Source organism: Gymnoscopelus braueri, assembly GCF_963280865.1.
Source record: "Gymnoscopelus braueri genome assembly, chromosome: 24".
In the NCBI taxonomy this organism is placed as follows: domain Eukaryota; kingdom Metazoa; phylum Chordata; class Actinopteri; order Myctophiformes; family Myctophidae; genus Gymnoscopelus; species Gymnoscopelus braueri.
The window spans coordinates 28,514,601-28,658,779 of NC_137626.1; the positions used below are offsets into that span (position 1 = coordinate 28,514,601).

Sequence of the window (144,179 nt, forward strand, 5' to 3'; positions counted from 1 at the left end):
TGCAGTTGAAGATAATATTTAATTGTGGCTGTGTTTTATTTAGGTGTTTCCGTGTGCCAGCCTGAGGTGAACGGTAACATACAGGAGATGCCAATGCTGACACACAAACATCTAAATTAATCATTCACACCCACTAACTCGGGACTACTCTGGAACGATACAAGTTTGGAATGCATGCCCCACATATCCCCATATCCATTGCCCCCATTGCAGAGTACTCACTGTCTGTCTGTCTGTCTGTCTGTCTGTCTGTCTGTCTGTCTGTCTGTCTGTCTGTCTGTCTGTCTGTCTGTCTGTCTGTGTCCCTTGTATGCCCATATTTGGAGATAACTTTGTTTGTCTGTCTGTCTGTCTGTCTGTCTGCCTGTCTGTCTGTCTGTCTGTCTGTCTGTCTGTCTGTCTGTCTGTCTGTCTGTCTGTCTGTCTGTCTGTCTGGCTGGCATATCGGTCGGGTCAGCGGTTCTAGACAACCGGATCTCTATATATGGGTATATCGGTCAGAACGGCAGTTCTGGACACCCACCGTTCCGACCCACTTCATGCCGAGCACTGCACTCCCTCAGATCCTCGGCGATATGCGCTCAGAGTTTGATGTCGATCGGTCGAATGGTTCTTGAGATATGTGAAGGACATATACGCACTCTCACCCACGCACGCAAGCAGAGATTTGCATAATTTATAGTTAGATTACATTCAGCTGCATGTCCCCTTCAAATGTCTGCTGAGTAAAGGGTCTGTGAAGTTAAAGTGTTTAAGAAGGGAAGTATATAGAGACTATAGCCCCTAATTTGACTGTGTTCGAGTTAATGAGTGTTAAACTTATTTACTTGTGTGTTGCTATTCAGTGCAAGAAGACTGTGTCTGTTTAACATTATTTCAGTGGATACAGTGTCAGCGCTTACTGCTGCTGTGTTGTGTCCTGTGGGGGCTTGAGGTTGTCAGTCTTGGATCGATGGTTGCAGACTTTCAATGGATGTACAGAAAGGGAGAAATGCCGAGTCTGTATACTACTGTGAGTAAATGCTTAGCAAGGTAAAGGCCGGTTCATCTCTCCATCCCTCCATTCATTCATTCATCCAATTGAAGAGTTCGAGCACGTGTGTCAATACTTGCAAGCTGGCATAGAACTTAGCTGCATTGTGCAATATTTTGTTGGGGCCGAATAACAAGCTGTTTAGAACAGGGTTTATCTGCCTGCCTGCCTTCCTGCCTGCCTTCCTTCCTGCCTGCCTGCCTGCCTGCCTGCCTGCCTGCCTGCCTGCCTGCCTGCCTGCCTGCCTGCCTGCCTGTCTGTCTGTCTGTCCACTCAAAAGTAAACCAGACAGCTCATGGTGCTATGTGCATGACATCACAAAACAGAACCTCCTCTGGCCATAAACAAACACAGCATGAACAGAAATAGTGCGCAAATAAATGCCAATGTATAACTCCTGAAGTGTTTTCTGCAAATATTGTACAAACTCCTGAGTCAAAAGTTCACACGCGCTCAGCTCACTGGACTGGTTTGAAAATGGGGATAAGGATGAAACGAGTCAAGGGGGATTTAAGAATTCAGAATCTCAGCAAAAGACACGGGTGTCTAAAAACCATATTGACAGGAAAGCGTGCAGGCAGGGCATCAAGGCCACTGTGGCCTCATGGCATATAATTATTTGATGGGCTTATGGCCAAACTGAGGGAGCAGTGGCCTTCATGGCCTCCAGGAAATTCCTGCCCTGCTTTTAGGTGAAATATTTATAAAGTTAACTCATTTCCAGTTTGCCAAATGAGGCGTAGACTGTCACAACACTAGGACTTGCACACAAGCAGCCAGCCTGTATAGTGTAGCTTCACCTATATATAAACACCACTGCACAGTGCACACATAGGCTACTGTAGTACATTTTCATCAATATAACTAAAGATTGGACAGGGAGGCCACACTGTTATTAGACTCTATTGTCTTGTGATAATCACAAGACACTGTGTGAAGGCTCCATTGAGATATATAACACCACTGGCCAATATGTTCACATCGTGAACATAGTGCACTTAAACAGAGCTTTGGCTTTAGATTAGATTGACAAATTGCACACATTGCTTATTGCAATGAAATAGATAACTCTAATGTTTGGTAATACCTTATCTACATTTATTTCTTCTTTGATTTGGGGAAAATAGGCTTAGAGGCACTATAAGAACAGCTATGTTCATACAGACCACTCAGCAACATGTTTCAAGTTTATACCCTGCTGCCTGAGGAAGAGCATGTGCATCATTTGAGCAGGATTCACTGGAGACTCTTGAAAGGATCTCTCACTTGTTTGAGATGGCATGAAAAGATTCTCATTGATCTTGGCTGGGTTGAATGGCTATATCCCTGACCCTCGAAAGCCAGCCTGGGCATTCACCCAGGCCTTTGAAAACACTGGCATGAACAATGCCCCTGTCAAGCCGTTCTCCCTCCACTCTCCCTGGTGAGCCTTAGTAGTGTTTTAAAGCTCTTGAACAGCACTCTGCTGGCCGCAGATAGTGACTTGTGTAAATATATGGATGATGTTCTCTCTCATCATAAAAAGCCGATCTTGTTCGGTGAATAAGGCTGTGTTTATCCGCCCATTATCTGACTTCTTCACAAAGGTATTCTTGGGAGCCCAGAGGAGCCAATCTGTCTTTGTCCGTGTGCATTTGGGTGCAACCCACCAGAGCACCGATGCTGGCCAGACAGTGGTTTCACCTTTCTCTCCACCAACAATGACCTCAAAACAGAGTGACCCCAGCTTCATCATCAAGCACCCTGGTGGACGGAAAGTGACCCTGGAGCCCCGTTTGGTTGCAATTCCAGATGTTGTCTGGGACATTGTCCAACCCCAGGGACTCAATCATGTGCTTAAACCACTTCTTCCAAACAGTGTGGTTGAACCCTGCATGCTCTTGCAGCTGAGAGCGCCTCTGGTTGGTCTGGTACTGGTTGGGGCTTTCATCTCACAATCCCTGAAACCATTTATAACCTTTTTTCTTTTTTTCCTGTTCCTTTTTTGTAATTCCACTGAAGTGTTTTATTTCTTTACTCCTCAGCAAACTGTTAGGTCGGTGCTTAAATGTCCTGACTCCTGAGTACTCAGATACAATCTGTGTTTTCCCAGGGTTGCAATCATCTCCCCCGGTTCTGCTTCACCCTCCACACCAATGAATGGCTTTCTTCCAATCATATAATGATAGTGAGCGTCACCTTTTGCCCTGCGCTGGAGAGTGGATTTAGGGATGTTCCAGGCAAACAGCCTCAGCTGAGTGACCCCACCATGTGACCATTAACTATGTATCTCTACCTGTGTTTCCCACACATAGGGCCGTGACCCATTTTGGGTCACAGACCTGTTTTTATGGGTCCAAGTAATTATTTTTTTTTAACCTTGAACAATGTATAAAAAATATATATATATATATACTTTTCTGAAATTAGATAGAAAACTTGTAAGTTTGGGTCAAACACCAAATTATTAAAATAATAAAATTCCTTGCTATATGGATTAATAAAATATTTTCTAACTGAACTGAACAGAGCTGCCTTGGACCTTCTTTAAGTTCACCGCCTTATAAGTTCCACTGTGATGCCACTGTGAGAGAGAGAGAGAAAGACTGTATAGGCTCAGGCTACAGTATGTCAATTTGAGAGGATGTTCTGTGTATGTGTGTGTGTGTGTGTGTGTGTGTGTGTGTGTGTGTGTGTGTGTGTGTGTGTGTGTGTGTGTGTGTGTGTGTGTGTGTGTGTGTGTGTGTGTGTGCGTGCGTGCGTGCGTGCGTGCGTGCGTGCGTGCGTGCGTGCGTGCGTGCGTGCGTGCGTGCGTGCGTGCGTGCGTGCGTGCGTGCGTGCGTGCGTGCGTGCGTGCGTGCGTGCGTGCGTGCGTGCGTGCGTGCGATAAAGTTCTTAATGAGTTTGTTTTAACACAACTCATTATTTGCCAAAGAATTGCACCTGGAAGATAATATATATCTTGTTTACTTTATCAAGTAAACTAAATGGGACTTGTGTGGGACTAGAAGGTTTATTCCATATGGGAGCGTATTTAAATAAAATATTACGTATTCCCAATAGCTTGTGGCTTTCTTGCCAATATTCAAATGTATGGCAAAAAAAAAATCTGTTTTCTGTAAGCTTGTGCAAATTTTTTAACGAGCCTATAAATGGAATGGATCTCAAAGACAGAGTTAACCATCTGTTCCATAGTTACCCAGGCTGGACTTATAGAACCTATTGGTTCCAGGACCATATGGCCAGTAGTTGCAATGCCAGATAGTACAACCCTCCTTTAGATAGCAAATTGTTGGAATCTTCACTCTGAAATTGAAACAAATAAGTGAATTTTCATAAGACATTAATTTGAATTATGTTTATCCTTAATGATATGGGGATAGCTGTCCATTCGCAGATCCTGTTAAACCTTCTCCAGCACTTGCTTGATAGGCTTTGTTCAAGTCATTTGTAATAAATAAAAAATCCCTAAATAGTTTTGGCTGCCATTTGAATTTGGCAATTGATGGGCATTAAGATGGGTGTATGCAATTAGAAGGCATCACTTCTTTCCTTTTTGTTTTGTATTGAAGTTTAGATCGTGATAGATTGCTTTATTCTTAAAGTTATAAATTAATTAATTCTGGAAGTGAATCGCTATCTGTGCCTGGTCTCTCCCTGTCTTATTACTCTTTGCCATTATGATCTGAAATACATTCTATTCCTTTCTTTTTTTTTGCCGCTAACGCTGATGATGTATAGCGTACTGTATGTATACATCTTACCACAAGTTCCTGGGAGTGCATATTGCTGATGACCTCATGTGGTCCACTAACACCTCAGCTATCACCAAGAAAGCCCAGAAACGCTTCCTGTGGAGACTGAAAAAGTGAATTCCCCTTTCTCTATTATGACATCATTCTATAGAGGAACCATCGAGAGCATCCTGACGTATTGCATCACTGTCTGGTATGGGAACTGTACAGATGCCGACCGCAAGTCCCTACAGAGGATAGTTAGAGCAGCAGAGAAGATCACAGGTGTCCCTCTCCCCCCCATATATCTGACATATACACAGACCCATGTGTCAGGAAGGCCTTGAGCATAATGACTGACTCCTCCCACCCTTCGCACCATCTCTCTGAACTCCTGCCATCTGGTAGGAGGTTCAAGAGCTTAGGAGGAAGCACCAACAGTTTCTTCCCCCAAACCATCAGATCCCTGCATGCTCGCCATATACTGCCCCGAAAACCAACATCTTGAGAGATGAATAGCACTTTTGAATAGTACTGTATCTATATTGCACTTTGAATGCATCAGCACTTTTACCAATGTTCTCTGCTCTCTCTACTTAAAAATAATAATAATTAAAGCAGAAAGGACAGCCCAAAGCCGTGTTGGATGGAGAAGAGCAGTAGATGGCCTAAGTAAGTAAGTAATAGAGATGACTATTACATGACTATAGAGATAACTAATAGAGATGACTATTACATGACTATAGTACATGACTATAGAGATGACTATAGATCTAACCCGGGAACCTTCTGTTTCCCAAGCGGTCGCTCTACCTCCTGAGCCACTGCCGCCCCCCAGTGAAGTGCTATATACTGGGTTAAACTACACTGAAAGACTAGCCAGGCCAGCACAGATCCTCGGGGCATCGGTTGTACACTATAATTAGCATCCGGTTTGCCGCTCTGACACACAGTCTCTTCGGCGTGTGTGTCTGCAGCATCAGACATCACCTCCGACTGTGAACTCGATTGCTTTGATCAGCCCGCCAGGCCACAGATGCCCTTCCCGCGGCCTGCAGCGGTAGGTAGATCGTGCGATTCGTGCCTAAACATGGAAGCTCAGAATTGAGTTTCCCAGTCAGTCGTTAGCATAGCGACCACAGGGACACAGCACAAAGATATCAGGTGGCTCATTTGGGATGCAATTAATCTCCATTAGCATACCACCGCATTCCACAGTGTCACTTCTGACCTTGACCTATATATCTCACAGGCAAGTTTGCTCTTCAGAACACAGCCAGTCCACAACGCCATTCCCCCCCCCCCCCCCCCCCCAACCCTTTCAACCTGGAATCTCCAGTCAAAATGTTTTTGCATTTTTCAAACATTTTCTAGATTAATCCGCATAAGGGTGGTTACAGCAGTGGTTCTGGAGACCCCCAGGGGTCCTTGAGGGGTTACAGGTCTGTAACTCAGAGGACTGTACACTCACAAATTTAAATGAACAGAGGACTTTACAGTTTAGATTGGGATTCCAGAGGTAAAAAAAAGATCAACCTGTGTGTCCTTGAAATTAAAAGGTTTGAGAATCACTGGGTTAAGAGGGAGGAAAAGAAGGAAAATGAGAATAAAGCATAGAGTGGGGGGTGTAGGAGAGAGAGTGAAGGAGAGAGGGAGAGGGAGGTTGACATGGAGAGAACGGGAGAGGTCTGATCCTGAGTGGATGCAGACAGATGGCCCAGAAAGACCCATAATCACTTTGGACATGTAAAAATGACTTGGACAAGAATAGCTGCAGCGGGCTGTTTTCTCCCTCAAAACTGCTCTCTTGTCAGTGCTTATCAGCCTATTGCCTGTCTTCTCTCTCTCTCTCTCTCTCTCTCTCTCTCTCTCTGTCTCTCTCTCTCTCTCTCTCTCTCTCTCTCTCTCAGAAACACCCGATATCCATCTTGCCGAGTTGCTCTCTTTCGCCTCTCTCACTCTACCCATCCCTCCATCTCTGTTTCTATATATCCCTTTTGTCCTCCTTTACTTTTGCTGAACCTCCCCGTTAACGTGGGCTAAATTGGGCCCACGCTTCCGTCTCCATCTCTCTCTCTCTCTCTCTCTCTCTCTCTCTCTCTCTCTCTCTCTCTCTCTCTCTCTCTCTCTCTCTCTCTCTCTCTCTCTCTCTCTCTCTCTCTCTCTCTCTCTTACTTCACCCATGTCTCTGTCACTTTCCCTCAGTCTGGAGACATCCCCAGCAGATGCCTGTGAGACGTATATTTGTCTCGCTCCACTCTGTTGACAGACAGCACAGTTTTGCAGAGAGAAAACAACACTACGTTTGGGGGGAAGACTCTCTTGCTAAGTGTGAGCCGGGAGGAAGCCACTGACATATTTCTTAAGGGCTTGGGTGACATTTTCCTCTGAACTTGTCAACACAAAATGCCAGATGGAAAAAACCTACAATATTCTCAGAAGAAGCTGTTCTGTCCCATACTTTCTAGTTTTCCATCTCAAATAGCCTGCCTGTCTCACCCATTTGTTGATCACTTTCAACCTGGCAATCCTATTATGGGCATAGGTGAACAAAAAATAAATAATATAAATGAATGAATGAATGAATAAAAGATTTAATAAATACATACATTTAGATAAATAAATAAATGTAAATACTGCTTAAGTGGTAAATCACTTTTGATCCCGGAGCTCCTCCGACAGCATTTGTGACATTTGGCACGCACAGAAGCAGCAGGTGCGGATTCAAGTCATGCTCCGTTTGTATTATGCAAATAGCAATGAACGAAATGATGGCCAATCTAATTAATATCTGCTTAATATTGCACTTTCCTGAAATAATGCGTGTGGCTCTAAGGAGATAACGCAAATCCAGAGGTAATTTAATCAGCCAGAATGGCGCCATCAATTCCAATTGGATTACAGGGTTCACCCTTTGAGACAAATTCATTTGTTTTCCCTCTGGTTGCCAAACGATGCTGACGGCGTGAGATTGATTAAACAGCTAGCAAAGTCTCCACATGACGTCACCAACAAAAGTGGATTTATTTGTGTTTGTTGTATTTTGTTTTTGTTCAACTTTTCTTGTTGTTTTGGTGATTGACTCACAGCTGGAAATGGAATAGCTTACTCATTCCTTTGTGTGGATCATCTTGCTCAGACACGGCTTGTCTGTCTCTCGAGACAGACTTGTCGGCTCACACAATTTTCAAAATGCTTCTCCCCAAAGATCTCTCCTGCCTCCCCGAGGCACTTTTGCGGTCTCGTAAATCAGTCTTACATGGAAACCAAATTATTCGAAGCCTATGCTGCCTTTTTTGTCAGCCTAGCTACCGGTAGTTGTTTAGCAGAAATGGACATTCAAAAAGACATTGAAGATATTTAAAAACTGTGAAAACTATGTCGTGGTTGGTCGAATACCCTTTCGGTCTGTATAGCAGGTGACAGCTTCTTGTGCAGAACTTTTACGATGCAGAATTACAGACTTTTGTAGCATTTTAAGATTGTGGAAGAGATCGTCCGGTTTGAGAGACTACCTCCTCCTTAATATCACGTAGCCAGACATCTATTCCGAAAATGTATTCTAAAGTATCTTTACATTTTCTTTTAAATTTAAATTTCTGCCAAGCAGCAAGCTATATACAGTATGCTTCGATGATTTTGATTTATATAAGGATACATTTGCGCGACTGTAAAAACGAAACGGAAGTGGGAAGGAGGCTTCACATTCGCTTGATCGTTTTCAGAGATTCCGTGCTCCAGACTGTATGACTGGAAGCATTTGAAAACTGTGGAAAACAACAGTCTGTCCCCTCTCTCTCTCTCTCTCTCTCTCTCTCTCTCTCTCTCTCTCTCTCTCTCTCTCTCTCTCTCTCTCTCTCTCTCTCTCTCTCTCTCTCTCTCTCTCTCTCTCTGGCCTGCTCCTACCTCCCAGCTGATAAGCTTGTTCTGTATGCAGCCTTTATATCCATCATGGCGTGTCCCTCTGAGCGCAGGTTGATGACAACAACACAAACTGACTGGCAAGTCCGAGAACAGACGTCTGACCGGTGTGTTGGCAGGACAGAGTTTTTTGGGGGGGAAATTCAATCACAAGCTAAAGTGCTCAGAAGATTAATGGCAGTCATTATTCATATTTGACTCAAGGTGATCTTGGTGTTTGTTTGTTTGCGTGCATACCGGTGTGTGTGTGTGTGTGTGTGTGTGTGTGTGTGTGTGTGTGTGTGCGTGTGCGTGTGCGTGTGCGTGTGCGTGTGCGTGTGCGTGCGTGCGTGCGTTCGTTCGTGCGTGCGTGCGTGCGTACGTGCGTGTGTGTTGTGTGAGAGAGAGAGAGAGAGAGAGAGGAGAGAGAGAGAGAGAGAGAGAGAGAGAGAGAAAGCAGGAGTGAGAGAGATTAAGAGGTTGCATAATACAATTGATTAGCTCCCCGCAGCTGGGCAGTAACAAATGGAAAAGGTTACATTTCTGATTGTGCAACACCATGAATTAAGACATTTTGCTGGGGACCACCTCAAGGACCCCTGGGGGTCCCGGAACCCACTTTGAGAACCACTACTAATCTATAAATCACCACTTTAAATAGTTAAAGCTGCACTATGTAACTTTCCTCTTCTACCCCGGATTTTGCAAGTGCTGACATTCAATGTTTTACCATTGAGCTAAGAGAGCCTTGACCTTCAGGTCAGAATTTGGGTCAGATCCTGTGTCTAGGTGAGACATGACCTTTGACGCGATCTAAATGTCTAAATAGAAGAGCAGGGAGACAAAATACAACCACCCCAATGTTATAAGTTATATTGTATTAACATACTCTACCATACGGGTTGGAAAAAAATACATTTTATTAATTAAAAAAAGTTACTCAGTGCCGCTTTAACCACTTTAACTTTCAAAAGATATCTGAGATCGCAAAAATAGATCTTCCATGAAACATGGAGATACAAGGTTTCGGACCGACGGCAACTAGATAATGTGTAATGGGATATCTATGAAAATGTGGTGTGTGTGGACTAATGTGAAGCACTGTACATTGAAAAGAGCTTTGGATGGTCGGATGCAGTACATTTACCATCACTGACACTACACTTGATATAGCCTTAAAAGAAAATCAGTGGCAGAGAGTATGTTGCTATTACTTGAGAAGAAATGAAACAAGAGACCAATATCCACACTGGCGAGGATCCACCTCCACAGTCCACCTTACAGTGGACTGTAAAAGGTTGGCGTGAAAACATGGTCAGCCATTACGTGACTTTGGAGACTACCGGCCCGAGTTGTCCAATCTCGTCCAATTTAGTTAACCCATTAAAACCTGAGGCGGATTCTACAAATGTCTTCTAAATCCTAACAGTTTTTTGAAAAACGTATGTTGCTTTGTCAGTGATGCTCTAACTTTTTCATGTCAACATATTTTGTTCCAGAGACGCCCAGCAGCAAAGATTTGGGTTAAACATGTTCACTTTAAAAATATTATATTCAAAGATTTGCAAAACAAATCAAGATTTTTCAAAAATCTACAAGAAGATCTACAAGAAGATCTACAAGCTCATAGCGCGGCACGAAGTGACGCGCTATGGGCTTGTATATCTGCTATTTTCGAATAGCAAAAGTATAAAATAATGGATAAAGTGGTTAAAGCATATCTACAATCTAAAATGAAACAGATGCTTCCCCGGTTTGAATGGGTTAATATGTGGAGAACTGCTGTTCCTACCCATGGGTCCCTGAAGATAATCGAAAATGAAATTAAGTGGCAGTGGGCCCCGTGTCAGCGGGGGATGGCGAGGGGATATGACAGCCGAGAGCTGATGGGAGATAATCGGGGGGCACAATAACGGCTGCCAAGAGAAATGGCTCTGAGGTGCTTTATGGCCGCAATAACCATCACCTAGCCTTGCAAGGTAAGCCAAACAAACGCACACCACCCCTTTGTGTGTGTGTGTGTGTGTGTGTGCTTGTGTGTGTGTGTGTGTGTGTGTGTGTGTGTGTGTGTGTGTGTGTGTGTGTGTGTGTGTACACACACACACACTGTACGCACATTCTCACCGTAGCCATTTTTACACATTTGTGCGTGTTTTCACGAGCACACAAACTGAAAGTTCTGCTTGTTGCTACACAAACACGTTTCTCCGTATTGTGGTGTGTTGTTGTCAGCTCAAAGTCTCACCCCTGGAGCAATATCGACGCCCACACGCACACGCACACGCACACGCACACGCACACGCACACGCACACACACACACACACACACGCACACGCACACACACACACACACACACACACACACACACACACACAGTTGGAAGGGCTCTCTGCACTTACCCATTCATGACAAATTACTGCTTCCATTCCTGTGTTCCACCGTGGGGGCCGTAACCGCAGTGTCGACTCCAATGAGGAAGGAGAGTTCTGACTGACAGTGAATCATTGAACTCCGCCGATGCTTGTACTTTAGTCTTATTGGACTGCTTTGTTCCACTATTGTTTGTTTTAATATGTCAAAAAGTGTTTCTTTTGCTTGCTGCGTTGCATACTGCGGCCACTCTGGACATGTGTGTCACTGTGACCAATGCAGATCACAAATAGCTATGACATTTTTTGTTAATTTTGGTTCAAACCGTAAAATAACAGGTGCATAAAAGAATGACAAAATAACAGGTGCATAAGAATGATTAGTGGGGCAGTGAAACCCTTTAGTTGTGGGCTGTGTAGCATCCCAGGGTGTGTGTATTGGATAAGACAGGAACTTCTGCAGCATGCCTCGGGGCACACAACTGTTTAATGTTCTATTATTCTGCTATTATGTTATTATTTGAGGAACGTGTTGCTTGTGATTGGTTTTGTTAGTTTGTGTTCATTTATCATTGTATTCATTTGGGGGGAAACGGTGAGCCAAATAAGTAATTGCAGGGAACAGCCCCTCCCCTCTGTGTTCAGAGAGCTGAGTTGGTTTGGTGTTGTGTGTAGGTGACTGCCACAAAATAAAATAAAATATTCCTAGGAGAGAAGTGCTTGAATTCCATCGGTCATTTCAATAATGATAATCTTTCGGGTTCATCTTTGAGCATTATTCATGTTTGCATCATGCTGGGTGACTAAACAGAGGAGCAAGCCAGCGTCTGTCAGCAATAATTACAAATGCAAATTGGTATGGTAATTAAGCAATGGCCTGCCGACTGCAGAAACACACACGTACGCACACATACGCACGTGCACAGACACACACAGACACACAGACACACACACACACACACACACACACACACACACACACACACACACACACACACACACACACACACACACACACACACACACACACACACACACACACACACACATTGTTCAAGCATTGTTGTCTAGCAACTATGGAGTCGTCCAAAGTAAATGAGCATGTTTTTGTTACAGCTAGCTATCAATCTAACAGTGAATAAATGGGTATCACTTCCAAATTACAGCTCTAGATTACAGCTCTGTTTTCCAATAATTACAGTATAATTAGGCAGTGACAAATGAAACATAAATGTGGTCCAACTGGTTCTCCTTCCACCAGTAAACCTATCATTTACCTAGCTTTCATTGTCTCTAGCGTATATTTAGGATTTGTATTAACTAGCCTACTTAAGCAATAGACCTGTATACTTCGTCATAAGACAAACAGCGATAAGAAATAGCCAATCTACATGCTCACAACACGCCACTTCGCCGAGCTTGTACTGTAGATCAGCTATTTGAGATATTTTGGGAAATTAAGAAAACAACTTAACTTTTGAGTTTGGAATATTTTGGAAAATTTGCCCAAAATAGGGTTTTAATGGTTAAATAAGCTGATGGAAAAAAAGGCATTGCTTAAACTCCCACTTTTTCTTTGACCTTCTTGTCAAGTTAAACTCTTATCTGTTTAGATCAGTGATTCTCTACCTTTTCCATTTCAAGGACCCCCAATTTGATACTCATTAATCCAAAGACCCCCACTTGATAAAATATTCTTATTTTTTTTAACTATCACAATCAGAAATGTTGTTATTGTTAAACATGATTTGTTCTGATATGGTCTGTCATTTGGTCCAGCATTTCTTTGCTGTGTTTGTACTGTACGTAGAGATAGGGATAACAGTGAAACTCTGATCAAAATAAGACATTATCATAAGACTTGTACATTATCTGGTTGTATTTACTCATACATTATGTAATCATGATGATTAACTATTAATTAACTTTTGATTAACTGTCAGTCATTTAGCTGGGGACGCCCTGGAGCCCCCTAAAGGGGGGTCCCCAGTCAGACCCCATGTTGAGAGCCCCTGCTGACTCTCCATGCAGGGGAAGTCATGTGCTATTACAGCGTAAATGCCTTTGGAAAGAATACAACAAAGAGAGGATGACAGGTGAACGATGGGAATGAGAAAGAGACCTGGGTGGGGATTCAAACCGTTCACTGTAATGCTCTGAAGTGTGTGAGCTTTTAAAATAAAAAGGTTAAACGGTTGTTATGAAACATTATGAATCCAGTGCTATGATTTTAACTCGGTTAACTCACTCCACTGAGTGCGCCATTCTAGATGTATATGCATTATTACACCATTACGATGCATTACACCATGACCTGACAGTAGAATGGTCACAGGGAGCGCGCCACTTACTGTGCTTGAGGGCGCCACAGTTGAATGAGTTGGATGGAGACACAATTTGTGATTGAGCCGCAAATAAAAGCGTATTCATATCATATGTCGTTGTCATGACTACTTCTTCAGAGCAGAAACCCACCAGCCGTTGCACTATAAATGGCTTTCTTCCGGACAACTGAAGGCCTTTCGCCATGGCAATGAGCCATTGTGTGCCGTCTTAATTCATGCTATCTTCCGTCAATTATTTCTGAGCACTCCGGTTGCCAGCCATATTACACAAAGGACCGAAATTCTGAGGCGTGCCATGTGATTTCCAAACACCGGAAGCTCTCTCCAGCACGGCTGACGTGGCCCTACCGGGTGCTCCTGGTAGGGAGCCACAAGGTGGGTGTCCACAGAGACCTGGCTGGCACCTCAATGGCCTTTTGTCGGCATGGAGGAGAAGAGGTCGGAAGAGGAGAGACCCTCTACACCAGACTTGTTTCTCACCCTGGGACACCAGCAGCTTAGGGTAAGAGGAGGAGGCGTTTACCCCGTCAGCACTTCCGGGACTTTTTTATCAGGTGCATGGGTTAGTGACAAGCAAGACCCATGAGGCACAAATAAAAGAAGGAAAGTCGTACTGTAAGTGACTGCTTTGAAGCAGAAACCCACATATCATTACACTAATGACCTTCTTCCAGACAACTGCAGGACTTGTGCCGTGGCAGGAGGCCAAGTGAGGTCTATTGCCCTAGTTAGCTCTATCATTTCTTTCTATTATCCTCTGAAGACCTCAGATGTTAATATTTCCTTTGATAATTCTTTCTCATTCAGGTTGATATTCTGTTCTCCTTGTAAAACCTTTAACAAACCTGCCAACGAACATAACTCTCCTCGCCCAACCTCTCGTCAATCAGAGCGTCTAGTTTTCTTTTCCAGCGCATGTGCAGTCAGCATACTTGCCTGCACGTTGTGCGTACACGTGTTCACAAACTCTGGGAGGATGTCTGCACGAACAACAGAACCTAGTAGACCACAGAACCTAGCAGACCGTTGCAGCTAAGCAGACATGGAAAGTAAGCTCAAACCGCAAACTCTTCGCTCTCCGGTGGTGTCATAAGAGCAGTATTGGAGTTATAACAACATGTTTTAACTCCAATACTGCTCTTATGACTGCTCTTTCTAACACCTGAAAAGGAGTGTGGTGGGTGTAAGGGCTCCGTCTTAACTTTTTTCTCCTGTTCCTTCTACCCTTTTACGCTTTAAACTAACGTTGCACATTTTAAAAAGTATCGCTCAAACTGCCTGCGAACACTATAGAACACAATCGGAACGCATTGCTAATCAAATGAGCTCACACATGACTCAGAGGGTAATTCCCGGAGCTGCTGCACAGAAACCAGTCCATGGAACTCGCAATTACTCCTTATTAAAACCACATTAATAGGAAATAATTTATAGACGAGGATATTCTTTCATGTCAGACTTCCCACAGCGCTCTGCTGGGGGCCAGTAACCCCTTGTGAGAACTAGAGCCATGTGCAACCAAAGGATTCTATGAGATGTGTGAGGACGAGTAGTTGGTTCACTGGCGTCATACTGTGGCGTTTGTTGGACCTGCGTTTACCGAAAAGCTATATATTACCAATATAATTGCTGTGATGAAAAGCAATTCATTAGGGCCAAGATTGAAATGTGTACACACATGTAAAGGGTACAGAGTCGCTGGTGTTCTTTTTTTTTGGTGTGGCAGTACACCTGCTACACCATCAGTGGGAACCCAGGGCAATGTTATCTTCTTTGGTTGAATTGATTAAAATGAACATCTTTCAAATTAGGGGCAGGCAGCAGTATCCTGGTGGTTAGAAGGGAAGCAGGCTGTTGACTGGTTACATGAGAAAACACTCTCCTCTCCTCAGTAACAAACAGCGGTAGCCTTGAGCAAAAGCACTTAATCCCCTGTTTCTCCAGTGAAGATGAAAGTGTTGTAGTATAACTCAATGGACAACAGTGGGAGGCTGTGACTCATGGGAAAACGTGTGTAATTACAATAAAGAGTGAAAAGCCGGGTGTCATTGACGCCGTCGAATATCTTAGTCAACTTTCAGTGTTTTTGTTTTTTTTATTGTTTATGTGTAAGCTGTCTCCCTAAAGGCAGATACTGCTGGCCAAACGGGAGTCAAAATCATACAGCAAGGCTGCCATTACTCTAAAATGCTTTGCTTACACACACGTGCACACACAGACACAGACACGCACGCGCGCACGCACGCACGCACGCACGCACGCACGCACGCGCACGCACGCACACGCACACACGCACACACGCACACACACACACACACACACACACACACACACACACACACACACACACACAATATCGTATGCATCTCAAATCATCCTTAAATCTGTAGTGAGAAATTAATAACCCAACCAATAAACAAACCACAGGCAACCATATATTGTATGCAAAGTTATTCATTCTACCTCAACAATAACTTAAGAATTGTTGACATAATTTAAAGGTTGCAAGAAATAAAAATAAATGTGAAAAGATCTACTGTAATATGATCTAGTGGAGATTTGAGAGAGGTGGAAAGCTACCGTACCTCAAAGCTGCTATTAATAATCCATGAACTTGAAGTAGAACTGCCTGCTATGTCTAATTTCATGCGCTGTTTCAGCTGCCTGGATTGTGGTTGACAAAAATAACCAATAAAATAGAAGTGCACACAATTTCCAATATCTAAATTACAGACACATAATAACCTCAGCACTCTGGCTCTAAAACCTAATGATCTGCCATTAAGGTCTACATTGCTTTTACCATAACTGTGTAAAATGCACATGGCATATATACCCCAAAATTACAAACCAAGGCCTTTGTAATATTGAGACAGAGCAAATGCAAAGTACGTACATACATATTAAAAAGACCACAAAGGGTTTAATCAGGGTTAGATTTTCTGGGGGGATGGAGGATGGCGAGGGGGGGGGGTCTACAGTATGCATCTACTTTTGATATCCCCGCCGGTGAGGATTATGTTGTATCCCTGCTTCTGGTCAGACTAAATTAAATAGCCTAAATAATTATATTATATTAATTATGTTTGATAATATCAAATATCAATAAAAAAAGTGATTTTAAAATAAATTATGTTATCCACATTAACTCTGCATCCCTAGTTTGTGTCCCGCTCCGTGTCATGTTCTGATCCGTGTTGTGTTTTCTCGTGTTTAGTTTTTAGTGTTTTACTTTTCAGTTGTTCATTTAATTTGTTTCTTAGTTTTAGTAAGAAAAAACTTGTGTACCTTTATTTTGTAGTGTTTCCTGTTTTCCTTAGTTACTGTTACCTGTCGTGTCTCACCTTCCTGTGATTATTAGTTATCTCCACCTGTGTCCTGTTAGTCCCCGAACCCCTAGCCTATCCCTGCTTGATTGCAGGTATGTTCACCTGTGCCCTGTTACCTTGTGTGTATTTATACACCCTGTTCCAAATAGTCTCTGGTTTGTTGTGCAAAGCTCCATTAGTGTTCCTTGTGGCTTATATGGTGCGGTCACACAGTGACGGCAAGTAGCTGCAAAAGATCTCAAGCCCATGCGGCCCTTCCGCCCATTTCCAGCCGTTCCTTTGTTATCTTCCAGGGTTTTGAGCAGCTGGTGGGCAGTGCCAACAAAGTGCTGGTTTTCCGGATTTGTAGTTCTTTGACTAGTGCTATTTGTAGAAGTGAGGACAGAGGAATGCACACTACTCAACGTGAAAACATATGCATGTGCAATGTAAAATATTAATATTATCCATATAATCATGCAATATGAAAACATTTTAGTGCACCTTGACAAAATGAAAACACCATTACATTTTTATGAATAGCTTTAACCATATGAACCCCAGCGTGCCTATTCTGAGGGAAACATTCGCCAAAAATAGCCAATCTACAAGCTCACAACGCGTCGTAGCGCTGAGATTTGGTGTTGATAGAAAAAAGCGTCTAAGAAACGTGGGTCCGTTTTTACTGAGTATAGAGTGTTTAAGTAGGCTACATGTGAATTACATCAATAATTATTAATGACAGATTAATGTGGTAGAAGGGTGCAATATGACAATAAAGCACAGAGATGTTTAGTTTTTTGTAGCCCACATTTGTATGTGAACCTGTATAAATATTCAAAACTCATTTATTTGGAATAGTAATTTATTATTCTGCTAGTATGCTCACATAAAGCTATTCAGATGGGGAGGGGGGGGCATTCCTACCGGTAAACAGTGCAAAGTATTCAGGCCATTCATCAACAATAAAGATGTTTACATTTATGTGAAATACGAGCACATGTGTCTAGCCGTTTGTTCTGGATTGTCTGCCTTGCATTCGCCCTGCATTTGGAGAGCTGGATCACTGGAAGAAAACAACAAAACCTGCCCAGTGGAGTCAACGCAGGACGCATCTGTCCCATTGGTTGGTGCCTATCACTGCCGGGTCAGGGTTCACCAATGTTGAACCCGATGCGTTGGACTTCACGCTAGTGCACGTGCATCAGCTCCGTCAACTCAACGCATCGGGGCGGTCTTTCCGTTTTTTCCCCATAATGATGGGAGTGGATGGAACTTCCGGCCACCAAACGCATAATGTCTAGCCACACCATTAGTTCACTTGAAAAGTAGTGCTTCCATTGATTTAGTTGTTTGTGTTTCCTAGTCTCTGTTGAATTGACCTGTCTTGCCTCATCCTTCATTTGGGTCCTACACTTTCTCCTGACTCACTTTGTGAGACACTTTCAATTTTAATTTGATATAGATTTTTGTATTTATTGTTTTAAATCAAAACTAAATCTACACATCTACTGTAGAAGCTCAACATCTACAGGCTCTACCAGCACAACGTGTCTTATGATGAAGTATATAGGGCTTAAGTGGTTCAGTTCTTTTCTTTTTCTTTTTTACAAATCGAACCCTGGATTTAATATTTTATAATAATGTGTACCGGCCATGTGCAGCATAGCCCACTAGATGCTTGCTGTCACACCTACATTGCGAGTGCAGGCTGATCAAAGGGGCCGAAGCCTCTGCCATGTTGTGGTGGCAGGTTGTTTTTGCTGCAGCCTGCTGCTGCATGCCTGCCTTCCTGGTTTAATGAATTGCCTCTCCTTAGAGCTACCTACACTGTTTTCTATGCGTGTTCCTCCTTGTAAGATGTATGTTGTGCTTATTTATACAGCACCTGCATCTACAGTATATTGAACCTGCAGGTGCAACTGCCTGTATGTATTTTTTTCTTTTTCTTTGTGCCTCTCTCTGAGACATAATTTCCGGAAAAGAACTAGAGGGTGGCAAAAGATTCACAGTGTTTATAAAACAGTAATATTTTCAAACATAGCTGTATTCCCAATAAGACCATGTGCTTACATACAAACATTACTCTAAACTTGGTACGAAGCAACACCACCAAGATAACCTCAGGCTACACTACTGTAGATGTAGAACATTCCACGTGGAACGCGCATATACAGCACTGAACGATATAATCTATAATATACACTTGATTGACAGTCACAAGCGCGCGCGCACACACACACACACACACACACACACACACACACACACACACACACACACACACACACACACACACACACACACACACACACACACACACACACACACAGTGAAAGATCATCAGCTCATTCAAAATGAAGTACGCAAGAGTGAAATCGGTAGAGAAAAATTATGCATTAAAAAACCCTCATTTTTTATAAAAAATAAATGCGAACCAGGGGGTGGCTGTTGTCATCGCCTGGGAGTCCAAATGACAACCCTGCTCCCTCTGTAGTGCATTTCTTCAGAACTGCCAATTGGAGTCAAACCAGTCATGTCAAGCTCAGGGGGTGGTGGTGTCAGCATGTTATTTTACATTACATTATTTATCAAGAGGCCACCATCTTTTCAACAGGAGGAATGTCAGCGTATAAACCCTGCTCCGATCACTGGCGGCTTCGTGTCTCTTACAGTGCTGCTAGATTTCGCGAGAGAAATAAGCAACCAGGTCTATGAAAACAAGCCCAAAAGAAGCGACTAACACATGAGCACTTTAAACCTACGTATATACATTGGCTATTTTAATCTACAAGCTCACAACGTGTCGCTTGAAGATCTGCTATTTTCAAATAAATCTTGGGGGCAAAAGTGAAAATTTTGAGATACTTTTTAAACATTTTAACAACACAAATCTGGTACGGGGGTCCCTGGCACACAATGTTTTCAGATGGGGATGCGTGGACGAATACATATGAATTTGTGGGTCATAACATGAAATTTTTTAAGAACCACTGGTTTAAACAACATTAGGAAGCAAGGCCAAATAAGCAACTATACTTCAGAAACAAGCCCAAAAAAACGCACCCCGCAACTACCAACATTTTACAAGCAACTTTACAGAAAAACAAGCCCCCCCAGAATACATTACAATGCACATAAAAAATACATTGACTGCTTACCCTGAACAAATACAGTGAACTAATTTAAAATCACATGACGGTCAACTGTATCAATTATACAATTCTTAACACTACAAAAACATATACTCGCCCACATCAAATATATTTTGAACACATTTAAAATATATTTTCATGCCACAGAATATTTTTCATCTCATAATAGGAGTGTCTGACTCTGTAACATACTCCCCGCCCCCATTTGTGTCTGTATTTTGAAATGTGAAATGTGTAGGTGCTATAGATGGGACAGAATTTTTAACAACTGAGGTCGGGGTCATCATGAAACAGAAGCCCATATGATACCTACACACTCATGTCATTGAAGTACATTTTTACAAGCTCAGGGTCTCATTCGCAAAGAACAAGTGTAACGCCCGGGATTCGAACAGGGGTCTCCCATGTGGAAAGCCAACATCTTAACTGCTAAGCCAAAGGGATATCCCCATCGCTCGGGGGAGATATACACCATTGAACGATATAATCTATAATATACACTTGATTGACAGTCACAAGCGCACACACACACATACACACGCACACACACGCACACACGCACACACACACACACACACACACACACACACACACACACAGTGAAAGATCATCAGCTCATCCAACATGAAGTACGCAAGAGTGAAATCGGTAGAGAAAAACTATGCATTAAAAAACCCTCAATTTTTATAAAAAATATATGCGAACCAGGGGGTGGCTGTTGTCATTGCCTGGGAGTCCAAATGACAACCCTGCTCCCTCTGTAGTGCATTTCTTCAGAACTGCCAATTGGAGTCAAACCAGTCATGTCAAGCTCGGGTGCGTGGCGCTGTTCCGACGCCCCGCGGGTCCGACAGCCGGAATCTGGGCTCAAAACGGCTGAAAAAAGAGCAGATCCACAAGCCTGTAAAAGGCTGTTGTCTTGGGGCGCAATACCGCCGGCGTCCACAAGGCGGCGCCGTCCCCGGTCCCTGGTCCCCATCGGGGGTCCATGGACCACCTCCTACCCAGGGACGGTGGCTCCCGGGGCGGGTAGAGCGGGCGAGTGTGCACCCGGCACTGTGCCGTGAGGGACTGGGCTCCCTGGCCCCTGGCCTGTGTGGAAGGGAGAGCCAGGGAGAAGGGCCGACTGGTGCCATCTCGTAGGTAGGGACCATGCCCAGGAAGAGGCCTCCTCCTGGGGGAAGCGATGGGCCACGGAGCGCCCAAAATCCTGGTTCTCAAAAAAATTTCGAAAATGTTTCTAAGTCCAGGATCCCCTGGAGGAGGTGGGCCCCTGCCTTCCTGCCTCAAGGAATTTTCCTGGAGGTGCCTGAAAGGCCGACTCGTGCCATCGGGTAGTTATGCCCAGCACGGAGGCACCTGCCTGGGGCCGAGACGGCGACACGGACCGCCCAAAATCCTGGTTCTCCAAAAAAACTCTGAAAATATTTCAGAGTCCAGAGCTCCCAAGAAGCTCTGGGCTTCAGGCCTCTCCCCTGCTTGAAATTTCGCATGGGGGGAGAGTGGCCACTTGTACCATCTCGTAGGTAGGGACCATGCCCAGGAAGAGGCACCTTCCTGGGGGTAGCGGTGGGGCGGCGGAGACCCCCAAAATCATGGTTCTCCAAAAAAAAATTGAAGAAATTCAAAAAAAAATTCAAAAATCGCGCTGAGTGTTTGTATGGCCTCCAGAGGTCCGCGGGGACCCCCTGGAGGACCCCCGGCCGAAAAAAAAATAAAAAAATTATGAGCTTGTCGATCTGCTGTTTTTCGGCTTTTCGGGCCAAAACGGCCGGTATCTCCCTGTCCCTGGGTCGCCCGGCGCCGGCGGAGGGCTCGTTGGATCCGGGCTGGGGGTGCGCACGCGGTGGTGCCCCCCCCGGGGTCCCTGGGTGGCTGCCCGGGCAAACTGCGGCCGAAAAACCCGGGAAAAAGTGTGAAAATCGCACTGTGTTTGCAGGCCCCGTGAGGTCTGGGGCTCTGGCCTCTCCCCTGCGTGAAATTTCGCGTGGGGGGAAAGTGGCCACTGGTGCCAGCGGGTAGCTAGAGACCATGCCCGGAACCGGGGCATGGTCTTGGGGCAGTGTCGGCGCCGCGAGAGGCCCCAAATCCTGGAGGATTCGGAAAAAAAGCCAGGATTTCTTCAGAGTCCAGAGCTCCCAGCAGGCTGTGGGCTCAGGGCCTCTGCCCTGCGTGAAATTTCGCGTGGGGGGAAAGTGGCCACTGGTGCCAGCGGGTAGCCACTAGCCAGAGAGACCATGACCGGAACCGGGGCCTGGTCCTGGGGCAGTGTCGGGGCCGCGAGGGGTCCCTTGCCCTGGATCTCCGCGTCGTACCTCCCTGTCACCTGCCCGTAACCCAGGAGGCCTCTGGCTCGTGCCTGCCTCCCTCCTTTGAAAAAGTCTCCCGGGCGAGACGCCGACTCGCTCCAGACCGTACCTGTGGAGCTTGGCCGTCGCGATGCCCAGCGCGAGGCTCCGTCTCGGGTGGCGGCGCGGGCCCGCTCCCCCTGGATCTCCGCGTTGTACCTCCCCGTCCACTCCCCGTGGCCCAGGAGGCGTGTGGCTCGTCCCTGCCTCCCTCCTGTGAAAAAGTCTCCCGGGCGAGGCGCCGACTTGTTCCAGAACGTACCTATGGAGCTTGGCCGTCGCGAAGCCCGGGGCGAGGCTCCGTCTCGGGGCGGCCCGGGTGCCCGAGCGGGGCGCCCGGTGGTGGTGGCCGTGGGTCCCTCTCCCCCCTCCCCGCGAGGGGGGAGAGAACCATGAAATCGGAGGCCTCTTCCCAGCGGGCTTATGGGAAGAGCGAGGCCTCCGCTCGGGCACGGCCGGGCGGACGGGCGCCCTGGAGGTCCTCGTGGAGCCCACGAGTATCTGGGCTCTGCCCTGGCCCCCTCCTTTGAAATTCTCTCCCGGGAGTATCGCCAACTTTTCCCAGACCGGATGTAAGGACCAGCGTGCGGACGCTGGGACCACGGACGGCAGGCCTGCCCGAATGCAGGGCCCGCCGTCGGCCACGGTGGCCACTCACGGGAACCATGCCGCCCGCAAGGGCCGTGGAACCCGCTGCTTTTCCCTGACCGATAGGCACTCGTAGCCCGCCTCTTGCAAGGGCCCCGCCGTCACCTCGTGTGCTTCGGTGGACGCTGCTTGCAGCCTGCGGGCCCGACCAGGCGCGGAGGGACCACGTGCGGAGAGGCCTCGGTGGCCTGTCCTCCGCACTCCTCCGCCGCCGACCCCGGCCGAGCGAGACCGAGACGCACCGTCTGCCCTAGTTGCCTTGCCACGGACCGCCTGAGGGCCCCCGCTGCCGGCCTCGCCTCGAGCCCCGTCACGGGGCTCGGCGAGGAGATCCGCACGCCGCGGGGGCGCAAAGGCGCGCTCCGGAGACTCCGTTTCTCAAACCCTGCTTGCGTCGCGTACTCCGGCGACCGACCAAACAGCTGCGTAACGGGCCACGGGCGCCAATCCCCTGTAACATGCTTTCGACCGGCTGAGGGGCAACGGAAGAAGTGGTGACCGACGCAGTGCGCGCCTCCGGGAGACACCACACCGCCGCCCTCCTCACGGGGGGCCTGGGCGGTCTCCGCGGACCGGCAACCCCACGGCGCGCGCCTCAGCTGGGCGCGACGTCCGCGGCGGAACAGGAGGCCTACCTGGTTGATCCTGCCAGTAGCATATGCTTGTCTTAAAGGGCGCAGCAGACTTGTGTGAGTTGGGCGTGCAGGCACTGCCAAGTGTCCACGCCGGGACAGTACCTTGAATGGGTGCAGACCACATAGTGTGTGGGGCACGCAGGAGTCGAGTAAACCAGAGCCCCCGACCCGCAAGTCAAGTTACCTTGATGGTGTCGGCGGTGGGGGAGCCTGACATGAACCTGCGAGCAGCTACGTATCTATGCTGGTCGTGCTGCCCTGCGGCCCGGTTGTCCCGTATCTCGGCAGTGGCTGCGCCCGGGTTAATTCGAACGAGATTCCCACTGTCTTGCCACGGACCGCTCGAGGGCTACCGCGGCCGGATCCGCACGCCGCGGGGATCGCCCGAGGTTAATCGAACGAGATTCCCACTGTCCTCTACCTAAGCGAAACCTTTAGCCAAGAGAAATGACATCGGCTCAAGCCGTAGAGTGAAGAAGACAGTCGTCAGCGAGGAAATAAGACCCTGCTAATGGGCATGAAAACTCTTGCGGCAGCGCTTGTACCACCAGGTGCCTGCGGTCCATAGGCCGCGGGACCCCCCGACTTATCGCCCATCGAGGGGTGCTTAAGAGTAGGTCCGCGGGACCGGCCGGTGAGCCGGGTCCAACGCGCTAAGTCCATAATAGTCCCATGGGCGCTCGTCGCCGTTTGTACCACCAGGTCCACGCGGTGCTTTGGCCGCGGCCTGCCACTTCACTTAACGCCCGCCGAGGGGTGCTTAAGAGTGGGTCCACGGGACCGCCTGGAGAGCCGGGTGTCCCCCGGAGGCGTGGGTCCCCCGGACTGGAGCGAGTACCCAGCTTTGAGGCTCCCTGGGCCGGGTCGAGGCCTCCCAGGGACGGCTGTCGGACTGGCGGGCTGTCGGAGCCGCGAGGCGTCGGAACAGCGCCACGCACCCGTCAAGCTCAGGGGTTGGTGGTGTTAGCATGTTATTTTACATTACATTATTTATCAAGAGGCCACCATCTTTTCAACAGTTCAACTTCTGAGGAGGAATGTCAGCGTATCAACCCTGCTCCGATCACTGGCGGCTTCGTGTCTCTTACAGTGCTGCTAGATTTTGCGAGAGAAATAAGCAACCAGGTCTATGAAAACAAGCCCAAAAGAAGCGACTAACACATGAGCACTTTAAACCTACGTATATACATTGGCTATTTTAATCTACAAGCTCACAACGTGTCGCTTGAAGATCTGCTATTTTCAAAGAAATCTTGGGGGCAAAAGTGAAACATTTGAGATACTTTTTAAACATTAAACACACAACACGAATCTAGTACGGGGGTCCCTGGCACACAATGTTTTCAGATGGGGATACGTGGACGAATATACTATAATTTGTGGGTCATAACATGAAAATGTTTAAGAACCACTGGTTTAAATAACATTAGGAAGCAAGCCCAAATAAGCAACTATACTTCAGAAACAAGCCAAAAAAAAAGCACCCCGCAACTACCAACATTTTACAAGCAACTTTACAGAAAAACAAGCCCAAGGTCGCTTATAATAAGCAGACATGGCAACGCTGGTCTCTAATGTTAGTTCTCTCTGGCCAGGGAAAGGCTGCATTCAGCTTCAGCTCCCCCACAATACATTACAATGCACATATAAAATACATTGACTGCTTACCCTGAACAATACAGTGAACTAATTTAAAATCACACGACGGTCAACTGTATCAATTATACAATTCTTAACACTACAAAAACATATACTCGCCCACATTATTTTGAACACATTTAAAATATATTTTCATGCCACAGAATATTTTTCATCTCATAATAGGAGTGTCTGACTCTGTAACACACTCCCCGCCCCCATTTGTGTCTGTATTTTGAAATGTGAAATGTGTAGGTGCTATAGATGGGACAGAATATTTAACAACTGAGGTCGGGGTCATCATGAAACAGAAGCCCACATGATACCTACACACTCATGTCATTGAAGTATATTTTTACAAGCTCAGGGTCTCATTCGATCTGGTAAATTATCAACCGCAAAGAATAAGTGTAATGCCCGGGATTTGAACCCCAGTCTCCCACGTGGAAAGCCAACATTTTAACTGCTAAGCCAAAGGGATATGTCCATCGCTCGGGGGAGATATTAGACTTTGACGCCATCAGGCTGAGGTAGCGAACCACTCTGTTACACTCACCCCCCTTTTGACCTCCTCCCACGGGGAAACCCGATCCGGGTCACGGCACCATTGTAACGCCCGGGATTCGAACCTGGGTCTCCCACGTGGAAAGACAACATCTTAACCGTTAAGCCAAAGGGATATCCCGATCGCTCGGGGGAGATTTTAGAGTTTCAGGCCATCAGGCTGAGGTAGTGAACCACTCTGTTACACAAGTAACATTTTATATGTCAACTTCATCGCAGAATTATATCGGAGAATCTGTCCAAACGCTGACAGTTTTATTAGCTGTACTGTACATCCTCACCATTCCCTCTTTTCTATATTATATATCATCTTGTGTTCTATTCTAACTTCTCGGGGCTAGTTTATACTTCTTCACATGACTGTGTCGCTTGACGGAAATACCATTAACTGATTTTTAAAAAAGCGAGAAAGTGCGCCTAATAGGGCCTTTACTCAGGCTTGCATTGTAATTCAGGACTGCAGCCACTACTGCCTGTAGGCCAGGCTGTGGGCAAGATGAAATACACGGGTCTCTTCATCTTATTTACTGCCCCTCTGTGCAAACCCATTTGCAGTCTGTGCCGCTGGTAAGTTGTAATGCCTTCTTGACTGTCAGCACCTTAAATCCTTTGGAGACGCCCTGTCCGCTGCCCAGCGGGTGAGGCCAGGGCAAACAGATTGCCCTGCACTGTTAAAGGTGGAGCGATGTGATTGAATTATGAGAGCGCTACATTGGATAAAAGTGAAAGTCACAGGATGTATTGTAGCTACACCGAGCTTAAATTCTGCAACAAATTGCACATTAATGAGTTTAAACACGTCCTATAATTTGGGTAATTGTTTTGTTTTGTTTTTCCGACTACTGGAAATATCCAGCAAAGCAGCCACTGGAACAGGGTCGTTGATTTCCAATAGGTTAAATCTCTTTTGTGTGAAAACACAATGAGATCACAAAAAAAACAGACAAATGGGAGGCCATGCGTATAGGACTGGTTGTACTTCTCGAACCATCTCACGCCCAGTGGTCCACATCACCCAGTCTCCATCAATATTGCAGTGGCACTACGTGGCACAAAGTCAAACAGTGTCCTCTCGCTGAATGAATTGGCAGCAGGAGCCGCGGGAGATTAGATTGCATCTCAGGAATGCTAATTTACCACGAGTCTGGGTTGCGGGGATGCTGTGATTAAAGACTCAATTTCCCACAGGTCAGTGTAGTGTGATCACTTATTACCACTAACTGATGGAGTGTCTCTGGCATCTGCACTTTGACCAGTGCGGCTGTCACACAAAATGTGACATCACCCCCCGTTATGCACAAAGCAGCATAAGCTGACTCCCGTGTATTAACCCCTTAAGACCTGAGGCCGATTCTACAAATGTCTTCTAACTCCTAACAGTTTTCTGAAAAACGTATGTTGCTACTGTATATCAGTGGTGCCCAAACTTTTTCTCAAGTCAAGGATCACCAAAAGTATATGTATTTGGCTGCCGACCCCCTGTCACGGTCCGCTCCTCGGGCCGTGGACTTTGACTGTATTTCTCAGCCCTTGGACCTTTTCTGCCCTTATAAGGTCGTTGACTTATTAGGATTATTATGTTGTATCAGTCCTTTTGGGTTCTGTTACTCTGTTGTTTGCTGTTGCCCTGCTTTTGTGTTCCTTTATTTTGTAGTATTGTTTCCTGTTCTGCTTAGTTACTGTTACCTGTCTTGTCTCACCTCCCATGTGATTAGTCTTGTTCTCCTCCTGTGTCCTCTTAGTCCCCCAGCCTATCCCAGTGTTGATTGTCTGTTGAGTTCACCTGTGTCTTATTATTTCCCTGCCTATTTAAGCCCTGTGTTTGCCATAGTTTGTCCATTGTCTTATGTTACGTGTAGTAGGTTCTGTGGTTAAAGTTTATTTTCCTGTCTTTTAGTTAATAAATACTTTGAACCGATCTGTTCAGTCTCTCCTGTATTTGGGTCCTACAATCTGCCTTGACTCAGACCGTGACACCCCCAGCTTGAAATGTTTTGTCCCATAGACCCCCAGAAGCATTTGAGTTAAAAATGTTAAAATACTGTATGTAAAAGTACATACAGTATGTATTCAAAGATTTGCCAAAAAAAAACGATATATAAAAAAGATAGCAGATCTACAAGCTCATAGCGCAGCACAAAGTGATTCCTTATGAGCTTGTATATCTGATATTTTTTTATAGCCAACCAATGTGTCATATATATTGCTAAAATCTAAAATGACACAGATGCTCTCCGGGTTTTAATGGGTTAAACAATCTCATTGGAATGTTTTCAATCAGTCGGATCAGACTTCTTATGTAACCATGGTGCTCAAAATGCTTTTTTTCCCATGGTTTGAGAGGACTACAGCATCTCCGCCTTAAGACGGCTGGGCTCTGAAAGGCTGACACGCAGCATTATGTTCGCATAACAGAGCACCTCGCTGTAATATTATCTTCCACATGTTGCGGCGTGGAAGGCAGTTGAGGCAGAAGATGCTCAATGCACTTACGCTCAGGTACACTGGAGTGAAGAAGTGCAGGAGACAGTCACAGCACGGTGCTCACAGAGTTCTTCTCAACGTTAGGTTTATTCTTGTTACAAACATTATCATCAATAGACAGGAATTCCTAGTTTACTATTACTAGTGTAGTAATGAAAAATAGCACATAGATACATAAAATCACATGAAAGAAGAGGACATGTTAATGTTTCAGCACAGTCATTCTGCATGTTAGTAGTAGTGTATTTGTATTGTACACGTTATTGTACACGTTATTCCATCTAGTCTTTGGGAGAGTAAAGGATTTCATTGTGACACTTCTATATGAGTTTGTGACTCCTGCTAGTTTTTTTTATCTGCACCGTTGTTACTGATTTAAAAAAAAAGTAAAGTGGTAAGATAAAAGTGGAAACTATGTTTTTCGGAGTATTTGTCCAGTTCGTCCACCTGCAGAATAGATGATACAGATGTACTGTATCTAATTGGCACCCATTCTACTGACTTAGATTGTCATGCCTACCGTAGGTTTTTCTGTATATTATATTTCAGACTTGGTCACATGTATTTTGGGATTATCAATATTTCTTTACAACGATATTAAATTAACTATTGTTTTTATCAACACACACAATAAGAGTCCAGACTTATTGCAAAAACCGAATTGATGCTAAGGAACTATGGAAGGAAGCATCTTGGACAAGGTACCCCACAAAGACATAGGTAAAGTACAAGCAAGCCAAACACTCAAGAAGAGGGAAAAAAAACTAGCAATACATGGTGCGGCCATCCTGAAATATAACAGATTGTGGTTTGAGACCCTCCAGCAATCCTCATGTCTCAAATGGTAACCCTGCTCCAAAAATAAAGACTTCAATACTGAGCTGGTATGATGGGCTACAAGGGTTTCCACAGTTGTAATGAAAAAGGAGGGTTAGAGCTAATATTGCCCTGTTACAGAACGTCTGGAGGGTTTGTTAAAAAAAAAAGACACATGCCACCATTTTGGACGCTTGGAGTACAAGTACTGTACAACTTAGTCCTCTCAGACAAAACAAAGAAAATGCATAATATACGTATGTACAGACGGCTAATGCAGTACCTACACAGGTACGTCACATTCAGATCATCATTATAAAATAAAAACATAAAACATAAAATAATATTTCCTTGATGTTCCATCTAACCTTGAGATGTTCTTCATAACGTTGGCCAAACATTGCTGTGACAGGCCTACAGTCATTTCAAGCTCTACTTCATTAAACATACTGCACACAGCACATGTGCAATACATCCAGACAGGGGCTCTCATCAAGACTTACAGCAAGGGTTCCCAAACTTTTCAGGCCCCCCCCCCCAAATAATCATATTTGAACAAGGGACCCCACCCTGACAAGCTCTTGGAATTGTAGGTATTACATTTATTTTGACTCGGTTCCACAGATAAATATTGTAAAAATAGCTGAACTACAAGCTCCTCGCACTGCGAGGCGTAGTGAGCTTGTAATTAGGCTATTTTTTCAATGTTCACCTCTTTCTTACGTAATATTTGACCAATTTGGTATTAAAAAGGTCTTAAAAGTCATTAAACTGTAACTTTAGAAATGTGCAGATACCCTGTATACACTCATACTGTATGTTGGTTTGTTTACTGTTGAGTGAGAAAACAATGTTGCACATTAAGCTAATCATCTGGGGGACCCCAAAAATAATTTGGGGACCCGACCCCCAGTTTGGGAACTACTGACATACAGTAATGTGATCCATACCCCCATCATCTTCCTCTGGGTAGACTTTCAGCTCCGTTGGCTAATTGGCTTAAGGCTAATACTCTGTCGCATGATCCCATCGCTCGACAGAAATGACGTCAACTGACAAAAGGCATGATGGAAGAAGTACTCAAATGTTTTACTCAAGTAAAAGTATCAATACCCTATTGTAGAAATAGTCTGTTACAATTACAAAATCTACTTGAGTAAAAGTAAAAGTATTGGCATCAAAATGTACTTTAAGTACCAAAACTGTACTCAAAATTAAAAGTACTTAATTTACTTGAGTAAATGTACTTAGTTACTTTCCACCACTGCAGTTGAACACCCTTCGCACAGTCATTCTTGACTGTGCGAAGGGGTACACATTAAAGGAGTAGTTCACCCAAAAAAGTACTTATTTTCTATCAATTACACACCCCATGAAGCCTTGAATTCATGGGGTGAATTTCAAGGCTTCATGGGGTGTGTAATTGATAGAAAATGAGATTTATTTGGGGTGAACTACTCCTTTAAGCCTCACCCTGTGTGGTTCGCGGTTAGCTGATTGGTGCTCCAGTGGTCACCAGCTTGTAATACGCCCCCTTGAGGCCCATGAGCTGGTCGTGTGCTCCCTTCTCAACCACCAAGCCTCTGGACATGACGGCGATGATGTTCGAGTTCTGGATGGTGGACAGGCGATGGGCGATGACGATGCATGTTCGGCCCTCCCTGGCCTTGTCCAGGGCCTCTTGCACTGTCTGCAACACACACACACACACACACACACACACACACACACACACACACACACACACACACACACACACACACACACACACACACACACACACACACACACACACACACACACATACATACGCAAATGGACATAGAGTTATACATGCAGTCACACATGCGAAGTTTGTCGAAAAATTCTGAGATGTGAACATTTATATGAGCTCAAATATACTACTACTACTCGTCCACGCCTTTGTCTCCTCCAGGCTGGATTACTGCAATGCACTACTCATCGGGATCCGTAACAAGAGCCTCCAGAGGCTCCAGTACATTCAAAACAGCGCTGCTAGGATCCTGATGAGAGTGCGAAAATACGATCGCATTACACCCATCCTCCGTTCACTTCACTGGCTCCCCATCCCCTTCAGGACTGAATACAAGATTTCCCTTCTCACACATCAGTGCATCTATGGCAATTCCCCCACCCCCCCGCCTCAAAGAACTCCTCGCCCCAAAACCTGCCACTCGAAGCGTCCGCTCTTCCAACCTTCTCCTTGTCCCCAACACCAACCTCCGCACCATGGGAGACCGGGCCTTCTGCTATACAGCCCCGTGTCTGTGGAATGCCCTCCCCGAACACCTGAGAGCACCACAGTCCACTGATGCTTTTAAAAATTGACTAAAAACCTACCTTTTTAACAAAGCGGTTTCTTAATTTTTCCTGGGCGTATGTTTTTTGTCTTTGCCCTGTTTTTTTACCTAGTTTTAATTTGACCCTTCTTTAGTCTCGCCAAGTTGGGTCCCATGTTATTGTTTGGTTGCCTATGCTGTTTTTATGCCTTGCTTTAACCCTGTAGCACTTTGAGATTCGCAAGAATGTAAAGTGCGTTATAAATAAAAGGCATTATTATTATTATTACTATATACTATACTATATAATCTACAATAGAGTCCTATAATACTTTATAGTCCTCTCTCCATCAGCAGTTGTGGAATGTTTTGTGAGATTTCATCTTGAGGGCAAGGAATTTACTGCTTGTAGGCCTACTGACCAGCACAGCTGTGGCACAACTATAGAGTTAAGATCTGACCTGACTCGTTCTGGTCTGTTTTCTCTCAGACCCCTTATTATCAGATGACACTTGGATTGCTGGATGGGCTTATTACTCTCATTGTTAATTCTGGTCTGTTCCCGTTACTGGTGTGTTCCGTTGCATGAGTATATACTGTAAACTGTGAACGTATGTTGCTCTGGGAGTCAGACAGCGTGTCCCATTGTGACATGTACTGTACGTTTGGCTCCAGTATTCGAATACTTTTAAAATCTCCCATACTTTAACCCATTCAATCCGGACGCATCTCTGTCATTTTTTATTTATTCGGCTATTAAAAGATCTACAAGCTCATGGAGCGGTGCTATGAGCTTGTAGATCTGCAATTTTTTGGAAGATCTTGAACATTTTTGCAAATCTTTTAATATATATTTTTTAAAGCGAACATTTGTAAAACATTTTGTTCCAGGGACCCCGAGAAGAAAAGATTTGCACACGTTTTCTAGCTTGTATATCTGCTATTTTTGAATAGCCAAAGAAATCTAAATTGACAGAGATGCGTTCCCGGATTGAATGGGTTAAGATCTGAGTTGTGGTCTCTGCCTCATTGTTGTGTCTGTTATACTTTCTGAGTACCGCAATACAGATAGCCTTAACAAGTTGCATGGGCATGCACCACACCGTGGATAAGACCAAGTCAAGCGAACATATTCATTCATTCATACATGCATCATGATTTACCACTTTGAGGCATTTAGTGTTCTAATCAACAGTTTGTCCTATTTTATTGTCAAATGGTTTTACTTTACCCATCCTTTACACTAACATACTGTATACGTCATCGGACGTGACAACCAACTGCTGTAGCCAACCACAATGTGAGCAATCCCCCAGGTTAGGAGATCTACTGTAGACTATACTATAACTGTGTGCAGTCATGTTCAGCTGTGACATCGTTCAAATGTCTAAATGTCTGATATTAAACTAGAATCTACGACCCACAATGTTCCAGCACAGTACGAGTTGCTTAGCAATGCAACAGAGTAGATATTAACTCTTGATCAAACCTTGATATCTCTTTGTTTAATTTACAATGTGAAAGCAATTATGTATAAAACTGTTTGTATACACTGTGTGTATAAGAGCAATAGAACGCTTGTGTGTTGTGTGAATAACATCATGATCTGATCACAGCTGAGATGTTATTCATCATAACACACTCTTGTGTTCTATTGCAACTCATTTAGTATAGTAACGTGGAACACGTTGTTATACCTTTCAAGCCAGGAACACCTCTGTGTGTAGTTGTTGCTAAATACAGTATATATCAACATACATTATTATTTATTTTCTTTCAGAAAACTTAGGTCAGGATTTAGAAGGCGTTTTTAGAATCGGCCTCAGGTCTAAATGGGTTAACTGAATATTAGCATGTCTTGACACTGTTCATACTGTAGATAGACAACATTTTTGAAGATTGGCCACTAGCACTTAAAGGTTTTCAAGACAATGATTTTGAGAGTCTAAGTGTGACATTTGTACCAAACATGGGGTCTCGCTCCACTGTCTCATGAAGTGTGTGCGTGTGTGTGTGTGTGTGTGTGTGTGTGTGTGTGTGTGTGTGTGTGTGTGTGTGTGTGTGTGTGTGTGTGTGTGTGTGTGTGTGTGTGTGTGTGTGTGTGTGTGTGTGTGTGTGTGTATAGTGTGTAGTGTGTGTGTGTGTGTGTGTGTGTGTGTGTGTGTGTGTGTGTGTGTGCCCGAGCGTGTCATGTGCGTGAGTGAAGTTGGTGAGTGTGAGACATGGGTAAAGCAGCAGGGCTTCTTTTTAATTGAAAGGCCAAGAAAGACACAGGGGACGGGGTGGGATTTCTATTTTTGTTTTGTTGTTGTTTTTGTATGTGAGAGAAAGTTGAAAATGGGAATGTTTATTGTACTGCTATGTCTAATGATAAAATATTGATAAATTGTGTGAACCTGTTGAAGCGTTAAACCACATTAAATCAAAAACCTGACTAGCACAACTCTTCTTGAATAGAAAGCAATACTTTCCCTCCATTTCTTATTTGTAATGATATATTGAAAAGGTGGGTTATCACTCATTCATGGTATCACACTAGCTATGGTTTTCTTGTAGTTTTGTTGAGAAAAATGATGCACTTGGGTAAAGGGAGTACTTTGATCCAGATATCAGGGTGGATACTGAAGCAAAAAAAGTTTTAGAACCACTGTTCTAACCACCATAATCACTGAAAGCAGCCTCTAAGGCCCATAATCATCTGAACTGGGCAAGCAGCCTTTAAGGCTTGTCCCATAATCATCTGAAGTGCTCGTGCAGCACAGTAGGTTCAATGCTCCGGTGGTCAGTACTAATCACAGACATGACTAGTGATGATCGTTTTCATATTAATCAAGTAGCTGTGCTCTCAGCATTGAGAGAATACCAAGTGGCCGACTGTGCTCTGAATGCCAAATGTTGGCTCCTAGGGCCATTATCATCCAATGTGCTCGAGGCGCAATGTTTTTCAAATGCCACATTTTTTCACCTCACATAATAGTATTTTACTACTAGTACTAATTCCCTTCCTTCATTTCACATAACATTTCTTGTCACTTAGCCTCTGTGTTTAACAACATGGTGCCTGTCAAGATCTGTCTCCGTGTTTTGTTCTGTTTGCCCCAGCCAATCCGGGATCCCTGTGTTGATTGTTTCTGAGTTTCACCTGTCTAGTTAGTTCTGCCCCGGTGTTTTGTATGGACTGAAGAAATAAAACGTTGCTTTCACTTTGAGTTGGACTCAAAGTTCTCCTGCATTTGTGTCGAGTTTAGAAAAAGGTGCCGCTATTTTGAGCATGTCATAATAGATGAAAGTCTTTCAGTTTTGTTAATAAAATAGCTGATCTACAAACTCACACAACACACAAAGAGTGGAAACGGAAAAAAATAGCCTGCTATTCCACAATCCATCAACACCACCAGTAGTGTCATCAGTGTAATATAAGAGCGATAAAAAGCATGCCACAACACTCCGTATAGCACAAAGAGGGACGTATCACCCGCAAACACAAGCACCTAGATGTCTTTAACAGGTATAGCAATCACTCCATTGATACAACAGAATGAGAAACCATATATTCACCATTTCCCGAACCACATTCAGTCGGTCTATCCCAAAGAGGGGATCCAACTAAAAGGACACTGACCTTTCAAAACGATCAGAGAGATTTCAGTGGGGAAGTAGTTTGAGTGGTGCCCAGAGCTTCAGCAAAGATGTTTCATTGCCTTTATAGACTGCATATAATCTCTCGTGAGGGGAGAACATTAAAAATCTCTTTGCACCAAAGTGTGGCATCCGTTATTCATCGTACAGCAAAGCATGTACGACTTAAAGTGGTTAACCATTTCACAGATCAGCTGAATTAAAACAGGTTTGACGAGGACCCCGCTGAGCATAGAACGCACCTTCTCGCTCTCCGTGTCCAGGGCAGAGGTAGCCTCGTCCAGCAGCAGGATCTTGGGGTCACGTATGATGGCTCTGGCAATGGCGATGCGCTGTTTCTGACCACGAGAGAGCTGAGAGCCATGAGCGCCCACGTTGGTGTCGTATTTCTAGGCACCCGAGACAAAAGTACCATTAGATCGATGAGAAGATGGTGTGTGTGCGTGATTAGAGCGTGTTAAAGGTGCTGTATGCAATGTGTTTTTGTTAAAATAAGTGTTAAATAGCTCTATATTCCAATAGAACCCATTGCTAGAGGGTGTTTTTGTTCGGCAACAGCGGTCTCCCTGTCTCTCCGGCTCTTTAGTAAACAGAAAATACATTTTCAAGTTGGGATACCATTGGATAAAATTAGCAATTTTATCCAATCAGGAGAGACAACTCATAGTCATACAGGATACAGGATCAACAAGTGAAATTGGATGTGTTGAAACTAAATGTGGAACAGGAACACTATAAAACTAAGCTGATTAATAATCTTTGTGGAGTTCTCCCTCCTGATTGGATAAAATTGGTATCCCGACCTGAAAATACATTTTCTGTTTACTAAAGAGCTGATGAGATGGGGAGACCCCTGTTACTGGGGTCTCCCCCAGTAATGATTACGGAACATAGAGTTTTAACTTTTTAACAAAACTGGAATATTGCCTGACAGTAGTGTGCTTGTCTAAAGTACCTCAGGTAGTGACATCACAAAGTCGTGGAGCTGGGCCTTTTTGGCGGCGGAGATGACATCGTCCTCGCTGATGTCCCGCGAGTTGTCGCCGTACTTGATGTTCTCCGCAATGCTGCAGTCGAACAGGATGGGCTCCTGTGACACGATGCCGATCTTCGACCGCAGGAAGGAGACGTTGACGCGTGTCGAATCGTGCCCGTCGATCAGCTGCAAGACAACAGTGTGAGTTTCACCGTAAACATCATTCCTGAACACAACACAGCGCTAATACAAACAAGGACACAATGGAAATAAGTTCAGGATCAGTTTAAGTTATATTGTGATCTACTTGTATTTCTTTTAAAATCAAATCAAATCACCTGTACAGAACACATCATTCACATACAGTATCTTTTATGCTGTTGTACAGTATGTTTGTTTTTCCAGGGTTCATTTTGGGGGAAATATACATACAGTACATGTGCTTTTTGTGGGAATATAATATGCTTAATACCCTTTCAAAAATGGAAAAAGGTGCATTTATTTACAGCAGCAGGTCTCTCCAAAAGGCTTTACAATGTGAGGTACATTCATCCAGTGCATTCATCCATTCAAACACCAGACGGTGGAGGAAACCATGCAAGTCACCTGCCCCTCATGGGGCAGATAGGGGTTCAGTGTCTTGCTAAAGGACACTTCGACACGCAGCCAGGAACATCTGGGGATCACACCGGGAACCTTCCAAGACAGCCACTGTACCTTCTGAGCCACTGCTGCCCCATATATTTCTGAGCTTGCATATCTGCTATTTTTCACCCTATGTTCGTCTGAATGTTCGCCTATTATGACATGTACAGAACAGGGACACTATAGGGTTCATGAGGGTTAACTCACAACAACTACACTATTATAGTCCCTTTCAAATCACACACAGTGCCTCAAGGCGGTATCCAGTTGTTCCATGATCACATGGTCACACTATTAACAATGGCTATACAGTACATTGGCAATGACCCTTCACATTGCTTGAAAATGTCTCAGTGATAAAGCAGAGAATCGATGTGGTACGGTACCGTTAACTCACACAGCACACAGCGCACAAAGACTTGCATAACTGTGCCCTTGTACCTGCCTGGTAACAAACAGGATCTTTTCTCACAAAATGCAATAAGTCTATTGTACGTTGTTGTTCCATTGTTTGTTGGTTTTTTTTTTTTTTTTACTGCTGCTGTAAACCAAACTGCAGCCTTGAAGATAATAAAGTTTTATCTTACCTCACACACACACACACACACACACACACACACACACACACACACACACACACACACACACACACACACACACACACACACACACACACACACACACACACACACACACACACACACACACACACACAGGGAGAGACCCCTCATACATTCTACATTCTGCGATGCATACAGTAATAAAGTATACGTGTATTGGATATAATATATCCTACTGTACATAAACATATTATGTTTATGTACAGTAATGTTCTGTGTTGTTCTGTTATCGTGTGTGTGTGTGCGTGTGTGTGTGTCCTCTCACCACTTTGCCGTGGTCGGGGTCATAAAACCTCTCCAGCAGCTGCACACTGGTGCTCTTTCCACAGCCACTGCTGCCCACGAAGGCCAGCGTCTGGCCGGGCTTCACAGACACGTTCAGCCCGTTCAGCACCTGCATGTCTGGTCTGGTGGGGTAAGTGAACTTACAGTCGATGAACTCCAGGTCCCCGCGGAAGTTATCCTAAAAAACAAATATAGAGTCTAAAATGGCATGGCCTCCCTGTCTGATCTTTAAATACGTAAGTTAGCCTACTATAATATGCAGTTTGTGAGCGAAGCTGCACTGTAGTTGAACCTTTCATCATGAGTTCCACTTAGACTTTCACTTCACCAGACAACCAACTTCTGGTTGTGCAGCCATTGGCTTAATTTATGGCTAGATGTGGTTCTCTTTCATCATGTCATGCACTTAGTGAGTGTGCCGGTGGGTGTGAATGGTCTACGTATAATGTGGGGGCAGACGTACATACTGTACAGACAAACCCTGTGTTAGACAATCTATCTATTTTATGTGCCATGCTGTAGAAGGGTGGTGGGGCAAGCAAGGCTGTAGTGTGTTCCCATTATGTGTTATAGCGCCATCTGCTGTTCCCTAAAATAAAGACCAGGGTATAGGTCTGTCTGTGGTGGTGGGTGGCATATGCTGTACTGTAGGTAGAAATGCTGGCATAAATATACAGAACATGCATGCAAACATGCATACAAATATAGATACGTGCATGCATGTTATGTACAATGCATGCATGACAATACATGCATTCATGTGTGTATATATATATATATATATATATATATATATATATATATATATATATGTGTGTGTTGTTAATTTATGAATGTGTTTATCAATCAATGTTGCACTACACCTGTAAGGGTCCATTTTGTTACATTTGTATTAACTCTGTCTGGAGGGGGGGGGGGGGGGAATGAATGACCGCAAGGGGAAATTGTTTTTCTGCACTTGACCAAGCAGAGTGCTGCTCAGATGAGCAAGAGAGGCAGCGGTTAGGGGCTAAGTGTTTTGCCCAGGGACACTTGTTAGGGGCTAAGTGTTTTGCCCAGGGACACTTTGACATGCTCTAATGACAGTAATCCACATATGATTGTGAAATTACTGTAATTGCGAGCCTTGTGTGCCGGTGCACTAAGAGTAAATTCATGGCTGATGTCATACCCATTTGTCTCCCTCGTTGCTATAGACACTGATCTTGGGCACGCGGTCGAGCAGCTGGAAGAAGCGCGCGGCTGATATCTTGGCCTTGGCGTAGTCGGGCGTGTAGGAGGAGGCTCTGCCCAGGGCAGTGCCACTGGTCACTATGGCAGAGATGACCCTATACCGCAACAACCACACAGTATAGGTCAGTAGAATGCACTGTGTTTCTTATTGATGAAGGAATCATCAACACACGACATGTCCAGAAACATGCCCAACATTCATTCCCCTGCTGGCATAGTAATGACTCCTAGCAGTCATAATAAATAATAATCAAACATATTAACCCATTAAGACCTGAGGCGAATTCCACTAATGTCTTCTAAATCCTAACGGTTTTCTGAAAAACCTATGTTTCTATATATCAGTGGTGCTCAAACCTTTTCATGTCAAGGACCCCCAAAATGATATGTATTTGACCACGGACCCCCATCTCAAAATATGTTGTTCAAGGATCCCCAGAAGCAAAGATTTGAGTTAAAAAACATTTATATATTCAAAGATTTGCACAAATGATCACGATTTTTCAAAATAGCAGGTCTCAATAGCTCATAGCGCGGCACAAAGTGCTATTTTTGAAGTATAATTCTTTCCCAGTTTTAATGGGTTAATAATAAATCAGTCACAAGTGCTTTGCTTGAGTAATGTCAACAATTCGCATGATTAAATAATAATAAAAACATTGTCAGATGTAAGTTGATCAATGACACGTCCCAAGATGAAACAAGTGTTCCAACTAAGCATTTACCAAAGCTAACATGTAAGAGTGACTGTTTCAAGCAGTGGTGGAAGAAGTACACTGATTTTTTTTACTTAAGTAAAAGTAGCAATACCACAATATAAACATACCATGTTACAAGTAAAAGGCCTGTATTTAGGCCAATTTAAGTGAAAGTCTTTCAAAATGTGTCAAACCTTTTTGAAAACAGCCGATCTACCAGCTCACACCATTGTGAGCTCCAAACTGTACAGTACTTGAGTAAATGTTACTTTCCACCACTGTGTTTAAGAAGGACTTAAAGAGGAGACATACTCTGCAGGGTTTCTCCTTCTAAGCTTTGCTTATTCTCTATCTCAATTATGCAATGGACTCCTCGCTCTCATTAAAATGGAAACAGAGTAGCTTTTTATGCCTTTGCCAATACTAAAAAAATAATAATATTCCCTTCACCACACGCACACACACACACACACACACACACACACACACACACACACGTCAAAACAGCCAGCCAAGTAAAAAAAGAGAAGCAGGACTGACAGCGATATGGCCAGTCAGCAAACTGATGCAATAAAAGAGGATATAAAAATCAGACAGATCAGTTAATCCTGACTGGCAGCTTTCAGTCATTCAGTTGGCACATATAGTCAGAAAGTCCATCAAACATTCAGTCAGACAGACAGACAGACAGACAGACAGACAGACAGACAGACAGACAGACAGACAGACAGACAGACAGACAGACAGACAGACAGACAGACAGACAGACAGTCAATAAAAAATAAATGTTGTCCACCACCAGACAGAAGTCCTTCAGCTGCCCTCTCACCTGAAGACCATGCTAAAGTGAAGCCCCTCTTGTCGCACCAGGTAGCCTCCGAACCTGTAGGAGGCAGAGTTGGCCAGGAAGATGACGCACTGGGCAAAGCCGTAGCAGGCTCCGTACACGTTGGCCTTCTGGAGGGCGGCTTGGTAGGGTCCATCCAGCTGGTTGTTGTACATCTCCACGAAGGTCTTCTCTTTGCCCAGACCAGCGATGGTCCTGATGTTGTTTAAGGCCTCCCCCGATATCTGAACGACAAACAACTGGATTCAGTTTCATTTAAAGTGCCTTAAAATTTAGAGTGCCTTGAAATTTTCACTGAATGCCGATGAAAATACGCCTTAGGCAAAGCAGTTTGTACAAGAAATTTGGACACACACACACACACACACACACACACACACACACACACACACACACACACACACACAGACCCTCTTACAGACGGTAACTACTTTCAGAGCCACACCGTAAAAAGAAAAACGTCTGGGGAAACTAGTGTTCAAAGATTGTGATTGAAACACTATCCTTATCATTTACACCATCTCTCACTCTCATCTATTGTTGACGACAGCTCATTCTGCCCCCGAGACGTTTGACAGCTTTGTTGTGACCTTTCAGTCAGCATCTAGATATTCTGGACCTGCTATCTGCAAATCAAACAGGAGGCACATAATCAGTGACTGGAGACAAAGACGGTCTGGTCTGAGTCACGCCAGCTTCCACTGAACTGGAAATGTCAAATGCCAAATTGAGTGAATAGCTTTCAAAACCTCTTGGATGTGTCCATGGACGTGTGTATGCATACTTCGTAAGCATTTGTGCATAATGTCTGTGTTCTCCTTCTCCATGATAAATGGTGGGTCCACACACAGAGTGCATACGCATTCTAACTATGCATACGCATTCTAACTACATGCAGTAAATGGGTCTGTCTGTGTGCACTGGTCGCCCCCCACACTTAGCCCTCACGCACTCTGCCGGCAGTCTCCATCGCCTGCTTGTCCTGTTTTGCAAAACCCGTCAGCATCTTGGCCTGGAAGGCGCCGGACAGGGCGATGAACGGCAGGAAGCACATGATGACCATGGACAGCTTCCAGCTGAAGTAGAAGGAGATGATGACGGCCACGCCGATGTTGGTCAGAGAGTTGACGATCATGCCGATCTGCGAGCCTGTGGCCTGGGGGAAACGTTAAAGGGTCAGAGTAAAGAAGAAGTCTTGAAATCAATTTGAAAAACGTAATAAGAAAAGGAATGAATATGAAAATTCAAATATGAACAGAGCATTTAACTTTATTTATTCAATGAACAAGTAAATATAAAATAAACGGAACTTTATTTTATATAACCACTTAATATAATGTAACATTTTTTTGTATAAATAAATAAAATGTTGTCCAATCTGTATGGTAGAGTATGTTAATACAATATAACTTATACATTTGGGGTGGTTGTATTTTGTCTCCGTGCTCTTCTATTGAGACATTTAGATTGTGTCAAAGGTCATGTCTAATTCAGCCAAACAAATATCGATAAGGCTCTACTAAATATGCTTCGAGTGAGACCTAACCATTTCTCTCTGCAGCTAAAATAATCTATTCTCTCACTTTGGGAATCTTTTTTTGCATTGGAGTCCTGTTCTGCTGTGTCTTTTGATGGTGTAGACTAGACAAATGTGATTACAGTGCACAGCAAACGTGATTGCTCACTTTGATGAGATGAATGTTAATAAAGGGGCATCTGGGGACAGTAAAGCGCTAATGAAGACAAATTCATCATCACATTTCTTTTTGTACCCAAGATAGCAGAGCTGATATCCTAAAGAGCTTCGCTATAATCTAGGACAATAGGATAATTTAATAGTATAATGTTTTCATAGTGCGTTATTTCCATGTAAGCTTATTCAGTATAATCCCACTGAGATCAAAGATCCCTATTTATGGCAGAGACCTGGTATAAACAGCTCACCAACAGAATGACGACTAAATGACATGGTTTTGCCTGAAGTGCATCTGCACAAGAAATAAGAAGAAAATGCCTCCAGATAACATCCAGTTCAGCATTTAGAGGGCAGTTACCATTAGTAAATATAATAGTCATAGGATCCAAAAACTTTGCACGAAGATATGTGCCTGAATCCATGCAGAGCACTACACTGTAATACCCAAATACATAGTTTTTCTTTGGGGGCAAGTTATTCTCTTTGAAGAAATATTCCTAAAAGGGTTTAGACAGAAAACACATTACATGTGCCCTTTGATGTTGAAGGTTAAAGGCTTAAGCCAGTCCTATCGCAGCTCCACAGTTTCCCAGTGGACTGCTCTCTCTCCTTTTAAAAATAATCACATTACAGTAAATACTCCAGTGTGGATTTTAAACACTACATAAATATGCTTTATTGAGCATGCACACACACACACACACACGCACGCACGTACACACACACACACACACACACACACACACACACACACACACACACACACACACACACACACACACACACACACACACACACACACACACACATCTTCAATGTGAGTGACCACGGTGGTAAATTCTTCCACACCAGCAGAGGTACAAGGTTCACCACTCACCCCCTGAACCTGCGAGGCGTCTGTGGCCAGACGGGTGGTGAGCGCTCCGGGGCTGTTCCTGTGGTCGTCGAACCAGCCGATCTCCTGGCCTAGCATGGCACTAAAGCCCATCCGCCGCAGCCTGCGTGTCAGCAGCTCCCCGGATTTGGAGAAGGCATAGCCCTGCAGGCAAAATCACACACACACGAGCACGCTTTTTTCATCACCGCTGTCATCTATATTGTTATTGCTGAAAAGAAGAGAATCCGCACACCGTCTTTGAAGCTCCCTTAGAAAACTTTATTTGGCAGAGTACGTTTCGACCTGCAAGGTCTTCATCGGGTAAAATGAGACATTGTACCTGACAAAAACCTTGTAGGTCAAAGCATTGTACTCCGCCAAATGAAGTTGTCAAAGGCGGTTTGCGGATTCTCTTCTTACAGCATTTTGTGGCTTTGTTATCCAGCCCCCGTCTCGATTGTTTGTGGATGTGCACCCCCTGGACTGCATGTATTATTCCCATGATCAGCATCATGATATAATAATCATCAGTGATAAAAATCTTCATCAACATTTTCAACATAGTACCACATCATTGTCAACACAAGTTGATTTCCTTGCACAAGGAAGATCTGTTGGCTTTGTAGTTGGCAGAGAACTTTGTAGTTGGCAGAGAAGCACAGAACAAGGGGACAGTGATCTAGCTAAGGTCTGTTGTTTGTGTAGTTGATATTGAATAATAGTTCAGTACAGTACCTGCAGCATCTGGGTGAAAAAGGAGGTCAGTCCAACGAAGACAAAGAACAGACAAATGCTGTCAATCTCCCTCCGTTGGGCCACTGGGTCCGATATGGAGAATGTCTACACACACGCACACGCACACACACAAAAAAACATGAACAGAGCTGCCAACAGAACTGTGGTGACATTCTAGCAGGTTTATCAGGTTTTTGCATTATGACTAAATTCTAAAAATATTATTGAATAGTACCTTGTAATGGTGCAATGGCTCGTCACATCGACACGCTTTAAAACCTTTACATGACCTTTTTTAACTAGAACTTTTTGACATCATAGTAAAGAGTTGGCTTGTTAGCTAGTGTTAGCTTTCAAAACATACGTACATGTTTTGAAAGCTAACAAGTGCCTCTAGTCAGGTGCATAAAAAGAAAGGCTGTGACCTAAAGGTTAAGGCACATCATTTGAAGATTGTGAGGTTGTGGGATTAAAGGAGAATTCCGGACATTTTAAGTGTTATCTTTGATGTGTCGTTACTCACCTACCGACGTAAACAGTGGCATTGTTTATTCCCAGAGATTTCCCTGTCGTCATATTTTCAACACCCTCCGTTGTCATAATGGGAGCGCGTGTCATAGGTAAATTCGTCTATTATAACCGATGCAAAGTTATTTTTTTCTCTACTACTACTCATTGTGGTGTCTCATGATAGTAAAACATGCAGTGAAAGTTCCTGAGAGGCTACCGCTAATGACGAACGAGCTAACGCTAGTTGCTTGTTTCTCAACATGGCAACACCAAGTTGCCAGGTTCTGGGAGAGAAACAAGCAACTAGCGTTAGCTCGTTCGTCATTAGCGGTAGCCTCTCAGGAACTTTCACTGCATGTTTTACTATCATGAGACACCACAATGAGTAGTAGTAGAGAAAAAAATAACTTTGCATCGGTTATAATAGACGAATTTACCTATGACACGCGCTCCCATTATGACAACGGAGGGTGTTGAAAATATGACGACAGGGGAATCTCTTGAAATAAACAATGCCACTGTTTACGTCGGTAGGTGAGTAACGACACATCAAAGATAACACTTAAAATGTCCGGAATTCTCCTTTAAGTCTGGTCTCTGCTCGTAGCATGCTTGTTTTGAAAGCTGACATCCAAAAGAATATCTGAGTGTGTGTTTTCTTCTGTAGCCAGTGGCAGTTCAAACTTCACTCAAAGTTTTGAGGTGTAACTCCTGCAAGAAACTTTGAAAAGCTTGAAGCTTGCGGTTGTGGCAAGAGACACTCAACATGGCACACTGGTCCACAGGTAGCATGCACTTTGAGGCTGTGTGTGTGTGTCATGGATTCAAAGCTGCTTCTGTAGATGTGTTGGTTGTAGGATGGTGGATGGTACCCATGAACCCGTGGTTATAACAAAGTATAATTATAGTCATAAGCCGTCATAAATACTAATAATAATGTATAATACAATAATAATGCAGTATAACAATAATCATAACACATTATAAAGCATTATGTAATGACTTATAATGTCAAGTATACATTTAGTGTGATCTGCTTATAACACTGCATAAATGCAGTTGCATCAACAATCACAACACATTATGAAGCATTTAAGTATGTTTAAAGCATTATAGACATGGGCTTCATAGAAGGTGTTACTGTGACTTTTATTATATGGTATGTCATTTGGTCCAGAATTCCTTTACTGCTTAAATGCACTGTTTGATATAACGGTGATACTCTGATCAAAGTAGCAAATCTTGTGTGTTCTCTAGAGTGTGTTAACTGGTACTGTACATGTAATAATGTGGTGAAGATTAACTATCAATAATTCAGCTGGGGATTCTCTGGAACCCCCTAAAGGACCCCTGGGAGTCGCTGGACCCCACATCAGAATTTAACCTGAAGAGTCACAGGCTGCAGTTTCATCATTGTGTTCATTTTAACTCTTGTGTTCTTTAAAACTTCATGCACTATAAAGACAAGTGACTTGACCAAGCAATACCTGGCAAGTGCTGGAGCCATTAGGCCAGTGGATAACTCTCTAGCAGTTTGCATTCTTTTTGGTGAGATTTCCGAACAATGCTTCCATGTTGATTCAAGTGCAGAACAGAGGATAACGAAGATTATTTGAGTGTGATTATCAAAACCACACAGTTAGGAATGCTGTCTCAAAGAGGGATAGAATTAATCAGTCTATTTAATTGTGAGCAGTGGTGTATGAGAACATGTGCAAAGGCGTGGGTGAAAAGGTTCATGGGAAATGGAATTCATGTAATTATTTCATGTCTGCCGAATATGTAACACTTGTATTGTGACATGTCATAAGGGTATTTATCTAACAGGTGGCAATATTAGGTTTGATTAAAAGACCAGTCTAGGTTTCCTCTGGTTTTATGTTATTACTGGCTGGAAGTAATGGATCCAATTGTTCAATGAGGAATTGTTCTGCATGCCATGTATTGGATGGTATCCATATGTGTCATTGTGACCCCAATAAAGTATTTGCTGTGAACATGGGGGCTTATGACACATCTATGCATATCTTTGGTTTTGGCTTTAGTGTCTTTGGTTGTCACAGCATTAAAAGAAGCAGTATTAAAAGGTATGTATAACATTTGGTCATAAGATTTGCATAAAATCTACTTTTTGGGGGTTAACAGTGTAGGGTTGGTTCAGGGTTTAACTAATATGTTATTTATATTTATTTTCACAGTATAGTGTGGCAGGTTTAAGTAACATCATTCATTTGTATATTAATAAAGTGCACCTTGTTGTACAGTATTTGCACTTTTCATCATTTGCAAGTTTCTATGTTATTGTAATTATGTTTATTGCTGCCTTTCTGGGCTCTCTTATTAAATATATTTGAATTTCACTGGGACTAACCCGGTTTAAATAATTGTAATAATTATAATCAAAAATGAATAAATAAAAAGCAGTGCAATTAAAAACAATATCTATTTTGTCTTACTGCCAGGATCTGGGAGAAGAGGAGGGAGTAGACGGGATTGACTCCTCCGTTGACCGCTGCCCCCATGGATCCAAACAGCATGTAGGGCCACTCTGGAGTGTTGTACTTCAATATCCTGGTAACTGGAGCCGGCTCAACACGTTCCTCTTCCTCTTCCTCTGCAATGGCATTCTGGGAGATCACCAGACACACACACACACACACATAAGCCCATGCGTTTCTATTACAAATGCAGAATGCACACACACAGAAACACAAATACTTACACCCCTGACACTGTCCCTCCAGTCCGCACTCACGCACGCACGCACTCACGCACGCACGCGCGCACTCACGCACGCACGCACGCACGCACACACGCACACACATTCTAATATGAACGTCACTATGATGTAATTATGACATATAGTCTAATTATAAAATTCCCTCTTGGCAGAGTTGGTTGATCAGACCAACCTGACTGATGTCATGAAGGAGGCTAATGAAGGGAATTGAAGACAGCTGGCCCGGTCGACTGCTTCGTGAGGATGCTACCGTGGCGGAAGCCGGAGTTCTATGGAGTTAATAATGTGTGTCTTTCAAGTGTGACTATGTACAAATCACTGAACAATCCAAAGAGCAAGGACGTTGCCGTGTTGGAGCCCGAGAGCAACCACAAAGGTACATGGGGAATGCCAGGGCTTGGGTGCCAGCAACGCTATGGGAAACCGGTAATTAAGCCACGTTTATGTTTATCCCTGTCTCTGATGTGCTGACTGAATGAGCTCTGACTCTAACCGCTGAATATAACATCCCAAATCCTACATGATTAATATGCAGTGGGTTAATTCAGCCATGATACTACGACTGTGCATCTAATAAACACATGTATTGTAACATACACACACACACACACACACACACACACACACGCACACATTCTCACTTTCGAGGATTTTTCTCCTCTTTCTATTCTTGTGAGGAGAACACATTTTACTAGGAAAATGTCAAACACACACGTGTCACGTGTTGAACAAGGGCCTCCCTCTACAGCGTGTGACCGCTAGGTTGTTGACCCTCTTAAACACACACGCACGCACGCACGCATGTACACACGGCACGGCCAAATACGCTGACACATAAACATGGACAGCATATATATCAGTTAAGAAAAAGTTACATGCACACACTCACATACAGTATGTGAGGAAACACACATATACACACACACACACACACACACACACACACACACACACACACACACACACACACACACACATAGCACAGACCTTGATTTTATCGCCTTGTGAAACAGAGTAGGCCCTGGGGCCTAGCTCTCCAACCATTGGGGCTGTAGAATCAGGGATGAGGTTTGACAGCTGAGAACGGGACCTCTGACGGATAGAAGCCCTGCAACACACACACACACACACACACACACACACACACACACACACACACACACACACACACACACACACACACACACACACACACACACACACACACACACACACACACACACACACACACACACACACACACACACACACACACACACACACGCAAGAGTTTATCAAAACAAAAGAATAATAAGCTCACCGTGGAGGTCACAATTACATTTCCACCTACTATTAAATGTAACTGGTGTAACCTGATATAACCTAAATGATTCAAGTGGAATGGTGCAGCGGCTGATGAGAGATGTAGTTGGAGGTGTAGATGTGTTTAAGTACCTCAAACTGGCGCGGTAGCTCCCAGCTCTGGACAGATTCAGCCTCTCTGTCCGGTCCTCTGTGTCTGCCACTGATTCAACAGAGGGACAAGGTCACACAGCTGCCTGGCATATAAATGTGTATTTCTATGTATTTTTTTTCCTTCCAAACATTGACTTTCACCGCATATGAAATTATGCTATTCAACTCAAAGCCAGCCTTGACAGGAGAGTGCCTGTTTTCCCCCCGAAACTGCTGCTCGAGTTCAACTCACTCTCTCTGGCTTTCTCGTTGAGGGCCTTGTCCCCTTGACTCTGGAGGGTGACCAGGGTGAAGTACACGCCCTTTCTCTCCAGCAGTTCGTCATGCTTGCCCCGCTCCACCGCTCGGCCGTGCTGAAAGCCCACGATCACGTCGGCATTCTTGATGGTGGAGAGCCGGTGGGCGATGGAGATGGTAGTGCGACCCAAGCGAACCTATACAAAGAAATGTATGACATGAGTGGAATTATTATAACAATGAAGTAGAAGAAGAAGAAGAAGAAGAAGAAGAGGAGAGCTAGAAACGTCATGTTTATGGCACGTTTAAAACGACAACAAATATAAAGTAACGTGTTGCTGGGTCAAACCAATTTGTCGGAAATAGCCCTTTAATTTGACTTAGTCAACTGGACCTGGCTCTGTACTTGGATCGTCTTTTTCCCGTCTACATCAAATCTCTTTTACCAAAAAATAGCAGATATTCAAGCTCACAGCGCGTTAACGCTGCAAATCTGAAATTTGTGGCTAATGTTCCCCCCCCCCAGATTATGGATGCTGGGGTTCAAGTGGTTAATAATTGCACCCTGCATGTTCATCGCCAGCATGCACACAATCAAAGTGAAGAATACTAGAGTTCACACACTGAGGTGTGTGAAACTTACTTTATCCAGGGCCTCCTGGACCACGGCCTCGCTCTCGTTGTCCAGGGCGGAGGTGGCCATGTCCAGCAGCAGGATGCGGGGCTTCCTGACCAGCGCGCGGGCAATGGCAATGCGCTGCTTCTGACCGCCACTCATCTGACCACCGCCCTCCCCCACCAGCGTGTCAAATTTCTGAGAACACGATAATGCGAGGTGAGAGATGTTATGGACGCCCTACTGCGCATACTTGTAGAGCAGGGGTCGGCAACCTTTTTGACATGAAGTGCCATGTTTTCATGTTCTTTGATAGTCAGTGTGCCATATAAACATTAAAGTTTAAGTTATGACAAAATGGTCAAAATGTAATATTTCCAACTGATTTTGATTGTCCATAGGCTATATATAACAACCTTTATTTGCTTTATTTGTTACTTTAGCAATATTTTCTTTTACATCAGGATGTCATGGTCATTAGACCCACTTATCTCCAGGACTCCCTCCCCAGGCAGAGTTATCAGTTTGAATGAATGTAGAATTATGTGCAGGAAGTAATTTGTATATAATTTAGATGTGAGTGGACTTAATCTAACTGACTAATAGGCCTGTCCCTGACTAAGGATTTGTATAGTCGAATCTGATTGGCGACTAATTGCCAATAGTTGACTGACGCAACACCCCAATTTTTTTATTTTTATATATATATATATTTTTTTTTTTTTAATGTGTTATGCAATAGAGGAACATTCTATTTGGGCTGTAGGAGTGCTTAGTGTCTGATTTAACATATACTATTGGTTTCTCCCAATACATCATGATGGATATCCTATTTTTGGCAAACTATTAGTTAATTAATATAAGGCCAATCTCTCAGTCGAATATATATATATATATTTTTTTAAATATATTTTTTTTTATTCGACTAAGAGATTGGCAGTCGACTCAGACACCCCTCGACTAATTAGTCGACTATTCGACTTCTAGAGGTCAGGCCTACTGACTAAACTAAAGAAAAAACCTCTCTCTCACACTTATGCCAGTGTGCCAGTGATCACCCTCTCCTGTGCCAATGTTGGCACCCGTGCCTAAGGTTATCTATCTATCTATGTAGACTTTTAGACACAGATGCACTATGCATAGATGGATAGTTATTCCATGTCAAGTCAACAGCAGTGTATTATTTTAAAAACTGTGTGCATTCTCACAGAAGCCCGTCCCCTCATCCCTGCTTCACCTGTGGCAGGTCCATGATGAAGTTGTAGGCGTTGGCCTCCTTGGTAGCGTTGATAATATCATCTAAGGAGACATTATCACGACCATAGCGGATGTTCTCAGCGATGGTGGTGGCAAAGAGCACAGGCTCCTGTTCCACAACGCCGATGAGCGATCGCAGCCATTGGATGTTCAGCCCCCGGATGTCATGGCCGTCCAGGGTCACCTGAGATGAAAAAAAAAGAATTACGGTATTGTTGTTATTTTGGCGGTGAAGGGTATTTACCGGTATGCATTTCTGATAGATGATGGTATTTAAGGACCATATCAGTGGTTAGCCCATTGAATACAACTCACTGTAAAGGCAATGAGTTCCATTAATTTCATTACGTGTGTGAAAGTCAACGTTTTTTTTTGTCAACGTTACATTATTGTTACATTTCAATGCATTTTAAAGCATCCATTGATTTGAAAGTCTACTGTTGCTGTAAATAGTCATTGGAAAAAAGATTGATTTACAAATGACTTGTTCAATGAATTGTGCAATAATCTTTAGCCAATATTGACTAAATTATTGAGTGAATTTTAACTTGAATGACTTTGGAGAAATTGTAAACGCGAACAAAGTAAAAAATAAAATAAGGCATTAACAGAAAAACGGTCTGTGTCTTTGTACCATTAAGGCCAGAGTTAGACAATGACATGAATTGCCACCAGTATGATCTTTTAACATATTTTTGGCAGCTGAAGGTGTTTTAGGTCGTTCCGGTGCTTATGGTGCCATGCTACATCTTTGGGTTCATGCTGACTCGTGCTTAACCCTCACGCGGGAGGAGGAACAAGAGAAGGCTAATTTGCTCCATTACGAGCAGCAAGGAATAACTGAGCGGAGGAAGATCGGTTTATAATCTCAGTAAAAGTGAGAAATGTGACTGTTAAGATCCATTAGTTGAATTATGTAATGGGTTGCGGTAGACTTCCATCACCACTGGGACATTTTTAGTCATCCATAAAATAAATCCTACATGGAGGGAGCTGGCAGCTACAGTGTGTCAGGGGAGGGATCCGTCTCAAACAGATGACTCCGGGAAACAGAGTTGAACAGTACTTGATTAAAAAGATAGTGTCTAATAATGTATTGTACTGCTTGCCTCTGTTTAAGAGATGCGATTGAACTAAAGCAGCACGTGTGAAACGAGTGTGTAAAACCTACCATGCCCTCTTTGGGGTCGTAGAAGCGTTGGAAAAGTTGAATGGCGGTGCTTTTGCCTGCTCCACTGGGGCCCACAAAGGCTGTGGTTTCACCAGACTTCACTGCCACGCTGAGCTGGTCTAGGATCTGCCAACGTATATGACATACAGGAATAAATGGGATACATTACAAGCTCACAACGCATTGCGTTGCGAGGCATTGTGAGCTTGTAGATCAGCCTCAACTCCTACAATTCCAAGTGCTTGTCAGGGAGGGGGGTCCCCAGTTCAAATATTATTATTTTGGGGGGTCCCCAGTTCAAATATGAATATTTTGGGAGGTTGCGGCCTGAAAAGGTTGAGAACCACTGTTCTAACATATCAGGAATACCTCTTACATTTTTCACTAGTAAAGTCGTTCAGAGATTGTCTGCAATCCTGCCCAAAAAATCTATTTGGATATTTTCTCTTTTTGTATTCTTTTAGAAAAAAAATATACTGTGATTCGCGTACTGTACAGTGTTACTGTGATTGGAGATGAACTACAGTACCTTGACTTCTGGCCTGGCAGGATAGTGGAAGGTTACATTGTGAAACTCAATGTCACCTTTGACCTTTTCGAGGCTGTATCCAGCCTCTGAGAAGCAGTCGATCTCCGGCTCCTGACAATGACGAGTAGAAAATTGACAACGTGTCAAAACATTGGTGAGGTACAGAGCGCGAGGATTTCTTCTAAATGAGATGTCATGGCTTTGAAAAATGAAATTTTCCACTCTCACAAAAGGATTTATGTGGCGATATCAAACGGTAGTTGTTAAAAGGCTAAATGTACCCTATGTCCTCAATTGTCTTCATTTGACATCATAACATTGGAAAACTGGCAGAAAAAGACTTGCTCGCTGCATAAACGATTAAGGAAGACTCCTTAGACAGAGACTAAGAAAATTGTATTTCTTTATTTTTACATGCTCATAAAGTGCTCTGGGCTCAAAGTGAACAAAGGACAAACAAGGGCGCAACAGTTTACCCATCATAATATTGTTATATATTGTTTTTTACCTGGGCTTAAAAGATCTTTTAATTTAGAGTTATTGAATTATGAAACTTAGCTAAGTACTTACTGTATGTACATATCAATTATAATTATTAAATGACAACCAAGGGGAATGAGGTGTGGCATTTCACTGGTGAAAAGTTGAATAATCTCACCCTGTCGATGGTCTCAAAGATGATCGTTGCAGCCCCTCTTCCTGAAGCGAATGCTTCTAGGCAAGGTGAAGCTTGGCCCAGGTTCATAGCTGCTATCAAAACGCCAAAGAACACCTAAGAATGACAGTGTGAAAAACAGGCATGCGAGATATTAGTTTCATTTATCATCCATGATAGCCCACATTCAATACACAAGTATGAATGTATGATTGTATTTGTCTTTATTGAGAATAGGAAAACTGTGGCTCTGAGGCCATTTTGGTGAATGTTTCCCCCAGTCCTGCTCCTACAGGGTGCCTGGTGTGTAGTGTCCGGGGTCCTGCCTATAGACAAATCCACAGACGCGCTGCCTGTAGCTGCCTGTAGGCGGCCATTGCTGCGGTGTCGCGTCCGCGGAGCGTTGACACCGCAGCAATGGCTGCCTACAGGCAGCGCGTCTGTGGATTCGTGTATACCTGAAGCTAATCTCTCAGCACCACTGCCCTAAACATGTAGTGTTAGTAGAAATAAACACAGAAGCACCCGGGAGGAAGTGGACTAAGAAGGGGGAGGAGCCAAACAGAGTTCCTGTTTCTACACAAAAAAGGAGGTGGTGCCCCAGAGTCAAATGCAAAGGGGGAAAAAAAGATTGACCTGAAGCAGGGCACTTGTTGTGAGCTGTCAAGGGACCTGCCTACCTGAAGCAGGGTGCCCGGTGTGTACTCCTTGGTGCCCACCACCAGTGTGGAGCCGTACCAGAAGGCCAGCGCGTAGCAGAGGAAGATGACAAACCACATGTAGCCTGTGAAGAAGCCCATGATCAGGCCCTTCCTGATGCCCCAGCGCTGCGCCCAGACCAAGTTCCTGTCGTACCTGGAGAGGAAGAAGAAGAGCAAAATGTAAAATGAACTCTGATAGCCTGCAGCTAATCACATTTTAAAAGTTTACAGATCTAATTACACTGATTATATTACATACTACTACTAGGACCACTATTATTTTTGAATTATACAGAGATATATATGGTTAATTCACTGGAGTGAACCCATAGTACAGTCAAGTGAAGTTATGCTGAGCAAAAGGAAACACAATAATGTTTTCACAGCTAAAAATAGAGATACTTGATACCTTTTGAAATCGGTAGTGCTCTTACAGGTAGAATATTATGGATAGAGGGGGAGAAAGAGAGAGAGAGAAGAGAGAGAGAGAGAGAGAGAGAGAGAGAGAGAGAGAGAGAGAGAGACCGCTTCAACGCGGCCGTACAGAGACAAAGCTCTGCTCAGCTAAACAATACTATAACTAAAATACTTTCAAAGATAGAAACATCACATGCCATGCATTAACTGCCTTCGAAAATGTCATATTTACCGCTCCACCTCTTTCTTCTCTCCACCAAAAGCAGCCACGGTCCTGATGGAGGAGAGCACTTCATCAGCCACGGCTCCAGCCTTGGCGTAGGCCTGCAGCTCCATCCCTGTCAGCTTAGCCACGAACTGGAGGCAGAGGAAGGACACAGAGATATAGATCTCACCATAATAGATCTGTTTTTGTTCTGTTTACTGAGTTGATATACAGAGGAGAGGAGAGGAGAAGAGAGTCATCCTCACCAGGGCCATAAGACCGGCTCCAACGCCGATCAGTGGACTAACAGCGATGATGACCAGCGTGAGCTTCCATCCCTTAACAAAGCCCATGCAGAAGCCACACACAAAGGTGGTGAAACGTTGGATGAAGATGCTGACTTGGTCTGCAATGGCATCATTGATCTTGTTGATATCACTGTGTTAAAAGAGAGAAATAAAGGAACAAGATCACAATGATATCAAACAAACAGCAAACAATGTGGAAATGACCACACATGCACACACGCATACATACGCCCGCCCGCCCGCCCACCCACCCACACACACACACACACACACACACACACACACACACACACACACACACACACACACACACACACACACACACACACACACACACACACAGAGCACACTTTATCAATGTGCAAATAAACCCATAAAACTTGATATGCATTTGTTCCCCAACTCACTCAGACATGCGAGTGTTGAGCTCCCCTATGGAGTTACAGTCGAACCAACCGATCTCCATCCTCATCACCTTACTGAAGTACAGTTTCCTGATGATCTGGATTTGCCTGGCCGCGGACGTCACCCACATGGAAATCTAACATTTGTAGCAGAATTAAAGATAGATGTAAAGAAAGAAGTGTGAATAAAAAAGAAGCATCCACCAGATTAGTTCATGTCCCACTTTTCCTTGACATTGCCGGGCAAAATTAGGGTGGCCGAGAAGAAACAATGTAGGGAAAAGACAGAGACACACAATAGATAGATAGATAGATAGATAGATAGATAGATAGATAGATAGATAGATAGATAGATAGATAGATAGATAGATAGATAGATATCCCTGTTGTGTTTTCTTGTTGCGTTCCTTGTTTCTTAGTTATAGTTAATTATTTACATTTCATTTCATTTTGTCATTTTGAGGTAATGTGTCTTCCTCGTTCCTTAGTTGTAGACACCTTTATTTTGTAGTGATGATGTCCTAATGTTTCCTGTTTTCCTTTGTAACTGTTACCTTTCTTATCTCTCCTGATTGTTCTAATTGTTAACCCCAGTCACCTGTGTCCTGTTAGTCCCCTAGCCTATCCCTATGTTGATTGTCAGTTGTGTTGGCCTGTGTCTGATTATCCCTGTGTGTATTTAAACCCTCAGTTCTCCTAGTGGGTAGATGTTTGCTTCAGTGCTCTGTCTTGATCTCTGAAGTCCTAGTAGTATATTCTATGAATACATATTCCAAGGGTTCCCAGTGTATTTTCCCTGGTGCTTCTTACTAGTTGTTCCTTGTACCCTAAAACCTTTGCATTTGAACTAACATACTCTGTCTCTGCCTGTCTGTCCTACGTTTGGGTCCTACACCTCCTGCCTTGCACCGGTCTGTGACAGATAGACAGATGGACAAATGGAAAGAAAAAATATAAGTGTTTTGTATAAGTTGTGTTCCAATAAGTATGGTCGACATTTTGAAAAGTTGATACAAACCTGAAAGTATCCCAGCCCGAATACAGCAAATCCAATGCCAACATAATAGAAGGCGAAATTGGTCATCTCATATTCAATGTCCAGGATTCTGAAAATCACAAACAGTTTCATCACTTAAGCCCTATTTTATGTCTTGGAAAGACTGCCGCTCTACAAGCTCACTGTACATCACTATATTGAAGGTCAAACAGTTTTTTCTTTTGATGCCACAAATTCACAAAGCTGCCGATATGCTGCTTGCATTTATGTGTGCCTCCTCCCATCTCACAGCTTTGCCTCTGACCTCTCGCCTTGTGCTGGGCCCCGCCAACGCATCTCACAGGAGCGGATGGTTTTAACTTTGCTCCGGGTGGGAGTGGGTGGTCCAAAAAATAAACAGTGGGTGCTGGGATTTAGCAAGCACTAACTAGAAACATGCTCACAGCTCCAACTGCACAGACGGCTTCTACACCTAAACACAGCTTCACGCACCTAGACTTACGCACAGCTATTCCGCCTTCACACACAGCACTCTCTCTGCTACTAGGGGATGGCAGATTAACAGTATAGGCCTATGCTGTGATGAGATGAGGCAAGTTTCACATAATATTTCACAGAACGATGAAGCCACACAATATAGATGCCTAAAGGCTATGCAGCTGTATAGCCTATATTGTGCATGAATATGGTATGGATATATAGTTGAGTAGTTAACTTCTAGACCAGGGGTCTTCAACATTTTCAGGCCAAGGACCCTTTGGCTGAGAGCGAGATAAAGCAGGGACCCCCATTATATATTGTATAATTTTTTCTTTTTTTCATAGATTTCATAGGCAGCTTCATAGACTTGTTTCACAGCACTATCATGTTGGATTCATGTTAATGTGTATTTCCAGACATTTAACCATGCACTTAAACAATACTTAGTAAACCTGACCTTTCACTCTGTACTTAGTCTGCTCTTTTTTCCCCCTATACCAAACCACTTTGCCGACAATAGCAGATCTACAAGCCGTTGTGTGCTTGTAGATCTGCTATTTTTGGCTAAAGTTCTCTTCAGAATAGGGATGCTTGGTTGAAGTGGTTAATGTAAAAATCCCACAATGATTTGGCGGACCCCCTGTAGTAACTCTGAGGACCCCCTAGGGGTCCCGGACCCCTGTTGAAGACCTCTGTTCTAGACTACAGCATTTTAAAATAGGTCGATTAACACTTTATTTACATCACATTTGTTACATTACTGGTTCCATGTTTTAACCACTTCAACTTCATAACCTACCCACAGGACCTTCCCTCCAGAGGCTCAGGAAGTGACTGGTTCCACGCGGAGCCGTTCACCAAGTCCCATCCCGACTGGTTTAGGAAAGTGTACGTCTGGCTGTAGGAATCGGTGTAGTTCTGCTTCCACTGGATGGTGTTGTTGAAGCACTCCTTCCTGTCGTCGCTTAGCTCGTTGAGCTCGATGTCGTAGTCAATGAAGGTGTCGGTGAGCATGCCAAACACCAGCAGCATGAGGGGCTGGGCCGAGCCGTGCAGCACAGCGCAGAAGCCGCCCATCGCCATCATCAGCATCTCCCGGCCGCTGGCAAAGCGGAACTGCCCCACACACAATTAATATATATGACTACATTTTGAGATAATAGTAGGCTATAAAGGCTTTGACATTACAGTACATTTTGTCAAGACACATGGATAACGGCTTTTGCAGATATTAAGGTTCTTGCTGCGCTTGGCAGCATCCTTGGCTCAAAATGCCTCCCAGCACACTAACAAGCACACTTGCACTCATGCACAAAAATACACACAGACATGCGGTATGAAAACACTCATGTGCTGTATTACGTAGCTTAAAAATCCCCTTTTTTTCTATGGCCTTGAGGTTAACTTTGGTGAATCTCATTTTAGCAATATTATAGCATTATGTTAAACTTGTTATTATATTACACAATGCAAATGTGTAAACGTTACATTTTAGCAAATGTATTTTCAGAGTGACGATAAACCTTGTTTCCTATAGACAAATCCACAGAGCGCTGCCTGTGCTGCTGTGTCGTGGTGCGGAGCGGCACCCGCTTGGCGGTTATGATTGCCACTCTGTGGATTTGTCTATAGGCTATCGAGGAGCGGCCATGTCTCACACTGGAAATCAAATGGTCAAACCAGGTAAATTCAAGTACAGTAGCCTTACCAGCTGAAAGAAGCCAATCCTAATTGCTGGCACCTCTTTTTTATCCTGGGCTCTGCAGGCAAGAGAAATGTGAAATGGATTTTTAGTTGTTTTAGGCTCTGCATGTGTCCGTAGCACTGAATGCACATGCAGTGACTAGAACATAACTTCCACCTACTTCTCATTTTCCTTGGGAGTTGACATTGTCCTGATTAAGTGAAACACAAAGAAACAAACAGTGAAAGACACTTTGTTTCCCTCATTCAACAATGCTCTGAAAGACACAAAGTTTACTTACAGTACATACAGTAGTACTTACATATAGGAGCCATTTGGTTCTGCAGTACAAGAATAAAACACAGGTTAGATTTTTTACATTTATATGTTGCAAACTAAATCACATAACAGTGTCTCACAAACTTTTGGAGAAAGTCTGATTTGATTTGATTGCTGGAAACCTTCACAAGACACAATAAAGTCAGAGAGACTCTCTGTTATAATACAGTAAATAAAAAGATGGCTAAAATAATTTACATCAAATACTAGCATCATTTCCCATGGAGATGGTTTTCATTCTATAGACATATTGTATAAAGTAGACCTGGCTTGGACAACATCACTTGCCTGATAAAAACAGAAAGAAATGCAGTAATCTAGTCTGGGTTTAAAGCCACTGATGCAAATGACTTTCCATCCATTTCATGTTACATTATGTTATCATTACTTTTATAATTATATATCCTGTCATGTCATCCCAGTTAATTGTCTTATTTCATTTTTTGGAAACCATTGCATTGTTTTGTTTAGATTTTAGAAGCCTATTCTGTTCATCTCACAGCACAAATATCTCAACTTTCTCCCTTTCATCACTACTTTGTTTGTCATCACATTGCTGCTGTCTTCTATCAAAACAAGTGCAAAATAAAAGAAAGGAGACCAGATTAGACTAAAAGGATAGTCGCTGTACCTTCATCTGATAGCTCATAGCCATTGTTCTCTTGTCCCAGCTTCTTGATGCTACGCAGTTTCACTGACCCAGCCGGCATTCTTGCACATCTAAGAAATGTCCAAAATATAGCAGCTTGATTGGCACAAATATATTTACTGCATAATAAATCTTTGTCAGCAAAGATCATGCAATCACTGATAATAGTATCCTAATGTGCTCATCTTTCATGCCAAAACTCACTGCATTCTTCATGTATGTTTTACCTCTAAAGCTGATAAAGTAAATTCCCATGATTTTTGACAAGGTACAGTACATTCAAGTGATTTGCTTTTTACTTGCAAGTGGAAAAGGCAAATTACAGATGACTAATATATATCTATTGTAAAAGCTCTGTGCATTCTTATTTATCATTTTGTAATAAAAGCCTTTACTGCCATCATGTCTTCTCTTTGTCTTCCCTGACAAAGAGAATATAATCCAAGTGTTATGTAATTCATCTCCTATAGCATATCTTTCATACATAACACTCATGAAACTTTTAGCACATCCAGTTGTCGCTTGTACAGAACATGATCCAGCTTAGCTCCAAAAAATATTTTCATGTAGCAAAAACTGTCAGTACATCCCAAGGTACAACAACGTTTCGGCCAAAGAATTTGGCATTCCTCTGGGTTTTTGCCTCATACAAATATTTTTCAGAGCTATGCAGATTTTGCCTTTTTTTTTAACTGTTACTTACTCCAACCTTCTTCTCTCCGTCTCTGGATAAGGTTGTCTGCTAATTTACTGAATTGTACACTGAAGAAACTTACCAGCTCGTTCCCTTTAAGAGCCAGACTTTTTCTCTCTTTTTCTTTCTAAGATACAAAGTCCTTTTGAAATTGTCAATGTATCAAGGTTAATCCAACAGCATTCCTTATGACCAGTCCAGTGTCAAAGAATTCACCCTGATCACCCGGCAGCCAGCCTGTCAGCTTGTCACTTAGATAGAGGGGGACACATACTGTATGTGTGGCGAGCTAAAGTTTGTTGCCCTACCAACACGTGCTGTTATTGAACAGGTAGGGCTCGGTTGGAACTCGGGGTCAGATCGTTGTGTTTGGAGGTAAGTGCCCTGTCGGTTTGTGTTGCCAAAGAGGCCAGTGACCTGGGTTATGCAAATACTTCAACTCATGGGGAGACCTGCACTGTTTTCATCATTACACTGTGAATATACTGTACAGGATGCATCAGGTCAAATTATACCGTGGCTACATAGGAATATTACGTAATCACAAAATGTGGCTACTACAGGCTCTTAACCACTTTAACCCTCATTGACCAGGGTCCCCAAGGGGTCTATACTTGGGATCCTCCTTTTTGTTTCCCTCTACACCAAATAAATCTCTTTGCGAAAAATTGCTGATCTACAAGCCCACAAAGCATCGCAACGTGACGCTTTGTGCTTTTGTGAGATTCATGTTGTAAAGCCTCTTGAATGTTGACTATAAAATGTTATCCACATTAATCAGGATTCATCCTGAGTAGAGATCTGTTCATGCTGAACTTTGATGAGATGAGATATCTTGCGGGAAAAGTTGTGCTCAGTAAGTTTCATGGCAATCTGTCCATTAGATCTTGAGATAACCTGTAAATTGAAAGTTTGGCAAGCCACCAAGGTCGGTGCTAGGGGAAAGGCCAAGAGGTCACCAAAATCAATAGGATTCATCCTTCCTGGGTTCTTTAAGTTTCATGGCAATCTGCCCATTAGTTTATGCGATATAGCCTAGTATGTGCAATTGAATATATTGGCCTATGGATGGAGCTAGGGGAAAGGCCTCATCTAAATCAGAAGGGGCCATCCTCTGCAGAGAATGTTTGCACTGACTTTAGCTAGTTTCATAGCAATATACGCAATATATACTTTGATATCAGTATCTTATGTGCAAGTTGACATTTTGGCCTATTGGTGGGTGCTAGAGAAGGGGCCAAAGGGTCACCAAAATCAGTAGGGGCCACCCTCTGAAGTTTATGTAGGTGCACAGAAAATTCCATTGCAATCCATTCAGCACCTTTTCAGATGTGAGGTAATTGATATGGATTGATTACCTTGGCACATGTTGTATATGATGACCAGTGTAATCATTCTTCTGCACAACAGAATGACGGCTATAGCTGTGGTTGATAATTACAGGAATAAAACTGTCGCTATTGTGAGTTAAGGGCAGGTACACACTGTAGGACTTTTAAAGTGGTCGGGGAGTCGTCTGATCGTTAAGCATTACACACTGCAGGAGTTCATTTCTTGAAATCGGCTGTCATATATCGTTGTGGTTTTCACACTATAGATTGATCCCCGACCAGGGATTACACACTGTAGGATAGTTCACTAGGATGCTATCTCCAGAGTCAGACCCAATACATACATTTGTGTTTATTCCAATTCGTTTTAATCGACGTATCCCGTGATGTGCCTCTCTCCCTCTCCCTCTCCCTCTCCCTCTCTCTCTCTTTCTCGCACGTCAAGTGCGCTGAAGTGGTCAGTGACAGTGTTGCCATGTCCGCTTATTTTAAGCGACTTTGGGATTGTTTTTCTGTAAAGTTGCTTGAAAGTGTAGTTGCTTTTTTGGCCTTGTTTCCTAATGTTGTTTGAACCATTTGTTCTCAAACATTTTCATGGCAAGGACCCCCAAATTAATATTTGTCCGCAGAGGCGCAGACCTCCCCCTTCTGAAAATATGTTGTGCCATAGACCCCCATACAAGATCTGTGTGGATTTGGAAAATATTCCACAAATTCCTTTTCCCCCCCAAAATGTCTCCTTTAAAAATAGCCTATCTACAACGTGAGCTTGTAGATCGTCTATTTTCAAGTATCCAATGTATTTGTATATAGGCTTAAAGTGCTCATAGTCGCTTCGCAGTCGCTTCGCAGTGTGTACCTGCCTTAGATTAGGTGCATCTGCACCATCTGCATCAGTCTTTCTGTCACAGTTAGAGTCTGATTGAGACACACACAACAGCTGACTTGAGACGAATGAAATCCAAAATATTTAAAATAAAAACCTTAAAACACAATACCCTACATGCAGACTCATAGGCTATGGAATAAATGTGTGTCTTAAGATGAGATTTAAGCGAGCATGTCAATGCCAACTTTAACCACACAAACCTCCTTGAAAAAAATAAAAAGATGTTCTCTCTTCCTAGCACCGTAGGAGCCAAGCAGATATATTTTGGACAAACTGCAGGTGAGATAAGGATGACTGACTGACTTCCTGATGCTATGAGTGGCTCATGAGAAAGAACATCACAACTTTATTTGACCTTTATTTATACAGGTGAAATCCCATCTCTTTCACGAGGGAGCCCTGTTTAGGGTAGCAGCAGTACAAAGTTGCAACTTACACAAAACAAACATTTACAGTACATAAAAACACTAACATTTGAAATAAGTTCAAACAAATAGCTGACAGCGGTGGCAGTCTGCTGTAGTAGTACTGTGGACCAATAGGCCCCCATACCTTTATCACTCAACCCCAGTAATGATTTTATGTCAGTGACAAGTTGCACTTTTGAGCATCTATTGTCCAGCATAGAAGCTCCATGCTCACTGCTCACCTGAACTCTCTTTCTTAAAGGAACCTGGCAGACAGGTTAGTTTATAATGAGGCCATACACATTTTTATATGTATACTCCTATACAGTGCATCTATAGGTCAATTTACTTTTGTACTAAATACAATTTTGATTTCAAAACACAATGCAGCTTTAAAAGTCACATCCTTGTCTCACCGTGCAGAACATCTATAACACTGAGACAAGCTCTTTCTTGTACTTAAACTGAAATTGTCTCTGTTATGTACATTCAAAATTATAATATTAATCTAAAAAAAAAGAAGATTTCTCAGGTTTTCTAGCAGTGGACTGAAAGGTGTGAAAATATATATATATTAACAGGACCATACAAAGCATCATATTTGAAAACAAAGTAAATCTAAGTAAGGAAAATGTGTGTAATTGAATCTTTATGTGTGTCAGTGTGTCAGAGGAGACACTGGATAGAAGGATAGAGTGCCAACAGGACAGAGGGACAGTCCACATACACTCCCACTTTGTTGGAGCCAGAGGAGGGACGGACGGTTCTCTTCTCATTGACATGCAGTGTAAACATACACTCCTGGACTGTCATTGTATCCAAAAATACGGTCACAACCCCCTACTCTCCTGTCTATTCCTCTGTACAGTATGTTCAACCTTCATAAATCCTGGGTGTCTTGAGTTCACCTGAGGGTGTTGTCACTCACTTTCTCAAAGTCAGTACACTCTGAAAAAACACCTGGGATATTAACCTAAAACCAAGTGTCAGGTTAGGAGACATTCATCTAAATGGGTATGTGTTGCAAAAACAACAGTATTCAACATGGTTATACACTACCATAGTAAGGAGTGTTTTACTACAGGCAGGCATCACAAGATTGAAGCCAAATGACCACAACAAACACCCACCACCACAACCACCTCTCCTCCCTCCCACATCGGTGTACTGCGTGAGTCATGTCAGTGCACTGGCCCCAAAATCGGCTTAGTAGCAAACTATTCTATTCTACACGGCTATCACTGAAATAATTACATCATTTTGACCCATAAGTCCAGACACACCTGTTAGAAGTCATCTCACAATGAATCAGATTAATGTACACACATCAAATACATTTAAAACACTGAATCATGGTTATTTGTACAGTATGTGCAATGATATACCAGTTGCTACGTGCCATTCTGTGTCCTGTTATTGTTTTGTTTGTGGGTTATTCACTTGCTGCATCCGAAATCGCATGCTACATGGTATATACTTATCAGTATGCTATTTTTCAACATACTTTTGTGTTTCATTTCAGACATACTAATGAGATCCCATGGAATATTAGGAAAGCTCCCCATCTTGTGACAAAGCAGAGGTACTACACATACGTTCCTGTTTTATCTCAACAAATAACAACATTATTTGTCTTCTAATCACAATTGCTGTTAAGGCAGAGGTTTGGTTGATGTCTGCCATGTCAAGTCTGGTATGTTGTGTGAAGCAGTTATTTTGTTTATGCGCAAAAAATGGATTCAACTGAATGCCTTATTGTGGAAACTTTATACCCATGCAAAACTTCTGATTTGATTTGATTGCTGGAAACTTTCACAAGACACAATAAAGTCAGAAACTTATTTGCATTGTGGACCTCTCACATAAAACAGAGACTCTCTGTCATAATAACAATAAACAATAAACAATATAAAAATGTAAAGCTTAAATAGCTAAAGGAATTTAAATCAAATACTAGAATCATTTCCCAAGGAGATAGTTCTCATTCTATATTGTATAAAGTAGACCTGGTTTGGACAACATCACTTGAACACAATTAACTGCCTGATTAAAACAGAAAAGTTGCAGTAATCTAGGAGTTCAAAGCCACTGATGCAAATGACTTTCCATCCATGTCATATTCTGTTATCATTACTTTTATCATTGTTATCCTGTCACGTCATCCCAGGTAATTGTCTTCATTTTCTTTTTTTGGAAACCATTTATTGTTTTGTTTAGATTTTTAAAAGCCTATTCTGTTCATCTCACAGCACAAATATCTCATCTTTCACCCTTTCATCGCTACTTCTTTTGTCAACACATTTCTGCTGTCTTCTATCAAAACAAGTGCAAAATAAAAGAAAGGAGACCAGATTAGACTAAAAGAATAGTCCCTGTACCTTCATCTGATAGCTCATAGACATTGTTCTCTTGTCCCAGCTTCTTGATACGCAGTTTCACTGACCCAGCCGGCATTCTTGCACATCTAAGAAATGTCCAAAATATAACAGCTTGATTTACATAAATATATTTACTGCATAATAAATCTTTGTCAGCTAAGATCATGCAATCACTGATAATAGTATCCTAATGTGCTCATCTTTCATGCCAAAAATCACTGTATTCTTCATCATGTTATGTTTTACCTCTAAAGCTGATACAGTATCTGTGTATTCATATTCTCCTATAGCATATCTTTCATATAACATTTTCATGGAACTTACTCCAACTTTGTTGCACATCCAGTTGTCGCTGTTGCAGGACAGGATAAGTATCAGTTTAAAAAAGGAAAAAATCCAGCTTACTGATGCTCCAAAAGATATTTTTATGTAGCAAAAACTGCCAGTACATCACAAGGTACAACAGCGTTTCGGCCAAACAATTTGGCCTTCCTCAGGATTTCCTGGATTTTGTTTTGTATACATTTTCACATGAAAGAACTGTTTTGTTTTTGTTACTGTATGTCAGCCTATTGTTCACTGATGTCAGTTCAGCTTTCAACACCATAGCCCCTACTAGGCTGGCTTTTAAACTGCTTTTAGCCTGGATCTTGGATTTCACCAGTGGACAGGGTTAGAAGTTTCAAGCATCGTACCTCAGCGTTCACACCACTGAGGAGTTATACACAGACACTGTGGCGAGGAAGGAAGCATCTGTACAACCTGTGCAAAGCTGGAAGAATTAGGAAGGATCCCCACCACCCTGGCAATGTACTGTTTGTGCAACTGTAGTCAGATAAATACCTAATTTGCCACAAAGTCACCTCAAAAGCTGTCATAGCTCTAAGCAAAGATACAACTGTCTTTAACCTGTAATTACCTGCTCACCAACACAGCACACACTATTTGTTGGACAAGGATTTTGGACATTTACTTGCACAAATTGTACTGCATTTATTTATTTGATTGTATCTTGCTCAGAATTTGTATAAATCATGTATATACTTCTGTTGCATGAATGTACAGTATATTATGTAGATTGCTAGCTTATTCATTCATTTATATACTGTATATATTCTCTATTAATTATGTCCACACCAATATTTGTGTACTGATGCTGTTTCTTTCAGACCTACAGTAGCCTACATGTATCAGGTTACTTAGATGTTCTACCCTTTGCACACATTACATACTTTTTGCACCCATTATTACTTATTACTACTTTACTATTTACTATTACAGCTACTTCTTGTATTATAACTTTTATTACTACTTGTATTATACATTGGGATGACATATGTTGGGACGTTGTTTGCACAGTCTGGCACTTGCCACACCACCTGGTCCTTATCTTTGGACTCTGCGTGCGGGATGTGGGCCTCTATCTCGGTCGGGTCCACGTAGGTGTAGAAGTGCGCCATGATGGTGAAGATGATGCTCACCGCCACCAGCAGGGAGGCAAACAGGATGTATTCTGCCCACTGATGGACGGAAAGACAAACGTCAGTTAGTGTTTTTGTTACTGAACCCCTGTTTGGTCCTGTTGTCTGTTTATATATCATGGTCATTAGTTACAGTTACACTTAGGGTTGGAACTAATGATTGCTTTCATAATTGATTGTGTTGATTTTTAAACATTATATCGTATATCACACATGTTGCAACTGGTCATTGAGGATAGTTCAGAGACTGAGGATAATGTTTTAGTTGATAGCTGATTACCGTAGTAATTATAATATATTTGACTATCAATGTTTGCAAACTGTTGTTTTAACTTTAAGTAAAGCTTATGTGCCGGCCGGTCCTCCCTTAAGCCAATTTTATATATATATATATAGGAAGATTGCAATCCACCAACCTGATATGGAAGCTGTGCTGCCCCAGCGATAATCAGCACAATGATGTTACCCACAGCAACGGTAAACAACCAACAACCGTGCAGTACTGACTTCATGTTGCTAGGCGCCTAGGGGGTAACAACAATAAGCATCAGTTGTATTAACCACTTAAACCCTATAGTTGACTGGGCTCTCTACTTGGTCCGCTCTTATTTTTCATCTACTGTACACTTCGCTGAAACTCTACATGCTCACAATGCGTTGCAACAAGACGCGTTGTGAGCTTGTAGATCAGCTATTTTCACCGAATGTTCTCCTTTTCTTAGCAGAATGTTCGCCTACTATGACATGCCAAGAATAGGAATGCCTAGGGTTCATATTCTTAGAGCTTCAATTATTTTGCGTATAAAGTCCAATTTTGGGAGGTATATATTTGAGGTACATATTTGACAAGCAATGTTCCAAATATACAAATAGAATATTTGTTAGAAAAATATTGCGGGCTGTGTACATTTTCACAAATACTTAGAGGCCAGTCAAAAAAAACGTCTCCAGCATGTGTGCACTGCATGCGCGGGCGTGTGCATGCGCGCGCACCCACGCACACACACACACACACACACACACACACACGCACACGCACACACACACACACACACACCTGTGAGTAGGAGAATTCCAGGCCAGTAAAGGAGAAAACCACCTCCCCTGCATGAGGAAGTACTGTGGGATCTGCCAGGCCATGTGGATGGTGCTGGGGTCGATGTCCATTACTGGTTTGATGCTCTCTGCACACTGGAACCAAACACCAGCAGACGCAAAGACACATCACACACTGTTGCAACAATTCATTCAAACTTCCAGGGACAGTCAGGACACAGAATGTTTGCATTTACTGTACAACACGTCTCCTCATCAGTTATAAAATAAAGTGATAGATTGTAGAATGCAGTGAGCAAGGTAATACATCAGTAAAGTGACAGTTGAGCGTACAGTAGAATGCAGTAGTCAAGGTAAATCATGTCAGCAAAGCGACAGTGAGGCGTAGAATGCAGTGAGTGAAGTAACTGGAGCATCAGTAAAGTGACAGAGAATCGTAGAATGAGTGAAGTAACTTGTGTACTCAGTAAAATGACAGACAAGCATAATATATTGTGCAAGGTAGCTCACATTGGGTCCAAATGTCAACGTGGTGGGGATGACCAGCGTGAAGGAGCTGCCAAAGCCCAGATCCTGAGTGTATATACACTCTTGACTCATGTTATTGATGATCTTGAATTCAGCACTGACAGACAATGGAATATGAACTCTTACACTCAAAACAGTAATTATTAACTTACATAGCATAATACAAAGACATTTCTTTTGCCGTATTGGTATAAAAAAGCTTTTGGTTTGTCTGTCCATCAGAATATAGAGGTATAGTAATTCCTCTGAGATGTAATGCTGATGTAAACTTACTTGCCCTTCGGTACCAGCTTGTATTCTGAAATGTTGAAGGTTTCAATGCTCCCGAAGTCCAGCCTCCCCACGGCGACGTTCAAATCTGAGCCGAAACCATTCACAAATCTGGAGAAAGAGCATTCGACAAACCAACAGCTGATCTTTACAATAGTATGTTTACAGTACTGAGCAACTATCAACACATACAGTGACAGACTTGAAATTAATACTTTGCCAAAACTACTGCTGACATGGTTCAGGTGATTTTTTTCTCATTTGAAGTCACTTGAAAAGCTTGTGAATTCCTGACAATATTGTTAAATACAAATCGGTGAGATGATGAAAATGATGAAAATAAAAATGGCATGGTATAGACCTCACTGAAGGACACTTAAGTTACTATGTTACTTCCCTAACAAGAACAAACAAAATTCATCATTACCTAAACATCACATGAACTACTGTCTAATGAAAATCAATTACACTGAAGGCTTTTAAAACACTGTTAAAATATGGATGCAGCTAGATGTGTTGTGGGACAAATGCCTCCCTTTAAGGCTAAAAACAAAACTCCTCAAATAATATTCCCAAGTACAGTATGTATAGCATATCTATCATATATAGCCCTTATATCCTGGGACTTGCCTGATTGCATTGGCACCCTGCTCTGGCTTGGCTGACAGGTCCAAAAACTGGAGAAAAAGAAAGGCAAAGGAAAGGCTACAAACCGTCATATGTATACATCAACTGACCATATTGTAACATTTTGCACTTATGTCATATTGGGGGGAGATGACGAGACCCTACCCTGAGGACATGGGCAAGAAATATTTCTGAAATACAAAAGGAAAGACATTTTCCACAACAACCACATCATGCCGGCAGTCTTTACCGTTCTGGTGGTCACAGTGGACCCTTCCATAAAGATGATGCTCGTTTGCCTCTTGCCGGCCTCCAGCTCCACTTGGCTGATGGTGGTGTTTCCCAACGTGAGGTCAAATGGTTTGTCAAACGTCAGGTATTGTCCTGAGGACTGAAAACAGAAAACAAACATCACAACTGCTGGTACCATGTCAAATGTTGACGTTTTTCATGCACAGGTTCTATTATTTACCATGAAGGGCTCCATGGTCATGATCTCACTACCCGCAGTGATGGCTGTGGTTGCATTCATCATGTTGATGAACTTCACCTGGCTTGCGTCGCCTGCCGGGAATTTAGGCAGGGTTTTCTAACAGCGCAGGAAGAGTCCATATAAATGACAAACGGGACAACTAATAACATTTTTGTGGACATGTTGAGTACTTGCAGGAGAGTGTGCGTGCTTGTGTGCGTGCGTGCGTGCGTGCGTGCGTGCATGCTTGCATTTCATACTCACATCAATCTGTATCTGGACCAGGGCAGCAGCAATAAAAGCCAGAGCAGCCAGCATCATCCCCACAGTCATTTTCTTCAAGGGACTGAATTACACACACACACACACACACACACACACACACACACACACACACACACACACACACACACACACACACACACACACACACACACACACACACACACGTTTGTTTACATACAGTATGGTGACTTGAACATGACTAGTGCTTTATCAGTGTACACTTCCCAACAGATAGACAGAAGGAACTCACGTGAAGTTGAGCTTGCACTTAGCAATAAGTGGATAGATGCCGCTGTCTACAATGGGAACCAGGGTTAGAATCAATATGGGACTCAGAGTCTAGCAGAAAGAGAAGGTGGATATGGCTAAAGAAATATGTTTTGGGGTAGTATCTCAAATACATTCAAGGTCTAAAATATGTTCTTAAATACACCTTTTGGCCACACATCTTATTTAATGAGTAGTACATATTCTACTTTGCTTCACAGGTGGACACTACAGGTAGATATGATATCAGTATTATCCTGACAATATGGTGGTTTGCATTTGAATTGTATGTAGATTGTAGAAGGGTCCAAAAAGTAGATGTTTCTCACCTGCATTTGGTCTGGCTGAATCGTCATGATTCCCTGTGAAGGATAAAAAGAACAGTCTAGGGTGAGTGAGAGTCTATATAGAGATACTCATAATAAGTCAAAATAACCATTGCGGGGTATAGCTAGTTAGCTACAGAAACTCACAAGCTGCCACTCTCTGCTAGTGTAGCTGCCGTGAAGCAGCAAGTGCAAAACTATTGTATTGAGGTGAGCTGTCATTTTGTCTGTATGAATATGTCACCCTGTTCACACATTTCTCCACCAGAGGGTGCTAAAAATGCAAAACGGCTCAACTATGAAGGACCAGATTGCCTATCGCCTACTATATTAAAGCCTATGTATAATCCCATATGGCTAACGTGGCAGGCAATTAAACCCTAAGCAGACAGTGATTCACTGCCAATAAAAATGAATGTAATATGGACATAAATCTACAAAGTGGGAAGGGATATTTTTGCACCCTGAATTCAATTGACTTCCTGCTTTGTCTTTGTATCTGGCCATGAACACTGGACACAAAAGCACTTACAAAGTCACCGTCCATGGTGGTGGCCTGGAGGGTCCATCTGGAGCCCTGTGGAGAACAAATACACTTTTACTGTGTGTGTGCGTGTGCGTGTGTGCGTGCGTGCGTGTGTGCGTGCGTGCGTGCGTGCGTGTGTGCGTGCGTGCGTGCGTGTGTGTGTGTGTGTGTCTGTGTGTGTGTGTGTGTGTGTGCGTGCGCGTGTCATACCTGCTGGTCGAAGAGAGCCCAGAACATGGGCAGAGGAATGTAGAGGAAAATAACCTTTAGCACCATTTTCACCTGGGCTATCAGCAGTTTCTGCACAAATATCAACAACGATGTTAGGGCTCCGGTGCGTGTGTGTGTGTGTGTGTGTGTGTGTGTGTGTGTGTGTGTGTGTGTGTGTGTGTGTGTGTGTGTGTGTGTGTGTGTGTGTGTGTGTGTGTGTGTGTGTGTGTGCGTGCGTGCGTGCGTGCGTGCGTGCGTGCGTGCGTGCGTGTGTGTCCAATCCAAGTATTTTGTCTCACGTCATATTTCTCCTCTGCCCAGTCCATCCAGTGCTCCCTCTTTGGGCAAGCAGAACTACGAAGCCTGAAGCGGTTCTTGATGGCAAACTGTGAAGAATAGAGAGAGAGAGAGCAGTTCAATCACAATGGGAGGCTGCAGCACAACAATTTACTGTATGTTTTGCCGGTCTCATTTTCTACCGTTTTTGTGTAGAAAACATATCATAATTATGTTTGAAACGTACGATACAAATTAATGTTTGATTTTCTGTATTGAAACAATGACACTGATTTTAACTTGATGCTATGTTCATGCATTTTCTTTTTGTTTCTTTTTTCCATGTTTTTATTCTCCCTTCTTTATTTTTACTCCTTTTTTTTTTACCTTATCTGTGTCATGACAATAACATTTGATTGCTTTGATATGACTGATATATTTACCAAACGATTGCAATCTGTGGAAGCAGAGTTACTTACCCAGATGCACTTGCTGACCTCAAGCATGATGTTGCCTTTGGGGTCAGTCTTGATGTACATGCTATTGCCAACAATGAAAACGACTGGAGAGTGGAGACAAAAACAAAAACGGTCAATGTCGCAGTATCCCCCCAGATGAAGTTGGTTTGTGAAGGACTTTGAAGGTCTATATGTATTGAAATGATCTTGTATGCGTATTTATTCTGTAAGATATTCTTTTACAGTATGTGCCATTCTGCTAAAAGTAGAACTTACACAGAGCCACCACCATGAGGGCAGCAGGGACACCAAAGGCCAGAGGATAGCACTGCTGCTTGGTGTGAATGCCACACTCCTGGGCTGGAGACCACAACATACACATGGTTGTATTATTATTCTTGTGATAATGACTGTTCATTGGTCTCTACATTTATTGTCTAACTACTATAAACTTGAACCCCACTATTGTACACCTGAACTTAAACCTCAGTCTGTGCTGTGGCTTGTTTTGAAGGTTATTGTATGTTTTTACAGTGGCAGGTTTATATTACATCATTAGTCAACTATAACTGACCACACAATCAAATGTTATTCTGACGTTGAGGCTCATTTCAAACGTTCTGTAAATAGAGAGTGAGAGCGAGAAGGAGAAAGAAAGAGAGTGGGAACCGGATAAAGAGAGAGAGAGTGGGGACACAGATAAAGAGAGAGAGAGGGAGACAGACAGACAGACAGACAGACAGACAGACAGACAGACAGACAGACAGACAGACAGACAGACAGACAGACAGACAGACAGACAGACAGACAGACAGACAGACAGACAGATGAGGAGGCATGCCTTCTGGTGGGGACCACATTTCCTTACATGGGTAAACCCATTATAACATTTTAAGTTCGCTCTCTCAACAGGATTTTCAGATATTATTCACCCTACAGAGTGACACACTGTGATTTGGCTGGGGTTTGGCCTTACCTCTCAGGATAGGGGTGATTATGGTGGATAGCAGACTGCCAACATTGATTGACAGATGAAATATGGAGAAGAACATGCCCCTCTGCTTCTCCTGTCAGACACAGGAAGTAAAAGACAGGCCTTAGAAAAAAGTGTTATTATACATTCAATACATACTTCTACACTATTTGAAGAGATGTTCAAACATGCACCAGTTAGCCACATCCCACTAGGGAGGGAAACGAGGTCAGCTTTGTACACTATGGTGTCCTGAACCATCCTACAATTCATAAAACAGCATTCAGCTATATGTTTAAAATGTTAATGTATATTTCACTGCTATGTCTGCATGGCTCTCAACCAGAGCAACTTACAAATTCACAGTCCGTTCCTCGGCCGTTGGACTTCTGTTTTGGACATTTATTTATCTCGTTCTTGCTCGCTGTTTTGGTTTTGGTGTTTAGTCGTGTTTTCTGTTTAGTCTGTTCTTCCCAAGGTGTTGTATCTTATTTTGTAGTTATGTCCTCGTGCTTCCTGTCTGCCCTAGTAGCTGTTGCCTGTCTCCTCTCGTCTCACCTACCCTGTATTAATTACCCGTTGTGTTCACCTGTGAATAGTAAGTTATCCCTGTTAGAATGTTAGCCTATCCCATTGTCAGTTGAGTCACCTGTGTCCTGTTAGTCCCTGTGTCTATTTAAAGTACTGTTTTCAGTTAATTGTTAGTTCATATATGTGTTTGGGGCGCAAAGTATTTTGGGTCAAGTTTTTTCCCTGGTTATGTTTGATGGCCTCGTTTCTGGACCTTAGTTTATGGACTGTATGCCATTGCCAAGTTTTGGTGAACCTTCATCGTTATTAAAACTTTGAGTTGATCTGTTAGGCCTCTGTCGTCTTGCATTTGAGTCCTACTCCTCACTCACCAGTTGACATACAAATAAGCTCAATACACAACTTCAATTTATGTGATCTAACCTGGTTGTGTGCAAACTGGTCACCACCAAACGTGGCAACACATGGCTTGATTCCTCCTGTTCCCAGAGCAATGAGGAACAGACCCACCATGGACAAGGCACTGAAGAGGAAACATTATGGTAGAAAGTATATATTTGAGTGGCAATATTATAGTTTTTTTGTGACGTAGCATCAGGACAACCTAAGTGCAGAGACCGGCAGAATTATGCATTTTTGGTATAGAGTTTGTTTATTTGAAGTCCTTCATTTGGGAATTCATAGCATGCTGACACCTAACAAGGATAAACTGAAACATTCAACAACAATCTGAAGGGAAGTGAAGAGACAGACGGTTACTGGGGACTAATCACAGGACAAGAGTCCACACAGTGTGGCAAAACAAAAGTCCAAACAAGGCCAGGAATATGTGGTGCGAGTTACGCGAGCGAGGGAGAGAGAGAGAGAGATCATGAAAATATTAGGAAATGTACATTATCTATATAAGGAGAACATGTCACTTAAATAGACCACTAGATGTCCTTAGACGGCTTTATGTCTGCCAGGGACACCTCAGATAAATTTGATTTCGACAACGCTGCCACAGGTAATGACAGCCAAGCTGTACGGTCTACGACTGCCACACAATGAGGCCTTCAGACTATATGGGCTCAGACATGCTCTTCACACCATATGTGCCTGACCTAAACAACACCTATCACACAGTGCTTAATTGGTGCACTTTATTGGGATAATGAAGTCTTGAACTTAAACTTGTTCATGATACTCTGCATACTGTACTGCACTGTTTCCCAAACAGTGGGTCGGGACTTTTGTCTGGGTCGCGGAGCAATTTTTATCCCCTATTTTTCGTTTCCTACGTAAAAACAAAAAAAATCTATTAAAAACACTCCCAACATTTTCCAAAAGTATTTCAATAAATATATTTTTAAAATCAAATCAATGCCATGAATAAATGATGAAGTAGTGAAAATAGCATATTTACAAGCTCACAACGCATCCGCGTGTGAGCTTGTAGATCTGCTATTTTCTCTAGTTTGGGTCCTGGGCATACATCAAATTTCTTTTGGGTCTTGAGCTAAAAGGTTTGGGAACCACTGCTGTACTGTATACCTGTGTGTTGCATTTGTGCCTACAAAGCATGCATTTCATACTGAGCGTTTTCAACTCACACATGGAGGTTCATATTGTCGGGTGCCCCGTCCCTGTCAGTGTCTGTGATGTCATGCATAGCGCTTACAGCCATGACAGTCTGTCCCACCGTGTAAACAATGGACAGGTAGATAATAGTCCTGTACAGACAGAGGATGAGGAAAAGTAGTTTTGGTCAAAATGGAGCTAGGACATAATTGAAACAGGCAGTATTTTGACATGAAACAAAACCTAACCTAACCCTGAATTAAAATGAATGTGTTTACAGAGTAAGTTGTGGGTATATATATATATATATATATATATATACATATACATATACATATACATATATATATATATATATATATACATATACATATACATATACATATATATATATATATATATATATACATATACATATACATATACATATATATATATATATATATATACATATACATATACATTTCTATATTTCTATTCCTATTCCTATTTCTATTTCTATTTCTATATATCATGATACATATTTGTAGATTATCTTCTGTGGCTTGTAAATATTAAACGTCAATAAAAACATAATAGTATACCATTATAACTCATTTTCTTGACTACTAAACTACTGAGCACTCTTGCGTGCAGTATATCATTGCAGATATTGCAATATTTTTTATGCTTTTTATAAACAAGATGAAAGTGCAGTTAATCAAGAATCTTGATTCTTGATTAACTTGGTAATACACAGTCAAAACATGTACTGTAGTCTCTATAATATATGGGATGAAACCGTAAACTTTAACTAATAAATAATAAATATATTGTCCAGTATGCATCTTGTTGAACTGCTACACAAGCTAATGCAGCACACAGCACATTTCTATATAATTCTCTGTCTCACTTGAACTTGCCGAGCCATGAGTCGGCCACGATGGCTCCCAGGATGGGCGTCAGGTAGCAGAGCGCCAAAAACACATGGTAGATAGAGGTGGCTGTGTCATCATTCCACATCAGGAAGTACCTGAAATACAGCACCAACACAGCTAGAGAGAGAGAGAGAGAGAGAGAGAGAGAGAGAGAGAGAGAGAGAGAGAGAGAGAGAGAGAGAGAGAGAGAGAGAGAGAGAGAGAGAGAGAGAGAGAGAGAGAGACGGGTTGGATGGAGAGAAGAAAAGATTCGGATAGAAAGAAGAGTAGTGTAGGATGGAAAGTCACAATGCCCACTTTTAGAATGGACAGATCTTTCCAATTTTTAACTGTAAATGTATTCATAACTTTGACACAATTGAATGAATGTTTTATATATCTCACCTCGCATGCCATAGTAGGAGAATCGTTCACAGAACTCATTGACCACAATGAAAAAGATACTGATGGGATAGCCGAGCAGCGTCGCCTGAGAGAGGACATGGACAGTGCAAAGACAGACAGATCTGTTTATAATTTCTTAAGGAATAATATCAGGTTACACATTATTTTGGACCTTTTGAAGGTTGGAGAGAAAAGTTTAAATCAATATCAATCAAAACAAAGAGAACATTTAGTGGGAAAAGACATTTCGATAAAAGAGAACAAAAACCAGAACCAGAACTTTAGAGTCACTGCATCTGGAGGCGAGAACGTACCCGTTTCTTGAGTTTCTTCACTTCGTCTCTGTCTGCAGGAAAACAACCAACTATTTTGACTCACACTTATATCATAGAAAACGTTAACGATGTTTGCTATTATATATGGTCAATATAGTTTAAAAACAAGTCAGGTAACAACCTTGTCCAGGAAAGATTGCAGTCTTGTTGCAAAATTCAAAACACTCACGCGTGCGTGCGCACATACCACACACACACACACACACACACACACACACACACACACACACACACACACACACACACACACACACTATCTTAGCTCATAATTGGTGATGTGTAGGCATCATTCTATATATGACTATTACTGTATTGTAGCGCAAGAAGAAAGCAATCCTCCCACTACAGTAACACTGAAAAGAATCAACTGACATGTTATGATGCATTCTAAGCACATACAGTAACTTTCTATCCATAGCTACAGATTGCACACAGAAGCCACGCTGCTATAGACCCAATCTTGTATTCATAAATATAGATGTAAGGGTCCATGGATGTGGTGCCAGTTATTCCAGCCAGGGTGTCTGTTTGGCGCTTCAGAGAGGGACCCACCTGCCATGGTCGCTGTGTGAGTTAATTCCTGGTCCCTTCTTCAGTGTTATCCTTCAGTAAAAAAGACCCAGAGACAAGTGACAGCTGTCAGAGTCTAAACGACTATAAGGCCGAGCCAAGGGTTGGCCACATACTTAGATAACCTGTGACCGGATCTACTCTATGCCTCCCACACATGGATGCTGGACTGTGTACCTCATGCTCATGCATTCACACAACAGTGTGCAGTCAGTGCATCCTCAAGTAGTCACATTATATAACACACATAAACAAACATACACACAGAATCACAAACATGCACACACAAAAAAGCTACATCATACTGTAATTTAACATCTCCACCTCCCAGCACACATCGTAAACACAGATTGGAGTGCACATGCAGTATGAGTGAGCGTGTGTGTGTGTGTGTGTGTGTGTGTGTGTGTGCGCGCGCATGCATGCATGCATGTAATTGCTTGTTTTATTACTTACATACTTATATTGACTAACTAAGATATTTTTTTCTAAATGCATCTAATTGGTTAAAAACTCCAGGACACTTACAGTATAGCAGTCCAAAGTATTAGTTGCAGATCTTTCTGTTTTGTCCAAATTACAAACTTGCGTGCAAAGAAGGCTATCTATGGTGTAGGTACTGTATGACTTAGATTATTGTTGTTGTCTGCCCTGAACATTTAGATGTAAGTACAAGTATGTGTGTGTGTGTTTGTCTGACTTTGAATAGCCCTCTTTGTTAGATCAATGTCGAATGTATAAAAGTATTTCCACCGGTTTGGTTGGCAGCATTAAGACACGCACCAAGTGCGCAGTCTGCGTGCACACACACTCACACACTTAAACAATTAGCAATTTATGATCTCAAAAACATTAACCAAAGACTTTATTACTCCTACTCACATTTATATTATACAGTCTTTTTAATGATCTAATCAATCATTATTCATTTAAAATAGGAGAGAGCCATAAAACAGTTAAAAATAAGTTATCTATGACTAATTGTCTTTGCAAGGCCAGGCGGCCGAAGGCCGGCAGGGACTATGTTCGCCCCTGTCCGTCCGTTCGTCCTTGTCTGCAACTTTATTTTAATATAATAGTATATTATATAATCTGATCTAATATTTTCTTTTATTAATGATCAAACAAAAAATTTAAATAAAAAGAAAAAGAAGAAGACATAATTACAAAACATATTATACCAGAGCGGTTTTCCTGTTGGACAAAGAAAAGATGTAAACCCAGTGGGCAGACCGGAAGAATGTTGTAGTATATTGTATGAGGTGACACGTACCTGAAGACCTCTTTGAGATGTTATTGGACCTTTTTGTCAGGATACTTCTTGGCACTGCTGTCATCTAGGAAGGCTCTGGCATTCACTCACCAGCATTGACCAGCATTCAGACACACACACACACACACACACACACACACACACACACACACACACACACACACACACACACACACACACACACACACACACACACACACACACACACACACACACACACACACACGCACACAACCTTTGACACAGGTCAAAGGTCATGAAGTACACAGAAATTCATTGAACAAAACTGAATCCTGTTGTTTCAGTACCTGATCCAGTGTGGTATCTGAACAGTGTGCAATTTAAAACATATAAAGAAATGATACTTTACTAAAGTAAGAGAATCATGAATGTGTTGTAGACAGACTGTCTGCACCTTTGGGCCATTCAGTGACCTGTTGTTTAGGAGACAGCCTAGCCTGGCTAGGTGTGAAGTGTGATATACATCTCCATTGAGCTGCTAAATCAGGTAGAGAGACAGCAAGTCTACCATTTGTTTGGTCAACAGCCACCCACATGAACAGGCTGTAGGCTATTCAAATGTGGATCCATTGTGTTATAAGAGGGAGACTAAAATCTAACTCAGGACTAGTGCAGTCCTTGGCCGAAGGGCTGAGGAACAGGGGCTCTGCTCCTGGCTGCTTCCCTGTTTGTTTGTTGTTTGAAGCTGAATGAATAAACACACTGGAGATTCTAGAACCTGGAAACCCTGACGTCCGTCTGTCTGTCTCTTCTCCTCCACTTCTTATAACAACTACAAGCCTGCTAACCTGCAGTTTATGCTTCATAATATACGACATTTGGCGAACCAGCGGCTATTGTTGCTTTCCTTTCCGGAGGCGCTTTAGAGAAGAACCTGTGTATTTTGAGGTGGCCGCAGCAGCGGGCCTGTGCGGAGGATCGGGTCCGTGGATGTCTTCCTACGACGAGGGGGGCCACCGCGGAGCAGACCATGGGGACTTCAGGGCGACCTACGATGAATGCCTTGCGACGGCGACGTTGTGATGACTGCGCGGCCGCTCGTGACCAGATCTCAGGTGGCTCCACAACTGACTACTCTACTCTTCTCATGGAGACGGCGGAGCGGAAAACTTTCTGTGTCAAAGTTGTCCGTGGGGGGAGGAGAGGTGAGCATGGAGAGAGGCTATTTTTTGGCTGGAACAAAGATATCACCTGGAACTGCGCTCAGCTATTCTGCTTGACGTGCGTGGACATTAAGGTAGAGACGACAAAAGAGCATTATCGGATGGAACACTGAACATTCGGGACAAGAGGTTGTATTTTAGTGATAAAGTGATTTGAGCCACGGAGCGTTATTTTTGTTGCCGTGCGTAAAAGTGTGATGTGAGGATTTAGTTGTTACACTCTCTGGTCTATTTCATTGAAGAAACACTTTCTTCTGTTCAATGTCGGCACCTCCGTTGGTAGTTAGCATGTGTAGTTAATAGGAGTACTCGAAAGGTTCTATCTTTGGTTACAAGTTTGGTGACTCGGCGTGGGGGGACATTGGTAGGGGGAAGGGTTATCTTTAGTGTGAGAGTTTAAAGACAACAGAGAGACCTGCGCACTAATTGAATGAGAATGCATTTTGACTGGTGTTTTTATTTTCGAGACATGGTTATGATGAAGTGAAGAAGTGGTATAAAGAGAAAGTTCAGCACCGTATTGATGTATTTTCTGTGAATAAGGTTTTCTGAGTTGTTTTATTTTTAAGCTTGTTTTATTTTTAAATAGTTTCAGTCTTTGCCTTTGGTGTCAGTCGAAAGTCATGTGATCCATGACGCACGCGTCCAATGTTAGCCGATCCGTTACTAAATATTGATATTCTTTCTTATTTTGTGAAACAGTTTGTTTATTTTTATTTTGAAATTTAAGGTGAATCACTGTATGACTATTGTGTAATTTTGAAGCCTGTATCTAAGTTGCTCTTTCTGATGTGTTGTTTGTGTTGAATCTACTGAATGTCTTCTTTGTTTAAGTTTCAGCCATTGATTGGTCTTGGGGGGTGTAGCAGGATGTTGTTTTTTGATGTTTTCTCTTGCAAACTGTTCTATTTAATATACCTGGTTGCGGAAGAAGTTAAATTCTTCCGTGGGGGGAATAGTTGTGTGGTATCTGAACAGTGTGCAATTTAAAACATATAAAGAAATGATACTTTACTAAAGTAAGAGAATCATGAATGTGTTGTAGACAGACTGTCTGCACCTTTGGGCCATTCAGTGACCTGTTGTTTAGGAGACAGCCTAGCCTGGCTAGGTGTGAAGTGTGATATACATCTCCATTGAGCTGCTAAATCAGGTAGAGAGACAGCAAGTCTACCATTTGTTTGGTCAACAGCCACCCACATGAACAGGCTGTAGGCTATTCAAATGTGGATCCATTGTGTTATAAGAGGGAGACTAAAATCTAACTCAGGACTAGTGCAGTCCTTGGCCGAAGGGCTGAGGAACAGGGGCTCTGCTCCTGGCTGCTTCCCTGTTTGTTTGTTGTTTGAAGCTGAATGAATAAACACACTGGAGATTCTAGAACCTGGAAACCCTGACGTCCGTCTGTCTGTCTCTTCTCCTCCACTTCTTATAACAACTACAAGCCTGCTAACCTGCAGTTTATGCTTCATAATATACGACACCAGTGCAGACGTGCTACTGTAGTTCTGGAAATACATAAACACTATACTCAATACCAAACATTTAGTGAGTTATTTATTTAGCAAGAATATTAACAAGGCATGATAACAGCTGAACTCTGGGATTAGCACTAAAACCCTGCCTGTTTAAGGACATGTTACAGTTCCGCTCCATCATGCTAACACTCTAAAAGGCCACTCACCCCAGACAAAAAGTCATTCTAATCACCAATTATAGATAACAGTCAGGGACATTCCTTAGTAGATTCCGTCCTAATTTCACTGCTGTCATGATAATTGTATGACCAGAGTTTACTGATGGAAGGAAACACACCGGCTACTAGTGATGTGCGGGTCGGGTTTTTTCATGACCCGCCCCGCCCCAACCCGCGACGGAACGCGACCCGCCTCAACCCGCCCCGCGAACCCATATATAAATCTATGGCTCAACCCGCCCCGCGACCCGCGGTGGGAATATATATATATATTATATAGCGCTCTTTTAAGTACCCAAAGTCCCTTTAAATGTCTACAGTAGCACAACATTGTCATGGGCTGAATAAACAAGCATGTTGGTCAAAATAGGGTTTTTTTTTTTTTTTTTCGTGGAGAGCGGCTGACCCGCTCACCCTCAGCCCGCATAATTTTCTCTGAAATCCTGACTCGACCTACCCGCGCCGCGGGTTGACCCGCGGGTCCCGCGGGTTACGGGTCGACCCGCTCATCACTACCGGCTACCAATCTGGAAGCTGTACAGATAAGTACACAAGACCCATTCCAATGCAAAGTTCAAGTTCAAGTAGTAGCCATATAAATACAGATGAACGATAATGTGTTTATTAAAAAAAATGCTTGATTGAATTTTGAAATATTTATACTCATTTGAGCAAACACCCAATATCAAACTCCACATCATTGTACACACATGTCCCTGCATTACTGACGTTGTTCTTCTAACAAATGTGTATGTCTCATGTTTGATGTTTCTTGAATGACACAATACTGGACCCTGACTGACTTGCAGTACCACACGTCCAATTAAAATGCTGCAAACCTGTGGTAGGGCTGATGTAAGCAATTGTTTAGGAACAAAAACCTTTCTGAATAATCTGTAACATGATTATAAAACATCATGTGTCATATACGCTATATTTCTGATTTGACAATTTAACAGCTGCATTAAGATCAGATTAATCTGATTGGTTCAGAAAGCCATGTTATGGTTGTGACAGATCATATTTGGATAGACCATCATCAACAAAGAAATCTGAATCTGATCCCTCTTGAGTTTAATAACTACTTAAAGAGTTATAAAGATTGTAAGATGTTACATTGTATGATTGTACAGTATGACCTGTTTAAACATGTTCATCAGTATCACAGTCTAAAAAAAAAGGTATATGACAGAGATTATAGTAATAATTAGTCTATTAGTTATCTTCAGTGAACCACAGAGGAGTCCCAGCACCTGTTAAAACAAGTTATCTGGTTTATGTAGGACATTTAATGTGTTTTAACCTCATAGTTTAAGTGTGTAGTTGTGACAGTGAATAAGAGGTTCTGTCTATGTGCATGTGTTCGCTTGCGTGTCTGCGTATTTGTGTGTCCAGTGGTGGACAGTAAAGAAGTACATTTACCTGAGTAGCTATACTTGAGTATTTGTTTTTTGGAAGCTTATGGCTTTAACTCCTTTACATTTCAAAGACAAATATTGTTCTTCTGAATACATTTCTAGGAAGGGACCCCCCCGGAACCAAACTAGAGAAGTATGCTCCTCGCTGCTCAGACCTGTACCAATATTAGCAGTATTGCACTAACTGACCTTTGTTTTCCTGAAGAATACAGTTCAGAAACACACACACACACACACACACACACACACACACACACACACACACACAGGGAGAGAGAGAGAGAGGGGGGGGGGGGGGGGGAGAGAATATTAGAAGAGAGACACATGCTATGAACTGGTAAGCCAACATCTTGACACTTCATTTCCTTGAAAGTGGATCTTTTCTGATTCCTGGACTGCAATTCTTTGTACTCTGGACCTTCTCAGGAAGACATTTCACACCATCATCTTGTCCAACATGCTGAAAGGCTGTTAACTAAATATAACACACATTAGCCCCTTCCTGGCCTTTCTCCACCGGAGTGGATTTTAATATTTAATGATAATGCTCAAAGCCTTACATGGCTTGGTATCCACTTACATCTGTGTGAGCTAGAATGCTACATGCCTTCCATCCTAAGGCAGCAGGGGTCTCCTGTCTGTTCCTAAGTCCAGGTTCCTAAGCAAAGGCGACCAGGCTTTTGCTAATAGGGCTCTTCAGCCACTTGTGAAGTGTGCACTTGCTCTCCAGAATGATCATAATAATAAGACAATCTCTCACTTGAATGCACAAAGAAGTATGTGCATTAGAATGGAATAATTTGACAAGTGGCATCATACAATTTCAGTGATGATGTCTTTATTTCCACCATTTAAATGTTACAGTTGAGCTGTTTTATGCATCAGTTTGAAGTAGCTTTATTCCAATAGGTGGACTCAGTCAGTGAACATTATTGCCACGAGAAACCTGAGCAATACTTTATCAAAATCTAATAAACATAATCCCACCTTCTCCAAAATGTGTAAGTTGTCTTTGTTTGATAATCAATAACATTATACAGTAGATCACAGATCAATACTGAGCCCAAACACCAGCACAGTTTATCTCTGTCCTCCATCCTTATCTGTCGTCTTACTTAGACTGAGTAATATTGGACCAGGAGTATCTATAGCTTGACTCAAGTACTGGGGTTGAGTTCTTTGTCCAGCACTCTACTGGAGTTTTAACCTTATTGTCCACAGCAATGACACATCCCTCTGAGAGTTCGTCTGAATGACCTCATCCTGTACGCGTACAGGAGTGGGTTGAGGGCTGAGTTGGCATGGGACAGTAAAATTGCCGTCAGGGTGAGTGGCATGGGTACGGGGCAGTGAGGGCAGAGGAACAAGACACAGTTGATGATATGTATTGGCATCCAGCACAACATGAAGAGAAGCAGGACCAGGAACAGAGACGTGGCCTTGCGGAACTTACACTTACAGGTATGCACGGCGGGTTTGTCCTCAATAGCTGGCCTGTGGCAGGTATCCACAGAGACAGCGGTAGAACCAGAGCTACAAGAACCAGCTGACCCTGTTGGAAATCCTGGTTTTGACCAAAAAACTGCGTTCCTCGCCCTTTCAATTAAAGGCCTAATGTTAGCCCAAGCCCTATTTGAACTCTCTAAAGCAAGTCCAGTTCCATGTGAACAACCAGGTTCAGTATCTAATCTAGTCCCTGACCCTACCTCAGTCCTTACCCCAGCTCTATTTAAAACTCTTTCACTGACCTCTAACCCAGTACCGTCTCCATTTGAAACTGTGGCACCCATCCCCTCTAGAGTACCCATCCCACCTACATCTCCAAATCTAGCTTCAGTTTTGGTCTTGGTCACATGTCTTATTCCAGTCCCATCTTCCACATCTACTCTAGGTTCATCTCCGTCTTCTACACCAGCTCCAGCTTCCGCTCCAGTCCATACTTTAGACCACGCTTCAACTCCAAAAGCATCATTGTTACCCCTAGAAGTAGTCCCAGACTCAAACCTGTATTCAGGCCTAGATCTCTCCCCTGTTTCTGCACCACTTTCATTCACTGTCCCCGCATCAATTGCAACTTCTATGCACCCCCCAGTGAGTTCTACGCCCCTGGATTCCTCGGTCCTGTTTCCTGTCCCCGCTTTGCCGACAGCTCCAGCATTCCTCTGCCCAGTTTCCACTGCAGGTCCTCTGGCCGCAGTAATACGCCTCAGCTGGCGTCGAATTGTGAGGAAGATGTGGCCGTACATGATGAACATGACGACAAGGGGAACGAGAAGGCAACCGAAGAAGTTGAAGTAGACCATGTATTCCATGTCCACCACACACGTGAAGATGCAGTAACTGGGAACGACAGGATATAGAGTTATTAATGTTAATGGTAAATAACCACATGAACCCTATAGCCTATGTCATAGGAGGTGATCATTTGGCAAAAATAGGCGAACATTCTGCAAATATAGCAGATCTACAAGCTCACAACACAATGCACGCCCTTGTAGACATGGTATTACTATTTTGCTATTTGATATACAGTAGAAGAAGATAGGATTTAAGTGGTTAAGAGTGGCTTTAACTAGTTTTCCAGTGCGATCCAACATTCATGCCTACCTCAAAGTTAGGAATTTACAGTTCTATTTCTGTTAAGTGGTATTTTGACATGACATTCATACTGCCATGGCTACAATCATTTTAATTTGACTGTTTATTTGTTTTCTTGTACTGTACTGTGTCTGTCATCATGTTACTCACTAAGTTGTAATGTATTATTGCAATGATGTAACGTGTTTAACATGTGAATGCACAGCTAATGAATCCTCACTCTGCGTCTTGGGTTTGTTTGTGCCAGCCCATGAGGGGCACAGAGCCAGAGATCATAGCCAGGCTCCAGGTGAGGAGCAGGGCCAGCCGTGCGTTCCTGGGGCTCATGATGCGCTGGTACTGGAAGGGCAGCAGGATGGCTACGTAGCGCTCTGCTGCTACGGCTAACAGGCTCAGGATGGAGCTCTGGGAGAAAAGACAGAAACAAAAAAAAGGAAATGTATTGTCAAGAGACAGTCAAGAGACAATAAACAAACGGTTATCTTGTAAATTGTATAGCCCTTCTAGTTCCAGCACACTTAGATCAGCACAGTACGTCTGTCCCTCCCTTTTCTATATGTCCCGGATGTCTCTTGGCCAACGCTCCAAGCGTCCTAGATCAATACATTCATAAATAAACAAAAACTAAAGAAAAACTTGACTATTTATCATTTGGGTTCCTGCCACTTACTCGCACTTAGTCACACTGGAAGAGCATTTGCTAAATGCCTACATTGTCAAATCTAAACAAACAGACTCAAACAGACCGATTGCAACACCCTGCGACACATTGCTGCGGGCAGGGTAATAATGACTTGGAGTTGAGTCAATGAATCTAGTGACGCAATAAAACGGAAGCGAGAGTGCAATAACACCAAGCAAAATCACATCCTTGCCTTTGTGAGTAAGATAAATAGTTGTTCAAAACAGTCATCACTTCCTACCTGTGTCAACACCATTAGAACGCTGAGCAGTAGAAGACACAAGGGCAGTTCATGACGGGGGAGGCCAAGGTCTGTCAGCACGGCACAGGGGATAGCCAGCAAGCCCACCAGGATGTCTGCTACAGACAGTGATACCTTGACAGCATACACACACACACACACACACACACGCACGCATGCAAGCACGCACACACAGAAAGATAAAGAAAAATTACCAACAGCAAAAAAAACATTTAGGTAAGAATTTGTAATATGCCATACAGCACTGAACATTCTAATGAAAAAAATGACGTTTTCTGCCAAGTGGTATAATTAGAGCAGACCACAAATAAATAGCCACAGTTTGTGTCACACATGCGTGAATTGAATATTCCAGTTCACAAGGAAAGGGTAAATAATTTTAAAGCATTCACTTCTGGTGGCAAAGCAAATGCACATCTTATGCTTTGAGTTCATTGATAGTAAATCTTTACAGGACCTCAATCAATAGCAAAGACATGTGTAACTTGACCATATTGGCTCTCACTGTCTGTACTGTAGTACAGTACAGTTGTTGAGCCAAGAAGGAGGAGACCAACAACCTATACCAGGGGTCTTCAACATGGGGTCCGGGACCCCTAGGGGGTTCTCACAGTTACTACAGGGGGGCCACCAAATCTTTGTGTGATAGGATTTTTTTTTTGTACATTAACCACTTGAACCCTATCCCTATTCTGAGGGGAACAATTAGCCGAAAATAGTAGATCTACAATGCCTCGCGCTACGAGGCGTTGTGAGCTTGTAGATCGGCTATTTTCGGCCAAGAGGTTTGGTGCAGGGGAAAAAAGACAACGTTTTCTATAAGTATTGAGGGTTTAAGTGTATGGTTAACTGTCTGAAAATACATATTAACATGAATTCAACACAACAAAAAAGTTGAATCTGCAACACAATTTTATACAATATGTAGTGGTGGTGCCTGCTTCATCTGTCTCTCACCTAAGGGGTCCTTGGACTGAAAAACGTTGAAGACCCCTGACCTATATGAGGAATAGATTATTTGTCAAATCATGGCTCTTACCAGGAAATAATTAGCAACCGTATGAAGTTTGTGGTTCTGCCTCACGGCCAGACAAACCAGGACGTTTCCTATAATAGCCAGCAGGGCGATGATGATCTCAGCTGCAATATATGGCCCTTTGAAGTCTGGCTCGGAAGCATAACCTCTCGGCATGGTTGACAAACAGCCGGGAGTTGCATTCATAATGAGATAGAGGCAGGTTTCCTACAGTCAAGAAGGACCTGGAAAAGTCATGGAGTTTGAAAAATAAGTTTTAGGAAGGTTAGGGAAACAACCACAACAAGCTTCAGAAAAGCCATTAAAAAGGGGTTCATAATCAGTTCAGACTTGGTGTAAAGTAACTAAGTACATGTACTCAAATACTGTACTTAAGTACAATTTTGAGGTATTTTTTAGTTACAATTTTCAATACTTTTACTACATCTCAGGGGAAGTTTTTTTTACTTTTACTCCACTAGAATTATATTAAAACTTTAGTTACTAGTTACTGTAATTTTGTAATTTGTAATTATTATTACAAAATCCACTTCAGCCCTATATATATTTCAGCCATTTGAAAATAGCAGATCTACAAGCTCACAATGCGTCACAGATGCAACACATTGTGAGCTTGTAGATCGGCTATTTTCAAAAGATTTTTAATACAAGTTGAAATGGGACATTCTGCACAATGATTACTTTTGGTACTTTAAGTATGTTTTGATGCCGATACTTCTGTACTTTTACTCAAGTACATTTTGAATACGGGACTTCTACTTGTAACAGAGTATATCTACATTGCAGTATTGATACTTTTACTTAAGTAAAACATGTGAGTAGTTCTTCCATCACTGTTTTTTAACTTGCCTTTAGCTCTTTTACTCATTAGAGATGCTTTGGCAATATTGATGATCAAACATGCATTTCCTCTAATACATAATGAACTGAACTGAGAGAGAGAGAGCAAATGGATTCAATTCCATTCAGCAATCATGCCAATGAAGCATATTGAACCCACTTGAACTGATAGAGATATGGATTGGGAGACAAATTGGACTAGTGGTCATAATGAAGCCACTGACGTAGCCTTTGTGCACGCCAACTGACCAGTGAAATTGTTCCCAATGATAAGGCACAAAAACAACATCTCACACACCCATGGACAAAAACAGAAGTGTGCAGGGGGAGGGGCGGGGGTTGCAGTACACTATTTACCCACACTGATAGGGATGAAAACGTGTGACTGGTTGCTGCGCACAAAATGAAAATATAGGCTGCAAACATGTGAAGCAAAGAGACATAAATGACTCAAATCAATTCTCGCTGGATGAGCATACAGTACATTTGAAATGCAACTAAACCAGATGCATTTGTATTTCTGAAAAGGTCCTCAACTGTCATCAGACACCAAAACTGAATTACTCACAACAAGTATATAAAATAAAGGCAAATAAGATAACTCGTTGAATGATGAAGAGATTAATCTCTCTGTTGATTCCATGTCATTATGTTCTATTTGTTGACAATACGCTGACCGCTGTTATACTGTAGGTCTCACCACTGACAAGACAAATTCCTGTGCATGCACTTGGTTGGCAACATCATCTGTAACTTTCATCCTGCTGGATACTCACCTGACCTCTGCTTTTATTGTCCAGACATCAAGTAGACGGAGTAGTGCAGCTTCTCTGGGGCAAAAGGAGGAGAAATTGGTGAAAGTATCGGAGAGCCACTAGAGCACACAGATCTATCATGAAGACTGAGAAGAAATGAGCACAGGGACTGCAAGTCACGTCCTCCCCTAACGCCACCCTGCTCTCTTTCTATTTTTTCCCTGACCAGTCTACCTTCTTTCTTTTGTATCCAGCATTATCCAGTGGTGGAAGAAGTACACACATTTTTTTACCTAAGTAAAAGTATTGTACTTCAGTATATGTACTTAGTTATTTTACACCACTGTCTGTGATGCTGATGTGGCCTGTGATGCTGTTTTATGCCTTTTTCTTTGGTTTTACACACTTGACTGATAAAATCACACGCCTTATAATTGTACTTTTCAAACTGCCTTGTTATTTTGTCTCATTCTATTGTTAGTCTGCTTTTTGTTGTGTATATTTCCTTTTAGAACGTTATTGTGAACTTAGTAGCCTACTTTGTAACCTGTGGCACTGCATGAGATAAAGTGTTGATATTAAAATATTTTAATGACACTGAGCCTAGGTCAAACTAATTATAAGCAGTGGTTACCATAATGTTTTCGATTTTGGGACGCTAACATTTCAAATGTACAGTAGTCTGCTTTGTGTGTTGGTACAGTAAATGGATACTGAGGCTCTGAATCCTATACTATACTTTACTTGCAAAATGTTCTTTTTAATACTGTATATAAATAATGAACAAGGAATTGAAGCATATTCTATGGCTGTTGTATGTGTTATAGAATAGCAGATCCGTAAGCTTGTGATCTTTTCGATCGACTATTCTATGGCTGTTGTATGTTATAGAATAGCAGATCTGTAAGCTTGTGATCTTTTAGATCGACTATTTCCGGCAAAAATATCTGTACAGGAAAAAAAAAGACGGGTCCAAGTTCAGACCCTTGGAGGCACCCCGGCTAAAGAAGTATATAGGGTTTACGTTAAGAAAATGGAATAGCAGCAAAATGTACTTAAGTATTAAAGTAAAAAGTAAAAATAGGCCACTGGTTTGGTCTCTCTGACTGATATATTATAATGATATGATTAGATTATTAATACTGGGGCGGCATTGACTCAGGAGGTAGAGCGGCCGCTTGGGAAACGGACTGTACAGTAGAAACGGAAACTGAAGGCTCCTGGTTCGATTTCCCGGTTCGATACCCGGTTCTACAAGTGTTACTGTCTTAAGTGTCCTTGAGCAAGTCACTTAAGGCAGGTACACATTGCAGGACCTTAAAGTGCTCGGGGGGTTATCTGATCGTTAAGCATTACACACTGCAGGAGTTTATTTCTTGACATCGGCTGTTATAATATCGTTGTGGTCTTCACAACAGGATTGATCCCCGACAAGGGCTGACACACTGTAGGATAGTTCACTAGGATGCTATCTCCAGAGTCAGACCCAATACATACATTTGTGTTTATTCCAATTCATTTTAATCGACGTATCCGTGATATGCCTCTCCCCCTCTCTCTCCCTCTCTCTCCCTCTCTCTCTCTCGCACGTCAATTGCGCTGAAGCAGTCAGTGACAGGGTTGCCATGTCCACTTATTATAAGCGTCTTTAGACCCCCATACAAGATTTGTGTGGATTTGGAAAATATTCCACAAGATTTTTCTTTGAAAATAGCTGCGAAGCGTTGTGAGCTTGTAGATCGGCTATTTTAAAATATCCAATGTATTTGTAAATAGGTTTAAAGTGCTCAAGTGGCCGTTTCTTGGGCTTGTTTTCATAGACATGGTTGCTTATTTCTCTCGCAACATCTGGCAACGCTGTGTCACACGCATGCTGCTGCACTCAAAGACACACACACACACACACACACACACACACACAGTCGCTCTCTGTCTCTGTGTCTCTCTCTCTCTCTCTCTCTCTCTCTCTCTCTCTCTCTGTGTACAATTCCTTTAAAATAAACAGCCCACCAGGCTCGCTCACTCTCTCATTTTGTTTTATAATGTTAACTTAATACAGGACTGGACGGTAATATTGCGGTAGGGACTGTTTGTTGTGGTCAGATCCAGCGACGCTCCCCTAGTCACGGTGGCTGTAATGTGCTCTCATTGGCTGTAGCGTGGATCTCCTCGCAAGGTGGTCGCAGCCCCGTTCATATTGTATGATATTGTCTGCTGTCCTGTCCCAGACAGAGCTGAATATCTAACATGGTAGTTATCTGAAAACGGTCGGAAAGCCGTCGCAGAGCGGATAATCGCGGCCATATCGTCTCGCGGAACCTTTCACACACAGCGAGCATTATCTCGCCGATCAAAGGCCGATCTGCGTCAGATCGGGAGGTTTTGTCGGCGATCGCCAAAAAATGTCGGCGACAGCCATATCGGACCCAATCTCCTGCAGTGTGTACGGGCCCTCACTTAAGACTCCTGATGAGCAGGTTGGTGCCTTGCATGGTTTCCTCCACTGTCGGAGTGTGAATATAATGCGCTTTGGATGAAGGCGCTATATAAAGGCCAGACCACACCAATGCAACACCTTGCAACTGCCATTGGGGATAATAGTTGCAACTGCAAGTAATTGCATGTTGCAAGGAGTTGCATTGGTGTGGACTGGCCTTTAATGCACCACTTACAATTTATCAAAGTGTAAGCGGCAATGTGTTCAATGTTGCTGTATGATCTTTTTGTAAAACGTCAAAGGCCAGAAATCACTGACTACCAGCCACACCCTAGTACAAAACAGTGTCAGTCTGCAGTAGTGAGTGAGGTGCACATCACTCTGAAGCTGCTGCAGGTCTGTACCATATTCTAAATCCCAACAACTTCACCGACCAAATGACTAAACCCAACTATAATATGGCTTTTAGATTTCTACTGCCCACACCTGATTGAACTGGCTGGCTGTGTGAAACTGACTGAGATTTAATTGGTGAGTGACCATGAGGTTCAAATGTTTGTTGTTGTTTGAAATGTTTGTTCTGATTTGATTGTTATTTTGGTTGGAATGTAGACTTATTTTGGATGTAATGCTTGTAGATAAGCAGTTTTTTAGTTAATTATCGGTGCTCTTGTGGATCAGCTGTTTTATTAATTTGGCCTTTTTATACATCCAGGTCAGGTTTTTCCCCATGATATGAAGATCATGATGGCGAGCTAACCAACTTGACTTCTCAAGAGCTGCTTAAAGAGGTGGTGCCATGGTTTTACACTTTCTGTTTTTCATGTGTCTATGAGGTTGATAGAACTTCATTAAGCCCCCTGATGGTGTTTTTATGGTGTTTTATGTCTTCTCTGACTATTTTGAGTTTCTACCTGGAGGCTGAAACCTTGAGGGTCAAACGTGCCAATAGAAAAACAGTGCTTTGGTGACATAGTAAAAACATACCCTCCCCCTCATTATAATAACACAACAGGTGTGGGCATGAGGAGGAGGAGGAGGGACTAGGACAGGTGGGTGGTGGTGGAGGAGGTGCTAAGGTGAGAACCAGGTATACATAGGGTGCGTTCTAAAATACAGCACTGAGCGCACTGGCCAATACAAACTAATAGGCGAGTGTGCTCCGGTGCGTAATTTCCGAACGCGCCTTTAATGAACTGAGGCATGTCCACAAAAAACATAATTTTAACCATTTCTGTACACTTTCTGTACACAAAAAAAATCTTCCTCCTAGAATAACCATAATACCTGATTTATGTTTTTAGGGGGGCGGGAAATCACTGAAAATCACGGCACCCCGTCTCACTCGTTTGGATTTTGATTAAACATAATATTGAACTGTTATATTGTCTTTTCTTTCTTGTTTTATCAATACATGGTACATTTTCTTCACTTCTGTCTCCTGCTTATTTAAAGTAAGTCACCTACCTCTGACTGCAGTATACTAGTCCAATACTATATATGCTTTGTTCTCACTAAGCATATGTTATATTATTCATGGTGTCAAATCTCCATTTGAAAAGTAACTAATAACCAAAAACTGTCAAATAAGGGCAGTAGTCTGCTTTACTCAGGTAAAGTAGGCCTACAAGTACTACCACAAGTGCTTCAGTTAGTTACTTTCCACCACTGGCACTGCCTACAACTTGTATACTGTACTGAAAATGAATATCCACATGTGTTTTAGGATGGCATTGGGGTGTATACAATTGGTAAATGTCTTTTGATTTGATACCGTATTTTGCACTCATCTACACAATTCAGAGTGAAAGGTTAGGTTTACTAAGTATTGAGGGTTTTAAGTGGTTCAATGTCTGAGAATACACATTAACATCAATCCAACGCTGATGATAGTGCTGTCAAACAGTCTATGACATCAATGAAAATGTTTAATCTGCAACACTATTTCAAAATATGTAGTATGGGGTCCCTACCTGCTTCATCTCTCTCTCAAACGAGGGGTCCTAGGCTTGACAAACGTTAAGACCCCTGCTCTACAGTACACACTACACAGTAATAGTAGTTTATGTACCTCATCGCCAGTCACCACTAGATGTCAGCAAAACACCTCTCAGCCAAGTTATCACAATCTGTAGGATCCCAGTCATAGGTGGCCTATGTAACTTGAACATCAAGGCTGTTAACCTGTTTAACCACCAACTTTGTTTTTTGTTCTGCAGTGCAGACACCAATTGTCTCTAAACATTCAATTCCATGGCCTTTCCTGAGTAGCCTAATGTAATGCAAAGTAGCCAGGTAGAGGGCTATTCTACGTGTTGACGAGGTGTTGAAGGCTCTCTCGCGGGCAAGCACATACTAGTCTCCTTCAGCGCTAGGCTCCACAGGCAGCCCACCTCTGCCCACCGCCACCGGTAAACCAGTTCAGAAAAGTAGCCATTTGGGTACTTGGCTCGTGAATCTAGGGGGGACGCGTTCTAGCGTGCACTCGCGTGCACCGTACCGTGTCCCGTGTAGCGACCAAAAAAGCACTGGCCATACCACCTCCTGACTCAGAAATAGATTTGAGAAGCCACACCGTCACACCACACACCTGACTTGGAGGCTGATGCAATATTATGTAGAAAACAGCTCCTGGATGCACTGGGACGGATCATCAGTGATGAAACGAGACCTGTAAGGAAAGTGGAACATTTGTCATACATCTTCATCTTCTTGTTTCCTCTTATCTTCATCTTGTTTCCTCATTTACAACATTTATAGAAACATTAAAAAAAACGTACCGACGATTTGATATGCCATAACGCCTCGGAGGCCAATTTGAGACGCCACCCGCCGCCTGTCTCGGAGGCCGATTTGAGACGCCATACCGCCTCAGAGGCCGATTTGAGACGTCATACCGCCACCTAATTAGGAGGCCGAATTGATACGCCATATCGCGTACTGACTCAGAGGCCGATTTGAGACGTCATACATCATCTTCTTCTCTTCATCTTCAACTTCAACTACTTCTCATCTCCTTGTTTCCTCTTGTCTTGATTTTCATCTCGTTTCCTCACTTACAACATTTATAATACAGATAATACCAATAAAACAACAATATGATACAGTTAAGACATATACAAAAATAAACATTTACAACACAGATATATATACAGTAAAGCAAACAAACTACGATACAGGAAACAGCTCCTGGATGCACTGGGAAGGATCATCAGTGATGATACAGGACCTGTAAGGAAAGGGGAAATGTTTTCATACTTACCCAGTTAATACTTACGTAAAAAACAAGCACGCATACAACCTCCTCTTCATGGTAAACGGTAAATTTATATAGCGCTTTTATCCAAAGCGCTTTACATAGATTGGGTGAATGTTCACACACACATTCACACAACGATGGCGGAGGAAACCATGCAAGGCACCATCATGCTCATCGGGAGCAATTAGGGGTTCAGCGTCTTGCTCAAGGACACTTCGACACTAACTCTGGGGGAGCCCGGGATCGAACTGGCCGCTCTACCGGCCACTCTACCCCAGAGCCACTGCCGCCCCTTCATCTTTGTATTCTCTTCATTTTGTCCCCCTTCAACTTCGCAGCCTTACTAAGAGGCTGATTTCAGACGCCATACCACCACCTGACTCAAAAGCCAATTTGAGACGCCATATCGCCACATGACTCGGAGGCGATTTGAGACATCATACATCTTCTTCTTGTTTTCATCTTCAACTCCTTGTTTCCTCTCCTCTTCTTCATTTTCATCTTGTTTCCTCATTTACAACATTTATAATACAGATATTGAAAATTAACTAAGGATTAAACCAGTAAAACAACAACATGATACAGATTCAAGACATATTAAAAAATAGTAAACATTTACAATACAGATATATACAGTAAAAGCAAACAAACTACCATACAGATTAAAAACCATACAAATAAATGGAACATTTACAATATTATGTAGGAAACAGCTCCTGGATACACTGGGAAGGATCATCGGTGATGATACAGGACCTGTAAGGAAAGGGAAAATGTTTTCATACTTACCCAGTTAATACTTACGTAAAAAACAAGCACGCATACAACCTCCTTTTTATTATTATTATAAGAATAAGCATTACAAACAGCAAGCACACAACACAATCAAATATGCTTCTAAAAACAATACTGTTAAGTGGACATTGTTTCATACCGTACCTAGTTCATACTTGCATCGAAAATAAAGCATGTGTAGTACTGTAATGAAAGGAAACATTTTCATAATTACCAGTTAACAAGCTGGGATGCATTATCAAAATGTTAGTTTCATAAATTGTTGTGCTTGGTAACACATTGGAAACAAAAATATTCGTCTGAAATTATCGTTGGCCTTGAGAAAATGTCAGTCCATCAGCATTGATCTTACCTCCTCTGATGGAGTGAAATTACCTCAATGCCTTCAGATCGAACAAATACCTCATCTTCTCTTCATCTTCATGTTCTCTTCAACACTTCACTTCCTCCTCTCTTCTACCATGTATCTTCCCTTCTTCTCCATTTCAGCTTCTAGCTGTAATATGACACAGAAAATGAAAAGATTATAAGAATACCCATTAACACATTTACCGCCAGAGGTTAATCTCATAATGTACTCACCAGTGCCAACGTTTTATTGTTGTTTTTTGTTTTTTTCACGTCGCCATAGACATCGTTAAAATCCTTAAGATTGAGCTGTGCACTGTTTGTAAACATCGCGGACATCTCCCTGTGTCTACCAGTCCAAACCACGTGTCAAACGGGGCATCCATTGTTGAGTTAGAACGGTTTATGTTAAACAGTGATCAGCGAGGAGAAAAACTACAATCGAAGAAAATGGCGTTTCAGTGTAGACTTTAGAATGGGAGCCGGCGTGATCGTCAAAACCGGATCCCAAATAATTCTGTTTCCGGTGGTGTTACAATGAAATGTGCCGTACCGGAAAATTGAAAAAAAAAAAGATTTTTCGAAAAAAAGGAAAAAGCACCACAGCCCGTAGGCTACGGGATCGGCGGTTAAGCGTTGGATTTAACGGCCCGTAGAACTACGGGCCCGGCGGTCAATGTGTTAAAAACAGCAAGAGCAAAACACAATCATATGGTACTAAAAACAACACAGTAAAAGTGGAAATTATTTCATACCTTACCAAGATCATACTTACATAAAAATAAAGCAAGTGTAGTACTGTAATGAAAGGCATTATAAAAATGTTCGTCTGAAATTATCATTGGCCTTGGAAGCACATCAGTCCTTTTATCTTACCTCCTCTGATGGAGTGAAATGATCTCAATGCCTTCAGATCGAACCAATAAGGAGACACAAAAAATAATGTTCGTCTGAAATTATCGTTGGCCTTGGGAAAATGTCAGTCCATCAGCTTTGATCTTACCTCCTCTGATGGAGTGAAATTACCTCAATGCCTTCAGATCGAACAAATACCTCATCTTCTCTTCATTTTCATGTTCTCTTCAACACTTCCCTTCCTCTCTTCTACCATGTATCTTCCCTTCTTCTCCATTTCAGCTTCTAGCTGTAAAATGACACAGAAAATGAAAAGATTATAAGAATACCCATTAAAAACAGCAAGAGCAAAACACAATCATATATGGTACTAAAAACAACACAGTAAAAGTGGAAATTCTTTCATACCTTACCAAGATCATACTTACATAAAAATAAAGCAAGTGTAGTACTGTAATGAAAGGCATTATAAAAATGTTCGTCTGAATTTATCATTGGCCTTGGAAGCACATCAGTCCATCAGCTTTAATCTTACCTCCTCTGATGGAGTGAAATGATCTCAATGCCTTCAGATCGAACCAATAAGGAGAAACAAAAAATAATGTTCGTCTGAAATTATCGTTGGCCTTGGGAAAATGTCAGTCCATCAGCTTTGATCTTACCTCCTCTGATGGAGTGAAATTACCTCAATGCCTTCAGATCGAACAAATACCTAATCTTCTCTCCATCTTCATGTTCTCTTCAACACTTCTCTTCTACCATGTATCTTCCCTTCCTCTCCATTTCAGCTTCTAGCTGTAAAATGACACAGAAAATTAAACGATTTAAAGAATAAGCATTACAAACAAAAAGCACACAATCAAATATACTTCTAAAAACAATAGTGTTAAGTGGACATTGTTTCATACCGTACCTAGTTCAAACTTACATAGAAAACAAGTAAGACGCGCGAACGCTGGAAGCGAACGCAGCTCGAAAATATTGTGTTTTTACGGACTTGTAATCCGTGTTATTTCACCGTGATGGGGAGAGAACATTGACTGTGTGTGTGTGTGTGTGTGTGTGTGTGTGTGTGTGTGTGTGTTCTGCAGGCTGTTGTGCATTTTAATCAGAGCAGTCTAAATTCCTGAGTGCACAGTGCACGCACACAGACAGACGGACACACACACACACACACACACACACACACAAGCCGAGCAGGGTTTCATAGTAAGCTCCACTTGGGCGGAGCTTACTGTGTGATCGCGTTCGCAATCAAGCATGTGTAGTACTGTAATGAAAGGAAACATTTTCATAATTACCAGTTAACAAGCTGGGAAGCTTTATCAAAATGTTAGTTTCATAAATTGTTGTGCTTGGTAAAACATTGGAAAAAAAAAAATTAGTCTGAAATTATCGTTGGCCTTGAGAAAATGTCAGTCCATCAGCTTTGATCTTACCTCCTCTGATGGAGTGAAATTACCTCAATGCCTTCAGATCGAACAAATACCTCATCTTCTCTTCATCTTCATGTTCTCTTCAACACTTCACTTCCTCCTCTCTTCTACCATGTATCTTCCCTTCTTCTCCATTTCAGCTTCTAGCTGTAAAATGACACAGAAAATGAAAAGATTATAAGAATACCCATTAAAAACAGCAAGAGCAAAACACAATCATATATGGTACTAAAAACAACACAGTAAAAGTGGAAATTATTTCATACCTTACCAAGATCATACTTACATAAAAATAAAGCAAGTGTAGTACTGTAATGAACCGCATTATAAAAATGTTCGTCTGAATTTATCATTGGCCTTGGAAGCACATCAGTCCATCAGCTTTTATCTTACCTCCTCTGATGGAGTGAAATGATCTCAATGCCTTCAGATCGAACCAATAAGGAGACACAAAAAATAATGTTCGTCTGAAATTATCGTTGGCCTTGGGAAAATGTCAGTCCATCAGCTTTGATCTTACCTCCTCTGATGGAGTGAAATTACCTCAATGCCTTCAGATCGAACAAATACCTCATCTTCTCTCCATCTTCATGTTCTCTTCAACACTTCACTTCCTCCTCTCTTCTACCATGTATCTTCCCTTCTTCTCCATTTCAGCTTCTAGCTGTAAAATGACACAGAAAATGAAAAGATTATAAGAATACCCATTAAAAACAGCAAGATAAAAACACAATCATATATGGTACTAAAAACAACACAGTAAAAGTGGAAATTATTTCATACCTTACCAAGATCATACTTACATAAAAATAAAGCAAGTGTAGTACTGTAATGAAAGGCATTATAAAAATGTTCGTCTGAATTTATCATTGGCCTTGGAAGCACATCAGTCCATCAGCTTTTATCTTACCTCCTCTGATGGAGTGAAATGATCTCAATGCCTTCAGATCGAACCAATAAGGAGAAACAGAAAATAATGTTCGTCTGAAATTATCGTTGGCCTTGGGAAAATGTCAGTCCATCAGCTTTGATCTTACCTCCTCTGATGGAGTGAAATTACCTCAATGCCTTCAGATCGAACAAATACCTCATCTTATCTCCATCTTCATGTTCTCTTCAACACTTCACTTCCTCCTCTCTTCTACCATGTATCTTCCCTTCTTCTCCATTTCATTTTCTAGCTGTAAAATGACACAGAAAATGAAATGATTTAAAGAATAAGCATTACAAACAGCAAGCACACAACACAATCAAATATGCTTCTAAAAACAATACTGTTAAGTGGACATTGTTTCATACCGTACCTAGTTCATACTTACATAGAAAATCAAGCATGTGTAGTACTGTAATGAAAGGAAACATTTTCATAATTACCAGTTAACAAGCTGGGCAGCATTATCAAAATGTTAGTTTCATAAATTGTTGTGCTTGGTAACACATTGGAAACAAAAATATTCGTCTGAAATTATCGTTGGCCTTGAGAAAATGTCAGTCCATCAGCTTTGATCTTACCTCCTTTGATGGAGTGAAATTACCTCAATGCCTTCAGATCGAACAAATACCTCATCTTCTCTTCATCTTAATGTTCTCTTCAACACTTCACTTCCTCCTCTCTTCTACCATGTATCTTCCCTTCTTCTCCATTTCAGCTTCTAGCTGTAAAATGACACAGAAAATGAAAAGATTATAAGAATACCCATTAAAAACAGCAAGAGCAAAACACAATCATATATGGTACTAAAAACAACACAGTAAAAGTGGAAATTATTTCATACCTTACCAAGATCATACTTACATAAAAATAAAGTAAGTGTAGTACTGTAATGAAAGGCATTATAAAAATGTTCGTCTGAATTTATCATTGGCCTTGGAAGCACATCAGTCCTTTTATCTTACCTCCTCTGATGGAGTGAAATGATCTCAATGCCTTCAGATCGAACCAATAAGGAAAAACAGAAAATAATGTTCGTCTGAAATTATCGTTGGCCTTGGGAAAATGTCAGTCCATCAGCTTTGATCTTACCTCCTCTGATGGAGTGAAATTACCTCAATGCCTTCAGATCGAACAAATACCTCATCTTATCTCCATCTTCATGTTCTCTTCAACACTTCACTTCCTCCTCTCTTCTACCATGTATCTTCCCTTCTTCTCCATTTCATTTTCTAGCTGTAAAATGACACAGAAAATTAAATGATTTAAAGAATAAGCATTACAAACAGCAAGCACACAACACAATCAAATATGCTTCTAAAAACATTACTGTTAAGTGGACATTGTTTCATACCGTACCTAGTTCATACTTACATAGAAAATCAAGCATGTGTAGTACTGTAATGAAAGGAAACATTTTCATAATTACCAGTTAACAAGCTGGGAAGCATTATCAAAATGTTAGTTTCATAAATTGTTGTGCTTGGTAACACATTGGAAACAAAAATATTCGTCTGAAATTATCGTTGGCCTTGAGAAAATGTCAGTCCAGCAGCTTTGATCTTACCTCCTTTGATGGAGTGAAATTACCTCAATGCCTTCAGATCGAACAAATACCTCATCTTCTCTTCATCTTCATGTTCTCTTCAACACTTCCCTTCCTCCTCTCTTCTATCATGTATCTTCCCTTCTTCTCCATTTCAGCTTCTAGCTGTAAAATGACACAGAAAATGAAAAGATTATAAGAATACCCATTAAAAACAGCAAGAGCAAAACACAATCATATATGGTACTAAAAACAACACAGTAAATGTGGAAATTCTTTCATACCTTACCAAGATCATACTTACATAAAAATAAAGCAAGTGTAGTACTGTAATGAAAGGCATTATAAAAATGTTCGTGTGAATTTATCATTGGCCTTGGAAGCACATCAGTCCATCAGCTTTTATCTTACCTCCTCTGATGGAGTGAAATGATCTAAATGCCTTCAGATCGAACCAATAAGGAGACACAAAAAATAATTTTCGTCTGAAATTATCGTTGGCCTTGGGAAAATGTCAGTCCATCAGCTTTGATCTTACCTCCTCTGATGGAGTGAAATTACCTCAATGCCTTCAGATCGAACAAATACCTCATCTTCTCTCCATCTTCATGTTCTCTTCAACACTTCACTTCCTCCTCTCTTCTACCATGTATCTTCCCTTCTTCTCCATTTCAGCTTCTAGCTGTAAAATGACACAGAAAATTAAAAGATTATAAGAATACCCATTAAAAACAGCAAGAGCAAAACACAATCATATATGGTACTAAAAACAACACAGTAAAAGTGGAAATTATTTCATACCTTACCAAGATCATACTTACATAAAAATAAAGCAAGTGTAGTACTGTAATGAAAGGCATTATAAAAATGTTCGTCTGAATTTATCATTGGCCTTGGAAGCACATCAGTCCATCAGCTTTTATCTTACCTCCTCTGATGGAGTGAAATGATCTCAATGCCTTCAGATCGAACCAATAAGGAGACACAAAAAATAATGTTCGTCTGAAATTATCGTTGGCCTTGGGAAAATGTCAGTCCATCAGCTTTGATCTTACCTCCTCTGATGGAGTGAAATTACCTCAATGCCTTCAGATCGAACAAATACCTCATCTTCTCTCCATCTTCATGTTCTCTTCAACACTTCACTTCCTCCTCTCTTCTACCATGTATCTTCCCTTCTTCTCCATTTCAGCTTCTAGCTGTAAAATGACACAGAAAATGAAAAGATTATAAGAATACCCATTAAAAACAGCAAGATAAAAACACAATCATATATGGTACTAAAAACAACACAGTAAAAGTGGAAATTATTTCATACCTTACCAAGATCATACTTACATAAAAATAAAGCAAGTGTAGTACTGTAATGAAAGGCATTATAAAAATGTTCGTCTGAATTTATCATTGGCCTTGGAAGCACATCAGTCCATCAGCTTTTATCTTACCTCCTCTGATGGAGTGAAATGATCTCAATGCCTTCAGATCGAACCAATAAGGAGAAACAGAAAATAATGTTCGTCTGAAATTATCGTTGGCCTTGGGAAAATGTCAGTCCATCAGCTTTGATCTTACCTCCTCTGATGGAGTGAAATTACCTCAATGCCTTCAGATCGAACAAATACCTCATCTTCTCTTCATGTTCTCTTCAACACTTCACTTCCTCCTCTCTTCTACCATGTATCTTCCCTTCTTCTCCATTTCAGCTTCTAGCTGTAAAATGACACAGAAAATGAAAAGATTATAAGAATACCCATTAAAAACAGCAAGAGCAAAACACAATCATATATGGTACTAAAAACAACACAGTAAAAGTGGAAATTATTTCATACCTTACCAAGATCATACTTACATAAAAATAAAGCAAGTGTAGTACTGTAATGAAAGGCATTATAAAAATGTTCGTCTGAATTTATCATTGGCCTTGGAAGCACATCAGTCCATCAGCTTTTATCTTACCTCCTCTGATGGAGTGAAATGATCTCAATGCCTTCAGATCGAACCAATAAGGAGACACAAAAAATAATGTTCGTCTGAAATTATCGTTGGCCTTGGGAAAATGTCAGTCCATCAGCTTTGATCTTACCTCCTCTGATGGAGTGAAATTACCTCAATGCCTTCAGATCGAACGAATACCTCATCTTCTCTCCATCTTCATGTTCTCTTCAACACTTCACTTCCTCCTCTCTTCTACCATGTATCTTCCCTTCCCTTCTTCTCCATTTCAGCTTCTAGCTGTAAAATGACACAGAAAATGAAATGATTTAAAGAATAAGCATTACAAACAGCAAGCACACAACACAATCAAATATGCTTCTAAAAACAATACTGTTAAGTGGACATTGTTTCATACCGTACCTAGTTCATACTTACATAGAAAATCAAGCATGTGTAGTACTGTAATGAAAGGAAACATTTTCATAATTACCAGTTAACAAGCTGGGAAGCATTATCAAAATGTTAGTTTCATAAATTGTTGTGCTTGGTAACACATTGGAAACAAAAATATTCGTCTGAAATTATCGTTGGCCTTGAGAAAATGTCAGTCCATCAGCTTTGATCTTACCTCCTTTGATGGAGTGAAATTACCTCAATGCCTTCAGATCGAACAAATACCTCATCTTCTCTTCATCTTAATGTTCTCTTCAACACTTCACTTCCTCCTCTCTTCTACCATGTATCTTCCCTTCTTCTCCATTTCAGCTTCTAGCTGTAAAATGACACAGAAAATGAAAAGATTATAAGAATACCCATTAAAAACAGCAAGAGCAAAACACAATCATATATGGTACTAAAAACAACACAGTAAAAGTGGAAATTATTTCATACCTTACCAAGATCATACTTACATAAAAATAAAGTAAGTGTAGTACTGTAATGAAAGGCATTATAAAAATGTTCGTCTGAATTTATCATTGGCCTTGGAAGCACATCAGTCCATCAGCTTTTATCTTACCTCCTCTGATGGAGTGAAATGATCTCAATGCCTTCAGATCGAACCAATAAGGAAAAACAGAAAATAATGTTCGTCTGAAATTATCGTTGGCCTTGGGAAAATGTCAGTCCATCAGCTCTGATCTTACCTCCTCTGATGGAGTGAAATTACCTCAATGCCTTCAGATCGAACAAATACCTCATCTTATCTCCATCTTCATGTTCTCTTCAACACTTCACTTCCTCCTCTCTTCTACCATGTATCTTCCCTTCTTCTCCATTTCATTTTCTAGCTGTAAAATGACACAGAAAATTAAATGATTTAAAGAATAAGCATTACAAACAGCAAGCACACAACACAATCAAATATGCTTCTAAAAACATTACTGTTAAGTGGACATTGTTTCATACCGTACCTAGTTCATACTTACATAGAAAATCAAGCATGTGTAGTACTGTAATGAAAGGAAACATTTTCGTAATTACCAGTTAACAAGCTGGGAAGCATTATCAAAATGTTAGTTTCATAAATTGTTGTGCTTGGTAACACATTGGAAACAAAAATATTCGTCTGAAATTATCGTTGGCCTTGAGAAAATGTCAGTCCATCAGCTTTGATCTTACCTCCTTTGATGGAGTGAAATTACCTCAATGCCTTCAGATCGAACAAATACCTCATCTTCTCTTCATCTTCATGTTCTCTTCAACACTTCACTTCCTCCTCTCTTCTACCATGTATCTTCCCTTCTTCTCCATTTCAGCTTCTAGCTGTAAAATGACACAGAAAATTAAAAGATTATAAGAATACCCATTAAAAACAGCAAGAGCAAAACACAATCATATATGGTACTAAAAACAACACAGTAAATGTGGAAATTCTTTCATACCTTACCAAGATCATACTTACATAAAAATAAAGCAAGTGTAGTACTGTAATGAAAGGCATTATAAAAATGTTCGTCTGAATTTATCATTGGCCTTGGAAACACATCAGTCCATCAGCTCTTATCTTACCTCCTTTGATGGAGTGAAGTGATCTCAATGCCTTCAGATCGAACCAATAAGGAGACAAAATAAATAATGTTCGTCTGAAATTATCGTTGGCCTTGGGAAAATGTCAGTCCATCAGCTTACCTCCTCTGATGGAGTGAAATTAACTTAATGCCTTCAGATCGAACAAATACCTCATGTTCTCTTCATGTTCTCTTCAACACTTCACTTCCCGCCTCTCTTCTACCATGTATCTTCCCTTCTAATCCATTTCAGCTTCCAACTGTAAAATGACATTCAAAATGTTTGATGTTTTACACAATTATGTAGGAAACAGCTCCTGGATGCACTGGTAAAATTATTTAATTATTTAAAAAAAAAATACATTTACAATACAGATACATACAGTAAAGCAAAAAAAAACATACAAAATAAATGAACATTTACAATATTATGTAGGAAACAGCTCCTGGATGCACTGGGAAGGATCATCAGTGATGATACAGGACCTGTAAGGAAAGGGGAAATGTTTTCATACTTACCCACTACCAAGTTTATACTTATGTAAAAAACAAACACGCATACAACCTCCTCGTCATGGTAAACAGTACATTTATATAGCGCTTTTATCCAAATCGCAAAGATTGGGTGAATGTTCACACACACATTCACACAACGATGGCGGAGGAAACCATGCAAGGCACCAACATGCTCATCGGGAGCAATTAGGGGTTCAGCGTCTTGCTCAAGGACACTTCGACACTAACTCTGGGGGAGCCCGGGATCGAACTGGCCGCTCTACCGGCCACTCTACCCCAGAGCCACTGCCGCCCCTTCATCTTTGTATTCTCTTCAGTTTGTCCCTCTTCATCTTCGCAGCCTTACTAGGAGGCTGATTTGAGACGCCATACCGCAACCTGACTCAGAAATCAATTTGAGAAGCCACACCGCCACCTGACTCAAAAGCCGATTTGAGACGCCATATCGCCACCTGACTCGGAGGCCGATTTGAGACGTCATACATCTTCTTCTTCTCCATCTTCAACTACTTCTCTTCATCTTCATCTCCTTGTTTCCCTTTTGTCCCTCTTCATCTTCGCAGCCTTACTAGGAGGCTGATTTGAGACGCCATACCACAACAGTGGTTTCGGGTACACTCATTTTGTCCCCTCTTGTAGGTCCCCCACTGTCGGATGCAGTTTAATGTCATGCCCAGGACAGCTTTACAAAATAAAAGGACAAATATCGTCCAAAACAATTGCCTAATAAAAACATTCAACGATTGTTGAATCATCATCCAATCGCCGACTGACGATATATTCGTCCAAACGCCCTATGGGTGATGTTTTTTCTAGTATGAAACAATACATTCACCCTGTAACAACTCACTACCTTCAACAGCAGCCAATATTTGAAATTGAGGGCTGTTATGTCAGAGCCCACAACCTCTAGCTTGAACTTTAAAGGAAATAGAAAACTAATTTAAGTGACCAAGAACCACAACTCACTACCTTCAACAGTGGAAACAACACGGCACACACTGTAGATTCACGTCAGTCTTCAATTCCACAGCCAGAAACAGCCACTGAACCACCCAGTCATTGGGTCTCAATATGCCAGTAATAGAGCAACAGCTTGAATCACATAAGTACACAGCATACAACACAAGCAGCAGCAGCAGCAAAGAAAAAAAGGTTCCTACCTTGAGTCGTCTTCTACTTGACTTCATCAGTTGTGTAAGTGATGGTCAAGGTCAAACTTTGAAACCCATGCATAGAGATGCCCACCTCTCTCTAGTCCATCCACGGGCAAGCCACGTCTCCAGTCATCTCCATCCTCCATACAGCCCTCGCCAGTACTTTCCTGCAGGGGAGCAGGGGAAAAAAACATTATTTTAAACGATTGTCAAAGATCTTTTACAATACAAAAGCTTTTTCAAAAAAATAAACCTAAGAAATTGTGAAAATAGCAGATCTACAAGCTCCTCTTCATGGTAAACGGTACATTTATATAGCGCTTTTATCCAAAGTGCTTTACAAAGATTGGGTGAATGTTCACACACACATTCACACAACGATGGCGGAGGAAACCATGCAAGGCACCAACATGCTCATCGGGAGCAATTAGGGGTTCAGCGTCTTGCTCAAGGACACTTCGACACTAACTCTTAGAGCCCGGGATCGAACTGGCCGCTCTACCGGCCACTCTACCCAAGAGTCACTGCCGCCCCTTCATCTTTGTATTCTCTTCAGTTTTTCCCTCTTCATCTTTGCAGCCTTACTAGGAGGCTGATTTCAGACGCCATACCGCAACCTGACTCAGAAATCGATTTGAGAAGTCACACCGCCACCTGACTCAAAAGCCGATTTGAGACGCCATATCGCCACCTGCCTCGGAGGCCGATTTGAGACGTCATACTTCTTCTTCTCTTCAACTCCTTGTTTCCTCTGCTCTTCTTCATTTTCATCTTGTTTCCTCATTTACAACAGTTATAATACAGATAATACCAGTAAAACACCAATATGATACAGTTAAAACATATTAAAAAAAATACATTTACAATACAGATATATACAGTAAAGCAAACAAACTATGATACAGATTAAAAACCATACAAAATAAATGAACATTTACAATATCATGTAGGAAACAGCTCCTGGGTTCACTGGGAAGGATCATCAGTGATGATACCAGGACCTGTAAGGAAAGGGGAATGTTTTCATACTTAACCAGTTTATACTTACGTAAAAAACAAGCACGCATACAACCTCCTCTTCATGGTAAACGGTACATTTATATAGCGCTTTTATCCAAAGCGCTTTACAAAGATTGGGTGAATGTTCACACACACATTCACACAACGATGGCGGAGGAAACCATGCAAGGCACCAACATGCTCATCGGGAGCAATTAGGGGTTCAGCGTCTTGCTCAAGGACACTTCGACACTAACTCTGGGGGAGCCCGGGATCGAACTGGCCGCTCTACCGGCCACTCTACCCCAGAGCCACTGCCGCCCCTTCATCTTTGTATTCTCTTCAGTTTGTCCCTCTTCATCTTCGCAGCCTTACTAGGAGGCTGATTTCAGACGCCATACCGCAACCTGACTCAGAAATCGATTGGAGAAGCCACACTGCTGACTCAAAAGCCGATTTGAGACGCCATATCGCCACCTGACTCAGAGGCCGATTTGAGACGCCATATCGCCACTTGACTCAGAGGCCGATTTGAGACGTCATACATCTTCTTCTCTTCATCTTCATCTCCTTGTTTCCTTTTTGTACCTCTTCATCTTCGCAGCCTTACTAGGAGGCTGATTTGAGACGCCATACCATAACAGTGGTTTCGGGTACACTCATTTTGTCCCCTCTTCTAGGTCCCCCACTGTCGGATGCAGTTTAATGTCATACCCAGGACAGCTTTACAATACGGATTAAATCAGTAAAAAAAACACAATTAAGATATAAAAAATAAGACAAGGAAAATAAATGAACATTTACAACACAGATATATTCAGTAAAGCAAAAAAACTATGATACGGATTAAAAACCATACAAAATAAATGAACATTTACAATATTATGTAGGAAACAGCTCCTGGATGCACTGGGAAGGATCATCAGTAATGATACAGGACCTGTAAGGAAAGGGGAAATGTTTTCATACTTACCCACTACCAAGTTTATACTTACGTAAAAAACAAGCACCTATACAACCTCCTCTTCATGGTAAACGGTACATTTATAAAGCGCTTTTATCCAAAGCGCTTTACAAAGATTGGGTGAATGTTCACACACACATTCACACAACGATGGCGGAGGAAACCATGCAAGGCACCAACATGCTCATCGGGAGCAATTAGGGGTTCAGCGTCTTGCTCAAGGACACTTCGACACTAACTCTGGGGGAGCCCGGGATCGAACTGGCCGCTCTACCGGCCACTCTACCCAAGAGTCACTGCCGCCCCTTCATCTTTGTATTCTCTTCAGTTTTTCCCTCTTCATCTTTGCAGCCTTACTAGGAGGCTGATTTCAGACGCCATACCGCAACCTGACTCAGAAATCGATTTGAGAAGCCACACCGCCACCCGACTCAAAAGCCGATTTGAGACGCCATATCGCCACCTGCCTCGGAGGCCGATTTGAGACGTCATACTTCTTCTTCTCTTCATCTTCAACTCCTTGTTTCCTCTGCTCTTCTTCATTTTCATCTTGTTTCCTCATTTACAACAGTTATAATACAGATAATACCAGTAAAACACCAATATGATACAGTTAAAACATATTAAAAAAAATACATTTACAATACAGATATATACAGTAAAGCAAACAAACTATGATACAGATTAAAAACCATACAAAATAAATGAACATTTACAATATCATGTAGGAAACAGCTCCTGGGTGCACTGGGAAGGATCATCAGTGATGATACCAGGACCTGTAAGGAAAGGGGAATGTTTTCATACTTAACCAGTTTATACTTACGTAAAAAACAAGCACGCATACAACCTCCTCTTCATGGTAAACGGTACATTTATATAGCGCTTTTATCCAAAGCGCTTTACAAAGATTGGGTGAATGTTCACACACACATTCACACAACGATGGCGGAGGAAACCATGCAAGGCACCAACATGCTCATCGGGAGCAATTAGGGGTTCAGCGTCTTGCTCAAGGACACTTCGACACTAACTCTGGGGGAGCCCGGGATCGAACTGGCCGCTCTACCGGCCACTCTACCCCAGAGCCACTGCCGCCCCTTCATCTTTGTATTCTCTTCAGTTTGTCCCTCTTCATCTTCGCAACCTTACTAGGAGGCTGATTTCAGACGCCATACCGCAACCTGACTCAGAAATCGATTGGAGAAGCCACACTGCTACCTGACTCAAAAGCCGATTTGAGACGCCATATCGCCACCTGACTCAGAGGCCGATTTGAGACGCCATATCGCCACTTGACTCAGAGGCCGATTTGAGACGTCATACATCTTCTTCTCTTCATCTTCATCTCCTTGTTTCCTTTTTGTACCTCTTCATCTTCGCAGCCTTACTAGGAGGCTGATTTGAGACGCCATACCATAACAGTGGTTTCGGGTACACTCATTTTGTCCCCTCTTGTAGGGCCACTGCCGCCCCTTCATCTTTGTATTCTCTTCAGTTTGTCCCTCTTCATCTTCGCAGCCTTACTAGGAGGCTGATTTGAGACGCCATACCGCAACCTGACTCAGAAATCGATTTGAGAAGTCACACCGCCACCTGACTCAAAAGCCGATTTGAGACGCCATATCGCCACCTGCCTCGGAGGCCGATTTGAGACGTCATACTTCTTCTTCTTCTCTTCATCTTCAACTACTTCTCTTCATCTTCTTGTTTCCTTTTTGTCCCTCTTCATCTTCGCAGTCTTACTAGGAGGCTGATTTGAGACGCCATACCACAACAGTGGTTTCGGGTACACTCATTTTGTCCCCTCTTGTAGGTCCCCCACTGTCGGATGCAGTTTAATGTCATGCCCAGGACAGCTTTACAATACGTATTAAATCAGTACAAAAAACACAATGAAGATATAAAAAATAAGACAAGGAAAATAAATGAACATTTACAACACAGATATATTCAGTAAAGCAAAAAAACTATGATACGGATTAAAAACCATACAAAATAAATGAACATTTACAATATTATGTAGGAAACAGCTCCTGGATGCACTGGGAAGGATCATCAGTAATGATACAGGACCTGTAAGGAAAGGGGAAATGTTTTCATACTTACCCACTACCAAGTTTATACTTACGTAAAAAACAAGCACCTATACAACCTCCTCTTCATGGTAAACGGTACATTTATAAAGCGCTTTTATCCAAAGCGCTTTACAAAGATTGGGTGAATGTTCACACACACATTCACACAACGATGGCGGAGGAAACCATGCAAGGCACCAACATGCTCATCGGGAGCAATTAGGGGTTCAGCGTCTTGCTCAAGGACACTTCGACACTAACTCTGGGGGAGCCCGGGATCGAACTGGCCGCTCTACCGGCCACTCTACCCCAGAGCCACTGCCGCCCCTTCATCTTTGTATTCTCTTCAGTTTGTCCCTCTTCATCTTCGCAGCCTTACTAGGAGGCTGATTTCAGACGCCATACCGCAACCTGACTCAGAAATCGATTTGAGAAGTCACACCGCCACCTGACTCAAAAGCCGATTTGAGACGCCATATCGCCACCTGCCTCGGAGGCCGATTTGAGACGTCATACTTCTTCTTCTTCTCTTCATCTTCAACTACTTCTCTTCATCTTCATCTCCTTGTTTCCTTTTTGTCCCTCTTCATCTTCGCAGCCTTACTAGGAGGCTGATTTGAGACGCCATACCACAACAGTGGTTTCGGGTACACTCATTTTGTCCCCTCTTGTAGGTCCCCCACTGTCGGATGCAGTTTAATGTCATGCCCAGGACAGCTTTACAATACGTATTAAATCAGTACAAAAAACACAATTAAGATATAAAAAATAAGACAAGGAAAATAAATGAACATTTACAACACAGATATATTCAGTAAAGCAAAAAAACTATGATACGGATTAAAAACCATACAAAATAAATGAACATTTACAATATTATGTAGGAAACAGCTCCTGGATGCACTGGGAAGGATCATCAGTGATGATACAGGACCTGTAAGGAAAGGGGAAATGTTTTCATACTTACCCACTACCAAGTTTATACTTACGTAAAAAACAAGCACCTATACAACCTCCTCTTCATGGTAAACGGTACATTTATATAGCGCTTTTATCCAAAGCGCTTTACAAAGATTGGGTGAATGTTCACAAACACATTCACACAACGATGGCGGAGGAAACCATGCAAGGCACCAACATGCTCATCGGGAGCAATTAGGGGTTCAGCGTCTTGCTCAAGGACACTTCGACACTAACTCTGGGGGAGCCCGGGATCGAACTGGCCGCTCTACCGGCCACTCTACCCCAGAGCCACTGCCGCCCCTTCATCTTTGTATTCTCTTCAGTTTGTCCCTCTTCATCTTCGCAGCCTTACTAGGAGGCTGATTTGAGACGCCATACCGCAACCTGACTCAGAAATCGATTTGAGAAGTCACACCGCCACCTGACTCAAAAGCCGATTTGAGACGCCATATCGCCACCTGCCTCGGAGGCCGATTTGAGACGTCATACTTCTTCTTCTTCTCTTCATCTTCAACTACTTCTCTTCATCTTCATCTCCTTGTTTCCTTTTTGTCCCTCTTCATCTTCGCAGCCTTACTAGGAGGCTGATTTGAGACGCCATACCACAACAGTGGTTTCGGGTACACTCATTTTGTCCCCTCTTGTAGGTCCCCCACTGTCGGATGCAGTTTAATGTCATGCCCAGGACAGCTTTACAATACGTATTAAATCAGTACAAAAAACACAATTAAGATATAAAAAATAAGACAAGGAAAATAAATGAACATTTACAACACAGATATATTCAGTAAAGCAAAAAAACTATGATACGGATTAAAAACCATACAAAATAAATGAACATTTACAATATTATGTAGGAAACAGCTCCTGGATGCACTGGGAAGGATCATCAGTGATGATACAGGACCTGTAAGGAAAGGGGAAATGTTTTCATACTTACCCACTACCAAGTTTATACTTACGTAAAAAACAAGCACCTATACAACCTCCTCTTCATGGTAAACGGTACATTTATATAGCGCTTTTATCCAAAGCGCTTTACAAAGATTGGGTGAATGTTCACAAACACATTCACACAACGATGGCGGAGGAAACCATGCAAGGCACCAACATGCTCATCGGGAGCAATTAGGGGTTCAGCGTCTTGCTCAAGGACACTTCGACACTAACTCTGGGGGAGCCCGGGATCGAACTGGCCGCTCTACCGGCCACTCTACCCCAGAGCCACTGCCGCCCCTTCATCTTTGTATTCTCTTCAGTTTGTCCCTCTTCATCTTCGCAGCCTTACTAGGAGGCTGATTTCAGACGCCATACCGCAACCTGACTAAGAAATCGATTGGAGAAGCCACACCGCTACCTGACTGAAAAGCCGATTTGAGACGCCATATCGCCACTTGACTCAGAGGCCGATTTGAGACGTCATACATCTTCTTCTTCTCTTCATCTTAAACTACTTCTCTTCATCTTCATCTCCTTGTTTCCCTTTTGTCCCTCTTCATCTTCGCAGCCTTACTAGGAGGCTGATTTGAGACGCCATACCACAACAGTGGTTTCGGGTACACCCATTTTGTCCCCTCTTGTAGGTCCCCCACTGTCGGATGCAGTTTAATGTCATGCCCAGGACAGCTTTACAAAATAAAAGGACAAATATCGTCCAAAACAATTGCCTAATAAAAACATTCAACGATTGTTGAATCATCATCCAATCGCCGACTGACGATATATTCGTCCAAACGCCCTATGGGTGATGTTTTTTCTAGTATGAAACAATACATTCACCCTGTAACAACTCACTACCTTCAACAGCAGCCAATATTTGAAATTGAGGGCTGTTATGTCAGAGCCCACAACCTCTAGCTTGAACTTTAAAGGAAATAGAAAACTAATTTAAGTGACCAAGAACCACAACTCACTACCTTCAACAGTGGAAACAACACGGCACACACTGTAGATTCACGTCAGTCTTCAATTCCACAGCCAGAAACAGCCACTGAACCACCCAGTCATTGGGTCTCAATATGCCAGTAATAGAGCAACAGCTTGAATCACATAAGTACACAGCATACAACACAAGCAGCAGCAGCAGCAAAGAAAAAAAGGTTCCTACCTTGAGTCGTCTTCTACTTGACTTCATCAGTTGTGTAAGTGATGGTCAAGGTCAAACTTTGAAACCCATGCATAGAGACGCCCACCTCTCTCTAGTCCGTCCACGGGCAAGCCACGTCTCCAGTCATCTCCATCCTCCATACAGCCCTCGCCAGTACTTTCCTGCAGGGGAGCAGGGGAAAAAAACATTATTTTAAACGATTGTCAAAGATCTTTTACAATACAAAAGCTTTTTCAAAAAAATAAACCTAAGAAATTGTGAAAATACCAGATCTACAAGCTCCTCTTCATGGTAAACGGTACATTTATATAGCGCTTTTATCCAAAGCGCTTTACAAAGATTGGGTGAATGTTCACACACACATTCACACAACGATGGCGGAGGAAACCATGCAAGGCACCAACATGCTCATCGGGAGCAATTAGGGGTTCAGCGTCTTGCTCAAGGACACTTCGACACTAACTCTGGGGGAGCCCGGGATCGAACTGGCCGCTCTACCGGCCACTCTACCCAAGAGTCACTGCCGCCCCTTCATCTTTGTATTCTCTTCAGTTTTTCCCTCTTCATCTTTGCAGCCTTACTAGGAGGCTGATTTCAGACGCCATACCGCAACCTGACTCAGAAATCGATTGGAGAAGCCACACTGCTACCTGACTCAAAAGCCGATTTGAGACGCCATATCGCCACTTGACTCAGAGGCCGATTTGAGACGCCATATCGCCACTTGACTCAGAGGCCGATTTGAGACGTTATACATCTTCATCTCCTTGTTTCCTTTTTGTACCTCTTCATCTTCGCAGCCTTACTAGGAGGCTGATTTGAGACGCCATACCATAACAGTGGTTTCGGGTACACTCATTTTGTCCCCTCTTGTAGGTCCCCCACTGTCGGATGCAGTTTAATGTCATACCCAGGACAGCTTTACAATACGGATTAAATCAGTAAAAAAAAACACAATTAAGATATAAAAAATAAGACAAGGAAAATAAATGAACATTTACAACACAGATATATTCAGTAAAGCAAAAAAACTATGATACGGATTAAAAACCATACAAAATAAATGAACATTTACAATATTATGTAGGAAACAGCTCCTGGATGCACTGGGAAGGATCATCAGTAATGATACAGGACCTGTAAGGAAAGGGGAAATGTTTTCATACTTACCCACTACCAAGTTTATACTTACGTAAAAAACAAGCACGCATACAACCTCCTCTTCATGGTAAACGGTACATTTATAAAGCGCTTTTATCCAAAGCGCTTTACAAAGATTGGGTGAATGTTCACACACACATTCACACAACGATGGCGGAGGAAACCATGCAAGGCACCAACATGCTCATCGGGAGCAATTAGGGGTTCAGCGTCTTGCTCAAGGACACTTCGACACTAACTCTGGGGGAGCCCGGGATCGAACTGGCCGCTCTACCGGCCACTCTACCCCAGAGCCACTGCCGCCCCTTCATCTTTGTATTCTCTTCAGTTTGTCCCTCTTCATCTTCGCAGCCTTACTAGGAGGCTGATTTCAGACGCCATACCGCAACCTGACTCAGAAATCGATTGGAGAAGCCACACTGCTACCTGACTCAAAAGCCGATTTGAGACGCCATATCGCCACTTGACTCAGAGGCCGATTTGAGACGCCATATCGCCACTTGACTCAGAGGCCGATTTGAGACGTCATACATCTTCTTCTTCTCTTCATCTTCATCTCCTTGTTTCCTTTTTGTACCTCTTCATCTTTGCAGCCTTACTAGGAGGCTGATTTGAGACGCCATACCATAACAGTGGTTTCGGGTACACTCATTTTGTCCCCTCTTGTAGGTCCCCCACTGTCGGATGCAGTTTAATGTCATACCCAGGACAGCTTTACAATACGGATTAAATCAGTAAAAAAAACACAATTAAGATATAAAAAATAAGACAAGGAAAATAAATGAACATTTACAACACAGATATATTCAGTAAAGCAAAAAAACTATGATACGGATTAAAAACCATACAAAATAAATGAACATTTACAATATTATGTAGGAAACAGCTCCTGGATGCACTGGGAAGGATCATCAGTAATGATACAGGACCTGTAAGGAAAGGGGAAATGTTTTCATTACTTACCCACTACCAAGTTTATACTTACGTAAAAAACAAGCACCTATACAACCTCCTCTTCATGGTAAACGGTACATTTATAAAGCGCTTTTATCCAAAGCGCTTTACAAAGATTGGGTGAATGTTCACACACACATTCACACAACGATGGCGGAGGAAACCATGCAAGGCACCAACATGCTCATCGGGAGCAATTAGGGGTTCAGCGTCTTGCTCAAGGACACTTCGACACTAACTCTGGGGGAGCCCGGGATCGAACTGGCCGCTCTACCGGCCACTCTACCCCAGAGCCACTGCCGCCCCTTCATCTTTGTATTCTCTTCAGTTTGTCCCTCTTCATCTTCGCAGCCTTACTAGGAGGCTGATTTGAGACGCCATACCGCAACCTGACTCAGAAATCGATTTGAGAAGTCACACCGCCACCTGACTCAAAAGCCGATTTCAGACGCCATATCGCCACCTGCCTCGGAGGCCGATTTGAGACGTCATACTTCTTCTTCTTCTCTTCATCTTCAACTACTTCTCTTCATCTTCATCTCCTTGTTTCCTTTTTGTCCCTCTTCATCTTCGCAGCCTTACTAGGAGGCTGATTTGAGACGCCATACCACAACAGTGGTTTCGGGTACACTCATTTTGTCCCCTCTTGTAGGTCCCCCACTGTCGGATGCAGTTTAATGTCATGCCCAGGACAGCTTTACAATACGTATTAAATCAGTACAAAAAACACAATTAAGATATAAAAAATAAGACAAGGAAAATAAATGAACATTTACAACACAGATATATTCAGTAAAGCAAAAAAACTATGATACGGATTAAAAACCATACAAAATAAATGAACATTTACAATATTATGTAGGAAACAGCTCCTGGATGCACTGGGAAGGATCATCAGTGATGATACAGGACCTGTAAGGAAAGGGGAAATGTTTTCATACTTACCCACTACCAAGTTTATACTTACGTAAAAAACAAGCACCTATACAACCTCCTCTTCATGGTAAACGGTACATTTATATAGCGCTTTTATCCAAAGCGCTTTACAAAGATTGGGTGAATGTTCACAAACACATTCACACAACGATGGCGGAGGAAACCATGCAAGGCACCAACATGCTCATCGGGAGCAATTAGGGGTTCAGCGTCTTGCTCAAGGACACTTCGACACTAACTCTGGGGGAGCCCGGGATCGAACTGGCCGCTCTACCGGCCACTCTACCCCAGAGCCACTGCCGCCCCTTCATCTTTGTATTCTCTTCAGTTTGTCCCTCTTCATCTTCGCAGCCTTACTAGGAGGCTGATTTCAGACGCCATACCGCAACCTGACTAAGAAATCGATTGGAGAAGCCACACCGCTACCTGACTGAAAAGCCGATTTGAGACGCCATATCGCCACTTGACTCAGAGGCCGATTTGAGACGTCATACATCTTCTTCTTCTCTTCATCTTAAACTACTTCTCTTCATCTTCATCTCCTTGTTTCCCTTTTGTCCCTCTTCATCTTCGCAGCCTTACTAGGAGGCTGATTTGAGACGCCATACCACAACAGTGGTTTCGGGTACACCCATTTTGTCCCCTCTTGTAGGTCCCCCACTGTCGGATGCAGTTTAATGTCATGCCCAGGACAGCTTTACAAAATAAAAGGACAAATATCGTCCAAAACAATTGCCTAATAAAAACATTCAACGATTGTTGAATCATCATCCAATCGCCGACTGACGATATATTCGTCCAAACGCCCTATGGGTGATGTTTTTTCTAGTATGAAACAATACATTCACCCTGTAACAACTCACTACCTTCAACAGCAGCCAATATTTGAAATTGAGGGCTGTTATGTCAGAGCCCACAACCTCTAGCTTGAACTTTAAAGGAAATAGAAAACTAATTTAAGTGACCAAGAACCACAACTCACTACCTTCAACAGTGGAAACAACACGGCACACACTGTAGATTCACGTCAGTCTTCAATTCCACAGCCAGAAACAGCCACTGAACCACCCAGTCATTGGGTCTCAATATGCCAGTAATAGAGCAACAGCTTGAATCACATAAGTACACAGCATACAACACAAGCAGCAGCAGCAGCAAAGAAAAAAAGGTTCCTACCTTGAGTCGTCTTCTACTTGACTTCATCAGTTGTGTAAGTGATGGTCAAGGTCAAACTTTGAAACCCATGCATAGAGATGCCCACCTCTCTCTAGTCCGTCCACGGGCAAGCCACGTCTCCAGTCATCTCCATCCTCCATACAGCCCTCGCCAGTACTTTCCTGCAGGGGAGCAGGGGAAAAAAACATTATTTTAAACGATTGTCAAAGATCTTTTACAATACAAAAGCTTTTTCAAAAAAATAAACCTAAGAAATTGTGAAAATACCAGATCTACAAGCTCCTCTTCATGGTAAACGGTACATTTATATAGCGCTTTTATCCAAAGCGCTTTACAAAGATTGGGTGAATGTTCACACACACATTCACACAACGATGGCGGAGGAAACCATGCAAGGCACCAACATGCTCATCGGGAGCAATTAGGGGTTCAGCGTCTTGCTCAAGGACACTTCGACACTAACTCTGGGGGAGCCCGGGATCGAACTGGCCGCTCTACCGGCCACTCTACCCAAGAGTCACTGCCGCCCCTTCATCTTTGTATTCTCTTCAGTTTTTCCCTCTTCATCTTTGCAGCCTTACTAGGAGGCTGATTTCAGACGCCATACCGCAACCTGACTCAGAAATCGATTGGAGAAGCCACACTGCTACCTGACTCAAAAGCCGATTTGAGACGCCATATCGCCACTTGACTCAGAGGCCGATTTGAGACGCCATATCGCCACTTGACTCAGAGGCCGATTTGAGACGTTATACATCTTCATCTCCTTGTTTCCTTTTTGTACCTCTTCATCTTCGCAGCCTTACTAGGAGGCTGATTTGAGACGCCATACCATAACAGTGGTTTCGGGTACACTCATTTTGTCCCCTCTTGTAGGTCCCCCACTGTCGGATGCAGTTTAATGTCATACCCAGGACAGCTTTACAATACGGATTAAATCAGTAAAAAAAAACACAATTAAGATATAAAAAATAAGACAAGGAAAATAAATGAACATTTACAACACAGATATATTCAGTAAAGCAAAAAAACTATGATACGGATTAAAAACCATACAAAATAAATGAACATTTACAATATTATGTAGGAAACAGCTCCTGGATGCACTGGGAAGGATCATCAGTAATGATACAGGACCTGTAAGGAAAGGGGAAATGTTTTCATACTTACCCACTACCAAGTTTATACTTACGTAAAAAACAAGCACGCATACAACCTCCTCTTCATGGTAAACGGTACATTTATAAAGCGCTTTTATCCAAAGCGCTTTACAAAGATTGGGTGAATGTTCACACACACATTCACACAACGATGGCGGAGGAAACCATGCAAGGCACCAACATGCTCATCGGGAGCAATTAGGGGTTCAGCGTCTTGCTCAAGGACACTTCGACACTAACTCTGGGGGAGCCCGGGATCGAACTGGCCGCTCTACCGGCCACTCTACCCCAGAGCCACTGCCGCCCCTTCATCTTTGTATTCTCTTCAGTTTGTCCCTCTTCATCTTCGCAGCCTTACTAGGAGGCTGATTTCAGACGCCATACCGCAACCTGACTCAGAAATCGATTGGAGAAGCCACACTGCTACCTGACTCAAAAGCCGATTTGAGACGCCATATCGCCACTTGACTCAGGGGCCGATTTGAGACGCCATATCGCCACTTGACTCAGAGGCCGATTTGAGACGTCATACATCTTCTTCTTCTCTTCATCTTCATCTCCTTGTTTCCTTTTTGTACCTCTTCATCTTTGCAGCCATACTAGGAGGCTGATTTGAGACGCCATACCATAACAGTGGTTTCGGGTACACTCATTTTGTCCCCTCTTGTAGGTCCCCCACTGTCGGATGCAGTTTAATGTCATACCCAGGACAGCTTTACAATACGGATTAAATCAGTAAAAAAAACACAATTAAGATATAAAAAATAAGACAAGGAAAATAAATGAACATTTACAACACAGATATATTCAGTAAAGCAAAAAAACTATGATACGGATTAAAAACCATACAAAATAAATGAACATTTACAATATTAAGTAGGAAACAGCTCCTGGATGCACTGGGAAGGATCATCAGTAATGATACAGGACCTGTAAGGAAAGGGGAAATGTTTTCATACTTACCCACTACCAAGTTTATACTTACGTAAAAAACAAGCACCTATACAACCTCCTCTTCATGGTAAACGGTACATTTATAAAGCGCTTTTATCCAAAGCGCTTTACAAAGATTGGGTGAATGTTCACACACACATTCACACAACGATGGCGGAGGAAACCATGCAAGGCACCAACATGCTCATCGGGAGCAATTAGGGGTTCAGCGTCTTGCTCAAGGACACTTCGACACTAACTCTGGGGGAGCCCGGGATCGAACTGGCCGCTCTACCGGCCACTCTACCCCAGAGCCACTGCCGCCCCTTCATCTTTGTATTCTCTTCAGTTTGTCCCTCTTCATCTTCGCAGCCTTACTAGGAGGCTGATTTGAGACGCCATACCGCAACCTGACTGAGAAATCGATTTGAGAAGTCACACCGCCACCTGACTCAAAAGCCGATTTGAGACGCCATATCGCCACCTGCCTCGGAGGCCGATTTGAGACGTCATACTTCTTCTTCTTCTCTTCATCTTCAACTACTTCTCTTCATCTTCATCTCCTTGTTTCCTTTTTGTCCCTCTTCATCTTCGCAGCCTTACTAGGAGGCTGATTTGAGACGCCATACCACAACAGTGGTTTCGGGTACACTCATTTTGTCCCCTCTTGTAGGTCCCCCACTGTCGGATGCAGTTTAATGTCATGCCCAGGACAGCTTTACAATACGTATTAAATCAGTACAAAAAACACAATTAAGATATAAAAAATAAGACAAGGAAAATAAATGAACATTTACAACACAGATATATTCAGTAAAGCAAAAAAACTATGATACGGATTAAAAACCATACAAAATAAATGAACATTTACAATATTATGTAGGAAACAGCTCCTGGATGCACTGGGAAGGATCATCAGTAATGATACAGGACCTGTAAGGAAAGGGGAAATGTTTTCATACTTACCCACTACCAAGTTTATACTTACGTAAAAAACAAGCACCTATACAACCTCCTCTTCATGGTAAACGGTACATTTATAAAGCGCTTTTATCCAAAGCGCTTTACAAAGATTGGGTGAATGTTCACACACACATTCACACAACGATGGCGGAGGAAACCATGCAAGGCACCAACATGCTCATCGGGAGCAATTAGGGGTTCAGCGTCTTGCTCAAGGACACTTCGACACTAACTCTGGGGGAGCCCGGGATCGAACTGGCCGCTCTACCGGCCACTCTACCCCAGAGCCACTGCCGCCCCTTCATCTTTGTATTCTCTTCAGTTTGTCCCTCTTCATCTTCGCAGCCTTACTAGGAGGCTGATTTGAGACGCCATACCGCAACCTGACTCAGAAATCGATTTGAGAAGTCACACCGCCACCTGACTCAAAAGCCGATTTGAGACGCCATATCGCCACCTGCCTCGGAGGCCGATTTGAGACGTCATACTTCTTCTTCTTCTCTTCATCTTCAACTACTTCTCTTCATCTTCATCTCCTTGTTTCCTTTTTGTCCCTCTTCATCTTCGCAGCCTTACTAGGAGGCTGATTTGAGACGCCATACCACAACAGTGGTTTCGGGTACACTCATTTTGTCCCCTCTTGTAGGTCCCCCACTGTCGGATGCAGTTTAATGTCATGCCCAGGACAGCTTTACAATACGTATTAAATCAGTACAAAAAACACAATTAAGATATAAAAAATAAGACAAGGAAAATAAATGAACATTTACAACACAGATATATTCAGTAAAGCAAAAAAACTATGATACGGATTAAAAACCATACAAAATAAATGAACATTTACAATATTATGTAGGAAACAGCTCCTGGATGCACTGGGAAGGATCATCAGTGATGATACAGGACCTGTAAGGAAAGGGGAAATGTTTTCATACTTACCCACTACCAAGTTTATACTTACGTAAAAAACAAGCACCTATACAACCTCCTCTTCATGGTAAACGGTACATTTATATAGCGCTTTTATCCAAAGCGCTTTACAAAGATTGGGTGAATGTTCACAAACACATTCACACAACGATGGCGGAGGAAACCATGCAAGGCACCAACATGCTCATCGGGAGCAATTAGGGGTTCAGCGTCTTGCTCAAGGACACTTCGACACTAACTCTGGGGGAGCCCGGGATCGAACTGGCCGCTCTACCGGCCACTCTACCCCAGAGCCACTGCCGCCCCTTCATCTTTGTATTCTCTTCAGTTTGTCCCTCTTCATCTTCGCAGCCTTACTAGGAGGCTGATTTCAGACGCCATACCGCAACCTGACTAAGAAATCGATTGGAGAAGCCACACCGCTACCTGACTGAAAAGCCGATTTGAGACGCCATATCGCCACTTGACTCAGAGGCCGATTTGAGACGTCATACATCTTCTTCTTCTCTTCATCTTAAACTACTTCTCTTCATCTTCATCTCCTTGTTTCCCTTTTGTCCCTCTTCATCTTCGCAGCCTTACTAGGAGGCTGATTTGAGACGCCATACCACAACAGTGGTTTCGGGTACACCCATTTTGTCCCCTCTTGTAGGTCCCCCACTGTCGGATGCAGTTTAATGTCATGCCCAGGACAGCTTTACAAAATAAAAGGACAAATATCGTCCAAAACAATTGCCTAATAAAAACATTCAACGATTGTTGAATCATCATCCAATCGCCGACTGACGATATATTCGTCCAAACGCCCTATGGGTGATGTTTTTTCTAGTATGAAACAATACATTCACCCTGTAACAACTCACTACCTTCAACAGCAGCCAATATTTGAAATTGAGGGCTGTTATGTCACAGCCCACAACCTCTAGCTTGAACTTTAAAGGAAATAGAAAACTAATTTAAGTGACCAAGAACCACAACTCACTACCTTCAACAGTGGAAACAACACGGCACACACTGTAGATTCACGTCAGTCTTCAATTCCACAGCCAGAAACAGCCACTGAACCACCCAGTCATTGGGTCTCAATATGCCAGTAATAGAGCAACAGCTTGAATCACATAAGTACACAGCATACAACACAAGCAGCAGCAGCAGCAAAGAAAAAAAGGTTCCTACCTTGAGTCGTCTTCTACTTGACTTCATCAGTTGTGTAAGTGATGGTCAAGGTCAAACTTTGAAACCCATGCATAGAGATGCCCACCTCTCTCTAGTCCGTCCACGGGCAAGCCACGTCTCCAGTCATCTCCATCCTCCATACAGCCCTCGCCAGTACTTTCCTGCAGGGGAGCAGGGGAAAAAAACATTATTTTAAACGATTGTCAAAGATCTTTTACAATACAAAAGCTTTTTCAAAAAAATAAACCTAAGAAATTGTGAAAATAGCAGATCTACAAGCTCCTCTTCATGGTAAACGGTACATTTATATAGCGCTTTTATCCAAAGCGCTTTACAAAGATTGGGTGAATGTTCACACACACATTCACACAACGATGGCGGAGGAAACCATGCAAGGCACCAACATGCTCATCGGGAGCAATTAGGGGTTCAGCGTCTTGCTCAAGGACACTTCGACACTAACTCTGGGGGAGCCCGGGATCGAACTGGCCGCTCTACCGGCCACTCTACCCAAGAGTCACTGCCGCCCCTTCATCTTTGTATTCTCTTCAGTTTTTCCCTCTTCATCTTTGCAGCCTTACTAGGAGGCTGATTTCAGACGCCATACCGCAACCTGACTCAGAAATCGATTGGAGAAGCCACACTGCTACCTGACTCAAAAGCCGATTTGAGACGCCATATCGCCACTTGACTCAGAGGCCGATTTGAGACGCCATATCGCCACTTGACTCAGAGGCCGATTTGAGACGTTATACATCTTCATCTCCTTGTTTCCTTTTTGTCCCTCTTCATCTTCGCAGCCTTACTAGGAGGCTGATTTGAGACGCCATACCACAACAGTGGTTTCGGGTACACTCATTTTGTCCCCTCTTGTAGGTCCCCCACTGTCGGATGCAGTTTAATGTCATGCCCAGGACAGCTTTACAATACGTATTAAATCAGTACAAAAAACACAATTAAGATATAAAAAATAAGACAAGGAAAATAAATGAACATTTACAACACAGATATATTCAGTAAAGCAAAAAAACTATGATACGGATTAAAAACCATACAAAATAAATGAACATTTACAATATTATGTAGGAAACAGCTCCTGGATGCACTGGGAAGGATCATCAGTGATGATACAGGACCTGTAAGGAAAGGGGAAATGTTTTCATACTTACCCACTACCAAGTTTATACTTACGTAAAAAACAAGCACCTATACAACCTCCTCTTCATGGTAAACGGTACATTTATATAGCGCTTTTATCCAAAGCGCTTTACAAAGATTGGGTGAATGTTCACAAACACATTCACACAACGATGGCGGAGGAAACCATGCAAGGCACCAACATGCTCATCGGGAGCAATTAGGGGTTCAGCGTCTTGCTCAAGGACACTTCGACACTAACTCTGGGGGAGCCCGGGATCGAACTGGTCGCTCTACCGGCCACTCTACCCCAGAGCCACTGCCGCCCCTTCATCTTTGTATTCTCTTCAGTTTGTCCCTCTTCATCTTCGCAGCCTTACTAGGAGGCTGATTTCAGACGCCATACCGCAACCTGACTCAGAAATCGATTGGAGAAGCCACACTGCTACCTGACTCAAAAGCCGATTTGAGACGCCATATCGCCACTTGACTCAGAGGCCGATTTGAGACGCCATATCGCCACTTGACTCAGAGGCCGATTTGAGACGTCATACATCTTCTTCTTCTCTTCATCTTCATCTCCTTGTTTCCTTTTTGTACCTCTTCATCTTTGCAGCCTTACTAGGAGGCTGATTTGAGACGCCATACCATAACAGTGGTTTCGGGTACACTCATTTTGTCCCCTCTTGTAGGTCCCCCACTGTCGGATGCAGTTTAATGTCATACCCAGGACAGCTTTACAATACGGATTAAATCAGTAAAAAAAACACAATTAAGATATAAAAAATAAGACAAGGAAAATAAATGAACATTTACAACACAGATATATTCAGTAAAGCAAAAAAACTATGATACGGATTAAAAACCATACAAAATAAATGAACATTTACAATATTATGTAGGAAACAGCTCCTGGATGCACTGGGAAGGATCATCAGTAATGATACAGGACCTGTAAGGAAAGGGGAAATGTTTTCATACTTACCCACTACCAAGTTTATACTTACGTAAAAAACAAGCACCTATACAACCTCCTCTTCATGGTAAACGGTACATTTATAAAGCGCTTTTATCCAAAGCGCTTTACAAAGATTGGGTGAATGTTCACACACACATTCACACAACGATGGCGGAGGAAACCATGCAAGGCACCAACATGCTCATCGGGAGCAATTAGGGGTTCAGCGTCTTGCTCAAGGACACTTCGACACTAACTCTGGGGGAGCCCGGGATCGAACTGGCCGCTCTACCGGCCACTCTACCCCAGAGCCACTGCCGCCCCTTCATCTTTGTATTCTCTTCAGTTTGTCCCTCTTCATCTTCGCAGCCTTACTAGGAGGCTGATTTGAGACGCCATACCGCAACCTGACTCAGAAATCGATTTGAGAAGTCACACCGCCACCTGACTCAAAAGCCGATTTGAGACGCCATATCGCCACCTGCCTCGGAGGCCGATTTGAGACGCCATATCGCCACTTGACTCAGAGGCCGATTTGAGACGTCATACATCTTCTTCTCTTCATCTTCATCTCCTTGTTTCCTTTTTGTACCTCTTCATCTTCGCAGCCTTACTAGGAGGCTGATTTGAGACGCCATACCATAACAGTGGTTTCGGGTACACTCATTTTGTCCCCTCTTGTAGGTCCCCCACTGTCGGATGCAGTTTAATGTCATACCCAGGACAGCTTTACAATACGGATTAAATCAGTAAAAAAAACACAATTAAGATATAAAAAATAAGACAAGGAAAATAAATGAACATTTACAACACAGATATATTCAGTAAAGCAAAAAAACTATGATACGGATTAAAAACCATACAAAATAAATGAACATTTACAATATTATGTAGGAAACAGCTCCTGGATGCACTGGGAAGGATCATCAGTAATGATACAGGACCTGTAAAGAAAGGGGAAATGTTTTCATACTTACCCACTACCAAGTTTATACTTACGTAAAAAACAAGCACCTATACAACCTCCTCTTCATGGTAAACGGTACATTTATAAAGCGCTTTTATCCAAAGCGCTTTACAAAGATTGGGTGAATGTTCACACACACATTCACACAACGATGGCGGAGGAAACCATGCAAGGCACCAACATGCTCATCGGGAGCAATTAGGGGTTCAGCGTCTTGCTCAAGGACACTTCGACACTAACTCTGGGGGAGCCCGGGATCGAACTGGCCGCTCTACCGGCCACTCTACCCCAGAGCCACTGCCGCCCCTTCATCTTTGTATTCTCTTCAGTTTGTCCCTCTTCATCTTCGCAGCCTTACTAGGAGGCTGATTTGAGACGCCATACCGCAACCTGACTCAGAAATCGATTGGAGAAGTCACACCGCCACCTGACTCAAAAGCCGATTTGAGACGCCATATCGCCACCTGCCTCGGAGGCCGATTTGAGACGCCATATCGCCACTTGACTCAGAGGCCGATTTGAGACGTCATACATCTTCTTCTTCTCTTCATCTTCATCTCCTTGTTTCCTTTTTGTACCTCTTCATCTTTGCAGCCTTACTAGGAGGCTGATTTGAGACGCCATACCATAACAGTGGTTTCGGGTACACTCATTTTGTCCCCTCTTGTAGGTCCCCCACTGTCGGATGCAGTTTAATGTCATACCCAGGACAGCTTTACAATACGGATTAAATCAGTAAAAAAAACACAATTAAGATATAAAAAATAAGACAAGGAAAATAAATGAACATTTACAACACAGATATATTCAGTAAAGCAAAAAAACTATGATACGGATTAAAAACCATACAAAATAAATGAACATTTACAATATTATGTAGGAAACAGCTCCTGGATGCACTGGGAAGGATCATCAGTAATGATACAGGACCTGTAAGGAAAGGGGAAATGTTTTCATACTTACCCACTACCAAGTTTATACTTACGTAAAAAACAAGCACCTATACAACCTCCTCTTCATGGTAAACGGTACATTTATAAAGCGCTTTTATCCAAAGCGCTTTACAAAGATTGGGTGAATGTTCACACACACATTCACACAACGATGGCGGAGGAAACCATGCAAGGCACCAACATGCTCATCGGGAGCAATTAGGGGTTCAGCGTCTTGCTCAAGGACACTTCGACACTAACTCTGGGGGAGCCCGGGATCGAACTGGCCGCTCTACCGGCCACTCTACCCCAGAGCCACTGCCGCCCCTTCATCTTTGTATTCTCTTCAGTTTGTCCCTCTTCATCTTCGCAGCCTTACTAGGAGGCTGATTTGAGACGCCATACCGCAACCTGACTCAGAAATCGATTTGAGAAGTCACACCGCCACCTGACTCAAAAGCCGATTTGAGACGCCATATCGCCACCTGCCTCGGAGGCCGATTTGAGACGCCATATCGCCACTAAACTCAGAGGCCGATTTGAGACGTCATACATCTTCTTCTCTTCATCTTCATCTCCTTGTTTCCTTTTTGTCCCTCTTCATCTTCGCAGCCTTACTAGGAGGCTGATTTGAGACGCCATACCATAACAGTGGTTTCGGGTACACTCATTTTGTCCCCTCTTGTAGGTCCCCCACTGTCGGATGCAGTTTAATGTCATACCCAGGACAGCTTTACAATACGGATTAAATCAGTAAAAAAAACACAATTAAGATATAAAAAATAAGACAAGGAAAATAAATGAACATTTACAACACAGATATATTCAGTAAAGCAAAAAAACTATGATACGGATTAAAAACCATACAAAATAAATGAACATTTACAATATTATGTAGGAAACAGCTCCTGGATGCACTGGGAAGGATCATCAGTAATGATACAGGACCTGTAAGGAAAGGGGAAATGTTTTCATACTTACCCACTACCAAGTTTATACTTACGTAAAAAACAAGCACCTATACAACCTCCTCTTCATGGTAAACGGTACATTTATAAAGCGCTTTTATCCAAAGCGCTTTACAAAGATTGGGTGAATGTTCACACACACATTCACACAACGATGGCGGAGGAAACCATGCAAGGCACCAACATGCTCATCGGGAGCAATTAGGGGTTCAGCGTCTTGCTCAAGGACACTTCGACACTAACTCTGGGGGAGCCCGGGATCGAACTGGCCGCTCTACCGGCCACTCTACCCCAGAGCCACTGCCGCCCCTTCATCTTTGTATTCTCTTCAGTTTGTCCCTCTTCATCTTCGCAGCCTTACTAGGAGGCTGATTTGAGACGCCATACCGCAACCTGACTCAGAAATCGATTTGAGAAGTCACACCGCCACCTGACTCAAAAGCCGATTTGAGACGCCATATCGCCACCTGCCTCGGAGGCCGATTTGAGACGTCATACTTCTTCTTCTTCTCTTCATCTTCAACTACTTCTCTTCATCTTCATCTCCTTGTTTCCTTTTTGTCCCTCTTCATCTTCGCAGCCTTACTAGGAGGCTGATTTGAGACGCCATACCACAACAGTGGTTTCGGGTACACTCATTTTGTCCCCTCTTGTAGGTCCCCCACTGTCGGATGCAGTTTAATGTCATGCCCAGGACAGCTTTACAATACGTATTAAATCAGTACAAAAAACACAATTAAGATATAAAAAATAAGACAAGGAAAATAAATGAACATTTACAACACAGATATATTCAGTAAAGCAAAAAAACTATGATACGGATTAAAAACCATACAAAATAAATGAACATTTACAATATTATGTAGGAAACAGCTCCTGGATGCACTGGGAAGGATCATCAGTGATGATACAGGACCTGTAAGGAAAGGGGAAATGTTTTCATACTTACCCACTACCAAGTTTATACTTACGTAAAAAACAAGCACCTATACAACCTCCTCTTCATGGTAAACGGTACATTTATATAGCGCTTTTATCCAAAGCGCTTTACAAAGATTGGGTGAATGTTCACAAACACATTCACACAACGATGGCGGAGGAAACCATGCAAGGCACCAACATGCTCATCGGGAGCAATTAGGGGTTCAGCGTCTTGCTCAAGGACACTTCGACACTAACTCTGGGGGAGCCCGGGATCGAACTGGCCGCTCTACCGGCCACTCTACCCCAGAGCCACTGCCGCCCCTTCATCTTTGTATTCTCTTCAGTTTGTCCCTCTTCATCTTCGCAGCCTTACTAGGAGGCTGATTTCAGACGCCATACCGCAACCTGACTAAGAAATCGATTGGAGAAGCCACACCGCTACCTGACTGAAAAGCCGATTTGAGACGCCATATCGCCACTTGACTCAGAGGCCGATTTGAGACGTCATACATCTTCTTCTTCTCTTCATCTTAAACTACTTCTCTTCATCTTCATCTCCTTGTTTCCCTTTTGTCCCTCTTCATCTTCGCAGCCTTACTAGGAGGCTGATTTGAGACGCCATACCACAACAGTGGTTTCGGGTACACCCATTTTGTCCCCTCTTGTAGGTCCCCCACTGTCGGATGCAGTTTAATGTCATGCCCAGGACAGCTTTACAAAATAAAAGGACAAATATCGTCCAAAACAATTGCCTAATAAAAACATTCAACGATTGTTGAATCATCATCCAATCGCCGACTGACGATATATTCGTCCAAACGCCCTATGGGTGATGTTTTTTCTAGTATGAAACAATACATTCACCCTGTAACAACTCACTACCTTCAACAGCAGCCAATATTTGAAATTGAGGGCTGTTATGTCAGAGCCCACAACCTCTAGCTTGAACTTTAAAGGAAATAGAAAACTAATTTAAGTGACCAAGAACCACAACTCACTACCTTCAACAGTGGAAACAACACGGCACACACTGTAGATTCACGTCAGTCTTCAATTCCACAGCCAGAAACAGCCACTGAACCACCCAGTCATTGGGTCTCAATATGCCAGTAATAGAGCAACAGCTTGAATCACATAAGTACACAGCATACAACACAAGCAGCAGCAGCAGCAAAGAAAAAAAGGTTCCTACCTTGAGTCGTCTTCTACTTGACTTCATCAGTTGTGTAAGTGATGGTCAAGGTCAAACTTTGAAACCCATGCATAGAGATGCCCACCTCTCTCTAGTCCGTCCACGGGCAAGCCACGTCTCCAGTCATCTCCATCCTCCATACAGCCCTCGCCAGTACTTTCCTGCAGGGGAGCAGGGGAAAAAAACATTATTTTAAACGATTGTCAAAGATCTTTTACAATACAAAAGCTTTTTCAAAAAAATAAACCTAAGAAATTGTGAAAATAGCAGATCTACAAGCTCCTCTTCATGGTAAACGGTACATTTATATAGCGCTTTTATCCAAAGCGCTTTACAAATATTGGGTGAATGTTCACACACACATTCACACAACGATGGCGGAGGAAACCATGCAAGGCACCAACATGCTCATCGGGAGCAATTAGGGGTTCAGCGTCTTGCTCAAGGACACTTCGACACTAACTCTGGGGGAGCCCGGGATCGAACTGGCCGCTCTACCGGCCACTCTACCCAAGAATCACTGCCGCCCCTTCATCTTTGTATTCTCTTCAGTTTTTCCCTCTTCATCTTTGCAGCCTTACTAGGAGGCTGATTTCAGACGCCATACCGCAACCTGACTCAGAAATCGATTGGAGAAGCCACACTGCTACCTGACTCAAAAGCCGATTTGAGACGCCATATCGCCACTTGACTCAGAGGCCGATTTGAGACGCCATATCGCCACTTGACTCAGAGGCCGATTTGAGACGTTATACATCTTCTTCTTCTCTTCATCTTCATCTCCTTGTTTCCTTTTTGTACCTCTTCATCTTCGCAGCCTTACTAGGAGGCTGATTTGAGACGCCATACCATAACAGTGGTTTCGGGTACACTCATTTTGTCCCCTCTTGTAGGTCCCCCACTGTCGGATGCAGTTTAATGTCATACCCAGGACAGCTTTACAATACGGATTAAATCAGTAAAAAAAAACACAATTAAGATATAAAAAATAAGACAAGGAAAATAAATGAACATTTACAACACAGATATATTCAGTAAAGCAAAAAAACTATGATACGGATTAAAAACCATACAAAATAAATGAACATTTACAATATTATGTAGGAAACAGCTCCTGGATGCACTGGGAAGGATCATCAGTGATGATACAGGACCTGTAAGGAAAGGGGAAATGTTTTCATACTTACCCACTACCAAGTTTATACTTACGTAAAAAACAAGCACCTATACAACCTCCTCTTCATGGTAAACGGTACATTTATATAGCGCTTTTATCCAAAGCGCTTTACAAAGATTGGGTGAATGTTCACAAACACATTCACACAACGATGGCGGAGGAAACCATGCAAGGCACCAACATGCTCATCGGGAGCAATTAGGGGTTCAGCGTCTTGCTCAAGGACACTTCGACACTAACTCTGGGGGAGCCCGGGATCGAACTGGTCGCTCTACCGGCCACTCTACCCCAGAGCCACTGCCGCCCCTTCATCTTTGTATTCTCTTCAGTTTGTCCCTCTTCATCTTCGCAGCCTTACTAGGAGGCTGATTTCAGACGCCATACCGCAACCTGACTCAGAAATCGATTGGAGAAGCCACACTGCTACCTGACTCAAAAGCCGATTTGAGACGCCATATCGCCACTTGACTCAGAGGCCGATTTGAGACGCCATATCGCCACTTGACTCAGAGGCCGATTTGAGACGTCATACATCTTCTTCTTCTCTTCATCTTCATCTCCTTGTTTCCTTTTTGTACCTCTTCATCTTTGCAGCCTTACTAGGAGGCTGATTTGAGACGCCATACCATAACAGTGGTTTCGGGTACACTCATTTTGTCCCCTCTTGTAGGTCCCCCACTGTCGGATGCAGTTTAATGTCATACCCAGGACAGCTTTACAATACGGATTAAATCAGTAAAAAAAACACAATTAAGATATAAAAAATAAGACAAGGAAAATAAATGAACATTTACAACACAGATATATTCAGTAAAGCAAAAAAACTATGATACGGATTAAAAACCATACAAAATAAATGAACATTTACAATATTATGTAGGAAACAGCTCCTGGATGCACTGGGAAGGATCATCAGTAATGATACAGGACCTGTAAGGAAAGGGGAAATGTTTTCATACTTACCCACTACCAAGTTTATACTTACGTAAAAAACAAGCACCTATACAACCTCCTCTTCATGGTAAACGGTACATTTATAAAGCGCTTTTATCCAAAGCGCTTTACAAAGATTGGGTGAATGTTCACACACACATTCACACAACGATGGCGGAGGAAACCATGCAAGGCACCAACATGCTCATCGGGAGCAATTAGGGGTTCAGCGTCTTGCTCAAGGACACTTCGACACTAACTCTGGGGGAGCCCGGGATCGAACTGGCCGCTCTACCGGCCACTCTACCCCAGAGCCACTGCCGCCCCTTCATCTTTGTATTCTCTTCAGTTTGTCCCTCTTCATCTTCGCAGCCTTACTAGGAGGCTGATTTGAGACGCCATACCGCAACCTGACTCAGAAATCGATTTGAGAAGTCACACCGCCACCTGACTCAAAAGCCGATTTGAGACGCCATATCGCCACCTGCCTCGGAGGCCGATTTGAGACGCCATATCGCCACTTGACTCAGAGGCCGATTTGAGACGTCATACATCTTCTTCTCTTCATCTTCATCTCCTTGTTTCCTTTTTGTACCTCTTCATCTTCGCAGCCTTACTAGGAGGCTGATTTGAGACGCCATACCATAACAGTGGTTTCGTGTACACTCATTTTGTCCCCTCTTGTAGGTCCCCCACTGTCGGATGCAGTTTAATGTCATACCCAGGACAGCTTTACAATACGGATTAAATCAGTAAAAAAAACACAATTAAGATATAAAAAATAAGACAAGGAAAATAAATGAACATTTACAACACAGATATATTCAGTAAAGCAAAAAAACTATGATACGGATTAAAAACCATACAAAATAAATGAACATTTACAATATTATGTAGGAAACAGCTCCTGGATGCACTGGGAAGGATCATCAGTAATGATACAGGACCTGTAAGGAAAGGGGAAATGTTTTCATACTTACCCACTACCAAGTTTATACTTACGTAAAAAACAAGCACCTATACAACCTCCTCTTCATGGTAAACGGTACATTTATAAAGCGCTTTTATCCAAAGCGCTTTACAAAGATTGGGTGAATGTTCACACACACATTCACACAACGATGGCGGAGGAAACCATGCAAGGCACCAACATGCTCATCGGGAGCAATTAGGGGTTCAGCGTCTTGCTCAAGGACACTTCGACACTAACTCTGGGGGAGCCCGGGATCGAACAGGCCGCTCTACCGGCCACTCTACCCCAGAGCCACTGCCGCCCCTTCATCTTTGTATTCTCTTCAGTTTGTCCCTCTTCATCTTCGCAGCCTTACTAGGAGGCTGATTTGAGACGCCATACCGCAACCTGACTCAGAAATCGATTTGAGAAGTCACACCGCCACCTGACTCAAAAGCCGATTTGAGACGCCATATCGCCACCTGCCTCGGAGGCCGATTTGAGACGTCATACTTCTTCTTCTTCTCTTCATCTTCAACTACTTCTCTTCATCTTCATCTCCTTGTTTCCTTTTTGTCCCTCTTCATCTTCGCAGCCTTACTAGGAGGCTGATTTGAGACGCCATACCACAACAGTGGTTTCGGGTACACTCATTTTGTCCCCTCTTGTAGGTCCCCCACTGTCGGATGCAGTTTAATGTCATGCCCAGGACAGCTTTACAATACGTATTAAATCAGTACAAAAAACACAATTAAGATATAAAAAATAAGACAAGGAAAATAAATGAACATTTACAACACAGATATATTCAGTAAAGCAAAAAAACTATGATACGGATTAAAAACCATACAAAATAAATGAACATTTACAATATTATGTAGGAAACAGCTCCTGGATGCACTGGGAAGGATCATCAGTAATGATACAGGACCTGTAAGGAAAGGGGAAATGTTTTCATACTTACCCACTACCAAGTTTATACTTACGTAAAAAACAAGCACCTATACAACCTCCTCTTCATGGTAAACGGTACATTTATAAAGCGCTTTTATCCAAAGCGCTTTACAAAGATTGGGTGAATGTTCACACACACATTCACACAACGATGGCGGAGGAAACCATGCAAGGCACCAACATGCTCATCGGGAGCAATTAGGGGTTCAGCGTCTTGCTCAAGGACACTTCGACACTAACTCTGGGGGAGCCCGGGATCGAACTGGCCGCTCTACCGGCCACTCTACCCCAGAGCCACTGCCGCCCCTTCATCTTTGTATTCTCTTCAGTTTGTCCCTCTTCATCTTCGCAGCCTTACTAGGAGGCTGATTTGAGACGCCATACCGCAACCTGACTCAGAAATCGATTTGAGAAGTCACACTGCTACCTGACTCAAAAGCCGATTTGAGACGCCATATCGCCACTTGACTCAGAGGCCGATTTGAGACGCCATATCGCCACTTGACTCAGAGGCCGATTTGAGACGTTATACATCTTCATCTCCTTGTTTCCTTTTTGTCCCTCTTCATCTTCGCAGCCTTACTAGGAGGCTGATTTGAGACGCCATACCACAACAGTGGTTTCGGGTACACTCATTTTGTCCCCTCTTGTAGGTCCCCCACTGTCGGATGCAGTTTAATGTCATGCCCAGGACAGCTTTACAATACGTATTAAATCAGTACAAAAAACACAATTAAGATATAAAAAATAAGACAAGGAAAATAAATGAACATTTACAACACAGATATATTCAGTAAAGCAAAAAAACTATGATACGGATTAAAAACCATACAAAATAAATGAACATTTACAATATTATGTAGGAAACAGCTCCTGGATGCACTGGGAAGGATCATCAGTGATGATACAGGACCTGTAAGGAAAGGGGAAATGTTTTCATACTTACCCACTACCAAGTTTATACTTACGTAAAAAACAAGCACCTATACAACCTCCTCTTCATGGTAAACGGTACATTTATATAGCGCTTTTATCCAAAGCGCTTTACAAAGATTGGGTGAATGTTCACAAACACATTCACACAACGATGGCGGAGGAAACCATGCAAGGCACCAACATGCTCATCGGGAGCAATTAGGGGTTCAGCGTCTTGCTCAAGGACACTTCGACACTAACTCTGGGGGAGCCCGGGATCGAACTGGTCGCTCTACCGGCCACTCTACCCCAGAGCCACTGCCGCCCCTTCATCTTTGTATTCTCTTCAGTTTGTCCCTCTTCATCTTCGCAGCCTTACTAGGAGGCTGATTTCAGACGCCATACCGCAACCTGACTCAGAAATCGATTGGAGAAGCCACACTGCTACCTGACTCAAAAGCCGATTTGAGACGCCATATCGCCACTTGACTCAGAGGCCGATTTGAGACGCCATATCGCCACTTGACTCAGAGGCCGATTTGAGACGTCATACATCTTCTTCTTCTCTTCATCTTCATCTCCTTGTTTCCTTTTTGTACCTCTTCATCTTTGCAGCCTTACTAGGAGGCTGATTTGAGACGCCATACCATAACAGTGGTTTCGGGTACACTCATTTTGTCCCCTCTTGTAGGTCCCCCACTGTCGGATGCAGTTTAATGTCATACCCAGGACAGCTTTACAATACGGATTAAATCAGTAAAAAAAACACAATTAAGATATAAAAAATAAGACAAGGAAAATAAATGAACATTTACAACACAGATATATTCAGTAAAGCAAAAAAACTATGATACGGATTAAAAACCATACAAAATAAATGAACATTTACAATATTATGTAGGAAACAGCTCCTGGATGCACTGGGAAGGATCATCAGTAATGATACAGGACCTGTAAGGAAAGGGGAAATGTTTTCATACTTACCCACTACCAAGTTTATACTTACGTAAAAAACAAGCACCTATACAACCTCCTCTTCATGGTAAACGGTACATTTATAAAGCGCTTTTATCCAAAGCGCTTTACAAAGATTGGGTGAATGTTCACACACACATTCACACAACGATGGCGGAGGAAACCATGCAAGGCACCAACATGCTCATCGGGAGCAATTAGGGGTTCAGCGTCTTGCTCAAGGACACTTCGACACTAACTCTGGGGGAGCCCGGGATCGAACTGGCCGCTCTACCGGCCACTCTACCCCAGAGCCACTGCCGCCCCTTCATCTTTGTATTCTCTTCAGTTTGTCCCTCTTCATCTTCGCAGCCTTACTAGGAGGCTGATTTGAGACGCCATACCGCAACCTGACTCAGAAATCGATTTGAGAAGTCACGCCGCCACCTGACTCAAAAGCCGATTTGAGACGCCATATCGCCACCTGCCTCGGAGGCCGATTTGAGACGCCATATCGCCACTTGACTCAGAGGCCGATTTGAGACGTCATACATCTTCTTCTCTTCATCTTCATCTCCTTGTTTCCTTTTTGTCCCTCTTCATCTTCGCAGCCTTACTAGGAGGCTGATTTGAGACGCCATACCATAACAGTGGTTTCGGGTACACTCATTTTGTCCCCTCTTGTAGGTCCCCCACTGTCGGATGCAGTTTAATGTCATACCCAGGACAGCTTTACAATACGGATTAAATCAGTAAAAAAAACACAATTAAGATATAAAAAATAAGACAAGGAAAATAAATGAACATTTACAACACAGATATATTCAGTAAAGCAAAAAAACTATGATACGGATTAAAAACCATACAAAATAAATGAACATTTACAATATTATGTAGGAAACAGCTCCTGGATGCACTGGGAAGGATCATCAGTAATGATACAGGACCTGTAAGGAAAGGGGAAATGTTTTCATACTTACCCACTACCAAGTTTATACTTACGTAAAAAACAAGCACCTATACAACCTCCTCTTCATGGTAAACGGTACATTTATAAAGCGCTTTTATCCAAAGCGCTTTACAAAGATTGGGTGAATGTTCACACACACATTCACACAACGATGGCGGAGGAAACCATGCAAGGCACCAACATGCTCATCGGGAGCAATTAGGGGTTCAGCGTCTTGCTCAAGGACACTTCGACACTAACTCTGGGGGAGCCCGGGATCGAACTGGCCGCTCTACCGGCCACTCTACCCCAGAGCCACTGCCGCCCCTTCATCTTTGTATTCTCTTCAGTTTGTCCCTCTTCATCTTCGCAGCCTTACTAGGAGGCTGATTTGAGACGCCATACCGCAACCTGACTCAGAAATCGATTTGAGAAGTCACACCGCCACCTGACTCAAAAGCCGATTTGAGACGCCATATCGCCACCTGCCTCGGAGGCCGATTTGAGACGTCATACTTCTTCTTCTTCTCTTCATCTTCAACTACTTCTCTTCATCTTCATCTCCTTGTTTCCTTTTTGTCCCTCTTCATCTTCGCAGCCTTACTAGGAGGCTGATTTGAGACGCCATACCACAACAGTGGTTTCGGGTACACTCATTTTGTCCCCTCTTGTAGGTCCCCCACTGTCGGATGCAGTTTAATGTCATGCCCAGGACAGCTTTACAATACGTATTAAATCAGTACAAAAAACACAATTAAGATATAAAAAATAAGACAAGGAAAATAAATGAACATTTACAACACAGATATATTCAGTAAAGCAAAAAAACTATGATACGGATTAAAAACCATACAAAATAAATGAACATTTACAATATTATGTAGGAAACAGCTCCTGGATGCACTGGGAAGGATCATCAGTGATGATACAGGACCTGTAAGGAAAGGGGAAATGTTTTCATACTTACCCACTACCAAGTTTATACTTACGTAAAAAACAAGCACCTATACAACCTCCTCTTCATGGTAAACGGTACATTTATATAGCGCTTTTATCCAAAGCGCTTTACAAAGATTGGGTGAATGTTCACAAACACATTCACACAACGATGGCGGAGGAAACCATGCAAGGCACCAACATGCTCATCGGGAGCAATTAGGGGTTCAGCGTCTTGCTCAAGGACACTTCGACACTAACTCTGGGGGAGCCCGGGATCGAACTGGCCGCTCTACCGGCCACTCTACCCCAGAGCCACTGCCGCCCCTTCATCTTTGTATTCTCTTCAGTTTGTCCCTCTTCATCTTCGCAGCCTTACTAGGAGGCTGATTTCAGACGCCATACCGCAACCTGACTAAGAAATCGATTGGAGAAGCCACACCGCTACCTGACTGAAAAGCCGATTTGAGACGCCATATCGCCACTTGACTCAGAGGCCGATTTGAGACGTCATACATCTTCTTCTTCTCTTCATCTTAAACTACTTCTCTTCATCTTCATCTCCTTGTTTCCCTTTTGTCCCTCTTCATCTTCGCAGCCTTACTAGGAGGCTGATTTGAGACGCCATACCACAACAGTGGTTTCGGGTACACCCATTTTGTCCCCTCTTGTAGGTCCCCCACTGTCGGATGCAGTTTAATGTCATGCCCAGGACAGCTTTACAAAATAAAAGGACAAATATCGTCCAAAACAATTGCCTAATAAAAACATTCAACGATTGTTGAATCATCATCCAATCGCCGACTGACGATATATTCGTCCAAACGCCCTATGGGTGATGTTTTTTCTAGTATGAAACAATACATTCACCCTGTAACAACTCACTACCTTCAACAGCAGCCAATATTTGAAATTGAGGGCTGTTATGTCAGAGCCCACAACCTCTAGCTTGAACTTTAAAGGAAATAGAAAACTAATTTAAGTGACCAAGAACCACAACTCACTACCTTCAACAGTGGAAACAACACGGCACACACTGTAGATTCACGTCAGTCTTCAATTCCACAGCCAGAAACAGCCACTGAACCACCCAGTCATTGGGTCTCAATATGCCAGTAATAGAGCAACAGCTTGAATCACATAAGTACACAGCATACAACACAAGCAGCAGCAGCAGCAAAGAAAAAAAGGTTCCTACCTTGAGTCGTCTTCTACTTGACTTCATCAGTTGTGTAAGTGATGGTCAAGGTCAAACTTTGAAACCCATGCATAGAGATGCCCACCTCTCTCTAGTCCGTCCACGGGCAAGCCACGTCTCCAGTCATCTCCATCCTCCATACAGCCCTCGCCAGTACTTTCCTGCAGGGGAGCAGGGGAAAAAAACATTATTTTAAACGATTGTCAAAGATCTTTTACAATACAAAAGCTTTTTCAAAAAAATAAACCTAAGAAATTGTGAAAATAGCAGATCTACAAGCTCCTCTTCATGGTAAACGGTACATTTATATAGCGCTTTTATCCAAAGCGCTTTACAAATATTGGGTGAATGTTCACACACACATTCACACAACGATGGCGGAGGAAACCATGCAAGGCACCAACATGCTCATCGGGAGCAATTAGGGGTTCAGCGTCTTGCTCAAGGACACTTCGACACTAACTCTGGGGGAGCCCGGGATCGAACTGGCCGCTCTACCGGCCACTCTACCCAAGAATCACTGCCGCCCCTTCATCTTTGTATTCTCTTCAGTTTTTCCCTCTTCATCTTTGCAGCCTTACTAGGAGGCTGATTTCAGACGCCATACCGCAACCTGACTCAGAAATCGATTGGAGAAGCCACACTGCTACCTGACTCAAAAGCCGATTTGAGACGCCATATCGCCACTTGACTCAGAGGCCGATTTGAGACGCCATATCGCCACTTGACTCAGAGGCCGATTTGAGACGTTATACATCTTCTTCTTCTCTTCATCTTCATCTCCTTGTTTCCTTTTTGTACCTCTTCATCTTCGCAGCCTTACTAGGAGGCTGATTTGAGACGCCATACCATAACAGTGGTTTCGGGTACACTCATTTTGTCCCCTCTTGTAGGTCCCCCACTGTCGGATGCAGTTTAATGTCATACCCAGGACAGCTTTACAATACGGATTAAATCAGTAAAAAAAAACACAATTAAGATATAAAAAATAAGACAAGGAAAATAAATGAACATTTACAACACAGATATATTCAGTAAAGCAAAAAAACTATGATACGGATTAAAAACCATACAAAATAAATGAACATTTACAATATTATGTAGGAAACAGCTCCTGGATGCACTGGGAAGGATCATCAGTGATGATACAGGACCTGTAAGGAAAGGGGAAATGTTTTCATACTTACCCACTACCAAGTTTATACTTACGTAAAAAACAAGCACCTATACAACCTCCTCTTCATGGTAAACGGTACATTTATATAGCGCTTTTATCCAAAGCGCTTTACAAAGATTGGGTGAATGTTCACAAACACATTCACACAACGATGGCGGAGGAAACCATGCAAGGCACCAACATGCTCATCGGGAGCAATTAGGGGTTCAGCGTCTTGCTCAAGGACACTTCGACACTAACTCTGGGGGAGCCCGGGATCGAACTGGTCGCTCTACCGGCCACTCTACCCCAGAGCCACTGCCGCCCCTTCATCTTTGTATTCTCTTCAGTTTGTCCCTCTTCATCTTCGCAGCCTTACTAGGAGGCTGATTTCAGACGCCATACCGCAACCTGACTCAGAAATCGATTGGAGAAGCCACACTGCTACCTGACTCAAAAGCCGATTTGAGACGCCATATCGCCACTTGACTCAGAGGCCGATTTGAGACGCCATATCGCCACTTGACTCAGAGGCCGATTTGAGACGTCATACATCTTCTTCTTCTCTTCATCTTCATCTCCTTGTTTCCTTTTTGTACCTCTTCATCTTTGCAGCCTTACTAGGAGGCTGATTTGAGACGCCATACCATAACAGTGGTTTCGGGTACACTCATTTTGTCCCCTCTTGTAGGTCCCCCACTGTCGGATGCAGTTTAATGTCATACCCAGGACAGCTTTACAATACGGATTAAATCAGTAAAAAAAACACAATTAAGATATAAAAAATAAGACAAGGAAAATAAATGAACATTTACAACACAGATATATTCAGTAAAGCAAAAAAACTATGATACGGATTAAAAACCATACAAAATAAATGAACATTTACAATATTATGTAGGAAACAGCTCCTGGATGCACTGGGAAGGATCATCAGTAATGATACAGGACCTGTAAGGAAAGGGGAAATGTTTTCATACTTACCCACTACCAAGTTTATACTTACGTAAAAAACAAGCACCTATACAACCTCCTCTTCATGGTAAACGGTACATTTATAAAGCGCTTTTATCCAAAGCGCTTTACAAAGATTGGGTGAATGTTCACACACACATTCACACAACGATGGCGGAGGAAACCATGCAAGGCACCAACATGCTCATCGGGAGCAATTAGGGGTTCAGCGTCTTGCTCAAGGACACTTCGACACTAACTCTGGGGGAGCCCGGGATCGAACTGGCCGCTCTACCGGCCACTCTACCCCAGAGCCACTGCCGCCCCTTCATCTTTGTATTCTCTTCAGTTTGTCCCTCTTCATCTTCGCAGCCTTACTAGGAGGCTGATTTGAGACGCCATACCGCAACCTGACTCAGAAATCGATTTGAGAAGTCACACCGCCACCTGACTCAAAAGCCGATTTGAGACGCCATATCGCCACCTGCCTCGGAGGCCGATTTGAGACGCCATATCGCCACTTGACTCAGAGGCCGATTTGAGACGTCATACATCTTCTTCTCTTCATCTTCATCTCCTTGTTTCCTTTTTGTACCTCTTCATCTTCGCAGCCTTACTAGGAGGCTGATTTGAGACGCCATACCATAACAGTGGTTTCGGGTACACTCATTTTGTCCCCTCTTGTAGGTCCCCCACTGTCGGATGCAGTTTAATGTCATACCCAGGACAGCTTTACAATACGGATTAAATCAGTAAAAAAAACACAATTAAGATATAAAAAATAAGACAAGGAAAATAAATGAACATTTACAACACAGATATATTCAGTAAAGCAAAAAAACTATGATACGGATTAAAAACCATACAAAATAAATGAACATTTACAATATTATGTAGGAAACAGCTCCTGGATGCACTGGGAAGGATCATCAGTAATGATACAGGACCTGTAAGGAAAGGGGAAATGTTTTCATACTTACCCACTACCAAGTTTATACTTACGTAAAAAACAAGCACCTATACAACCTCCTCTTCATGGTAAACGGTACATTTATAAAGCGCTTTTATCCAAAGCGCTTTACAAAGATTGGGTGAATGTTCACACACACATTCACACAACGATGGCGGAGGAAACCATGCAAGGCACCAACATGCTCATCGGGAGCAATTAGGGGTTCAGCGTCTTGCTCAAGGACACTTCGACACTAACTCTGGGGGAGCCCGGGATCGAACAGGCCGCTCTACCGGCCACTCTACCCCAGAGCCACTGCCGCCCCTTCATCTTTGTATTCTCTTCAGTTTGTCCCTCTTCATCTTCGCAGCCTTACTAGGAGGCTGATTTGAGACGCCATACCGCAACCTGACTCAGAAATCGATTTGAGAAGTCACACCGCCACCTGACTCAAAAGCCGATTTGAGACGCCATATCGCCACCTGCCTCGGAGGCCGATTTGAGACGTCATACTTCTTCTTCTTCTCTTCATCTTCAACTACTTCTCTTCATCTTCATCTCCTTGTTTCCTTTTTGTCCCTCTTCATCTTCGCAGCCTTACTAGGAGGCTGATTTGAGACGCCATACCACAACAGTGGTTTCGGGTACACTCATTTTGTCCCCTCTTGTAGGTCCCCCACTGTCGGATGCAGTTTAATGTCATGCCCAGGACAGCTTTACAATACGTATTAAATCAGTACAAAAAACACAATTAAGATATAAAAAATAAGACAAGGAAAATAAATGAACATTTACAACACAGATATATTCAGTAAAGCAAAAAAACTATGATACGGATTAAAAACCATACAAAATAAATGAACATTTACAATATTATGTAGGAAACAGCTCCTGGATGCACTGGGAAGGATCATCAGTAATGATACAGGACCTGTAAGGAAAGGGGAAATGTTTTCATACTTACCCACTACCAAGTTTATACTTACGTAAAAAACAAGCACCTATACAACCTCCTCTTCATGGTAAACGGTACATTTATAAAGCGCTTTTATCCAAAGCGCTTTACAAAGATTGGGTGAATGTTCACACACACATTCACACAACGATGGCGGAGGAAACCATGCAAGGCACCAACATGCTCATCGGGAGCAATTAGGGGTTCAGCGTCTTGCTCAAGGACACTTCGACACTAACTCTGGGGGAGCCCGGGATCGAACTGGCCGCTCTACCGGCCACTCTACCCCAGAGCCACTGCCGCCCCTTCATCTTTGTATTCTCTTCAGTTTGTCCCTCTTCATCTTCGCAGCCTTACTAGGAGGCTGATTTGAGACGCCATACCGCAACCTGACTCAGAAATCGATTTGAGAAGTCACACCGCCACCTGACTCAAAAGCCGATTTGAGACGCCATATCGCCACCTGCCTCGGAGGCCGATTTGAGACGTCATACTTCTTCTTCTTCTCTTCATCTTCAACTACTTCTCTTCATCTTCATCTCCTTGTTTCCTTTTTGTCCCTCTTCATCTTCGCAGCCTTACTAGGAGGCTGATTTGAGACGCCATACCACAACAGTGGTTTCGGGTACACTCATTTTGTCCCCTCTTGTAGGTCCCCCACTGTCGGATGCAGTTTAATGTCATGCCCAGGACAGCTTTACAATACGTATTAAATCAGTACAAAAAACACAATTAAGATATAAAAAATAAGACAAGGAAAATAAATGAACATTTACAACACAGATATATTCAGTAAAGCAAAAAAACTATGATACGGATTAAAAACCATACAAAATAAATGAACATTTACAATATTATGTAGGAAACAGCTCCTGGATGCACTGGGAAGGATCATCAGTGATGATACAGGACCTGTAAGGAAAGGGGAAATGTTTTCATACTTACCCACTACCAAGTTTATACTTACGTAAAAAACAAGCACCTATACAACCTCCTCTTCATGGTAAACGGTACATTTATATAGCGCTTTTATCCAAAGCGCTTTACAAAGATTGGGTGAATGTTCACAAACACATTCACACAACGATGGCGGAGGAAACCATGCAAGGCACCAACATGCTCATCGGGAGCAATTAGGGGTTCAGCGTCTTGCTCAAGGACACTTCGACACTAACTCTGGGGGAGCCCGGGATCGAACTGGCCGCTCTACCGGCCACTCTACCCCAGAGCCACTGCCGCCCCTTCATCTTTGTATTCTCTTCAGTTTGTCCCTCTTCATCTTCGCAGCCTTACTAGGAGGCTGATTTCAGACGCCATACCGCAACCTGACTAAGAAATCGATTGGAGAAGCCACACCGCTACCTGACTGAAAAGCCGATTTGAGACGCCATATCGCCACTTGACTCAGAGGCCGATTTGAGACGTCATACATCTTCTTCTTCTCTTCATCTTAAACTACTTCTCTTCATCTTCATCTCCTTGTTTCCCTTTTGTCCCTCTTCATCTTCGCAGCCTTACTAGGAGGCTGATTTGAGACGCCATACCACAACAGTGGTTTCGGGTACACCCATTTTGTCCCCTCTTGTAGGTCCCCCACTGTCGGATGCAGTTTAATGTCATGCCCAGGACAGCTTTACAAAATAAAAGGACAAATATCGTCCAAAACAATTGCCTAATAAAAACATTCAACGATTGTTGAATCATCATCCAATCGCCGACTGACGATATATTCGTCCAAACGCCCTATGGGTGATGTTTTTTCTAGTATGAAACAATACATTCACCCTGTAACAACTCACTACCTTCAACAGCAGCCAATATTTGAAATTGAGGGCTGTTATGTCACAGCCCACAACCTCTAGCTTGAACTTTAAAGGAAATAGAAAACTAATTTAAGTGACCAAGAACCACAACTCACTACCTTCAACAGTGGAAACAACACGGCACACACTGTAGATTCACGTCAGTCTTCAATTCCACAGCCAGAAACAGCCACTGAACCACCCAGTCATTGGGTCTCAATATGCCAGTAATA

General features: G+C 42.6%; 2 protein-coding genes and 1 pseudogene across 3 annotated transcripts; all 3 read right to left on the reverse strand.

Annotated features, from left to right (window-relative positions):
• Nucleotides 1-30,446: 30,446 nt before the first annotated feature.
• On the reverse strand, nucleotides 30,447-59,670 carry abcb11b (ATP-binding cassette, sub-family B (MDR/TAP), member 11b; the record flags this gene model as incomplete). The annotated part of the gene is made up of 29 exons (XM_080422454.1): nucleotides 59,639-59,670; nucleotides 58,845-58,933; nucleotides 58,197-58,215; nucleotides 58,056-58,085; nucleotides 57,899-57,950; nucleotides 56,990-57,306; nucleotides 55,732-55,819; nucleotides 54,717-54,850; nucleotides 54,268-54,439; nucleotides 54,029-54,153; nucleotides 53,359-53,533; nucleotides 52,682-52,795; nucleotides 52,024-52,134; nucleotides 51,495-51,620; nucleotides 50,304-50,507; nucleotides 49,094-49,264; nucleotides 48,446-48,647; nucleotides 48,193-48,262; nucleotides 47,746-47,866; nucleotides 46,475-46,645; nucleotides 43,509-43,613; nucleotides 42,774-42,935; nucleotides 41,153-41,356; nucleotides 40,183-40,424; nucleotides 38,594-38,750; nucleotides 37,403-37,600; nucleotides 35,852-36,058; nucleotides 35,139-35,285; nucleotides 30,447-30,647 (listed from the first exon to the last, which is right to left on the reverse strand). The coding sequence occupies exons 2-29, from the start codon at nucleotides 58,921-58,923 to the stop codon at nucleotides 30,447-30,449; spliced, it is 4,104 nt and encodes a 1,367-aa protein (XP_080278580.1). The 5' UTR covers nucleotides 58,924-58,933; nucleotides 59,639-59,670.
• A 3,417-nt stretch (nucleotides 59,671-63,087) lies between these two features.
• On the reverse strand, nucleotides 63,088-76,602 carry LOC308080560 (solute carrier family 15 member 1-like; annotated as a pseudogene). Its single transcript has 25 exons — nucleotides 76,596-76,602; nucleotides 76,023-76,054; nucleotides 75,709-75,793; nucleotides 75,300-75,441; nucleotides 74,440-74,559; nucleotides 73,271-73,370; nucleotides 72,320-72,410; nucleotides 71,620-71,703; nucleotides 71,365-71,447; nucleotides 70,909-70,995; nucleotides 70,610-70,699; nucleotides 70,406-70,450; nucleotides 69,877-69,909; nucleotides 69,531-69,619; nucleotides 69,260-69,341; nucleotides 68,996-69,112; nucleotides 68,774-68,914; nucleotides 68,527-68,573; nucleotides 67,900-68,007; nucleotides 67,609-67,723; nucleotides 67,100-67,233; nucleotides 66,459-66,566; nucleotides 65,885-66,081; nucleotides 64,562-64,647; nucleotides 63,088-63,131 (listed from the first exon to the last, which is right to left on the reverse strand). The product of its transcript is annotated as a solute carrier family 15 member 1-like (transcript).
• A 6,790-nt stretch (nucleotides 76,603-83,392) lies between these two features.
• LOC308080561 (uncharacterized protein) lies at nucleotides 83,393-86,918 on the reverse strand (the record flags this gene model as incomplete). Its single annotated transcript, XM_080422455.1, has 4 exons — nucleotides 83,393-84,524; nucleotides 85,003-85,187; nucleotides 85,706-85,840; nucleotides 86,766-86,918. 4 exons carry the CDS (start codon nucleotides 86,916-86,918, stop codon nucleotides 83,393-83,395), a joined length of 1,605 nt encoding a protein of 534 aa, XP_080278581.1.
• Between the last annotated feature and the right edge of the window lie 57,261 nt (nucleotides 86,919-144,179).